The sequence below is a fragment of the Phodopus roborovskii genome, unplaced genomic scaffold (assembly GCF_943737965.1).
Source record: "Phodopus roborovskii unplaced genomic scaffold, PHOROB, whole genome shotgun sequence".
In the NCBI taxonomy this organism is placed as follows: Eukaryota; Metazoa; Chordata; class Mammalia; order Rodentia; family Cricetidae; genus Phodopus; species Phodopus roborovskii.
Window position 1 is genome coordinate 9,498,924 of NW_026126424.1, and position 126,077 is coordinate 9,625,000.

Sequence of the window (126,077 nt, forward strand, 5' to 3'; positions counted from 1 at the left end):
GTGTGTGAGTGAAGGTGTGTGAGTGAAGAAGCTGGGGGATTCTGAGCTGCTTGATATGAGCATGGGAATCGAACTCAGGTCCTCTATAAGACCAGGAAGTGCCCATAACTGCTGAACCAGCACTCCAGGCCCCATAAACAGGTTTTCTGGTTTTGGTTTGGTTCTTTTTGTTTTGTTTTTCATAAGAGTGCATGTTTGCCTACTCAAACTTCTTGTCTGCCAGTTTTGCTGAGATGGAGATAGGTACCAATAAAGAAATGCATGGCAACCTAGCTGGCAACAGTTTCCCACCAAGAAATCTTTGACATCTAATGGCATTTTGCAGGTAATGAGCAGTAGTGAGCAGGTGGTGTGTCACCTTGAAGCAGGCTTGGCAGATTCCTACGATGCCAGAACACGGGAAGTTTCCAGGAGTGGCAGGACATCCGGCTGTTGTTATTCTTGGCCCTGCCCAGTGCAAGCACAGAAAAAGCAGCTTGCTTATTAGGGGTATAAATAAAGGCTTAATTACCTCTAGTCGTGATCGGGTGGCCAAAGACATTAATTAGAAGCCTGCTTTCCTGCACCTGCCCCTGAAACCCTTAGAGTTTCCTGTCCTTTCCAGAGCTGAGGGTGGAGTGCTTTGGCTCACCCATAAGAGTTCTGAACAGAACTCCCTGGTCCAGGTGAAGAGAATTACTCCTCTTTTTGACTCTTTTCAGGGGACAGTCAAGAGATGAGGTGTGCTCCCTGAGAGGTGTAAGCATGTGTGTTGTTTGTTTGGGTAAATGCTACTGAGAAATGTGTGTGCCCTTAATGTCAAATCGCAACACACCACAGAAATTCTGACTTCCTAGGCCCAGGGGAGGGCCTGGGTACTGCTAGGGTTTGTAACTGTTATTTTGCAGTTGCAAACTCTTCTAAATAAATAAAGCATGTACCTCGTGAGGAAATCAAATAGCACAAAAGAATAACTCTTCTGGACCTTGTCAGATTTCTTTTTTTAGTTTTTACAGTTGGCCAAGAGATTTCAGAGCAAACTCTTCATTAAGAGTCACTAATAAAGCCCCCCATTCCTGCCACCCAGAAAAAGTACTGCAGACACATCTATTAAAAATATTTTATAAGCTGGGCTTGTTGGTGCACGTCTGTAAATCTGGTACTGGGGAGGTAGGTACAGGATAATCAGAAGATTAAGGTCATCTTTGACTCTACAGTGGGTGTGAGGCAAGAGAAGCCCTGTCTCAAACAACAAACAAGCAAGCATCATTTATAGAAAACTACAATGATTCATTAACTCTCTGAAACCCATGGGTAAATACGTATACTTAAAAGCTCTTGACCTTTATTCTTCCCCGACTCAATCTTCCTGCTACTTCATGTCCTCCTCTCCCCTCCTCTCCCCCCTTCTCTTTCTCCTAACTTCTCCCCTACCCCCAATGCTCTCAATTTGTTCAGGAGATCTTGTCCATCCATTTCCCCTTCCCAGGGGGACCATTTATGTCTCTCTTAGGATCCTCCTTGTTTCCCAGCTTCTCTAGCGGTATGGATTGTAGGCTGGTGATCCTTTGCTCTATGTCTAAAATCCATATATGATGAGTACATATCATGTTTGTCTTTTTTGTGTGGGTTCCCTCATTCAGGATGGTTTCTTCTAGTTCCATGCATTTGCCTGTGAATTTCAGGATTCCATTGTGTTTTTCCGCTAAGTAGTACTCTATTGTGTAAATGTGCCACATTTTCTCCATCCATTCTTCAGTTGAGGGGCATCTAGGTTGCTTCCAGGTTCTGGCTATTACAAAGAAGAGCAAGAAAAGAGATGCGATAATAGAGGGAGCCATTATAGGTTTAAAGAGAAATCTAGCACAAGGAAAATGTCCAGAGATCTACGAGGATGACCCCAATTAACAATTTAAGCAATAGTGAGAGGTTACCTTAAATGCCCTTTCCTGCCTAGGATGCCATCCTAGAGCCTTCATCCAGTAGCTGATGGAAGCAGAAGCAGACACCCACAGCTAAACACTGAGCCAAACTCCGGGAATCCAGTTGCAGAGAGGGAGGAGTGATGAACAAAGGGGTCAAGACCAGGCTGGAAAAACCCACAGAAACAGCTGACCTGAACAATGGGGAGCTCATGGTCCCCAGTCTGATAGCTGGGAAAGCAGCATAGGACTGACCCAGAACCCCTGAATGTGGGTGTTAGTTAGGAGGACTGGGCAGTCTGTGGGGCCTCTGGTAGAGGATCCGTATTTAACCCTAGTATAGGAATGGACTTTGGGAGCCCATTCCACATAGAAAGATACTCCCTCAGCCTAGACACATGGGGAAGGGCCTAGGCCCTGCTCCAAATGATATGACAGACTTGAAGATTCCCCATGGACCGCCTCACCCTTCTTGGGGAGCAGATAGGGCATGGTATAGGGAGGGGAGGGAGAGGGAACTGGGACTGACATGTAAAACAAGAAAAATAAGATAGAAATTAAATAAAAAGTCTTGACCTGGGAGTTTAAAGCATAAATATTTGATGTTTCCAGATAAAATACAGGATTCTCTATTAATTTGAATTTCAGATAACGAGATGATTTTTTTTTAGTGTAGTAAATGTCACATGACAGTGTTGCGGATGATGACAGGTTGTGGTGGCCCCATATGAGTTCAGTTAGTGAAATCGCTCTTAGGATAAATGCACTTTGATGCAACTGCCTAATGAGGCATTTCTCAGCATGTGCTCCCATCATTAATTGGTACATGATTGTGTTAGTCCATTCTATGCAATACTTTCAGTTTTTTAACTTGAAATTTAAGTGGTAGTTCTGCATTTTTAGCTGCTAAATTTGAGAATCCTACAGAAAATATTTATTCATGGGGCAATATTCGAACCACTATTCCCTAGAATGCCTTGTATTACAGATGACCTAGGGGACATATAACAACAAACTCCCTCAAAAATATCTAAGACTTGAGCAACAAGGGCCAGAAAGATGATGCAATGGCAGAATGCTTGCCTGCAGTGCACAAGGGCCTAGGTTTGAGCCCCAGACAAAAACCTTAGTGTGGTTTGAACTTGGGGTATAAAATTGTAGATGAGGAGAGGTATCTTCGCCTGCATTCCCTCTCATCCCCATCCCAATGAGGGCAGTTGTTTAGGGCCTCTTGCTCCCTAAAGAGAAAAATTCTTGCCAAGTCACAGGCAGAGCTGGCAAATAGTCAAGGTATATCTGACCAGGGGAGAAAGCAAGTGTGGAAGATAGATGCCCTCTCTAGAGTGGAGGGCGGACTGAGTTGAGTGTCAAGTTCTGATCTGTGGTCTCTTCTCTCCTTTCCCACTTCTCAGCATGGTTAGGATGCTGTTCTCTGTGGAGTAGGTGGAAGCTTGCCTAGAAGCCGTCTTTACCCACACTTCAATAATCAGATGCATGAATCTCAACGAGGGCTTAGCTGCTAATAAAGTTGAAAAGTTTCCTTGGGAAAAGGGCAGTGATCACGTATACCTTCTAGGGATGCAGTTTGGGGACAGGAGTGGGACTTCAAGAGCAGAACTCTGTCCTTTCTCTTACCTGGTCCTCTAGGCTACATACCCTGCCTTCCTTGGTGTCCCCGATTGCTCTGTTTCAACCCTAACATTCATTTTAACCCTAATGTTCATTTTCAGTGCAACACATTATTATTGTCACTAAAGAAATGGTCAAGTATTTACTCAGGTGGTATAAGATTCTGACACGAAGGATGCACAGTTGTTGATTTATTGTATTTTTAGATTTATTTCATTTTATGTGTATCAGTGTTTTCCCTGTGTGTATGTCTGCATACCACATGCATGAAGTTCCCAGGGAGACCAGAGGCCATCAGATCCCCTGAAGCTGGAGTTACAGGTACTTGTGAGCCTCCACAAGTAAGTGCTCTTAACCATAGTCATCTCTCTAGGTCCTTGATTTATGATCTTAAAGAAATTAGTAACATGTGATATGAATATCAAATAACAATTAGTTACAAATGTTCCAACACTAATAAGAAGCGACTATCAAGCCGGGCATGGTGGTCCACGACAGTGATTGTGGCACCCAAGAGACTTGGGCAGGAAGGTTAGGGGTTCAAGGCCAGCCTAGGCAACTTGAGATCCTGCCTCACTTTCTGTCTTTACATGTACACACTGATGGAAAATTTAAAAAGAAGCATGGATTCTCATAATATATGGAAAGGTTCTGTTACTTAAGAGCTGAAAAAAGGCTCTAGTCTCTCAGTAGCTGCTAGTCAAATGCATCCCATGAGCGGCTCATGTTGGAAGCAGAACTCTCAGTTCAATAAGTTGGGGTGGTTAGTCATCAGAACCTTGCCCTTACAAGTGAATTAATGTTCCAAACACAGGAATGGGGCTATTGTTATTTAAGTGAGTTTGGCCTCCTTCTGATCTCGGCTGCCTTTTACCATCATGCTGTGGGATGTTGTTCTTTGCCTAGCCACAAGAACTGTATGTGTGTGTGTGTTGGGGGAATATGGGGGATGGGATGGCTGCTCTTTGTGATTTACCAGCTGTGGCTATTCTGTTATAGCACAGTAAAGACCTAAGATAGAAAACTGACCAAACAAAATAAAACTTACAAACAAAAACCTGTAGCCTTTCATAAACCAAGTACTTGGAAATGAAGAAGCAACTTGGACCGAACAATTCATGGAAGCTAGACAGATTGGAGGTGTAAGTTAGAAAGGTCCAGACAGTCATGAATGGGATGTTAAGTTTGGTTCTTTTGAAGACTCAGAAGACAACTATAGGGACAGCTGGGGACTGATGAGACCATTTTAATAGTCAGGGACATATGAACAGCAACAGCCAATCTAGACTTTGGACTGAATTGAGAAGGGATCAAAAACTGGAGCTTGGGGGCTGGAGAGATGGCCCTTTCAGAGGAGCCAAATGGCTGTAGCTCACAACCCCTGGTAACTCCAATTTCAGGGATTTGACCCCCCTCTTCTGGGGGCACTACTCACATGGTAGTAGTGGCAGACAGACACACAGGCAAAATACCCATCCACACAAAAATAATATCATAACTTTAAAAAATATTCGAGTATAAGACCATTCTTGTTGCATAGTTATAAAGAACATGGTATGGTAAAACTACATTTATTTCCTGGACTCTGGGAAAATACTTGAGAGCAATAAGCTAGGACACGCAACAGAAGAAATTGCTAAGCAACAAAATGTTAAAGAGGCTACATGGCTACATTATCCGCCCACAGTAAAACAAGAAAAAAAGAAACGATCTAAAGATGGGATTTATATAGCCAGGTATGGCAGCACATATACCTAATTCCAGCACTTGAGAGGGGGAAAATAAGGAAGAGGCAGGAGGCTCTTGAGTTCAAGGTCAATCTGAGACAGTAAGATACTATCTCAGAATGGAGGGGAACACTAGGGCTGTAGCTAAGCAGTAGATCGTCATTTGCCTGGCATGTGCAAGGAGGGATTCAATGCTCTACTCAAAGGAAGGCATTTATGGTCAAAAAGAGAGCAAAGCAGAAAGATTTGGAATACTCTTCTTAGCTAGGTCATGGGTCTCACTTTGTTTTCCCTTGCCGTAACTGAATACCACAGATTGAATCACAAAGCTTATTTGTTTTCCTGCTCTGGTAGCCAGGAAGTTCATGATGGAGTAGTCACATCTATTGAAGCCCTTCCTGCTGTTGACTCTCTTCAGAGTCACGGGGCCATTCAGGGCATCACATGGCAAGGCGGAGCACGTTGGTTTACTCGGATTCTCTTCTTTTTCTTTTTAAAATTACGTCTATTTAAGTGGGTTGTGGAATATTATTTTAAGTAGGCAAAGATTGCTACATTTATTTATGCTTTGGAATATTACTTTAACCGTGTAAAGGTGTGTTACACTTGTTTATGCCGTGTTTATTTAATGATGTAAGGATGTGCTGCATTTTTTCACCTTGCCTGCCTAAGGCACCTGATTGGTCTAAATAAAGAACTGAACAGCCAATGGCTAGGCAGAGAAAGGACAGGTGGGGCTGGCAGGCAGAGAGAATAAATAGGAGGAGAAATCTAGGCCAAAGGGTGAGAGAAGAAAGAAGATAAAGAAGCTAGGCAGCCACCAGTCAGACAGGAGAAGGAGTGAAAGTCAGATATACAAAAGGGAAGTAAAAATTCCCGGGGCAATAGATAGATAAGAATCAAAGAGCTAGCCAGAAAAGAGCCTAAGCTAGGCCGAGCATTCCTAACTATGAAGAAATCTCTGTGTCATGATTTGGGAGCTGGTTGGTGGTCCCAAAAGAGAAAACCTGCTACATACGCCTGTGTGCATCTCCAACTGGGGGCCGAGCCATTCAAGCGGAGGTTAAAGAAGAACATGTAGGAGCCATTTTCTTCTGCTTCTACTATGTGAATTCTGGTCATCAGACTTGGTTGCAAGTTCCTTAACCCACCAGGCCATCTCATCCACCATCTCTTCCTATAAAGTCCCTAATGCAATCATGGGAACAGTGTGTGTGTGTGTGTGTGTGTGTGTGTGTGTGTGTGTGTGAGTGTGTGTGTGTGTGTGTGTGTGTGTGTGTGTTTCTGTCCTTGTAATCTCATTGAGCCCCACTTACCTGCACAGATGACACCTTCGAATACAGCATTTGAGTAAAGTTTTTATTCTTTTAATACAATGGGGATTAAGTTTCAGAATGAATTGTGATGAGTCATTGAAACCATACCATCAGGTAAAGAATTTAAAAACCATTGTGTAGTATCGAACACAAGGTATGTGGCCAAGTGACCATTCACTGGAGATTACTGTGGGCAGAAAAACAGCCAGTTTCTATTGAAGCCAAGGAGAGACCAACCCTAAGCATTTCAGAGGTCACTGGGCCTGCTCTTCCTATTACAGGTCCGGGGTAACAATGAGGAAGAAAGGTTTGCGGAGCTGGGGTGAGCTGGGCCCTCTTAGGACTCTCTCCTCTGCCTTCAGGCTCAGTTCTCCTCGGCTTCCCCAGCTAGGGCTCAAGCAGGCCCTGGAGGCGGCCTTTGCTCCCATTTTCAGGGACACAGAAGTGAGTGTTGGCAGTGTCCATGTGGTACTCACTCTGCAGACCTGCAAGAGCTGTGTGGCTGTGATGGCACCCGCTTAGATTTCAAAGGAAGTCACAGACAACCTAGAGTCCCAGGCAGAGGTTTGTCACAGGGATAGCCCACCTGCTGAAAACACTCAGAGTAGCAACGCCTAGGAGAGTAGGGAACAAAGAATCCTGTTGCAGGATTCTCCTCTGAGCAGACCAACCGTTGCTGCCATCAGAACAACTGTGATTACTCACAAGAGACACCGGAGTTAGGGCTAGACTATTGGTTTCCCTTGGAAGAGAGGGAGGAGTGAGGGGGGTCTGGACCCTCAGCTGAGACTCTGGGAGCTCCCTCCCAGACATTTGTATGTGATTGTGCTCTAACTATACAAGGCCGTGTGGGATCAGGAGTGTCAGAGCACACAGACTGTGGATTGGCAGTGGGGTTCAGGGACGGACACATGAAAGGGAGACTCTCTCAGCTATGGGGAAGCTATCATTTAGGGTGGCTGCCTTGGGGTCACCCGTTCTGTCAGTACTGTCTCCATGCTCTGTAAGCAAGCCCAGTAAACTCAAGGGTCCACAAGTTGGGCTCTGATGAAATCATACATGGTTTGTCTTGTCATTGGGGTTTTATTGGGAAGAGTAGGCGTTTGTTTACATTTCCCCGGGGAAAGAATGCTGGCAAGAGGCCACCAGTGTAAAACACCAGCCTGGGAAGCCCATAGGTGGGGGAACTAACCCATGAGACTTGTTGAACAGGCAGGCCCGAGTGAGGCCACAGGGGCAAAGTCCTTGGCAGCAGCGCATCCTGTGTGATCAGAAAGTGGAGCGTGGAATCAAAAGGGAGTCTTTTCTAGCTTTAAGACTTATTAAAGGGCCAGTGAGATGGCTCAGTGGGTAAAGGCGCTTGCTGCACAGGCCTCACAACCTGAGTTTGATCCCTGGAACCTGAGTAAAGATGGAAGGAGAGAGCTGATCTCACAAAGCTGTCTCATGCCTCCTACAGCTGTAATATGGCATGTGTACCCCCACACATCAAACACGTACACACATAGATAATAAATAAAATCAAAAGCGTGAGAGACTGCTGTCTTCCATGCTGGGCTTTAGCTTAGGTTAGAGTCTGTTATTATTTTTCCTGCCTATTCCTCTGTTTTGGAAGGAGAATGTCTGTCTTGTACTTAGCCCACCAGTTTATTTTAGAATCACATATCATGTTTTGATTTCATATGCTCACAGTTGGAGGAGAATCTGCCTCAAAATAAATCACACAACCTGGACTTGGTGAGTCACTAAATCACACAGTTAGGCTAGGTTAAACCCATTTCCCCAGAGTTTAGAAGGCTGAAGCAGAAAAAGTGTGAGTTTGAGACTAGCCTGAGCTATATAATGAGTTCTCACCTTAAAAGAAAGCTAACAGCTCAGTAGTTAAGATCATGTACTCTCCTGTGGAGGACCTGAGCTCTAGTCCAAGAGCCTAGGATGGGTGGCTAACACCTGCCTGAAACTCCAGTTCCTAGGGAATAGTGCATGTACACTCCCCTGTCCATACGTATAAGTAAAAACATAAAAATAAATCTTGAAGAAAAAGCAACAAGCAACAGATAGGACACAGGTCCAGTAGGCATAAGACACTGGTTCTCAATCTTTGTGTCACGACGACCTCTTGGGGATCAAACAACCCTTTCACAGGGGTCACCTAAGACCACTGAACAACACAGATACCTTCATTATGATATATAAAGTGGCAATGAAAATAATTGTATGGGGAAAAAGGCAAATCAAAGCATGAGCCTCACATCTAACTTAGATGACACTAATTAAGGACTTCAGGGTTGATGCTGGAATGAACTTAGACCTTGGGGCCTATTGTGGTAAAACATTTTCTATGTAAGAAGAACGTAATTTTGGGGACTGAAATGCTATTGTTTGAATATGTTCCTCAAAGTTCCTGTATTTCATACCTATAATCCCAGCTCTCAGAAGGCTGATACATGAGTTTGGAGCTGCCAGGAGTTGGAGTTCCAGGCTACCCTGGGCTACAGAGTGAGACCTTGTATCACAAGAAAATAAAAGAAGAAAGAAAACAAATCCCTAGTACAATGGTGTTGTGTTGAGACAGGCTCTCATGTAGCCTAGGCTGGCTTTAAGCTACGTAGCTAAGCATGACCTCAAACACCTGGTCCTCCTGCCTCTCCCTCACAAATGCTGGGATTGCAGGCGTACACAGGTACACCCAGCTCTGACTGGATTTCCTAAAAAGAGTCCTGAGCACTAGGTGTCGGTTTTGCCAACTGATATTCATATCTTAAAATATTTCAACACAGGATACCTTCAAAGAAACCAACAAGTAAGAGAAGCCATAAGATCGGTTTAATTATTTAATTAGTTGGGGGGTGGGGTCAGGAGATGGCTCAATGGTTAAGAGTGCTTCCTGGACCAACATTGAACCGACTCAGACCCCCTGAACATGGTCTTAGTCAGAAGGCCTGGGTAGTCTAAGGGACATCTGACAGTGGAACCAGGATGTATTCCTGGTGCACAAAAGGACTTTGGGAGCACATCCCCATGGAGGGATACTCCCTTAGCCTAGAGACAGGAGAGAAGGCCTAGTCCCTACTCCAAATGACTTGACAGATTTAGATGACCCCTCCTGGAGGGCATCACCCTACATGTGGAATGGAGGGGATTGGATGGGAGGGTGGTTGGGGAGCATGGGAGGGATAAGGGAGGGAGAGGGAACTGGGATCGATATGTAAAATAATATATATATATATATATACACATATACATACATACATACATGAAAAACAAAACAAAAACAAAAATGAGTGCTTCCTGATCTTGTAGAGGTCTGAAGTTGAGTTTTCAACACCCACACAGAGGCTCACAGCTGCCTGACTCCAGTTCAGGGAATGATGCCCTCTTCTGGCCTCCAAAGGCACGGGGTGCTTTGCACAGTGTGCATGCATACACAAACTCAAATATATTGGATAATATAAATCTTTTAAAAAAAATCATTCAACTTGTGAAAGTTTTAAACTAGTTTAAGGAACTATAATACTTATGCAAAGAAACCTCTGTTGCTTTGAAGAGAATTTACCTAAATATTTAACTTTTTAAAGTCTTTTAAAGGTCGCTTATTTTAGATGTGTAGAGGCAACGAACCTTAGATGTGTAGAGGCAAGTCACCTCTTTAGACATAGCCTGTGTGATTTATATAGTTCTTTTCTTTGTTAGAGACAAGGTCTCCCTGTTATCACTGGCTATCCTGGAACTTGCTATGTCGAACAGGCTGGCCTTGAACTTATAATGATCCTCTTGCCTCTGATTCCTGAGTGCTGGGATTGCAAGTGTGCACCACCCTGCTCAGCAGATACATTTTTTTCTGTTTTGCAAAGTTCCATCAGAGCTATTACTGAATTTAACTGTATTTAATAACGGAGAGTAGAATTCCCCGAAGGCATAGAATAGCCCGTCTGCACCTTACACTCTTTCTTCCTGTTTTTCTATTTTCTCTAGAAGCCACCTTAAACTATGCCCTTGAAGTTTGGATTTCTTCCAATTCTCAGCAATACAGAAAGTAATGGTGACCATTAACTAGCTACTGCCATTCTTTCCTTGGCTGGCATGGGATCGGGTGCTAGTAGCATTCCTCTGCTTGTGTTTAATTTGAAGCTAAAGTGGCTTTTGACATTCTTCCTAATAAAGTTTAGCTTTGGCCTACTGACTTTGATAATAATTTTATTTGTGGACACTGCCTCAGGAGGTTTTGTTCATTTGTTGAAACAAGGTCCCCCGTAGTCCAGGAGGTTGTGTGTTTGGACTAGAGAATTATTACATACTCACAATGCAATAGTGAACAATGTGCTTTCCAGCCTGACTTTAAAAACAAAAACCCACAATTCATTCAGGGAGACTAGAACCTGGAAAGAGTGGGAGATAAATGTTTATGACAATGAAATTATAAGAGAATAACTGTTTTGTATCAATTACAAATAAACCTTAAAAGCCCACTCAGTAGAAAAAGAAATTGTAAAAGGGGCTTGTGCTTGAATCAATATGTGATAAAAGGTAAAATACAACATTTGGTTTATTATGGACTGGGGTTCAAGCAGCAGAAGCTTGAAAAGAAAACAAATGTACTCTGTGGAAGTGTTTTCCATAATAGGAATGAAACTGTATCAAGGTGTTGGCATATCAGCTCTCTGGAAGTAGAGGCAGGCGAAACAGGAGCTCAGCCTGAATTAAAAATGCATTCTATCAAAGTGTTTTTTTATAAAGGGAAAGAAACCATGTATCAAAATGCAGTGGCCCATCAGCCCTTCCTAGGTAGAGACAGGAGGATCAGGAGTTCAAGGCAGCCTGATATGTATTAGCTATGTAGCCATTAGTGGTCATCCTGGCCTACATAAGACTTTTTTTCCTTTCTTTTTTTTTTTTTCTTTTTTAAAGAAAGGGTACAGTAAAAATGGTTAAAATTGTGCGAGCTTTTGTAGTAAATGTAAGCCTTCACAATTTACTCATTGGAGTAAATATGTGCAGAAAGCAAATTAATTTTTCTCTTGATTCCTTCTTAGTTTTGCTTACCTTCAATTCTGCAGTATGAAATAGAAACCATGATGCAATTCACTGCCAACAGGTTAAGTAGTAAAAAGGGACAGAACAGGGTTTTGTAAAGTTTAGGGTTCCAGGCAGGCTATAGGGATAGCATCCAGAATAGATGATTATTAGGGAATATTATTTTAAGGTGTGTTACTTTTGTTTATGTTGCATTTGCTTAACTCTCTGAAGCTGTGTTACTGTCTAAAACATCTGATGGTCTAATAAAGAGCTGAATGGCCAACAGGCAAGGCTGGCAGGCAGAGAGGAGAAATATGAGGAGAAATCTGGGGGAAGATGATCTAGGAACAAGAGAAGAAGGAGGAGGACTTCAGGGGCCAGCCACCCAGCCACCCAGCTACCCAGGTACCCTGCCACCCAGCCACCCAGCCACCCTGCCACCCAGCCACCCTAGCCATTCCATCCACCTGACCAGACACAGAGAAAGAAGGAAAGAAAAGGTGTACCAGAATTGAGAAAGATAAAAGCCCCAAAGCCAAAGCTAAGGCCAGGCATTCATAACTAAGAATAAGCTTTGGTGTGATTTATTTGGGAGCTGAGTGATGGGCCCCTCAAAAAAAAAAAAAAAAAAAAAAAAAAAAACCTGAAAGATTAAAACAACTACAGAACAACTGATAGCCTTGTTATACTGCAAAGGTATTCGCAACCAGGAGATAAATTTTAGAGATGAAAATGTGTATTAAGCTTGAAGGGCTATTCTGGGCTGGCAAGAGAGTTCCACAGGGAAAGAGACTTGCTGTGTAAGTGTGCGGATGTCATTTTGGTCCATGAAACCTATGTAGAGGTGAAAGAACTGACTCAACGTTGTCTTCTGACCTCCACATGCCCATTAGAGTGGCCACCACCCACCGCCCATCACGAAGGCTCTCACACAATAATCATGAAACAAAACAACTCCCCTACAAAACCTGTGATACGTTTGTCTGTCTGTCTGTGTGTGTGTGTAAAATACCTCTGCATAGCTAAATGCTAACTATTTTAGAGATAGGGATATAGATAGGGTATGTTTTGAACTCTGATTAATATTACCTTTAAAAACAATATATAACACACTAGACATTTATTTCTGGGCTGTTAGAACTTGTTTTTCTTTTTCTGTGGCACTGGAGGTCAAACCTAAGATGTCGAACATGACAGGGCTGTAGTGGTTAAAAACCACTATGTGATAGAAGGCATGGCCCGTGTTTAAGGTGGATCTTCCTACTTTAAACAATTTTAACTAAAGGTGCATTTCCCCCACTTCAAATGGCTTAATTAAGAAAAATCCCACACAGGTACACCCAGCTGCTTGAGTTTTGGTTAATTCCAGGCCTAGTGAAGTTGACAACACATCTAGGGTCTTTTTCCTTTTTTTTTCTCCTTTTCTTTTTCAGAGCTAGGGATTGAATTCCAGGGCCTCACACACATTGAACAAATGTTTCACCCACATCCCCAACAATTCTTCTTAAGAAAATGAGTTGTTTTAATTGTGCAGTCATGCTCACACGTTTTTGGAGAAGAAAACATGGCTCAGCTTGGTGTCAAAGCTTTTGCTTTATTGGGGGAATTATACAGTCAGTATAGTTGTAACACGACTGATAGCTTATTTTACTTTGTTTTGTTTGGATCAGGGTCTGTGCAGCCCTGGCTGTCCAGAACTCCACATGTGGACCACGTTGACTTTGAAACCAGAGATCCACCTGTCCCTGATTCTTAGAGGTGTAATGTAATTTGGTTTGAATTACAGTCCCTACATCTTAACTTACACGGCTGAACTTCAGTATGATACATCTTAGCACTGGCATAGCTCGAAAGGAGACAGTCATTTAGTAAGTACTTTCCACTACTAGTCAGTGTGATTGCTACATAAATTTATGCTATCTAGAAAGAGTGAGAGCAGATTAGCACTGTTAGGAGACATACCTCGAAAGAATTGTTTGAACTAGAGAAATACAGTAAAAGATCGGAAAGTAAGTATTGCTTAGGTAATGCTTGGAAGACATTCTCTCTCGCCTCCCACCCCCATCCCTACCAACAGCACATTCTAACCCAGGCTAGCCTCTGACTCCAGGAGTTCCGCCTTAAGTCTCTCCGCAGGTACTAAGATTACAGGTGTGAGTCATCATACCTAGCTTCAGAGACTCTCAAAAAAGCATTTAAAAAGCGGCCTTAACCTAATTAGAAGAGAGTGTTCCTTTGCTCAGAAAAAGACAGCAAAGAATTTGGTACGTGGTGGCTAGACTGCCCAGAGAGATCTGGTTGTTTGCTTGCACCTCAAGAGGGAGCAGAACTGGGCAAACAGGAAGCAGGTCTGGGCGGAAGAAGCTGGAACACCTGTGCAGGTCCAGTAGGGGAGGAGTTTCAATGCTGACGCGAAGCCCGTTGGGGGGACCTTGAAACGTTCAACTGTCATGACTCACTGAGGAGTACTCTACTAGTTATAGATTGAAAATGTGTGTGTGTGTGTGTTTTAAGCGAGGAGCAATTAATACTAAAGCATATGTTAGGGAATTACTGAGCATACTGTACTCGGTATCTAGTAGCACCAGCCAAATCTGCTGACTGCCAGTAGAGGCAGGCTGGGAAATAACTCAGTAGGGGGGGGGGGGGGGGAGAGAAAAAGAAAAAAGGAAGTGGTGGTCTGCATCCAAGATTCCTATCAGAGGCAAGAGAAACCTCGGGTTCTGAACTGGTTGTTTTGCACTACGAGGGAGACTTCGGTTCCCGGAGGTGCCCACCAACCTAGAATCCGGGCAAGCTCCGTGTCACCTGCAGCAGGTGTCAGCCCGGTTCGCTTTACGCCAAGTCTTATCTTTCACCATGGCAACTTCCCCAGATGATTACCGGATCGTTTGCCTCTCTGAAATAAAGATTTCCCGAAAGAACTTATTAAGACAGATTGAGACACGCTGCATTCCTACTGGACGTGTGACCTCTGCACATTTTTGCGATTCCCAAGAAGCCCGGGCTGAAGCATCACACCTGGGTAGAGCCGTCCCTTGACAAGAAAGATTCCTTTAACTAAACGCACACAGCGCTCTGCTCAAACGTTTGGACGAGGCTCCTTTGTCAGCGGGGAACGCTGACGTGTGTGTGTGGCCTCATTGGAGGGGGTCGCAGGGGAGAGCAGGGGCGGTGGGCGTCCTCCTTTCCCCTCCATCTCGGAGCTGGGGTCTGAGCGGGCAGCGGCGGGACCAGCGGCCGCCGAGACGCCGCGGGCTGCGGGGCAAGCCGCCGCCGAGACCCCCGCCGGCCCCCGCGCGCGCGGGTGCACGCCCGCCCCGATCCCAGGGTGCACCGCGGCCCGCCCCCTCCCCTCCCCGCGGCCCGGCCCGCCCCCTGCCCGCCGGCCCCGCCCCCTCGCCCCGGCCCCCTCCCTCGCGGCTGCGGGGAGGCGGGGACGCGGCGGCGGCGGCGGCTCGCTCCAGTCGCGGCTCTCTCACTCACTGGGGAACCCGGTGGTGCTGGCGGCGGCGGCGTCCGAGGCAGACACTCGCCGACCGAGCCCGAGGAGGGGACAGTCGGGACGAGCGGACAGCGGGAGCAAGCCTGCCGGCGCCGGCCTCCTCAGGTTCCGCCATGAGCTGGGGCACCGAGCTCTGGGTGAGTGAGGGGAGCGGGGCGGCGCGCGCCGTCGGCGGCGGCGGCGGGAGCCTCGGGGCGGCGCGGGGTCCCCGCTCCTCTTTGTGCCGCGACAGCCGCCTCGGCCGAGAGGCGACGGGGCGGCTGCCTGTGCTCCCGGCGAGGGGACTGGCCGGCGGCCGCGGTCCCCTCTTCCCGCCTCCGCCTGACTTTGCGGGCCGGCGGGCGGCCCCGCTCCGCGCCTTTGTACCCGGCGCCCGACGGCGGGGGAGGGGGCCATTGTCCCGAAGGAGCGCCGCTCGCTCTGCCCGCGCCGCGCGCCTGGGCGACGCCCCAGCTCCAGGTAGGGGGAGCCGGGCGGCTTTGTTCCGAGCCCGGCCTCGGGCCAGCCAGGCCCAACCCACACGCCCATTTCCCTCTCCCTCTCGCTGCCTCTGTGCTCCGGATCGGGGGCGCCCGCCACCCCGCGCCGGCCAGCTCCGGCTGCAGCCTCCTCGGGCTGGCGGGTCCGCTTTTCTGGCCGGAATTAGGTAGAGGGGTCGAGGGAGGGACGCTCCTCTCGCCGAAAGGAGCGTGCGGCTCGCCGATGGCGCGATTGCCCCCTCCCGTCCTTTATTCTCACTTCCCTCTCTTTTTGTCCTCCCCACCGTGCCTTTCTTGGCTGCCGAAGGCTCCGGACAATGCCCAGTGCCTGAGCAAGGTGCGGGCGGGAGGGGAAGAGGTCGGAGAATCCGCTCGGGACGCCGCCACCTGAGGGTGGAGGTGTGCGGGGCTGTGATTTCTCAGGTGCGGCCGGGAAGATTCGCGGCTTGGGGGCGCTGTCTCGAGCGCCGCCGGGCCTCTGCCACTCCCCTCTTTTTTTTTTTTCCCCACCTGTGCATATTTTCCGTGCCTTTGTTTGCGAAAATCTCGGGAAATCCTCGGAGAGAGGAGGAGGAACAAGTTTTGACTATGAGCATTAAATGGGATTCGAAGCTGACCGTTTAATTGGAAGGCCGAATGTTTTCTCATTTTTCCACGTGTTGTTTGGGAATTTTAGAAGTGACACTTAAAAAGCCCATCTAGTCACCTACTTTACCCAGCCCCAGGAATCTGCCCTCTTACCTGCGCAAGTGTTTGCCCAGTCTGCAAACTCAGCACTCCAAGACAGAATACCTCAGGAGCCTGTCCGTTCTTAGCTCAGTGTTCTAATAATGGGAAGCGACACTTGTAAATGAATCGTGTAACTTTGGGTTTTCAGGCATTATTGGTTCTTCACCGTTTGTTTGTTTGTTTGAGACAGTTTCCCTATAGTGCTGGCTGACCTGGAACTTGAATTGTAGACAGGGCTGGCCTCGAACTCAAGAGATCCACCTGCCTCTGCCTCCTGTTTTCTGGGTTTAAAGCTTTCCCCTTTTATTTGTACATTTTTATGATAGATTGCAGTGTCATCAATGAATGGAGATGAGTATAGTTTTATTTTCCATAATTATGGTTCTGGCAATTGGACCTGAGACCTCACATATGCTAGACAAACACATTACCATCAAACTGCATCTCCAGCCCCCCCTCTTTTTTCCTGTTCAGATGACCCTAGCACAGAGTAACCTAGAAGGTAAACAGAATGCTTTTAAAAAGTACCTATAGGAAAACCATGAAAGAATGTTAAATTTAAAGAAATTCACTTTGTATTCTATTGCAGAGAAAGTTTTAAGAAAAACCATTTCTAGGAAAAACTAAATATAATTTTAAAGTGTAAGAGTGTGTGTGAGTGTGTGTGTGTGTGTGTGTGTGTGTGTGTATAGAGGTGTAGCCCAGGCTAGCCCAGAAATGGCAGTGATCCTTCTTCCCTAGCCTGCAGAGTACTGGGATTACAGGTATGAGCCACTGTGCCAGGCTCAAAAGTTATTTAAAAGTGAAGAGTATGCAACATTCAGAAATAAATCCAGTCTTCCAATGTGTCTTCTAATTTATTTACTTTAACATTTAAATAACTTCTCAGTCGTTTGAAAAGAAACAGAACGATAGAAATTTAGGTTTAAATTAAATTATTTTAAATGTAATTTGGAAATTTGAGAAAAAATACTTTAAAATTTTCCATTAAACTTGAGTAAGCATTTTTGATGGTTTGAGGACTTGAAGGGAACATTTATTATAAATTAATAATGTAGACTTCACTGTTATCAGCTTAGTTTCTAAACCTTAAATAAATAGCACTTGGTATAAAGGATTTTGATTGAGAATAGACTAAACATAGAACTTTACTGGACTTTATTCTCAGTTTTTTTAAAAAAATATTTTTAATCTGTTTCTATGTGTGGGGGTAGGTAGGGGTGAGTGGGTGCTTAAGGAGGCCAGAAGAGGATGTCTGATTCTTTGAATCTGAGTTACAGGTGCTTGTGAGTTGTCTGATGTGGATAATGGGATTTGAACTTGATCCTCTGCAGAAGCAGTGTTTGCTTTTAACTGTTGAGCTGTGTCTCCAGTCCCTGTTATAGTCTTGAAGGAGGATATTATGCTTTCCAGTGGATTACACTACACAATACAATATACAAACACCTATAATGTCTATTGTCATTGAGAATTTGATTTTGGGGAAATTTTCATCAAAATTTAAATACAGAAAGCAGTTGTCACATTTAGGATCTCGTTACTTGTCCTAAAGGTTTAGTTACCAAAAACTCATTGTTACATACAAATTTGATGATATGCAATTACATGTTCAAATTTAGGTCACTTGTTGTAAATGGTGGTTCTTGCTGTCTTTTTGTGAGTATATTTGCATATGTGGGTTTTTGTGCATGTGGAGAACAGAGGTCAAACTTAGGTGTTTAGAGAAGCCTTTTTTTTTTTTAAACAGGATTTCTCTGTGACTTTGAGCTTGCAGGTTAGGCGATCCTCGTAGCCAGGGAGCTCCAGGAGCTTGCTTGTTTCTGGTTCCTCAGTGCTGGGATTACTCCTTGGCATTTATTTATCTATTTACCTTTTATTTAATCTGGTTCTGGACATTGGATTCTGGTCTTCAAACTTGCAAGGCCACTTTATCAACCCTGCCATCTCCCCAGACCCACTTTTTTTTTTTTTTTTTCTTTTTTCTTTTTTCTTTTAAATCTTCCTTCTTTGACAGGGTTTCACTATGCACTTGAATTTTTCTTTTTGCTTCAGGATCCTGAGTGCTGGGGATACAGTGTGCACCACTATAGCTTGCTTGTTTTACTGCTTCTTAAAGCCTTATGTTAAATTTGAAAATAAAGGATATTTGTGGCACTGGATTGCAAAATTAACAGTAACTTGCTAAGTGGGTTGGGTCAGGCTTGTGTTGTGTAGTTTTAAATAAAGCCTTATGCATCATTGTATTTGAGCTGTTCTTTAAGAAACTTCTAGTTTCAAATGACTATTTAAGTGAGGTAGTAACTAGAGTCACAGCCTGCATTTTTTCCCCTAATATGCATGATTAGTTATGTGGGGCCATCTTGGGCATTGCTTATTATGTTGACTTCTTTATTATACAAAGAACAGAGGATGGTAGCTAAATAGGAATCCATGATTTCACAAAGTACAGATTAGTGGTTGTGTGTGTGTGTATTAGAGTGGATACATTACATTTATATTGTTTATTAAAATTTTGCTGCCTGGGTCTGAGAAGATTGCTTAGTGCATAAAGCACTTGTTCATTCAAATGTGAGGACTGGAGTTGTGATCCTGAAGAACCCATGCAAAAGTTAGACCAGTATGACGGCTGTCTGACATCCTAGTCTCAGGGCAGTCACAGGTCCTTGGAGAAAGATGGCTAGCTAAACTAGCCAGAGTTGGCCAGCCCAGGATTCAGTGAGAGACCATGTCTCAGTAAATAAAACTGAGAGCTGCCCTGCATTTCAGTCCAAGCCATGATTAATAACTAACCTACTAAAAACATGTGGAAAAGGTTGATGTTGGATCATTCAACAGATTGCAGTTTTGTGTACTTCTGGCTTATATAGTAATGTGGCTTTGTGAGCATATACTAAAAGAATCAATTAGACAAAAAAGTGAATCTCTAGTAGCTCATGTGATTTAAGACTTTAATTTTTTTCTTTTCTGTATATTAAGTGTTTGTCTATACATATGTCTGTGCATCAGGATGTGTGCTTGGCGTCCTTGGAGGCCAGAAAGGGGGCATTGGATTCCCTGGAACATCCTGTGGGTGTTGGGAATTGAACCTGGGTCCTCTGTAAGAGCAGCCAGTGCTCTTAATCACTGAGCCATCTCTCTAGCCCTGACTTTAGAAGTAACACAAAAATGAGTGGAAAGTAGAAGGTTCGAACTATTTTTTAAAATGTTTTTTATTCTCTTCATTGTAAGGAAAGCTTTAGAACGATTATGTCCTTTCACCTACGTTTTAGAATGAAAAGGGTTATGCTTGTGGGAATTCTCAAGTTCCTAAAGGGCACAGATCACGTCTTATTCATTGTTCTTTCATTGTGTACTTCATTACTGTTTCTTCAGTTATCAACATGCTCCTTGGCATAGAGCCTGACACTGGTAGGAACTTGAATAAATGTTTTCTGGGCTGACCTGATTATAGTGGTTAGATTTGACTTGGATTAAATGTAAGATGTCTAAAAGAAAGTAGTGAGTCGTAGACACAGAGGGCGGTTTGGCTGACTGCTTGATTCAGGAACTTGGTGTTTGTGTATCTTTCTGTGTGTAGGTATGTATTAGCATATGATTAATCCAAAATTCAGACCATTTAAAAATCCACAGAAGGAAATCTTAGTTTGCCTTACTAGAGGCATTTCTTTAGGTTTTATTTATTTAAATTATTTATTTTTATTTTATCTGTATGAATATTTTGCCTGCATTGTATGTCTGTGTACCATGTGTGTGCCTGGGTGCTGTTGGAAGCCAGGAGTAGGCATTAAATCCCCTGAAACTGGAGTTACAGGAGTTAAAAACGGTGGTGAGCTGCCATATGGGTACTAGGAATTAAACATTGGCCCTCTGGAAGAGTAGCTAGCGTTCTTAACTGCTGAGCCATCCCTCCAACCCCTTCCTTTAGGTTTTAGAAGATAAAAGTTGCAACTACTTCATTACTCCCTCCAAAATTTTTGACGTGTTGGTTTCTTCAGTATATTGTTACTGATTCTGAAACCGGCTGTAACTTTATATGTGTTATTACCACAACCTGTTAATACTGTTATCTCTTCCTCTCTCAAGACTCTGCAATGGGAAAAGGCAGTAAGTGTGCTACTTTGCTCTATTTAGAGTTTTGTGAGCTGATTTATGCACTAAGATTGTGTGTGTGTGTGTGTGTGTGTGTGTGTAATAAACTTGTTTTTGAGTGAGATACCAGTCTAATTAATGATAGAATGTTAAATGCTTTAGGTTGCAAATTGTGCTTTGAAAATAGTCTATTGGGACTACACATCATTTTAATATGTCATCCATGCTTTTGAGCATATTCCTTTGTTTCTAAAATAACATTGTGGTAAAATTTGTGATTGCTTTTGCATAATTTCCACTGACAAGTTCTTTGAAACCTCCTTTATAGTGTAAAGGGATGCTATTAGGCATTTTAAGGTATTATCTGACTGTTTTGTTAATGTGGGATTCAGCATTTAGGATTTGTATGGAGAGTTGTTGAGAAAGGCATAGTGAGAAAGGTTTTATATAAAATATCCCCTTGAATCCAAATTAAGATTAATATTTAGGGTTTAGGAACAGTTTTTCCTTATGGTCTTTATGTTTGTTTTTTGAGACATGATCTGGTGCCTAAGCTGACCTCAAATTCTCTGGTCTAGCTGAGGCTGACTTAGATTCTAAGTCTGCCTCCTGCAGCTCCCAGGTGCTGAGATTACAGGTGTTACTGTTCTGCTCTGCTTCTCTTTAATTTCTTGAGAACACTAATCAGCAGTCTTTAAAAATACCTGATGAGGGGACTGGAGATTTGGCTCCACAGTAGAGTATTTGCCTAGTAGTTTGGGTTTGATTTCCAGTACTGGGTGTGAGAATCTATTATAGGTTTATTGTAATTTGAAAAGCACACATTTATCATCAGGTATCCCCATTTTCAGCACATTAGAATTTTATTTATTTACTTTTATACCTATTTTGTTTCTGCTTTTCTAGACAAGCAGCTGGCATGTAGTAAGTACTCAAATACTTCTTGACTTGGTGGAGGAATTCAATGCATTGCTGTAACTTTGTAATTAAATTATGCTTTGGATACAAAGGTAGTTTTTACTTTATGGTTGTGTAATTCCTTCATCCCTGGGTTCTGCATCAATGTAGTCAACTATCTATGGTTTGAAAATGTTTAAAAAAGATTGTGTCTGCATGGAACACTAAAAACCACTACCTCAGCACTCTTCTCAGTTTATTATTCCCTAAGCCATGTAGTATAGGATCTATTTACACCACATTTATATTGTACTAGGTATCATTAGTAATCTAGAGATGTTTTAAAGTATGTGGGAAAATTTTCAGGCTGTGATCAGGTTATGCCAGATAGAAGGGACTTGGATTCTGAGGGCTAGCTACACATGTTATGTCTGTCTTAGCCTTAGAATCCTTTTCATAACTTGGAAATAAAACCAGCTGTATCTTTTCATATGAAAATATTCTCAGTTTATTTCGATCTGTGATGGTCTTGTTTCCTGATCATTTAAGTGCAGTTGATTATTTTTAATGGCATACTGTTCAGAATCTAAAAGGGAGAACTCTGAAGAGCCAGTTTTTTTTTTTTTTTTTTTTTTTTTTTTTTTGTTATACGATCCTGAAGTTGATGGATGTTACCTGTAGTATGGTCAATATGAATTAACTTAATAAGTGCCATCACATAGTATGTCCTCCTGTATTTGTTCTCTTCCGTCTTGACCTGAAATTTATGAGAACTGTCCATCTATGGTTAGTGGGTTTTTGCAGTGTTCAGGGTCACTATGAATCTGGGACCACTTCAAACCAAATTTAAGGTTTTAGCATTCACTTAATGTGGTTGTTGGATTTCCTTTCTCTTCCCTTATAGCTTGTTATTTTATTAAAACAAAGATCTAATTTTTCAAAATTGTCAAACTTCCTAGGACAGGGGTAGCTTTTATGCATTCCTTTCTGGATGCTCATTTCTGTTTTATTTATGACCTTGTAGTTTCATACTATTTTGTTTTAGTGACTTTTCTCTGTCCTCTGACAAAGTACCTAACAATCGATTTAAGGGCGAAAGATGGGTTGTGGCTCCTGATTCATAGGGTCCAGTCCGTGGAGGAAGACATGGTGGCTGAGGCAGTTCTTGTCAGTGTGCTGGGCCATTATGGTATGTTTGGTTTGTTTTATCTCTCTGGCTCAGTAACAGTTCCCTGGAAATGGGGCAGGCTGTAACCCTTCAAGACCCACTTCCTCAAGCACCTAATGGTTTCCACTACTCAAAACAGTACAGGAACCTGTATGGGACATTTCACATTTAAACCACAGCACCCTGATTTGTCTTTGTTGCTTTATCTTATTAAAATATATTTTATCCAGGCATTTTAGTCTATAGACTATCCAATGGATATTGGATATTAATCTAAATAAACTAGTTTGTCATTAAGATTTTAACATTTACTGTTATGCTTTTAAAAGGTGTAAAAGCTGATTTATTATATATTCTGTTTTCTGAATGTACTTTTTTCCCCCTCCCTTTTTGGATAAAAGATCTCATGTAACTGGCCTCAAATTTGCTACACAGCAAAGGCCTTGAATGTCTGATCCTCCTGCCCTCTACTTCCCGATAATGAGATTGTGGACATCCACGCCTACACTTGGCTTGTGCCGTGCTGTGGACTACAAAGCCAGGATTTTGTGCATTCTACCAGCTGAGCTACACCCCAGTTCTGAGTGCATTTCTTTAATAGTACTGTTAGTTTGTATCTTAGAGGATATTTTCTAGCCCTCCATTGTCTAGGTTAGTGTTCTCAACCTTCCTAGTGTTGCAAACCTTTAATATAGTTCATCTTGTGGTGATCTTCAACCATAAGCTTGCTTGTACTACTTCATAATGTAATTTTGCTACTGTTCTGTTATGAATTGTAATCTAAATATCTGTGTTTTCCTATGGCCGTAGGCAACCCCTTTGAAAGGATCATTTGTGACCCCCATAGGGGTTGAGATCCATAGGTTGTTGGGCGTTGGTGACACAATCCCTTAATCCCAGCACTCAGAAGGCAGAGGCAGGTGGATCTCTGTGAGTTCAAGGCCAGCCTGGTCTACAAAGCTAGTTCCAGGACAGGCTTCAAAGCAATACAGAGAAACCTTGTCTTTAAAAAACAAAACAAAACAAAAACAAAAACAACAACAACAAAAAATTAGTAAAATGATGAAAAGTAAGTGTTTGTGACCATGTCAAGAAAAGAACTCATGTATACTTTTGGTGGAAGTTCCTACAAAATTTTGAGCTAGACTTCATATGGTCCAAAAATATCACTCTTGGGTATAAGGCTAAAGCATATGATGACAGCATGTTGAAGAGATGACTGTATTCTATGTTTATTGCAGTGTTATTCACAATAGCCAAAATGTAGTCGGTTGGTTGTTTGTCTCCCCCAAATTCTAGTTGAAACTAATCTCTCAACATAATAGTATTTAGAGGTGGGATCTTTATGAGATGGTTAGGCCTTGAGGACATTGCCTTCAAGAATGGGATTACAGCCTTTATAAAGGACTTGAAGGAAGGCGTTTCCCTCACTGCTCCTCCCATTTCACCATGTGGTAAGATAGCACGAGGAGCCATCTTGGAAGCAGAGAGCAGTTTCAGCAGGCCCCTGAACTGTGAGAAGTCAATTCTTTTTTGTTTTGTTTGTTTTAGATATATGTTATTATTTCATGTGTATGAGTGTTTTACTTGTGTGAGTCACTGGGTAGGTTCTGGGAACTGAACCTGGGTTATCTGCAGACCCACAAGTGTTCTTAACCACTGAGCTATCTCTAGCCCTCAGTTCTATTCTTAATATAAATTACTCCATCTGCATACTTGCTGTCAACCTGTAGCCTCTACATTTAGACATGTGTGTAGTATACATGTACCATATCAACCCCTTTCCCCCTGCTTCCCTCTCCCTCTGTCCCTGTTAAGGGTAGGCTTTCTGCCCGTCTGGGCCCAGAGCTGTGCCAGCCTCAAATAATGCACCGAGACTCTGTGTTAGATATAAGTCTGTTAGCCTGTTACTAGCATTTCTTATTGACTATCCATTTCTATTAATCTATTAGCCATTTCTATTAATCTAAGTACTTCCACGTGGTCTTACAGGAGAGAGGGCCCTGCATTATTCTCTCTTGGTCCTACATCTTGAATCTCCTCTCTACTAGTTCCCAAATCCTCCTTGTCTCCTAGTCCCGCCTATCTTGCTTTCCTATTGGCCAACAGTGCTTTATTCATTAACCAATAAGAGAAACATATTTACAGAATGACATCTCCCATCATTTCCCTCCTTTCTTCCCTTCTTCTGCCCTTCCCTCTTTTTACTCCAGCACAAATTCCATGTGCTTTATCTGTTTATTGCCTTCCCATATCAGTGGTCTATTTACTTTGCTTTTTTTTCTTTTTTTGTCATTCCAGAAAGATGATATTCATTAAAAGTCAATTCTATATTTTCTCCTTGTTGTCTACCTACAGCCTTAGGAAACCATTTAGCTTTCTTTGCAGATTTATCTGTTATGGACATTTTATATATAAACAGATTCATAGAACACGTAGTTACTGCTGACGGGCTATGTTTCAGTTAGCATAATGATATCAAAGGTCACCTGCATTGTAGGGTTTATCAGTTTATCAGGGTTTCATTCCTTCTGTCAAATATTCCATTGTATGCACATGCACAATTTATTAATCCATTCATTGGACATTTTCTATTATGACTAACCCTGCTGTGAAGATTTGTGTCCAAAAAGATAATTCCACAGCAATTATCTATCTTAATTATTTTTTATTTTAACATTAACTTTTTTTCAGGAGGAGAGGAGACACAGAGGTCAGTTTGGTTCTCTTCTTTCACAGTGTGGGTTCTGGGGATTGAACTCAGATCATCAGGTTGAGTGGCAGTACCTTTACTTGCTAAGCCATTTCACTGGCTTGCGGCTGCCCCCCCTTTTTTTTTAATGGTTTTAGTTTAAGGTTTTATTTTTATTTTTAATTATGTGTGTCTCTATATAGAAGTTCAGATGCCTACGATGCCCACAGAGTGCAGAGAGGATGTCAGAGCTGGAGTTGCTGGTTGTGAGCCATCCAGTGTGGATGCTGTGAACTAAAACTAGAGTCCTCTGAAAAAGCAGTATGCATTCTTCTGAGCCTGCTCTCTAGCCCCTCATCTGCTTTTTTTGATTATAGCCATTGCTGTCATAGTGTGTATAAAGTAGAACCTCATTGTGAATTGGATTTGTGTTTATCAGGTGGCAAATGGTGTTGAGCATCTTTTAAAAAAATGTTTTATTTGTTTATATTTTATGTGTATGGATGTTTTACCTGCATGTATTATGTGTAACATATGCAGACCACACCTTCAGGCTATTTGTAAAACTTTGGGGGAAAAAAATCTGTTCATCTTAGTTAACTTTTAAATATGTGAAGTTCACTTTAAATTGCTGTGGTAGTGTGTATTAGGAAAATAACTGGTGCTGATAGAAAAGTAAAATGTGGCTGAAGCTAGAAGTCTGATGGCCTTTGGAGAACCTTGACAGCCTACTAAATCCTCTTAATTAAGAGGATAAATTTGGTCTTAGTAGTGTAGCAGCCTGTCAATTTACTATGAATAAGATAGTGATAACACTGCCTATCATATAGTAGTGCTCTCTAAGTCCCTCCCTCCTTTCCTTTCCTCCTTCCCTCCCTCCCTCTCTCCCTTCCTCCCTCTCTTCCTCTCTTCCTCCCTCTCTTCCTCCCTCTCTTCCTCCCTCCCTCCCTCCCTCTCTCCCTGGTTGTGTAGCTGGGTGGCTGGCCCCTGATGTCTTCCTCCTCCTTTTCTCTTCCCAGATTTCTATTTATTCTTTCTGCCTGCCTTCCCAGCCTATCCTTTCTCCTGCCTTGCTATTGACCATTCAGCTCTTTTAGACAAACCTAGTAGCACAGCTTCATTCACAGTGTTAAACAGATGCAACATAAAAGAATGTAACACATCATTGCATCATTAAAACAAATGTTCCCACAGCATAAACGAATGTAACACATCTTCAGTTAATATTGCACACACAACATATTGTTTAATAAAGAGATGTTTTGTTTTCTGAGATGGTCTCATGTTACCTACACTAGCTTTGAACTGCTGTGTAGTCAGTTGAACTGATCTTCTTACCCCCACTTCAGAAGCACTGAGTGCCCTACAATGCCTAACAATAAAGAAAAGGTACCAATAGTACATTACCAGTGTAGTTGTCATGGTAACAGCTAGAATTATTTCTACTTAGGCCTTAAAGGAAAGAGAAGGAAACAGTTGCCAGGCCCTTACATTGCCTTGACTGAGGAGTGCCTGACAGGATCTGTGACTTCAGTAGAGGAACATAGGAAACTTGCTGGTTCCTGGGAGGCAGACTGCCAGAGAAATAAGAATCTTGACTTCACTTTATCCTGTTTGTCTGTCCCATAGCCTGAGCTCGAGGAAGAGTTAGGAAACAGGAGCATTAACCAGCTGGTGAGAGAAATGTGGGTAGAAAGTAGGGCCTTTAGCCTGATGGAGAAGGTCGTTGTAGAGGTTCAGGAAAGAAGGTATATGGGTGGGAGTATCACCAGTGGCACTTGGAGATTGGTTATACACTGGGGATTGTTCAAATGAATAACTGGAGATTTGGTGTAAACACTTTTCATATACATATACATATATGCACACTTACAGCAATAAAAAGGTAAATAAAATGTGTGTGTGTGTTGTGTCTTTATTTGTACTTTGTTTATTGACAGGCTTTGTAAATGAGAACCCCAAATAGCAGTGAGCATACTTAAGCATTAATACTTTGGCTAATGAATAACTTTATCCACTAAAAGGAAATAGGACTTTCTTGTTTATTGTTGTTGTTGTTTTGAGATATAGTTGATGCCAGGTTAGTTCAGGAAAAATGCAACATGAACCTAAAATGTAGAATCTTATTTAAGAAAGTACTACAGAATGATGGAGATGTATGCATGTATATGTGTGTGTGTATGTATGTATGTATGTATGTATATGTGTGTGTGTGTGTGTGTGTGTGTGTGTGTGTGTGTGTGTGTAGGCATCTTAAGATTCAAGTGATCAGTCAGCATCATGAAATCATATGCCACCTCATTGGATACAGTTCAAAGGCGTAGGATGTTTGTAATCTAAGAAACCTAATCCGGGTTATATGGAAATATCAGACAACCTAAAGTTGATGGCTATTTTACAGAAAGATTAGCTTGTAAACCTCAGAAATGAGAAAGGCCATGAACATTAGGAAAGACAAGAATGATTTCAGATTGAAGAAGACTTAAGCATGACAATAACTGTGACACACTCTAGATCTGATTTCTTTTTCCTGTAAAGGATATTACTAAAACTTGAATGGATCTGAAAATTAAGTGGTGGGATTGTGTCAGTGTTAAAGTCTTTTATCTTGAGCACATATTTGTTATATAGGAGATCTTTTTGTATAAACTACATTATTGCTCTTCTATTGTTTTGATAAAACACCGTGATCAAGACAACTTATAAAAAAAAAAGTGCTTAATTGGTTTTACAGTTCCAAAGTGGTAAAGTCTATGATGTCTCAGCTGTTCTTGACACCATGCTTTACATAGCTCATATCTCAAACTACAAACAGGAGGTAGAGTGAGCACAGTGGGAATGTCAGTCTTTTGAACCCTCAAAGCCCACCTCCAGTGACATATCTCCTACAAGGCCACACCTCCATCTAGTATTGAAAATATAGGCCTATGGGGGACATTCTCATTCAAACCACCATGAAAGCCTTTGAGGGTAAGAGGAAAGTAAATGCAAGGTATAAAGAGTGAGTACAGAAAGATGACTCGTTGGAGAAAGTTGCTAATAAAGGAAGGAAAAATGGGGTTAGGAGGGAAAAGAGTTTAATGGTTTTAGCATGGAAGATGTTACAGGTCTGTTTATGAATGAGAGAGATTTAGAGGAAGGGGAAGATACTAGTGTAGGAGAGGGAATAGTCTGTGAAGCAATGTACTGGAGAAGAAAAAAGGACAAGACATCTAGTACACAGACCAAAAAAAAGGCTTAAGAGTGGGGATGATGAGTTCTTATGTGTGTTTGCTGGTGTATGGGTGTGTGGAGGCCAGAAGTCGCTTCTTCTATTTGCTCTATCTTATTTTTTGAGACAAGGTCTCACTGAACCCGGGGCTCATCCTTTTAGCTTGGTTGGCTGGCCAGCGAGCCCCAAAAGTATGCCTTTTTTTCCAGCACTCACATTAGAGAGGCACACTTAATGCCTGGCTTTACATGGTGCATGGGAATCTGAACTCAGGTCCTCATGAATACAAAGTAAGCACTTTACCCACTCAGCCATCTTCCAGCCTTGAAAGAATTGATCTTAAGAGCCAGGTAAAAAATAATGCAGAGGATAACTTGATAGCTGATGATAGAAATGTACATTAGCCTTCCACAGTAGTGAGGAAGTGCCTGAGATAAATCAGAGGTAGTTTAGAGGTTTCAGCAGAGTTGGTTGGCATCTGGCCAGATAGTGAATGAGTAAGTACATCATGGTAGGGATGCTGGTAGAGCAAAGCTGCTAACTTTTGGTGGTCACGAAGCAAAACCAGACAAAACCGAAAGGAAGGAGCTAGAGCCCCAATATTTCCTTCAAAGCGCTTGCTCCCAACTTCCTCAAAGGATTCCCTTCTTAAAGGTTCTACCACTTCCTGTTAGTTAGATGCTAACAACCAAGCCTTCAGGAACATTTATAGTCCAAACCATAACAATGTGGGAATTATCTATAGACTGATTTAGTTTTCCTAGAGAAAATAGAATCTAAATTACCAGACTAAATGGGCAAAGCAAAAGTTAATGAGAACTTTCATGAGGAAGATGAATTGCCTTGATTATTATATATTATGTATCTTTTAAACCAAGTGTTTAAAGAACAAATTACAGTATCTCCGAGCGCTAGATTTTTTGTTTCTTTATTTTGTTGTTACAGTAGTTAAAATATCTGACAGAAACAGGGGAAGAAAGACTTACTTTGGCTCATATTTTCAGAAAATTCAGTCCAAGGTTGCTCATCCCATACAGTTGGGAGGAGCATCACTGCCATTTATTTACTCCATAGTAGGCAAGATGCAAAGAGAGAGAAAGGGGCCCAGAGGCCAGACAAAATATCAGAGAGAGGCATGTTTCAAGAGGTGTACTTCCTCTGGCTGTGCCCTACCACTAAAAATTTCTATAACCTCCCAAAATAATGCTAGCTGGTAACCAAGTTTCTCCACACTTTATGCATTAACATGTACATCCCTTCTAACCAGAGGCTATAGGAGTCCTACAAGTTGGGTTTTCTCAGGGTTCTTTAATCTTAAAGTCTCCTAATCTTAAGAAAGCAATTTATTAAATCTCTTGAGCAAGTTTCCACATAATAAATTTAATGGCTATATATTTTTTTCTAATTAATATAGAGAAATCAGTTATCTCCCCCCCCCACACACACACAATTGGAGTAAAAGATAACAGCACCAATAGTAGCTTCCTACCAGGTTACAAGCTAGATGGTGAGTGTTTTTTGTTGTATTTTTAGTTGTTTTTTTGTTTTATTTTGATATGGGGTCTCACTATGTAGTTCAGGCTGGGCTCAAACTCAGACACTACTTATTTCTGCCTCTCAAATGTTGGAATTAAAGTTATGTACCATCATGCCTGGAAATACTCTATTTTTCATAGAAAACAATCTGGGCTTTTGTGAAATATAAGATCCTGCTATTGTTTAGGGCCTGGTACAGTTTCTTGTCCTTCAACTCATACCTTTGATTAGAATAGAGTTGAAGCCTGTTGCATCTTTTCTTTGTTAGACAGCTTCAGGCTTGAACTTTTTTGCATGATTGTTAAGCACACTCATTTTTCAAGTGGGTAGAAAAGAAAAAGAATAATAGTTTTACAGCCAAAAGCTCCCATAGGAGCTTCTGTAGAGCACTCATGGTAGAATCAGGAATGCATAGTTTGTTACTGTAGGAGAGAATTTATTGACTTGATTATTTCTCTTCCACATGATGCTTTCAACTATTATTGCAATCAATTTAAGTCCTTTAAGGGAAGGACAGAGGGCTTGGAAGTTAAGAGCACTTGCTGCTCTTTTAGAGGATTCCCAGCATTAAATGGCAGCTTACAACTGTCTCTAACTCCAATTCTAGGAGATCTGACATTTTCTGGCTTCTTTAGGCACTGCATGCATGTGGTATACAGACAAACATGCAGGCAAAACACCCATACACATAAAATAAAAAAAGAAAGGCAAAAATTTGGGGCTAAAACATGCATGTATTTTTGTTTGGGGTCATGAAGATGTTTTAGGGAACATGGGATCATGTGATCATGTTTGTGGGTTCTTAATCTGATAGGTATAAAAAATTAAAAGTAAGATACTTGAGGACAGTGTATTTGGTTTTAGAGGAAAAAACAAACATTTCATGGCCATGGAGGGAAAGAGCAAGAGAATGAGAAGAGAGAATGTTCAGCACATCAGGGCAAGCACCTCGTGTTTTTGCTTAGTGGCATGTTTAGCAGTGCCGGTCTGTTAGCAGCTGGATCAGTGGAAGGGCATGTGTAGTATACAAGTTCAGTGTTAAGGGGATAGTTGTTCGTCTCAGCGTGTCTTCAGGTATGTTTTGTTTCTTCCGTCTTCTGGAATAGACAGTTTTCCTGAGGGCAGGTTCCTCTACAGGAGGGGACAATAGTATATTTTTGTAGTTTGAGAGTAATCTTTTGGGCATATTAGAGTAGTGTGTATTTATTTAAGACCAGAGGTAGAACTCAGGTCTCATTCTTTGTACCAAAAGTCATGTAACAGAGTGAGTAGGTTAAATAATTAAAGAAACGTTAAAAAAAAAAAAATAGATGATAAAGCAAATGTGATTACTACTTGTCAACTTTATAGTATTTACAATTATCATGGAAACACCTGTGCATTTGACTACAAGGATATTTCATCAAAGGTTTAACTGACCTGCTGTAATGTAGACAGTATCATTCTGTTGTTTGGATTCCCAATTGAATGGGACGGACCAAGTGAGTGGAGCACCAGTTTCCATTTCTCTGCTTCCTGACAGTAGATTTAATATTGCCAGCTGCCTCATGTTCCTGCCACAGTGGCTTCCCTCCTGTAGTGGACTGCACTTTCAAACTTGGGAGCCAAACCCTTTCTTAACTTGCTCTTGTCAGGCGTTTTGTCACAGAAATGACATAATTAAACCAGGGTAATGGCTGTTCTTAGCCGAAGGAAAGAGCTTCTCCTGATGAGTGTCCAGAACCTGAGTACCACCTCATCTTCCCTTTTCAAAGCTGGTTAAAGGTCTTGGGGGTGGGATGGAGTAGGTGTGGATGGTGGGAGGATCACCATCACCCCGTTTTGAAAACTTCTGACCAGCTACCTAACTCATCAGACAGATGTAAATACTTGTATATGTATCCTCTATAATTCATTAATGATAACTTCTTAATTGTACATGTTAAAGCCTTCTAATAATACTAATGAAAATATGGCATCAAGTATTGTCTGTGTCAGCTCTGCTTCTTCCAAAATATAACAGCATATATGGATAGAATTAAATTATGTCAGCATTTAACCATAATTACATGGTAAGAGTAGTATGAGGTCACTCCTTGGAATTATTCCCAAGAACATACCAACAGCTAAGTATCCCTTCAGATTAGATTAGCACCAGGAAGCTTATTTGATTTCTAAATAATGAATGTAGCTTAAGAGTATTTATTTAAGTAAGTAGACTTGAGTTGAAGCAAGAAAACGGGAAATTAAGACTCACTGGTCTTTGATTCGGTTGTATTAGCTCTGTTACCTTAGGCAAATAGTTTCTATGCTTCGGCTTCTTTATCCACAAACACTGATATTTAAAGTCCCTTCTAGCCATTAACGGTCTATGATTAGATTTTATACTTACTTTGCACTTACCAAGGAGATTAAGAATCTTTTGAGAAAGGAAAAGGCAGGCCAAAGTGAAAAAGAAAATGAACCCAACAAGGAATGCCAAGAAATCAAAGAGGAACCTGCAAAAGGAAGCTAGCACTGCTGTGGAGAGTTTCTGTGTTAAAAATACAAAGTGTACACATAAAGACCAGTTCTGCTCTTGGCTTCTGTGTTTGCTGATTATGTTCTCTGGTCTTGGTGAAATGTCAGCTCCAGGGAGATGATTCGTAGTCTCTTATTATCTGTGGTTTTTATTTTCTACAATTCACTTACCCAAGGTCGGCCTAGGGCTGAGACATTAAAAGGGAAAACTCAGGAAATAAACCATCCGTAAATTCTGAGTAGTGTGCTGACCCGCAGGGTAGTAGTTGGAAACATCCCTTTGTCTTCAATATTCATGCTATATGTGCTGCCCACCCATTGAGCTACCTACCACTTAATAACTTCGTACTGTCTTTGCACTGCAGTGTTCATGTTCAGGGAAACAAAAAGGATGAGCATCTGTAAAGTGTTTCCTTTATGGGGAGAGATGAAATTATGAAATTTTCCAGTAAAGAAACGGGGAAAATGTGTCCTGAGGATGCTAAGATTTATAGCACAATAAGAATTTTTTTTTTTTTTTTTTTTTTTTTTTTTTTTGAGAGAGAGAGGAGGGTGAGGATCACAGTCATACTTTTTTTTTTTTTTTTTTTTTTTTTTTTTATGTGTGTGCTTATGGTGGTCAGAGGACAGTCTCAAGTGTCATCCCTCAAGTTTTATCACCAAGTTTTTCATGCAAAACATGGTCTCTCTCATTAGCCTAGAAATTTGCCAAGTAGACTTGTAGGATGAATTCATCCTACAATTCATTCAAATTGGTATTAATATTAAAAACCCGGAGTCACATTTGGTAAGGGGTAGCTGGAAGATAGAGAAGCAAAGCAGCCAGTTCTACCTCAGACCAAATGGGCGGTCCTATCTGTATGAATCCTCAGACTGCTTCCGTCTCTACAAGTCTTCAGACTCTCTCTTTTGTCTACTCCTGCCTTATATTCCTTTCTCAGACCAGCTGTCACTCCTTGTCTCTACCTCCTTGGTGCTGGGATTAAAGGTGTATCCAAGTGCTGGGATCACCTTTGTGTGAGTTTTGTTTCTCTTTTAGACAGAATCAATTTTATGTAGTTCAGAGTGGCCTCTGTCTCCCTAGTGCTGGGATTAAAGATGTGTGCCACCACTCACTGTCTGTCTATGACTGGGTAGTGTGGCTAGCTTTGCACTCTGATCTTCAGGTAAGCTTTATTTGTTAGATCATACACAAAATACCACATAGGCTAAACTAGCATACCAGCCAATTTGGAGGGATCTGACTAAGACCTTGTGGTTTGAAAGAAGATGGACCCCAAAGGGAGTGGCACTATTAGGAGGTGTGGCCTTGTTGGAGGAAGTGTCATTGTGGAGATGAGCTTTGAGGTCTCATGTATGCTCAAGCCATGCCCACTATTCCACAGCACCCTTTCTAACACCATGCTTACCTGTATGCTGTTATGCTTTCTGCCTGACAATCATGTACTAAACCTCTGAACTGTAAGTGAGCCATGATTAATAATGATTAATTAATAATAATAAGAGTTGTCATGGTCTTGATGTCTCTTCACAGCAATAGAAACCCTAACCAAGACAGTCTACTTTCCATGTTGCCATTGCTGAAATTAGAAGCACATGGTGTTACACACCCTGGCTTTGTATGTGAGTTCTGGAGACTGAGCTTAGGTCTTCCTGCCTGTAAGAACTGTCTCCCTAGCTCCCCCTCTGCTTTTGGAGTCAGTCTCACTCTAGTTCAAGCTGGCCTCGAATTTTCAATTCTCCCTCAGCCTCCCAAGTGCTGGGATTATAGCCACTGCAACCTGGCTGTGTAACTTTTATAATAGTATGTTGTCATTATAGTTTAAATTCTGTGAAAACACAAAACATGTATTTGCTAGAAGATAAGAAACCCAAATCTTGTATGAGATTGAATTATTTAAATCTGACTTCTAACTATTGTTAACTATTAGTATTACATACATCCCGTAGATACTAGCCACTAAAGTTGGATTTATGACTATTTGATTAATTGTGCTCCTTTTCACATTTTTTACTTGCATTTTATGTCTAATGCCAAGCTTAGCATTCTTCCTTTGATGAATTAAACAAATTAATAATAGATACCAGTACCAAGTTTTGTGTTAAATGCTCTATTTATACTTAATATTTAATCTTTTCCCCATTAAAGCCATGTAGATGTGGAATCTGAAGTTCAGAGACCAAGAATAGATAACTGGACTAAGTGGGAATGGTTTTGGGTAGATGATATAGATATATGATTGGCATTCTGACCCTTGTATATCTCCATTTATTTCAACATCAGCTACTTTCCTTCCTGGCCTTTTAGTTGTACCTTAATCAGCTTCTTGCTTTTCCTGGAATAAACCAAGTGTATGTAAGCCTGGAGACTTAAATGTTTTAACAGCTGAACTTGAGACTGCTGGTTTCTAGGCAAGCAAAAGATGAAGTGTGATCCAAAGAGGCAGACAGAAAGCACACAGGTGTTTGTGGTTAAAAAAAAAAAAAAAAAAAAAAAAAAAAGTGTTAGTATGTCAGTAGCTTGGGGTAGGAGATTGACACCGCTCCATGCTACAACCATTAACAGTTTGAGGTGTTCTTTGCAGAGACCTCTGCTCGAATGAAGCTGGAGTTCTTGACTTTGCTGCAGAAAAGAATTGTGGGATGAGCCAGTATGGAAGAGTGGAGTTTATTAGGAAGAGAGATTAACATGTATTTAAGCAGGAAGGAGTATTAAGAGAAACATTCAGAGTAAGGATAAGACACCCCCTCAAGAAACAGTAAATCTTAAAGTGTTTTAGCAGTAGCATTAGCTGTTTTGGTGGCTTTCAGGCTACATTTCAAAAGGCAGCTAATGCTAAGCTCCTCCCACCTTTGATAAGTGAAATTATAAGACTGTTCTGGAGGTGCATTGGATAGAACTTTTGGGTCACAAAAGATTGTATAAGAGGCTAAGACTTACTACAGTAAATGTAGTTTCTTATGAAATTCCTATGTGTGTGTGTGCACGTGTGTACTTAGTCCTTATCATTATTCACTGCTAAATATCTGTGTATAAAAGGAATATTATATCTCTATAGATAGTCTTCACAGTGCATGTTAATTTTGCTTAACATCCCATCTTTCTATCCCACTTTCGAATAGAAATTTCCAGTAGTTGTTCTTTTGTTTTTTAGTGAAATAGGAAGTAAGTAAAGTTGTTGACTATCAGTGCAGTGGCTAGGAGGTGGTTTAAATTCAATGTGAAAGCATAAGGTATAAGATAGTTGGCTAAGATAATAGGATAGCAAATGGGCTCAAGTTAAGTAGCATTAAAAACTTACAAGTTTAGTAGACAGAAAATTCAAAGTTGGACCGGTCAGTGTGATTGATTCTTTGTCTTTACCTTTCTGCTGTAACATGAGTAAGAGTTGATTAAAAGCTGAATATAAGATCAGTGTTAAAATTTGACAGTGGCAAGGACAGTGAGCAATATTTGCAAGGAGTGATTATAATGATGGCTTATGGAACCCAACAAGTGTAAAGATGGGAATGAAGAAAGGGGGGAATAAAAGATAGTAATAATATGTTAGTACTAGTCTCTGTGGGGCTAAACAATTGCTGGACTAGGGTTTTTAGGGGAAACAGATAGAACAAGCCATCTGAATGAGATTCTTGAGTTTCTGTGTAAGTGTGCAGGAGGGTCATGCTGTAGTATTGTAAACTACAATGGAAATAACCATAAGAATGGCATCTGAGGTAGGTAGAGGTGTAGTCAGGGTTAAAAAGAGAAGCTATAAAGGAAATTGTGGTGAGGATAATCTGTATTGAAATTAAGTCACTGTGAGCTTAATTTAGAATTGAATTGAAAAGTTTAAAGATGCCTGAGTTCTCTAAATATACAACCTTTAATTCTACATAAAAGAAACATCAAAATAACTAAGTTGTTATACAAAAGTACATTCTTGTTCAGTTTTCTTTGTGTGTAGATGCTATTGATTGACTCTGGGGCATAATTGATTTCTTAGCTCCATGAAACATACGGAGTTAGAGGAGGAGAGTCAGTTGTGTTAGGTCTTTAAGTGTCTTTGGTAGTAGTTTGGTATTCAGAAGTGCTGGAGAAACTCTGGCAGCCAAATCAGAGCCATAAAGTAAGTCTAAACTAGGACAGCAGAGTCATTATTCAGCCTTTCAGTTAAGAAGTCTTCTTTAAATGGTGGTGTCCCCTGGTACTTTACCAGACTGTTTTATTGGAACTTCATTTGGATGCAAGGCTGTATCAAAGTAATTATAAAAGCAAGAATTGTATATTTAAAAGTGACTTGAAAAAAACTTGTAACATTTTGTGATAGTTGTTTTATACTGAATTAGATTTAAGTTATCTAGATGAAAATATCTTGAATAGATATATTATGACTAGCACATGTTATAGTAGGTTATTGGAGCAAAAACCATAATTCCAGTTACCACATAGTATGGGATATTCAAATTGTTGCCGATTCTACCTCTTAGGATAATTTCCTTATTCTGAGCTAAATAAAGTAAACTAACTTGAAATGTTTTAACAAATTTGAAAGAAGCAGAAGAACTATCTTGAACTTAATATGAGAAAAGATTAATTTAGGGCACACCACTAATGGGGGGGGCGTTCATTTCACACATTCATTCAGTGTGAATGAATGTGTTTGAAAGGAAGAGAACATGATTAAGGCATGGAACAAGGAAATTGGACACACCTAGCAATCTGGAATGAGAGACATGCCAAAGAGAGCAAGAATAGGGTAGTGATGATAAGTTGCCTGCTCCTGCTTTGATTATGTTTTTTTTTTTTGTTTGTTTTTGTTTTTTTTTTTTTTTGTATTTACTTACATGTGTATGTGTGTTTGTGGGTGGGCATGAGTGCCACAGCTTCTTCTGGAAGCCGGAGGACAACTTGCCAAAGTCAGTTCTCCTTCCATCACATAGACTCTGGGGATCAAACTCAGGCTGCCAGAGTTGGTGTCAAAGCACCTTTATGTGCACAGCCAGCTCACCAGCCCAGTATTCTTACTTTATTTCTAACTTGTAGATGTTTTCAGAGTAGCTTTATCCACCAAAAGTTTTAGATTGTCTCTATCCTTTCCCCTGGGGTATTTGCAAGGTTAGAGGAGGAAGCTGTGTGATCTTATATCAAAATGAGATGTCTGAGACCACTGTGTCCTAATAAATGTTAATTATTAACTTTAACCAAATAATTATATCTTGTAGTAGAAAGAAAATGAGATTTAGAGTGAAAATACATGGTGAATTTCTAAATTTCAGAAACTTCCTGTCCACATTTGTAAAATGCCATATTTGAAAAGATTTTGTGACATCTAGTAAAATATGCAAAAGCTTTGTAAATTCCAAAGCACTGTGCAAACAGAATGACTAGTCAACCAGCAGCAGTTAAGTGCCTTTCATGTGCCAGAGTTTCAGATGAAGTTCTTTTTGTCATCTCTTCTGGATTTAGCATTTGTTTTTTGAATTTAATAATTATATAAATTATGAAAATGTAGATTATTTAAGACTTATGTAACAGCAAATATTACTCTGTGATCTAATGTTTTTGGATTTAAAATAACTAGACCAGCTTTGTAACTGATACTATTTTGTTTCTACAAAATTGACCCATGAGCTGGATTGTGTGGAGAACACTTATCCAGCTGTGGGAATGCTGAGACAGGAGGATTGTGAGGTCCAGTTTCCAACATCTGTCAGTCAGCCAACCAGTGTAATTTTTGGTTCTATTTAAAGGTGATTCAAGTAAAATAATTAGTAAAATTAAATAATTTAAAATGAACATTTATTTACCAAATATCTTAGGTTTTTAAGTATTGTTGTTTGGTGGCCAGTATTCCCTGTATTCTTGAGGCTGGCCTTGAACTCATTGCAATTGTTCCCAAATTCTAGGATTATAGGATTTATTTCTTCATATATTGCAATTAATGTGCCTGTTTGAAGATCAAGATGAGTTGTGCAAAACTTAACATAAACTGAAGATTTTTTTGCATTTTAAATATATTGACTTTTTAAAATTATTTTCAGCTTGTAGATTTACTGTTTGAGCTAGAAGAAAACCTATAAAATATGAGTATAGCATTGCAGAATGTTTCTCACATAAAACTTGTCCTCAACTGTTTTTCCTTCCAACTCTGATCTTATTCCTGCTCCCAGTGGTTATTATGAAAAGTCTGTTTCACTAAGAACCAACCTGGCTTGTTTCTTACTTTCATGCTACTTTTCACACGGATTTTTGTTTTGTTTAATAAAGTTGATATTTATTTGGAACCTACTTACTTTAAAGTCAAAGGATATTTAATTATTGCACTTTTAATTTTTCTACTTGTTACTTGCCTAGTACTTTTGTTTTTATTTTTGATTGTTCTGTGTTTTTGAGATAGGGACTTGCCATATAGTCCAGGTAGGTCTTGAACTTAGTATGTAGCTGATCTTGAACTTTTGCTCTTCCCTTAGTTTCCAGGTCCAACTCTCTAACACTAATTCTGAGTATTTATATTAATAAAATAGCATATTCTTTAAAAACAGTTTAGTTTGTTGAGACAAAGTGTCAGTATATGTACCTGGATTAGGTTTGAATTCCCTGTGTAGCCTAGGCTAACCTCAGTCTAGTTGATTCTCCCATGTCAGCCTCCTGAGTGCAGGAGAACTCGGTTCTAACTTTTCAGCATGGGAACAATGACTTACTGCAGAGCAGACAAGCATAGGTAATTATTTAAAGCAGGAATCTTAAGAAAAGAGCATGCAAGATGATCCTTGAGCTAGACAGAAATCCTTCATAGTATCTAGAACTCTACTAGTGTGTAAAACATGAATTGACACTACTGTCTTGGATTTAAAGAGATATTAGGTAACATTTAATACATTGAGCATAGGCAGACAGTAAGAAATGGCAAGATAATGTTTGGTCATTCTACTGTATTTTGAGAAAAAACTAGTTTTTTTCTTTTAATGAAGGAAACACTTGATAAGCTTAAGGGCTTAACTACTATAGGACTGATCCCCCATTGGGTACTCTAGTACTTCCAAATGACTTAACTATAGTCAGGTGTTCCTATGACCTTCTCAGGCTTCACAATTTGCTATAATGGCTTACAGAACTCAGAAACCTCTTAGCCTATTATTTGATGATGAGATGCAGGTAAACAGCCATATGAAAAGGTACATGAGATGAAGTCCAGAAAGGCTCAGTGCAAGTAAGATCTTTGGTCACTGTGGCACATGGTATGCTTATCAACCAAGAAGCTCTCTAAACACATTGTTTAGGTTTTTTATGGATGTTCCATGACATAAGCATTATTGATTAAATAATTGATTGTTGGAATCAGTATCCAACCCCTTTTCTAAGAAGGCTGAAAGTTTCAACCCTGTATTAACAGGATTTCTTTGGTAAACAACCTCCAACTCCAAGCTCCACCATATTAGCAATGAAATCAAGTGTAGTTAAAAGGGGACTATGAGATCATGTACACATAAGACTGAGAAGGAAAAAGTTTCCTTTCTTGAAGATCAACAAAGAACCATGTCACTCGGGGGATTCTAAATGTTTTAGAAGCTATATATGCTAAGAATGAGGCCACAGACCCAGTAAACACTTCTTGTTTACTCTTGTAGTACAGATACTAATATGTATTAACAACATATACCAACAACATGGCAACAAGCTAAGTACTTTAGAAGCTGCATAGGAAACACCTCTAAAATTCCTGGGCCCAAGTGGTTCTTCTGCCTCTGCTTTAAAGTAGCTGCCCTGGAAAGAATGTTTTTATTTTTATTTTTTTAATTTTCAACAATAGCAAAATGCACCGCAGAGTTGTCATAGTTCATTGTGTAGTTTGATTAAAGTACAGATATTTCTAGTATTTCTTAGCTTATAATGTCTGTTGAGTTCTGTTTCAATATACACATATATTTAGAACCACTTTTTTGTGAGTCATTAAAGGAAAGATGGATTGAACATTTATTCTCTGTAATAAATGTCTTTAACAAAAACAATGTTCTTTGAAAAAACTGTTAGCTATCAGCAATGTAGTGTGTTGACTGGTTACACATTTAGTCACTAGCTTTGTGCTTTGATAGAACTTTTGAAAGGGAAGTTGAAATAAGGTTGAAATTTATTCACTTTATTTATAGATAAGGGGAAAATGAGAGGAGTAAATAGAGCATTGAGATATATTATTATAGCTAATCTTACAAAAACAAGAAGACAAATTGTTTAGTGTCCCCAAGAAGATTTGGGCAGGACCCTTGAAAATGTGTTTCTCATAAATTTACTGTTTATCTCTTGGATGCTTTAAAGACATGACCCTTTTAAATAAATGGCTGTCAGTTATATGCTTACATAATATGTAATTTTGAGAAATTTTGTATCTTCAGGAGATACAGGGAAGCTTTAATGGTTAATTAGTTGCTTCTTCAAAGAAATCTGAATTACGGAGAAAGCATTTTGATAATGTTTGGAAACGCATCTATCACGTATCATTGTCATCTACAGATACTGTATCTTTTATTGGCAGCAAATCTGCCAGAAGACAAAATTAAAAAGTTAAAAGACTATAATTGACCTGGTTTACAAGCAACACTTGATTCCATAAAACACAAGGAGTGTGCTTGTCCTGCAGACAGAGAAGGGCTGAGAAAGTAGAACAGAGCAAAAGGCAGTTTGAAGGTTTAAAAGTTACTTTCCTTGTGGACGTTGCTAAAGCAGTTGTGTGGGTTAGAACTGGCCTGTTTAGGGATTTGGTTATTACTACCTGTCTATTTCTCCTTCTCCTGAGTTCTCAGGCCAGATGGCTTAGTTTGGGCATCGTGGGCAGGGACCTTCAGCATGAGCAAATCCATTTTGTTTTTGTCTGTTGGGACCTAGTAGAGGAGCTCAGGCCAAAACACTTGACTGCCAAGTTCTGTTTGTATCAAAGTAAAGTTTTCCTGTGTTCTCTAGAGAAACAGAACCAACAGGACACATGTGTATATGTTTACCCAGAAAGCGGTTTTCTTTTGCTTTGCATTTTATTTGCTTTAACTTTATCTTTTCTTGTGATGATGGGTAAAATTCTACTACTGACAGAACTTGTACTACATGGGCAATTAGGAATTGGGAATACAAAACCCTTGATAGAATAAAGTGGATCAGCAAAGTGCAATGGAAAGGAAGAGTGGAAACTGCCTTCCTGGGTTCATAGAAAGGGGCAGAAGTCAAGATATGAGGTGGAACTCACTGATGTGCAGGTGATGAGGGGGCTCCTGTGTAAGAATGCCAGGTAGTTCCTCAGCACACCCATGAATATGTCCTCCTCGTTTATCTGCTTATTAAGTGTGGCCCATTGGAAGTTAGGAGCAAAGGGTGAGTGTGTCTGTTATTTCCTGTAGCCTAAAGGCTTTATTATCCCAAAAGATAATCTCCCTCTCCTTGGCTGCTCCATGTCTTTGGTTTCCTGAGTCTGTCTTTACAGTTGTTTCCTCTGCTTCCTCCTTCCTGTTCTAGACACTGGGTACATGTGCCATTGCTACTGTCTTAGAGATTTGCTGCTTCACTTTACAAACCCATTGCTAGCCCTCTGTGAACAGGATAGTAGGGTATGATAAGTACTCACTAGATAATTGTCTTATGTGGTATAAGTACACACTAAATAATTGTCTTATGTGGTTGTGGAGCCTTGGCAAGACCAAAATCTGCAAAGGATAGTTAGTCTAGAAGAGCTACAGTTGCAGACCAAAGGTAGTCCTTATCTAGCATTTTGTCCTTCTGATTTAGGAAATGATGGCTAGAGCCAGGGGTTTCCTCTTACACTTTATACTTAATTACTTCTCTGTACAAATATCAGAAACTGGTTAAAATAATTGTTTCATGCTTGTTCAACCTGTTCTTGCTTTCCTTTTCTAGGATCAGTTCGATAGCTTAGATAAGCATACACAATGGGGAATTGACTTCTTGGAAAGATACGCTAAATTTGTTAAAGAGAGGATTGAAATTGAACAGAACTATGCGAAACAATTGAGGTAAGTTGATTTATTTTTTTACTTTTAAAATGAAATTACATGTTTAAGCAGCTTAATATTGTACAGATTAAGCCTAGTATTTTTATCCAAATTGATTTGAATTAGAAAACTAATGGTTAATTTAGTTAAATCAGTGCCTTGTACCACAGGGAATGTTGACTACTTAGATCTTAAGTTGCTTTGACTGCAGAAAAAAAGATTTTTAAAATACTTAAACCTCAGAGCAAAGGGGGAGACCTTGTTTAAGCAGCCAGAGCCTGATGTCTTCTTTTAGTCTCTTTCCACCTTCAAGTTTCTGAATAAAATGGTTTAGTGAGTAAACAAACAAGACCTGGGATATTCAGTGTTTTACACTTTCACCCCTCCCTAATACTTATTTTTTAGAATTCTTTCTAATACACTGAACTTGAGAATTTCTAAGTCTCAGTGGAGTTTGTACTGTGCTAAGCTACTATGTTAACAATATTTATTGTCAGAATATTTAAAGGGAAATTTTTAAATCTTAAATTTGTTAGAATTACTCTTAAGATTTTGTTCAAATAATACAATTATCATTGTTTATCATAGTTTTACAAGTAGTCTTGCTTGACCTTGATAAAAGTAATGCTTAAAGTTTGAAGACCAGCCTATAAAAGTTTTAGCTAGGAGTTATAGGCATACATGATTGAAAAATCCAGACATCTTTCCATTTGGGGGTGAAATAAACTGCTCCTTGTTATAGTTCTATGTTTCCTTATTTCTTTTGTGTATAAATTCCATTGACCACCCTCCTTTCTACTCCCTCACCTCTAGATTTTTCATTTCACCCTCTGCATCTTAGAGAGATGCTCTTCTCTGTTACATGGTTAAGAGAGGAGAGACTAGAGGAGAGAGAAGAGACTAGAGGAGAGGGGATGGAAGCATATAGGGAGATAGGAGGAAGAGTAGAAGTCTCTACTACCTTTTGTTTTAATGTTTTTCCAGGCTCACTTTGTAGCTCTGACTGTCCTCGAACTCACAAAGATCCACTTGCCTATGACTCGACCTCGAAAGTGCTGGGATTAAAGGTGTGTGCCACACACTTCTGCCTTCTTTTTTCTAGTTACTCTAATAAGATTCCATTTTACCATTTTGACTAGGGTTGTGTTATATTCTTATTTTGTATGATTTATTGAAATGATTTATAGGTAATGATAGAAAAAAGATAGCTAAAGATAGTAGACCCAGAAAGAAGGTATATCCTTGTAGTCAGCTCAGCTCACAAGGTATGGGAAGACTAAGGTCTAGTATAATGAGTGAATGATTTTGAATGATTTGCAAAACTCTTACTTTTTTTAAAAAAACTATTATGATATTTACTATTTAAACTATTATATGACCTTGTACCAATTTCCTGATCTATTCCCTTCTGGTTTTTTCATATAAGACTATAAATAGGGAGCCTGTTAGTATTTTACTAATAACAGCTGTTCTTAGTTGTTGCTCTTGTGGACAAGGGAAAGGGGGAAGTGTTTTTACTTTGTGCACCTTTGTGTTATTATTTCAATGACTTTGTACTAGATTGATAATTTAAAACTCTTAGCAAAGTGATGGTATACTTGGAAAGAGTACTATTACAAATTGCATAACAAAATGCTGATAATTTATAAAGTAATACTTAATCTAATTAAAGTAATACAGTATGTAATTATGCGGGCTAACCCCAAGATCTCAGAGTTATAGTGGATTGATACAGTTTTGCTGGAGTAACAGGACTGACTTCCTCATCAATGCTCAGGCTTGTTTGCTGCTATTCTGAAACTGGTGATAAACTATGGTTTCACTTACTTGTTAAGGGAGGGATGGGTACTAGTACTTTAATGAAGGGGGGTGGCTGGAGCTCAGAATTATTTATATAAAAAAGTCTAATTTTATAGGGAGAAATGGGACTTGTCATGACCGTGCTATGTGAGGATTTGCCTCTTTTAAAGGAATGTCACACACTTAAGGAATTTGGCACATTTCCGTCCTAAGGGTTGGCACTCAGTAGCAGGGTTATTTCATTAGATAATGTTGAGGGGTTTGGGTAAAGAAGGTTTGGGAGGAGGCATTTTAATTTGAAGCAGGCTACTCCTTCCTTCTTTCTACATGGAGATTTGTTGCTTTGAATGAATGACTGGTAAATGATTGAATTGTTAGATGCTGTTTAGAGTGTTTTTTGTTCAAGAAGGGAAGAGGTTTGTCATGTTTATTTCCTCCTCTTTTAGCTACCTACTCTTGGTTTCCTTACAGAGGTTGATTCTATGTTTAGGAGGATAATGCTGCTCAGTGAGGTACTCTCTGTTCTTTGTAATAACTGTACTCAGGTTGTTAAATATTCCCTTTCATTTTCCCTGTGGGGACTGGGAACAGAGTCTTGATACTTAACCACTTCGGCCTCCAACTCACCATCCTTCCTATCCTATCTGAGCCTGTCAAGTTCTGGGTTTCAGTCTTGTATCATCATGCCTGCTCCAATTTAAATACATTGCAAGACAAAGCATTTTTGATACCAGTGCAACCTGTGCCCACCTCCCATTATTCCTTTTTTTAAATTCTTCTTTTCTATGTTATTTTTTGCAACGGGGTCTCAATGTAACCCTGGTGGTCCTAGAACTCACTGTGTAGACCAGGCTATCCTCCAACTTAGAGATTTGCTCACCTCTGGTTCTGGATTAGCAGAGTATACCACTTCACCCATCTGTTTATGATGGTTGTTTAACTGTATTTTGATGTTGGATATTGATTGATTTAAATATTTTTTTTTTTGGATTGCAGTTCTTTGACTTGTGACTGCTTTATTGCCCTGTAGGCTTTCCCCCTTCCTTTTTCGAGAAGGTCTTACCTTGTGGCCCAGGGGGATTACCAGTATGTATCACCATGCCCAGCTGTATTTATATTGTCTGTACAGATCTGGCAGAAACTCAGTAGTTGCTGTTAGCCTCTTGCCACCTACTTTGCCTCAGTACATATCCCTACCTGAATTGAATCACTGAATTTTATTGCTTAAATAATTTCTACTTCTTAAGTCTAGGGTTAGAGTTAAGAATTTTAATACTAAAATATAAAATCTACCAAGGGAGGGGTTTGTTCTGTTTCTTTCTAGTCCTGGAACAGTGCTTAGTAAGAACAAGCAATTTAATGAACCTGAGTGACTGAGGGATAGATTTGGAGTACTTCTGTTACTTGAGGTTTTAAACTTCATTTAGAGAGTGCTTTTTTTTTTTAATGAAGATTGAGTAAATAGTGTTTACTTTTGTTTCTGTAACTTTTTGTAAATTACAGACGGTATATTACTTTAGTTTTCTGATTTCCTCCTAATAATCTCTTCAAGACTATTAACTTTTTTTTTTCTTGATACTTTATCAAAAGAAAAAAAGAGTACAATACTTGGAAAACTTTTCTTCAGTATCATATAACTGACTGCATCTTGGTATGTGTAGTTGGACATCATTTGGCTATCATTAATGTACACCTGGCCTTTGCTTTTGTTTTGTTTTTTTTTTTTTTTTTTTTTTTTTGCATTGCTTTCTGTTCCCATTCTTGAGCTTTTTTGTGCGTTGGAACTCTTATTTAATCATCCTTCTTTCTGTTACACCTAAACAGATGGCTGCTCAGTTTAATTGTTAACCAGTTACTAAGCTAGTTTGATTTGTAACAACTGGATTGTATTTTCAGTGTGATTAAACTGCTGTCACAAGAGTTTGATTTCTGTAACCACTGTGTTTTTAGCACTTACAGAATACCTGCCTTATAGTAGGCTTCTGCCTTAAATTTTTGTGGGATGATTCAATAACCTGTCACTTTTCTAATGAAGTCAAGCATAAGCACTTCCATAAGAACTGCAAAGGCATATTCCTGACCGTTATATGAAAGCATTTTCTTAGATTATATGATCTGAACAGAATGTATTTTGCAAAGCATAAAACCTTTTAAGAAAGAAAACTAAATTCAAACCTGTTGGGTTGATGTCTTCATGATGGAAATATCACTCTTTAAGGACCTCATTGTTTAAACGTTAAACTCAAAAAACTGTTTTTTTTTTTTATAATACCAGTTTGTATACTTTATTCAGCCCTTCACCCTTTTCTGGGAATCAACCCAGAGCCTCATGTCTGTTAGATAGGCACTCAAGCTCTGAGCCCAATAGCTCTCATTTGGTTAGTCTTTTGAATCTTAAATTTAAAAGGGAATAAATGATCAAATTTCTTAGCAGAATTTATCTGAAAAACTTAAGTCTATGGTGTCAGTTTGTTCCTCAGTCTAAATTGAACAGATAGGATTTTCTATTTTAAACATACTTGAAAAATATTCTTCTAAAAGATCTAGTTTCCTAAAAAGCCTCATTGTTATGCTTATCACACAACAGTAATAATGCATTGGTAACATACTCTGAGTATAGACTGGAGTTGATATGCTAATATATAGCCACATTCATCTATATTTTATGTGTAGTATATTCTTGACATGTTGAAAATAAAGCAAAAGTAGGAGCTGGTATGTAAAAACTACACGAGAAGACCATTTTGCATACCTTCATAGCTTGGAGTTAATTTCATTTTTTATCATTTCCTTGGGTTTTTCATGCATCAGTATTTAAAGCTTCTAATTTCATTTTGTCACCTGTCTACTCAGCATCTGTCATTAGTATGTGTATAAACATTGAGACCGAAAGTATGTGTTATATTCAGATGTTCTATTACTAAATAGTAATAAGTGGGGCCATAGCCTATTTTTTAGTTTTAAAAACTGAAGCAAAGTAATAAAATTGGTCATGTTAACTATTTAAAAGGTATAAATTATTGATATTAAGTACATTTACATGGTTGTGTAGCTATATTACCATCATCTGTCTCCATAACTCTGAACAGAAATACTCTACCCATTAAATAATAGCTTCTCAATTCAACCTCCTTTAACCCTTATAAACTACTTTCCTATTTGCCTTTTTATGAGTTTGAATATTCTTGGCACCTTATAGACATATTTGTTACTTTGTATCTACCTTATTTCACTTATGATAATATTCTTAGTGAAATATATAGCTTTATATATTAATAGTATTCATGTTGTAATACTTAAAATCTCTGACATGCTTTGGTCTTTCCTTTTTTTCTTTTCCTCTTTTAAAATAAAGGGGAAAATGAGGCATAGAAGTATGGAATAGAAAAGAAATAGAAATAGAAGCCGTTTACTTAATGTATAACCATCAACTAGTATAGAGAATGCCCTGTGCAAAATATTTAAGATTCAAAATGGAGTGTTCCTTTAGTCAGGCTGAAGAGTTCAGTCTCTGATATTTAGACTTTAGCTTAGTTTTCTTGTTTTTGGATGGATCACTGAGTAGCACAGTTCTTACTTTTACTTAATTTGAAGAGAACCATGGCCACTTAACTCAGGTAGAAGAAATAGATGAAGTGTTCGGTTTCGTGTGTTACATAACAGTTTCACCCCGTGATACAGTACCATGGGCTGTACTTGTCCATCTCCTTGTTATGGGCTGCATTATCTATCCCTATATTCCATTTCTTCAGTGCCTGACTAGCATGCCCTACTAAGTTCTGTTGCATCTCTCCTGTCATGTTTGCACTTTGATCCCTAGCTTCTGCTTGTCCATTGTACTAAGGACCAGAGGCTTACTGACTGCCAGAGGCGCCTGAAGTAGGTGTTGGCACTTGTCAGGCCAGGAAAGAGATGTTGTTCCTACCTGAGCACATCTCTGTCTTCTGATTTTTTAGGATGAATGCTATTATTTGTACACACACATTTTATTTGCTCACTTGTTGGGAATTTGGATTGTTTCTACCTTTGGTTATTATGTAAAGTGTTGCTTTGGATGTGGATATTCAAATAGTCTCTTTAGGACTTTAAGGTTGATTGTTTTTGCATATCCAGAAACAACATAGTGGGATCATGTATTATGTGTGTAAACTTTTACTTCAAAAAATTAGTCATTAAGAGTTTTATATTCACCCCATCCCTAACTCTTCCCTGATCTACCCCCTATTTCCCTATCCACACACTTCTGTGCTTTTTTTTTTCCTCTTAAATCCTGTAAGATCAATTTGTGCTGTCTCAATATTCACAGATGTGTGATATTCTACTGAGTTGACTTCCTGCTGTCTTTCCTTCTCTCCAAAGCAAATAATTGCTAGTAGTTCCACAGCTAACAGTAGGATTAAGTAGACAGAGGCTTTTGTCCTGCCCTGTCCCATGGCTGTTGAGTCCCAAATAAACACACAGAGGCTTCTGTTAATTAAGAACTGTTTGGTCAAAGGCTCACGATTATTATTGGCTAGTTCTCCAATTATTAACCCATTTCTATTACTCTCCATATCTCTACATGGTCTTGGCTTACCGGAGAATGTCCGGGCATCCTGCCTTCCAAGTAGCTACATGGCATCTCTCTTGAGATACCTTTCTGAGTTTCCAGAATTTTCCTAGTCTGGTGGTCCCACCTATACTTTTTCCTGGCTACATCCTGCTTCATCATTGACCAAAACAGCTTTATTTATCAATCAATAAGAGAAACATATTCACAGCATAGAGAGGGACATCTCCCATCATCTCTTTTCTGTCTAAATAAAAAAAGGTTTTAACATAGTAAAATTAAATATAAGCATACAGTTATTAAGCAAGAACTATAATTAACAATATTTAGTCCATTAACATTTGGCAAAATTTAAAGAAAGTATTCTATCCTTGATCCTATTTTTGTGAGTCTAAAGTTTTATATGTAACTGATCTTTTATCATGGTTAAGGAAAACCAGAACCATAACTATCTGTCTTCAACTCCATCAAAGACTCCAGAAGGATAATACTTAACATCTAAAATTGACAGAGACATCTCACTGCCTGGACAGTCACCAAAGTTCCTCTGTAATATTGGGGCATCCCTGTTCAACCTATAGGCCCAGAATGTCTGCCAGACTTTTTAATGAAGTAGGAAATTTGAAGATCTGTCTTGTATTGGCAGAATTCATCAGTTGCTTTTTTCTGTAAAGCAGGAACCTTGAAGGACCATCCTGTCTCTTGGCAAGTTCAACAGTCATTTTGCTTTATAACAGTTTGGACAGCATGCTGGTCAAGCAGTCCAGGCAAGGGCAGTTCTTTGCCCAGTGGGCCCCATTAAAGGCAAACTCCAGAATGAGTTTCTTCAGTGCTGATCTTTCTCTGTGATGTAATTGGTGTTGCCAGGAGCAGTTGTGTCTCATTGTCATGGAAAACCCTATTAAACCGTTTTAAATGCCATATTCTGTAGGCCTTTGAAAGGGTTTGAAGAATGCCTAGCCATTTGAAAATATATCTCTGTATATCTAGAAAACCTAATTAGCATAAGTTTTGACTATTACAGGTGCTTATCTATAATGTATATTTAATTATGAAATATATCTCTGTATATCTAGAAAACCTAATTAGTCTAAGTTTTGATTATTATAGATGACTATTTATGTGTGTTTAATTATGCATTACATTTTTAAAAGAGCTGTATACACATACCTAATCAAGAGTAGTAATATACATATAGCAAAAATGACCTTAAATCTTTATCAATAAACCAAAATCCATACCAAAGTATTCATTTCTATATCGTATTTACTTTTTTTCTTTAGAAAGAGATTGACTGTGATCATTAACCATTTATGTGAATGAAAAACAAATATTTATAAAAAATATTTGGGAATGTGGGCATAGTTCTCTCCAAACTGCTTCCTGCTGTTTGGGGTTGCTATCAAGCCCAAGGAGTTCTGAGAATACACAGAACCCTAGCCAAATCTTGACTGTAGTATTATGTGAGGTTGCATCTTCTCAGCTGTTTTTGATGTTGAATCACCTGGTTCACTGCCTCAGGGGGTCTGGCTTGATCCAACCATATTAGTCTGGAAAGAATCCACAGCATTTCATCTTTTGTAGAAACAATAGCAGAACCTGTTTTCCAAAATAACATGTCCGTAGACTTCAATTTTGAAGCCAAGGCATTTTTAAAATTTATAGGTTGGATTAATCCTGGATTAATCCAGCAACATTTATAACCAAATGTCTTTTAGCAGCTTTTCCTCCTTCCTCAGCAATCAGACAATTCAAAGACAACACAGTAACATACAGTACCACTGTGAGTTCATAAGTGCAGCTTCCCTGCTGTGCCCGGAAGATACTATTTTTCCTTTTTGTCATCAACTGCCTTAGCTGTGAGTATATGACTAATTATGGTAGTCTATATGTTCCCCTGAGCATTCTGTAGTCTGTTTTCTATTCCTTGGCCAGTTTTGCGTATTTTTGTTAATCACTATCTATTGCAGATAAGAGCTTCACAGATGAGAGTTAAGAAATGTAAGTGATCTATAAGCATTAGGAGTTGGTTTAATACTCTGCCCATTTTTAGCAACATTATAGTAGGTTCTTCCAGCCTACGAACTGTCTAGCAATAGGTTTTTAGATGGTAGATGGTGCCAGGTTTAAGTTTCATCTTATGGAATGGGGCCTAAGTCCAGTCAGAAATTGGTAGGTTACTTCCATTATGCTCATGTCACTATTGCACCAGTGGACCTATCTTGCTGAGTCAGTAGTAATTGTAGTGTGTAGGGTTTGTAGCTGGGTATCATTGATGATTATTTTTCTTCCCCAGTAGCTTGCATAGTACCTTGCAGCACCATGAAGGCTAGCTAATAGGAATGATGCTTCCGGGTACATATCAGCTTGATGTTACCTGTTTTTGACTTAAGGATGTGTTGTCTTCAGCAATAAGGTCTTGCCATCAAGTTATAGGTGCCAGCCAAGAGCAATCAATGGCGGCAGTCTGTGATGTTTGGAGGCATATAGGACCTCACTGAGTAACCCATCCCTGGCGTTGGGCTTTTTATTTGTTAGTCTCTAGTGTCTAGTAGTAGAATTGTGTTGGAATTTTGATGGGATTGTATTGAACTTTAAAATCCTGGTAGTATGGCCATTTTCACAATATTAATCCTGCCAATCCATGAGCATAGAAGGTTTTTCTATTTTCAATTAATTTTTTCAGTGTCTTAAAGTTTTCATTGTAAATTCTTTCATGTCTGGTTAGAAATATTCCAGTAAACAAACAAACACACACACACACACACACACACACAGAGTGGGGGAAGGGACAGTCGATTGTGAATGACATTGATTCCTTGATTTCTTTATTATGTTTTTCATTTGTATATATAAAAGCTACTGAGTTTGGGGTGTTAACTTTGTTCCTGCTGCTTTGCTGAATGTAGTTATTAGCTGTAGGAACTTTCTAGTCTTTTAATATATAGAATCATATTATCTGCAGATAAGACTTTTGCTACCTCCTTTCCTACTAGTATCCCTCTATCTCCACTTTTCTTACTGTTCTAATCCATTTTTATGTTGAAAAGGAGTAGAACAGTGGACATCCTTGTCTTATTCCTGACTTTGTTGGAAATGCTTTGAATTTTTCTCCCATTTCGGGTGATGTTGACTGTGGGCTCCTTGTTTATTCTTGTTTATTGCCTTTACTATGTTGAGATGTCCCCTTTATCCCTGTTCTCCCCAGTACTTTTATCATGCATAGGTATTGGATTTTGTCAAAGGCCTTTTCTACAACTAGTGAGATGATCATATAGCTTTTCTCCCTTAATCTTACTGATGTGATAGATTATTTTTGTTGATTTATATTCTTGAATTCTGTTCCAAAGTATCTTGAGAATTTTTGTATTTATGTTCAAAAACAAGGACTTGCGATTTTTCTTTCATTTTCTCTTTTTTGTTGTTGTTTTGTTTTTGTAGTAGTTGTTCTTTAGTTATGGTTATCAGAATACTGGCTTTGTAAAAGGAATTTGGAAATGTTCTCCCTTTTCTATTTTGTGGAATAGCTTGAGGAATATTGGTGTTTGCTCTTTGTTGAAAGTCTGGTAGAATTCTGCACTGAAAACATATGCCCTCTGCCACTTGCCTGAGGAGCACATGTCTGCTTTGCCTTTCTGTGTTTCTTCCTGTACACCCCCTTCAGGTAGGGAGTCCCAACTAGAACTGGTAGGGAGTCCCAACTTCCTCCCCTGCCAAGCATGCTTGTCCTCATCCCGAGTAGGGAAGCCTGATTTCCCCCACTTCAATTCTACCTATGGTAGTTTGAATGACTCCCACTGTCTCATATGTTTAAATATTTGGTCCCTAGTTAGTGGAACTGTTTGGAAGGATAAGGATCTGTAGCCCTATTGGAAGAGGTATGTCACTGGGACCCTACCTTTGAGATTTCAAAAGACTCATGTCCTTTCCAGGCTTCCTCTCTCTTTTTTCCTATTTGTGGATCAAGATATAAGCTCTCACTCACCTCTCCCTGCTACCATGTTTTTGTTCTGTCACTTGAACTCTAATCATCTGAAACCTCAAGCTCCAAATTAAATGCTTTCTCTTATAAGTTGCTTTGGTGATGGTACTTTATCACAGAAGTAGCAGAGTAACTAAGAAACCTCAGATTCTTGCTGTGTATATGCCTGATCCCTTCTCTGGGCAGTTTTGAGACTTTTCTGTGCCAACTACACTAATCCTCTTTGCAAGGCTCCCCTTTCTACATGGAGGGTCCACTAATCTACACCAGCCACTCAACCTACCCCTGCCGCCTGCCTAAAGAACATGTGCCATGACTTCCTTCCAGTGTCCTTTCTCAAAAGACCTCTTTAGGGATCCCAGACTTCACTGCAGTACATTTCCACAGTCACTTCCCCCAGACCTCTGAAGATTGACAATGAGGATCTTCTCAGCTCCATAGGTCTATTCCTGGCCTTAGAAACCTCACATAGCCAGACCTGAGCCAGAACTACTACTCCTGAAACCCTGTTTGAATATCAACACTGAATTGCCCAGAGATAGAACCCTAAGCCCCATACAGCTAGTGAACCACTTGACAAGCTGGAGTAACAGGAAAAAGAGTTTCAAACACCCAGTCAACAGGAGACAGGACTTCTATCCAAGAGATAGCACTAGCAACCTCAACTCCAATAGTCCTATTGTAAATATACAAACAGGAATAACTAAAACGACTCTCCACCAACAGTTAGTACTCCCACAGCAATGTTCCCTAAGAAAAGTGTTTTAGATGATATGTAAAACAGTGACTTCGGAGTAGCAATAATAGACATTACCAAAGAACTTTAAAGAGAATATAAAATGCCTAAATGCCAACCCTGAAAACACAATTGAATGAAATAATGAAAATAAGATGTGAAAACAGAATTTAATGAAGAGATAGAATCTTAGAAGCAAAAATGAGATCTTAAAATGAAAAAATCAGGAATTAAAACAAAAAAATTCAGAGGAAATCTACAATGTTAACATTTTTCTACCAGTTTAAAATTTCTATTATAAGTTCTGGAAAAATATACACCAGCTTTTTTAATAGTATTCATGTCTAGTGAGAGTAGTTGTAAAGGGACTCAAATTTATGTTAAAATGAGTGAACTGGAAGACATCCTCAGTCTAAGGAAGAAATGCCCATCATGGTCCAAAAGGCTATACAACACAAAAATTGGAACAGAAAAGAAAACATGGATAAAATACAGATGGACATACACAGGTAAAATACCACTATATGTCACATCTATTATAATTTCTATGATGTATATATAATAGTTTGTGTTTCCCTTAACTCTTAGTCTATAGTAACTTACCACAACACGTCCTTCATACAAATAGACAACTTGGAAAATCTGTGGGCCAGTGAGAGATAACCATTCTGAAAATACGAGCAGATTTCTTGACATTTGCTCAAAATATTTTTTAGTTTAGAAACAGCTTGAATATTTTACATTTAACATGTGTAAAACAAGTAAGTCAAGATTTATTTGAGCTAATAAGCATGTTTAGTATGAAAAGCTGAATTTGTAACCATTTTCTCCATGATATGACTTTGTGCTAACATTAGGCTTTCTTAGAAGACCACTTAAATCAACTTCTTTGAGGGAATCAACCATTTTGAATGTTTCACTAAAACTTTTTTTTAAACATGTGAAAACAGTATATGATCATCCTAACACAATTAAATTTAGGTCTTTTTTTTCCCCCAGTTCTTCTCACTAGATATCTCAATTAGGGTTATTGTTGCTGTGGTGAAACACCTTGGGCCAAAGCAACTTGGGGTCAGAAGGGTTTGTTGGGCTTACGTTTCTATATCACTGTTCATCATGGAGGGAAGTCAAGACAGGGATCTAACCAGGGTAGGCACCTGGAGACAGAGTTGATGCAGAGGCCATGGAGGAGTACTTGTCCACATAGCTTCCTTGCTCAGCCTACTTTCCCAGGGCTGAGCCCAGGGGTGGCCTCATCCTCAGTGTGCTGAGCCCTCTCCCATCAATCACTGATTAAGAAAATGCTGTATAGAGTTGCCTACAGCTGTATTTTACGGAAATCATTTTCTCAGTTGAGGCTCCCTCCTCTCCAGTGACTCTAGCTTTTGTCAAGTTGACGTAATACTACTCAGTATACTAGACATAAGTATTTTCATAAAAAGTTGATGTGTGTTCTTCCAGAGCTTATATTTTGCTACAATGAGCATTTTAATTGTGGACTTTGCCATAGTTTTCCAGTAGCAGAATTGGCTTGAGTTGAGTCCATTGTAACTTGTATAGTATCTAATGTCTTCTTCCTGTCTTATCTGTCCTGTTTCCTTAGTAATTAGATTTTAGATTAGTAGTGTTTAGCTTTGTTTCAGCTATGTAATAACTTTGGAGGTTAACTTGTTAGATTCATTTCAAGTGTTAGGAGCTCAGTTTAGATTGGATTAAGCAAAGAAAGGATGTGACTGAATTATTTGTTGATCTAGTTACACAGAGAAGTGTCTAGTAAATTGGTACGGTCTGTTGCAACCTTCATATGTCTAGTGTCTACCTCCTTAGCAATGGGGTTGCCAGGTGTGCCTTGGTGCACACAGCTCTTTGTTTTTACATGAGTGCTTGAGATGGGGTTCTTGTCCTTGTGCTTCATAGCAAGCACTGAGGGTTTAGCTGTCTTCAGAGCATTATACTTTTAGAACATTTTTATCATCACAAAAGTAAACTTTGTACCCATCCCCAGTAATTTCCTCCTTTTCCTGGTTTGGGCAACTACTAATCTATTTTTGTCTCTCTGGATTTGCTTATTCTACTTAACTCCTAGATTTGTCATCTCTTCCTCTTATCTTCCCTTTTTGGGTTCTCTTTCAGAATGACTGTAGGTTTTGCATAATTACTGGTTTGATAGTTATGACTCTTCTTTTTGTGCCATTCTAATACCTGAAATAATGAGTAGCGCTTAATAGCATTGCTGGTATTTGGGTGAATTGTGAAATTAATCTAGGTATTACAGTGATTTTGGGCTATGTTTCTAGTACTTAACCATTGGTTAAGAGTAGTTAGTGTTTATTATGATTTAGGATCCTCATTTATCCTTTTTACTTCTGTTTTGTGTTTGTTTTGATGTGCCAGCAAGTTAGATCCCATTTAGAGTTCTTCATGAATGTCTTTTCTTGCTTTTTGTTCTTTGTCCATTATACTTTCTCTGTTAGCATTACCCCCAAGGCTTTCCCCTAATTCCTATTTACCTCTTTAGGCATAGTAGAGAATTTTGCCTTTCTTCTTTTCAGAAAGGTCTTCTATGACCTACCTAGTCTTTTCATGTGATATTGCTTAAAATAATCTATATTTCATAGGTCTAGATCAGTGATCTTATCTGTTAAAATGTTTGTGCATGTACTTGTATACTTAGAAATGGTGTGTGTGTGTGTGTGTGTGTGTGTGTGTGTGTGTGTGTGTAAAATACGGTGACGGTTAGTTTCAATTGTCAATTTGACACAATCTAGAATTATCTGGGAGGTGATTCTTGGCCTGTGGGCATGTCTGTGAGAGGGTGTCTTGATTACATTAATTTAGGCAAGGAATCCTGACCATGGCAGGTGGCAGCACTTCCTGAGTTTGGTCCTAGACTGTATATTAGAGATAGAGATGAGATGAGCACAGGCATGCGCATATTCATGCTCTCTTTGCTCTCAGTTTGACTCTGTCTAGCTGCCTCAAGTTCCTGACTTGATTTCCCTGAAGTGATAGACTTTAACTTGGAATTGTAAACTGAATAAACCCTTCATCCCCTAAGTAATTTTTTCAGGGTATTTCATCATAGCAACAGAAATGAAACTAAAATAACTAGTTTAATGTGTAATAAATACTTATTTTGATAGAAATCACATGAAAGGGCTATTACTTTCATCCTCTTCATTCTAATGGTGACTGGATTTCTTGATAACAGGCATTGAACTTTTACCTGTGTTTTACTTCTTTTTTTTTTTTTTTTTTTTTTTTTTGTCATAACACCCTTTCTGTATCTTTATCATAGCACTTACCGTGCTGCATTTTGTAATTACTCGTGTATAATTGTCTTCTCTCAAGAGACTATCCTGAGCATGGGTGATTTTTGATGCTCCTGGTACTTTCACAGCAGCTAGTACATAGCACGTATTTCCTTATGGAATCAATAAGCTTAACTGGGGACGTGGGATTACTTTACCCTGTTCTGGAAATAATTAAATGCTTATATTTAAATTATGATGAATTATGATGATGGACTAGTTTTTTGTTGGTTAGTTTGCAAGCCTTACACTTTTTGAAAATACAGTATAAATTAAATACCAGGAAATATCTTAAAAGGAGACTTTTTTTTTTTTTAATGTAAGCCTTTTTTAAATTAAAAAAAAAATTTGATTCAACAGACAGATTTGCTCTTCAAAGAATCTATGGGAATGGAGAGATGGTTCAGTGCTTGTTATTCAAGCATGAGAATCAAGCATGAGAAACTCACTGTGCAGTCAGCCTGGTACATGCACTGGTAAACAAGAACCCCTCTCTCAACAAGATGGAAGGAGAAGAGAAAATCCAATTGTTCTCTGACCAACACAGGTGTGCTGTGCTATGTGTGCACCTGCACCCAAATACACACGCATGTTAAAAAATCTGCGTCTTCAGTGGTTCGTGTATTGTAAAACAAACTTTTTATAAGCACTGTTGCCAGTGTTTTATCTCAGTTCTCAGAAATCTGTGGGGTATTTACTGGTGACACTTTATAGGAATCTAAGGAACAGAAAAATTGATGTTAAATTGCTCCAGGTCATATAAACACCATGCAAAACATCAGGGATTAAAGTCTACATAACCCCATCTATCTCAAAAGTCTCTGTGCTAACATCTCTTATTTCATACTTATGAAATAAGACAGCATTCATATAAGAATGTTATGGACAGACATGGATGTAGGCACATATAGTCTCAAGCCAGAATGCAGTTATTTACCTAAAGAAAGGAATAGGGGTGTGGTTATTGTTCGAGCACTTCTTTATTTTTTCTCCTTTTTAAATTTAAATTTGAAACAAGGTTTTACATGTCAATCCCAGTTCCCTCACCCTCCCATCCTCCCTATCACCCCTACCAAACTCCAGCCTAGTATACAAGTGGACTTTGGGAGCCCATTCCACAAAGAGAGATACTTCCTATGCCTAGACATATGGGGGAGGGCCTAGAAGCTGTCCCAAATGATATGACAGACTTTGAAGACTCCCCATGGAAGGCCTCACCCTCTGGGGAGCAGAAGGGAATGGGCAGATCCAGCACTTATTTAGCATGAAGGCTGCTCAGCACCTTGAAGCAGGGGTAGTGGTAAGTCATATGATTTTCATAGAAGAGTAGCGTGGTAGAGGATGGTGGCCAGCTGTTCTTTCATCCCGTTAGTCAGCATCTATATTTTGCTTCAGTTAATAGTAAAAGTATATGATTTGTTAAACAAAAGAATGATGGTATTTCCCTGGAATGTGTGTGTCTTTGTTCCATCACTTTGTCTCATATACTGAATATTGTTTTTGTTTTGTTCCTCTTAGTTAATAGCATGTTCTAATTGTAATTACAATACCATAAACAGATAGTGTTAATATTCTAATAAAAATGTAATGATCATATATTATTATGTTAATTATGCTAATCATGATGATCATGTTGCTGACCTCAGTGTTTTATATATAGTAGTGTTTTATGAAATTGAAAACTTCTAGAATATTTTTATTTTAAAAGTATTGCTTATAAAATTACGATTTTTCTTTCTATAGAAATCTGGTTAAGAAGTACTGTCCCAAACGCTCATCCAAAGATGAAGAGCCAAGGTAAATCTAACCTGTTAGTGAATGCATTTTAAAAATATTCAGAACACATATATATTTCATTACTTTATAAAATAGACTGTAATTGTCTCATGAAGTTTTTCTTTAACGTTTGCTTTAATAAAAACATCACATGGACTACTATTTATTTATCTTTTGAGGATAGATACTTTAATGAACTTAATAGTGTTTTGGTTTTGGGTTGCCTTTTATTTTTGTCTTTTCAGAATAATTGAAAGAGATTTTCAAGTAAGACCTAGATCAGGATTTTGAGTTGTTCGGTCTCCAGACTTTGTGTAGTTGTCATTAGCTTTCTAAAAATTTTGCCTTGCAGGTAGTGAAAACTGCTTGGCTGATGGATTTAAAAGGATAATAAAAAGTGATGAGATTCGGGCAATAATTTTTAAATCCTGAATAAAAGGCTAGAATTTATTTTGAACTTTGGAAGTTTTAAAAATGAATATGCAGTGGTTATAAACTGCAGAAACAAAATGAGGTTAAGACTTAACAGCTTTTGTACATATGTATTGGTTTTTAGCATTCTTAAGGGATCCCTACCTAAGCTGCCAGCTTAAGAGTGTTCCTTGGTGTGTTCCAAGTAGATATATACATTTTAACACAGTGATTTTTTTTTGTTTGTTTCTCTCCTTCCCTTTACACACATTTTTACCCTTATTTTTGCCCCCTTTATCCCGCTTTGGTGCCTACCATAATGGTAAACCTCCATTCAGGATGTGGGCAGGCATACAGGCAGCTGTATCCAGAGCTGATAGCAAAGTTGTTCTGTAGATCAGCCATCAAGATGCATTTGAGTGGTATGATTGGCAGGTTCTGTCCTCGAGAACAAGCACATCATCTCTGCAACAGGTTCAGCTGCCAAGCCTAGGAATCCACCCAAGTGATTCCCAAGCTCAGGCCAGTCAGTTGGCAACCTAAGAGATTCCACTATGTCAAAAGAGGCTGCAGGTAGTATTCTTATTGTATTCTGACCCCCAAATATCCCTTTATTTATACATTAAAGGCTACTTAAAGATACTTAAACATGTACAACTTTAACTTAAGCTTGATGCAGGATTCTTTCCGTATGTAGTTAATTTAGAGCCAGTAGCTGGGATTTAGGTTGAGTACATTTAAACTTGCTTTAGACAACAAAAACACCTCACCAAAAAAATTGTAATGGAAGCAAAAGTGAATCTTACTATTTTAAATATGTTTTGCCAGGTTTACTTCTTGTATCGCCTTTTTTAACATCCTTAATGAGTTAAACGACTATGCAGGACAGCGAGAGGTAGTAGCGGAAGAAATGGCACACAGAGTATATGGTGAATTAATGAGATATGCCCATGATTTGAAAACTGAAAGAAAAATGGTAATCTTTATAATTTTTACATAATTACAACAGTCTTATAAAATTGTTTCAGACAAATATTTTTCTGTTTAGAAATATATGTTCAATAAAAACTAGTTTTCTATATTGTAAATTTCTTTTATTTAAAAGTTATAAGATGAGACTATACTGTGAAAAATATTTTTCAGTAAAAAAAAAAAAAACAACTGTGAGATATGCTTACCAGTTTGGCTGGGTTTGGCAACATACAGCCCACAAACCAAATACTTTGTTTCTTAGGTCCCATAAGCTAAGAATACTTTACATATTTAGGCGATTGAAAAAAATTTAGAAACTAAATATTCTTTGGCATATAAAAGTTGAATTTCAGTGTTCATAAAGTTTTATTTGCATTCACTGAGTTTGACATTTTTTTGTGGCTACTTTTGTATTGTGTAGACAGAATATCATTTGGCTGGTAAACTTAATTAAAAGATATATTACTTATCTGACTTTTTATAGAAAACCCCTATTGAAGATGAACATTATTTTCTTTAATACAATGCCTGTTTTAAAGTTTGTTTTGTTCTCTCCCTAACCCTAATTAAATATATATGTATGTATCTTATCACCTTGCAAAAAATAAAGTGAAGAGCCTTTTACTTACTATCTCAGGGTAATTATTTTTGTTTGTTGGTGGTTTTAATCTTCAGCATCTCCAAGAAGGACGAAAAGCTCAACAGTACCTTGACATGTGTTGGAAACAGATGGATAATGTGAGTTACAGTATTTTCATGGTTGATCAGAAAATTTACAGACTGACTTACCCCCTAGACCCCACTAAACTTTACTTCTGAGTCTAATATTTCTAGTGTATTGCTCATAATCTGGCATTTGTTTTATTATGTAATAACTAAGAAAGATAAATGCAGGATATATGCTCATTTCCTTTTCCCCTATGTAAAGACTTAGGTGAATTCTTTTCATATCATGGTATATGTATGGTAGGGAAATTCATCCAATATCAAGAGGGGTTTGGAGTGTTGGAAAACAGATTTCTTGGGAGACTGTTTGTCGCAGAGGAGAGAACCAAGATTTTGGTTCTTGAACCTTTTTTAAACACTGTATTTCTCTTGACCTTTTTAGCATGTGAATACTGAAGATCAAGGGCTACCTTATTGTGTTTCTTCTAGCTCTAAGCTAGAAGCTCCTAACTCTAAGAAAAGAACTTAATAGGACAGAGTTAGAAAACTACTGTCTACTTAAAATTTCCCTAAGGTCCTTGATAATGGGGATTTTCTTAAAGGTTTTGGTAACATATAGTGTCCACATAGGCACTATAGTTGTCTTTACTAGAAATGCTGGATTGAAAGACTTTGTAGTATAAAATAGTTTTTAAACATTCAGGTTGCCAAGTGATTGGCTCTTTGCTAGCATTTTTACAATAGGTAACTATTATTTCTTAAGAATCATGCTGAAGAAAAGGGTTTTGATTGTTGGAAGGACTTTGAGATAGATGCACTGGTTTCTTTTCATACTGTCCAAGTCTTTGGCATGTTGAGAGCTCATGCATATATTTATTGGCCTTTTTTTTTTTTTTTTTTTTTTTTGTATTTTCCTAATAAAATGCATATTCAAAACTTAGATTCTATTTATATTTAACCATAAATGATTTTAATTACCAGTGCTGATTTAGAGTTTATAGGTACATTAATAATCTTTCCTCGTTTTCTTTATAATTGGTTTTACCAAGACTTTAAAGGGAGGGTTTTTATTTATTAAATTTTAAATTATTGTCAGTGACATCCTTAGTTTCTGCAATCTAATAAGTGTGAGAGAGTGTGTGTATTTTCATTTGCACAGAATAACATACTCCTATAAAAAAGGAGAGGCTGGTGCTGACTTGCCTTTAGAACAATCGGCAGTTATTAAGAAAAAGTTGCAGAGGTCATAAGTAAGAAAGAACCATTACAAAAGTTTCAAACGTATTTTTTAAGTCATTAACAATATTATGAGAAGTAAATTCAACCCTATTCAACCCTTTACTTGTACTTGTCTCATATGTCCAAAAGTAAATATGGCATGGCTTTTATTTTTTTGTGGAGCCTGAAGTCAGTGAAAGAGACTGACAGGTATAACTTACATTTAATGTGCAAAAAACAAGTATAGGATCGTATTCCGTACTTTTTTGTTTTCTTTTTAGTCAGAAGAAAATTATAGAATTCCTAATGTATTTGGCATAATTGAAAGGAACTGTAAAGAACTAGGGGAAATAAGGACCTGAAAAAAAAATTGAAGAAAAAGTTGGAAGACCATTATTACTCCCAGAGTGAACAATGGCATTTATACTGAGGGCATAAGAAAATAGCCTATGAAAGAGATCTAGAAGGGATGGACAAAACCTAGGAAGATAAATGTTAGGTGATGCTAGGCCTATCAGTCAGGGAGCTCCAGATGATAGCCTAGTAGTTGCTAAGAGCAGAGCTCAGAAACAGCAGCTCCAGTGGTCAGCGGTGGGGTGATGTCACAGCGCTACATGTCCTCGATGCTTACTTTGCCACATGGACTGTGTTGGTTCTTATTCTACAGCTTTATGCCCTGTGGTCAGGTGTTGAGTCAGGCAGTATATCCTCATTTAAATGTCACCCAGAGACAGGAAAAAAGGAACATTTTTTTTTTTTCATTATCCCTTTTTTATCAAGGATATAAAACTGCTAGAAAACCCCAGCAGACTTCCTCCTAGGTGCCTTTGATGAGCCTGTGGGGAGAGTGGGACAGCAAGCCACACAAGCCACAGCTATTTACAGCCTTTATGTATTGAGAGGTAGGTTCTGCTAAGAAAGAATAGGGAATAGATGTGGTTTTCTATATTGTATAATGATACATTAGGAAAGGCATGTTTTTAATTCATTTGTACTCATTTTTGGTACTTGGCTGATGGCAAAGTATATTTTTGTCCACAAATGTGATACCTAATGTAAAATATTTATTTTTAAGTAACCTCAATTTGTATCAGAATTATTAACCTATAACTACCAGTTCTGCAGTGAGATTAGGTAAATACAAAACACTCAAGTCTTCTGCTTTCTTTCTCTGGGTAATTCTCAGAACACAGATAACAAGGTATTTTCCAGGCAAGGGCTTAGAATAGGCTTTCTCTTGGAATTCTGACAAGTGAGTTGGGTGTGGGGGGAAGGGGATGGAGTTAGGGGGAAATCACACAGGGTTTTCCCATGGAAACCACCTGGCTGTTTTCATTCTAGAGGAGAAGACCAGGTTCACCCAGCCCTACCTATAGAGTTTTTAATGGGCATTTAAAATAAGAGCACATAGCCAAAGATCCCCAGCCAGAGACCACACTAATATATCAGAAAAAAGCAACTTAGAAGAAGCGACAACACTGGGCGTGGTGGTGCACACCTTTAATCCCAGCACTCTGGAGGCAGAGGAAGGTTGTTCTCTGTGAGTTCCAGGCCAGCCAGGGATACACAGAGAAATTCTGTCTTGAACCCCCCCCCCCACACACACACACAAAGAAGAAATAGCAACTATGAAAGGTTAAAAAGCTTAAAAACTCAAAACTGGTATTAATTTTCTCTGTGGGATATAGAGGAAATACTGTATCCATGGAAATATGGACAGGCACTATGGTTGATGTAAAGAACAAAAAGAAGTTCATGGAAGGAGAAATGAGAAATCCACTAGGAAGAAAGATAAAATTGAAGTCTTTCAGAAAGTAAAGCAAAAGAATAGAGGTTAAAACTATGAAACATCATAATAAAATTAGATTTCATTTAGCAGTTTCTTTTTCAAAAGAATAAACTTGATTTATAGAAAAGAAAATTGGGCATAAATAAGTCCAGAAAAAAGGTCTTCAAATGTAAAGATACTAATTTCATGAGAGAGAAACACATATTTAGTCACAGCAACATTTTAAACTGAATTAGGAATTAGGACAGAATTAAGCATATTTCAGTCTGCTTATATAGAAACCAGTAAATAATCAGCCGGCAGTAGTGGTGGACACTTTTAATCTCAGCACTGGGGAGACAGAGAGACAGGCAGATCTCGGTGAGTTTGAGGCCAGCCTGATCTACAAAGTGAGTTCCAGGACAGCTAAAGCTGTAACACAGAGAAACCCTGTCTTTAAAACATTAAAAAAAAAAAAAAAAAAAAAAAAAAAAGAAAGAAAGAAAGAAAAGAAATTTTAAAAAAGAAGGAAAAAACAAAACCCCACAGAAAATAGTAGAATAATACTTTTAAATTTCTGAAAGAAATTGTTTCTAACTATTCTCATCCAAAATCTTGTTAGTTAAAAGTGATGGAAAAGGCCATTTTGACTGTCACAGTAGCATGGATTCAGAAAGCTTCAGTATAGTAGCAGAGGATGGGATGGTGTAGGATGGTAACAATAAAGCATTTCTAACCTCAAGAGTGGTATTTTGTAAACTTTCTAGGAAGCTACTGCTAAGTGTGATCCAGCAGAATGATAGTTCACCGAACGGATCCAGATAACAGGTGCAAGACATCCTTAGGATTATAGGAAAGGGAAATCCCAAAGAAAACAGCTATGCACTAGGGGGTAGCTGGTATGAGTTCAAACTTAAGCAGATTAGAAACCCAAGGAGAAACTGAACACAGAAAACAAAACTGATAGAATTCCTAATGTAACAATTCCTAATTCCTTACTGTGGAGAGATTTAAACAATGTGGGGCGATGCTTGGGTTGAATTAACAGTAAGTGAATATTGAAAATCAAACTTGCACACACACACACACTTTTGTCATAAATCACTTTTAAATGCTTGATTATTTTTTTATGTGTTTAAGTGTTTGCCTGAATGTGTTATGTACACTGTGTGTGTGCCTAGTGCCATTAGAGGCCAGAAAAGGATGTCATTTCCCTGGAACTGGAGTTACAGATGGTTGTAAGTCAACTCCCTGTACAAGATCTGCAAATACTCAATGCTGAGCTATCATAAATAGCATTTTAAAAGTCACAGTAGTTTGAGATATGTTGGGTGTGGTGGCATATGCCTATAATCCTAGTACCTTGAAGACTGAGGCAGGAGAATTAATTGTTCCAGGACAAGTTGGACTACACAAGTGAAGTCCAGGCCAGCTTGGACTACATAGTAAAACCTTGTTTTTGTTTATTAAAGGAAAAACTCAACACAAAAACAACTAAATTTGTGTCTGTATTGATAGTATTCCTGAGACAGCTGACTGAAACAATATCAAACCATTTTGAAGAAACATTTTCACATCTTAGCTGTGTTGGGGTCCTACAAAAAATATGGAAGCACATACCAAAACTGAAGATTCATTTGTAATAAAACACTGATAAAGATTTGTTTATAATAAAATTTTCCCCCCTTTTGGACAGATAATTAGGTATATATTGAGTATTAATCATGTCCTTTTTTCTTTATTGTCAAAAACTAATATCTGATATTTAAGACACATAAATACCATAACCAGGGTAAATTAGTTATGATGGTACATTGTAAGGTGTATGGTTTTTCCACCCGTTGCCTGGTCTTGTTCTGCCGCCACGCCAGCCCCAAATAACACACTGGGACTCTGTATTAGATATAATTCTGTTGGCCCGGTTACTTGTTTCTTATTGGCTAGCTCTGCCTTAATTATTAACCCATTTCTGATGATCTATGTATTTTCACATGGCCTTCTCTTACCTGGGAGGCGGCTGGCGTCCAGCTCTCTCCAGACTCTCCATCTTGACTCCTCCTTACTACTTCCTCCTTGTCTCCAAGTCCCTCCTATCTTCCTTTCCTATTGGCTAACAGTGCTTTATTTATTAACCAGTATGAGAAACATACAGAATGACATCTCCCATCATCTCCTCTTTTCTGTCTAAATAAAAAGAAGGGTTTTAACCTTAACATAGCAAAATATGTCACATAACAGTTATCAAATAAGAATCACAGTTAACAATTTAGTCCATTAACATTTAGCAAGATTTGAAGAAAATATTTCACCATCTATTTTATCTTTGTGAGTTAAAGTCCTATATGTAATTTATCTTTAAGCTTAACTAAGGAAAACTATAACCATAACTATTTGTCTTCAACTTCATCAAAGACCACAGAAGGATAGTATATAAACTCTAGAAATGACAGAGACAACTCATTGCCTGGTCACCTGAAGTTCTTTTGTAATCTTCCATCTTCAGCCCATAGGCCATAGTGTGTTTAGCAGACTCTTCAGCCAAGCAGGAAACTTTAAACTGTCTTCTTGTATTGGCAGTTTGTTAGTCTCTTTTCTCTGTGTCCTGTAGACTGTCTGGCAGATTCTTCCATGAAGCAGGAACTCTGTAGCAATGTCCATCTTGAATCAGCAGTCACTTTTCTGTGGGTCCTGCATGTCCAGTTTATACATCACAAAGTCAAACAGTCCAGACAAGAGCAGTATCTTGTCCAAATGGCTAGTCTTGCCATATTGGAAGCAAACTCCAAAACGAGTTTCTTCAATGTCCATCTTCTTTTTTGGTGCAGGTGGTGTTGCCAAGAGCAATTATGTTTCACTGTCACAAAAACCCTAAACCATTTAATTTTTCAACCTAGAACAAATTTTACTTAAGAGTGTTGAGTACATTTTTACATAATACACAGTGGTGGCATTTAAGTTACTACTCAAATTTTCTTTACAGAGTAAAAAGAAATTTGAAAGAGAATGTAGAGAAGCAGAGAAAGCACAACAGAGTTATGAAAGATTGGATAATGACACCAATGCAACCAAGGCAGATGTTGAGAAGGTAAGAAGTCCAAACCTGCTTGTAAAAATAGATTATTACTGGTGTGTATTCACTGCATACAGTCAACAATACTACTTTAAGATACAAATATTACAGGCATGGAAAGAAGGTACACCTTTTGTGTCAGTATTATAGCTAAATCTAAAATATGTAAATGTTACATACTGAATGATATATATTGATCTGATAAGGAAACAAGATAATATAATATCTTAGCTGCATTCAAAATGCTCAGGAGAAACAGTGGCTACTAGGATTGTTTCTTTCCTACTCCAAAATTGGATAGAAAGACCAAGATACACCCGTCAAGTATGCAGATTGGGTGTGATTGAGTAGGACTCTTCTGCGGCTTTTCACAAGAGTCTTGTCTCTGATTCTGAGCTGGCTATTCTGTAGCATAATTGTTGGTAGGATTGGCTTTGTAACAACCATTTCTTCTTTGTCATTTGATAGAGTGCCCCCCCATCCCAGCTTTAATATTTCCTTATATAGACTTTATCATTAATGTTGTACATTTTTGAGTTATATAGAAATACTCAAATGCATTTTTCATAATAGTTTTATAGCTATTTTAGCTTATTAGGTATTCTCTACTTCTAGATAAACAGGTATCTTCAACTGTTCCACATAGGAAATAGCTTAAATTACCTTTATCATGTTATTTTCCTTTGACTTCCCTTTAAGTTTTCAATATCCCTCTTAGGTCATTTTCTGAGATATAATCCTAGCTTGGTCAGATCAGTTCTAATTTTGATTACCTCCCTTGTCTGAGCATTAAGTTCGTGTTCATATGACCTGAGTGTAGCCAGGCAACCACATTGTTTGAAATGACTCCCATAGAGATTATATGGAATCCATGTCTTTTCATGTGTGTGTTGATATAAGGATGTCTCTCTCATAATTTATGCTGTATTTTAAATTTGTATGGATATCTTATCCATTATTATCTTTGGTCCTACTGAAATATTTTATCCTAATTTTAACCATCTAATATAATTTCCTTCACAACCTCATGCCATATCTATAATTGGTCAGTGTATTGTTTGATAGTATTGTGAATAACAGCAAATATTTTGAACATGGGAGACTTTTTGAAGGTTAACATCCACTCTTTAAACTTTAAATACTCCTTTGATTCATCATCAAATAATGGTTATTCAAATTTATGTGCCAGGAATTTAAAGTTATTTTTTGGTGGACTCTTCCCTTAAGATCATCATTTAGTCTACAGAAATTAGCTTTGCACATTAGCTAAGCTTCTGCTATTTAACTTGGCCTAACTTTTTCAGAACTTTGTTATTCATGGTTTAATGTTCAATTATTTGAGGTTTCTTTATTATTAGAAAACTTAACTGTTTTAGCTTGTAACCTTATTCCCTTGTACACCCAGCTGAAACCTCCGCCATAGTCCAATGGGACTCAGACCTGGTGGGGGAGTTTCCCAGCAGGTCACGAGGACTTCAGGCTAGGACATTTGGAATCTTTGTTCCACTATGGTTTGTGGTAGAAAGAAAAAAAGGGGATGTGTAAATAAATGTGTACTTAAGGTTCCAGGTTGGAACTTCAGGTTTTGTTTTGCTTCATTTTTTTCCCTGTAGATATACTTTGGTTCAATATTTTGGTTTACTTATTTGCAGTAATTTTCTAATATCCCTAGATTAAATAGGGTTTCATGGGCTTATCTAAGATCTTGGCTACCTTGCTTCCATAGTAAAGTTTGTTTCTGAGTTTAGAAGGTAAATAACTGCATCTGTAGAAACTAGAATCAAAGAAGTGGGGGGATAGGCTGGGGATGAGGACCAGTGCTAGAGCACTTGCCTAGCAAGGTAAGGCCCTTAATTTCAGTCCTTTGCGAAAGAAAAGAAGGAAATAGTGAAGCATATCTGTTGTAGATTAGCGGTGGTGATGAGAATGAATCACAGAATACAACAAACCCACGTGGAATTTTATTCACAGGGAGGGTGAAAGGAAGGGGCCGTGACAGTACACCTGAGCAAGGGAAAAGAAGAAAGGGAGAGAGTAGGTGGAGCTTGCTTAAAAGAGAGTCTTTGCGCATGTTTACAGAGCCTTAACACAGCCATGAAAAGCATGATATACCCACGCCTGATGTAGTGACGTCAGCATAGGACCCGTAGGCTGACTTAAGTATTTACCTGAATGCTGGTGAAACTCATCCTGCCAGCTGACGATTGGGGCAGCATTATCCCAGAATGCCAAGAATATCCCCAGTGTGTTTTGTAAGATACAGCTTATTATATTAAATGTTATGTTTTACACACACACACACACACACACACACACACACACACACACACACACACCACACCACACCACACCACACCACACCCCACTTTTCTCTTTCTTGGTTCTTGCATTGTTGTGTCCAGGTTGCTATGGAACTCTGATGATCCTTTCTCCCGGCCTTGTATATGTGTGAGACTACTGGTGGACAGTATACATCTGAGGAGACAGTTCTTTGTTTCCTATTACTTTAGGCCAGTTAGGGAGACTTTTTTTTTTAGCTCATGCTCAGTATATTAGAACTAACAGTTTTATTTATATTCTCAGTGACTTTCTGCAAGAAATTGAACTATTTTAAATAAGTACCATGGCTTCATAGAGATGTTGAGTTTTACATTATTTAAAACACATTTTAATCTTCATTTATATCTACTATTTAGTCTCATATTCTAATGGTAAAGAAATATTTCACTGCTTTAATAGCTGAAAATATTTTGGAGGTATTTGCTTTTCTTCTGTTTATAAATGTCCTATTTTAAGACATAGCATTCATTATTTTCTGTGTGAATTTTGTAAATATAGACTATTTCAGTTATTGAAAAGGAGAGGACTACCATAATAGGGACAGAGCAATTACTGTGATAAGAAAACCATGTAAGATCTGGAAGCGTGTTCTTTAGCTGTTGGCTTATCTATTGACAAAATTTAGCTCTAGTATAATTTTCACAAAAATTAATTTTTTTCTTGGTAATCAATTTTGCTTGTAGGCCAAACAGCAGTTGAACCTTCGTACACATATGGCTGATGAAAATAAAAATGAGTATGCTGCACAGCTGCAGAATTTTAATGGAGAACAGCACAAACATTTTTATGTAGTGATTCCTCAGATTTACAAGGTAAGTTTAGTCTAGTTGAGTTCAAAGAATTCTGTTGAGATAGGGTTTCACTGTGCATCCTCTCTAGCTGGCCTGCCCCTTCCTGTCCAGGGCTAGCATTAAAGGCATGCATCAGTTTGGAAATAAAACCTAGGATCTTACATGATATAAGAAAACATTTTACTACTATGATACAGCTCCAGTATCAAACCTCAAGCATTAAATCTTAGGAATCAGAATATTTCTTAATTCACTATTTGCTAATATTGATGATAAAGTATTTTTAAGCCACAGACTTTTCTATATATTCATTATTAATGTTATATATAACGCAGTAAGCCAATAACACTTTTTGAAATAAATTATAGTTCAGTAAAAGTAAGTATGTTGACTTTGTAAAGGGTATTTACTGAGTGAGACTGGACGTTGTAATCTGTTCACCTAGAATTAGGACTTAAGGTTTTTTTGATACACCCCAGAATCATTGATATTAGTGCACACTAGTGTCACTAATGGCAGCAGTAAGTCTAACATGTCCTTGCTGGCCTGGCTTTTCTGTGTGCCTTGCTGGTCTGCTAGAACTTCATTGTATTATAAATCCTTGGGCTTGCTTATTAGCTCCGTGCACCATCACTTAATGATAGATGTAGCAAGTGAAGAATCTAGAGTTTTCATGAGGGTTAAATTGCTGCTTTTTCTAGAAAGAAGAAAAATTAGAAGAAAGGGAGTTAGGGAGCAGTGCTGAATGAGGGCAGAGATTCTTTCATTTGTAAGGCAAGCGTCCAAAGAGTTGGTGGACTAGAGCTGGTTAGCAGATTCTGGTCATTATATCCAGAGCAGCAAACCTCACTGTGATGGTATTACCTAGACAAGTCTTTATATTCTGCGGCAACTTTAACTTAGAAATAAGGCACCCTTTGAGTTTAGAGGCCTTTTTGGAGCTTGCTTAGAGCAGTCTTGCCATTTTGTAATCTCTTGAAAAAACCATAGTTTTCAGAATAAACCCCTAAAACTTAAAGAGAAACAACAGAAAGTGAGGTGAAGTAGAGTTTGAGAAGGTGGGGAGAGCAAGAGTGCAGAGATGACTTGCTGGACTGGCTCGCCTGCCTGGGCATCTTTCCCGTAGTGGGTTTGGACTTGGGGGCTTTAGGCACGTGTGACTTACTGTTTTCCTCTCATGTCCCAGCTCCAAGCTGACAACTGTAGTAAGGTCTGGGTACCTGTGTGTGTGCCATCGTTTATGGATACTTCATCCAGCTAGTACTGTCAACCTTTTTAAGGAGTACTTCTCAGACTTGTGTCTTAGGGCTAATTGCTTTAAAAAATAAATGATGCTAGAATTCGGTTTTCAGATTGATCATTCCCTGAAAGCATAAAAATAACCTGATTGAAGGGAGAGTGGTAACACAGAGACCTGGTTGCTGGCTGAGAAATGTTTTAGATGATCTTGAAAATTATTATTCAAAACCTTATTTTACTCTCCTTCTATTATCTAACAGGCCTCAGGTTGCAAAAATTGTTACATTTATATAGAATCATTGAAATGTCTTAAAAATAAAATTGGATAATAGAAAAGAAATCTATTTGGGGAGGTCATTAATTGTTCTCCTTCAGACTAGAAAATTCAATTTCCCTTCCTTGTTTGAATTCTGGATTATTAGCAACTACAAGAAATGGATGAACGAAGGACAATTAAACTCAGTGAATGTTACAGAGGATTTGCAGACTCAGAACGCAAAGTTATTCCTATCATCTCAAAGTGTTTGGAAGGGATGATTCTTGCAGCAAAATCAGTTGATGAAAGAAGAGTAAGTACTATAAAGTTGTCTCTGAATTAATGCATATGGTGTAGCCTGCAGTTGAGGTTAGTAAAATGGTTTCCCAGACTTTACTTAGGAATGAAATAACCTGAGGAATACTTGGTTCTTAATTATATTTTGTATGAGAAAGGCTTATGCGAGTTAGATTTCTACAATGAGTTGAGCTCTAAAATTCTGATTCTTTAAGAGAAACTTTGCAGTCCTCTCTTTTGCAGTTAATTTTTTAGTTTTAATCCTAGAGTATAGCCTTTGAAATATGTTTAAATTATAGTATGCTGTTATTCTAGTGAAAGTTTAGAGAAGGATGTGGTTAATCAGTCTAGAGCTTCAATGCACGTGTTAGTGCTTGAGCTGAGACAGGAGTGTGGAACAGTGACATGAAGAGAAGGAGGGCATCAGGAGTCAAGGACACAACATAGTCCTGTTCTTGAGAGCCAGGATCTAGCACGGTCACAGCTTAGCCAAAGTGTAGCATAGCCTAGATCTGGCTATTTCTCAGTAAATGAGTCACTAAGAAGCACGGGCAGGGAGACATTGACATTCCAAGGGGATAGTGACAAAGAAGAATTAGTTTTGGAGGACTGTCAGGTATGTGCCATGCACTTTACTCTTCACAAAAAGTCATTCAGTCAGTACTAACAAAGGAACTCCATGTAACTAATTGAATCCCTAAATTCAGAAAGGAAAAGGCTTTTTAGTTTCTTTAATTGGTTGTTCCAAAGTGTTTATGTGTGTTCCTTTTTTAAAATTGGGATTAATATTTTGAGTACTTATTACAAGAGGGAGAAATTTTTTAAACCTTTGGTGATTACTGTTTAACTATTTAAGCTGTCATTAAGACAAAGTTTGAAAGCTAATATACTGTGATCACAATAAAATGATTTAAAAATGTGTTTTTTATTTATAGGATTCTCAAATGGTGGTAGACTCCTTCAAGTCTGGCTTTGAACCTCCAGGAGACTTTCCATTTGAAGATTACAGTCAGCATATTTACAGAACCATTTCAGATGGTACCATCAGTGCATCCAAACAGGAGGGTGGCAAGATGGATGCCAAGTCCACAGTAGGGAAGGCCAAGGGCAAACTCTGGCTCTTTGGGAAGAAGCCAAAGGTAAAAACCCAGAATCCCTATGTGCTGATCATACTCTTACTTAGTCAGAAGTTAAGTTAAAAATGATGCTGGGTGGATAATAATTGCCACTGATAGAGGAATAATTTCATCCAGCTTGAATGGCCCACTAGTTATAAAACAGTCTTAAATCTTATATTGAGCTATTTATAATGTGGAAGAATTAACTATGTTTTAATATCTAGTTAAATTACATGTTTTAAAAATTCCTCTGCATATGTTTCTGTGAGAATCTAAGGCAGTGTTTTACCATTTTTACTTACTATTACAATGGAAATTCTTAGTTGGAATGGATAAAACTAGCTGATAATAAATGTCAAGTTAGATGTTACAGCTCATACTACTATAACTTTATTACCCGTGTGTACTTTTAATGTGAAGGGCTCAGAGAACCTCAGCTTCTCTAGTTACTAAGAGAATCTCAATCTTAACTTCTTGTCAAACTCCAGATTTTGATGTGCTGTTAATTTTAGAAAGCTAAACATAGCTTAACACATGAATAAATGGAGTACATGAGTGCTTCATATTTCTGTTAATTTACTGATTGTGCCATACCAGTAAGGGGGGATGGAGTCCTTCAGTCTGGTATGCTGTACTTTCTAAAGTACACTTACTTACTTAATTCATTGCTTTGATCTTGGCATATGAAGGTATATAACATTTAACTCAAATTACCTATCTATTAAGTGTCTTTAACTCGGGCTTTACCTATGCTTTTAATAATACTGTCCAGTCAAGAAGTTGAGCGGTGAGACCTGTTGGTCACAGCAGAGTAGCTAGAGCAGCTTAGAAAGATACAGATACCAGGACTTACTTAAGAAGAGACAGCCTGAGACCAATGAAGAGACTTTTTTTTATTTTTTGCCTATTTATGGTAATTAGCGGTTTTAGGAGTATTCTGTGTGATAACTAAGTATAGCAGCTGCCTTTATCTCTTGACAACTACAAGTTAAATATAACCCTTACAGGAATCCATTATGGTGCTAATATGCTAGAATCCAGAATAATTTTTTAATCTAGGTTGTATTGTTCTCTCTAACATAATTTGTGTACTCTATTTTAACCTATTAGCTTGTTAAAAGAAGTGAAGTCATATTGTTTAAAAGTAACTGACTTTTAAAAGATAGTTTTGGCAAATTTATGTTTACTCTCTATTTTCATAGAAAATTTTATTTGAAGTGTATTTTGTGAAAAATATGTTGCCAGAAATAGAATTTTCATTTAGGAAAAAACAAAACTATTCACATTTGGCTTATTGATTCCTTTCTTTATTTCCATATTAGCCACAGTCCCCACCCTTAACCCCTACTAGTTTATTCACATCCAGTACTCCTAATGGGTCCCAGTTTCTCACATTCTCCATTGAGCCCGTGCATTATTGTATGAATGAAATAAAAACAGGGAAGCCCAGAATTCCTTCTTTCAGAAGCCTCAAAAGAGGGGTAAGTTTAATAATGGGTTGAAATGCATGATGGCCTAATTGTGTGTGTAGTGTGGCTTTTTCAATACTCTCCACCCTCATTATAAGGCTCTCCTATAAATGCGTAGTTTATAGTCTCCACAGAATGAAGTACAGCTGCCCTCAAGTAAAAACAACTCCTCTTTATAACATTTGAAATATTCAACCATAAAAAAAATGGTATTATAAAGAGGGTGCTGGGTACAATCATATTTTAGCTTATTTTTTTTTGTTTATGTGAAATCATATGTCCACCATTGTCTTGTAACGTATTTACATTTTTAAGACTTTCAGTAATTTGTCACTGGAGATGCTCTTGTAATGAATTGTCACTAATGCTGACTTCACCTACCAATTTTATAGTCTTGTTTTGTTGACAGTAAAATGTCAAGCTTGATTTTAATTGCCCTACTTTTAGATGCGTAACATAAAATTTCTAAAACCTTAATAAAAAAAAAACTGTAAAAGCCAATATGGTGGTGGAACACACCTTGTAATTCCAGCACCTGGAAGGCTGAGGCAGGGGAAGTAGAATTTGAGGCCAGTCTTGGTTACATGTGGACTTCAAAACCAGTCTTGGCTGTATAGAGAAATGGTATCTCCAAAAACAAACAAACAAACAAACAAAGATAATAAGTATATTAAATGCAAAGTGTTATATGTAAGGTTGATATATTAGAAGATATTAAGTTATAAGCCTATAAAATATTTAAGTATTATTAGTAGTGTTCATATGAAATTTGTTTTCTTTAATAACAACAAAAAATCCATTTCATTAAGAATTTTTCCTTCACTCTTTTAATTGACCAGCTTTAGACATCTCCTATTCCTAAGAGTACTCTACAAATGGACATGTATAGATTAGTAAAACTCAAATGCATTATTAAACTGTCTCTTATCAATGACGGTTACACTACTAATAGATAGTGTGCTACTCTACTATGTTAGTAAGGCTAATTTTTCTTTTTCTTGGTTCTGGATTGAGCCTAGGTCTTTTTGTATATGAAGCACTTAACTGTATCACTAAACTAACCTCTTAGGTAGTATTCTTAGTTATATAGCTGTAATTTAGGTTAATTTGTAGGATTTTTAGCCATTTGAAAGACATAGGTGTGTGTGTGTATATATATATATATATATATATATATATATTATATATATATATCTCATCCAATTATGAACGTTTTATTGGCTAATACAGTAATGGTGTGCTCTTTCCCTTCTGTGGCTTTTCCCAAAATTAAACTGCATTTTAGCCACCTGAAGAACAAAATGTATTTGTTTAGGACAGGCTCACATTTTTTATCTATCTATTAGTATGACAGGCTTCACTGATGGCAATAATGCAGAAACTATCCTAGAGTAACTTCTTCCCCTTTCAACTCTCTTTTCCCCTCAACTTAGTAAATGAAAGTGGGTAATAGGGGCCCCACAGATAAGTTTGTTTTTATGGACAAGCATCCTTGATGTCAGTTTGGAAAGCTTTTATTCTTGCTAGAGAGATTTATTTGGGATTTCTTTTGCTGTATTATTCCTAAATTGCTTCTCATGCATATATGAAGTAAATTTAATTATAAGAAAAAAAGTTAAAGCAGTTAGAACTATAAGGCCTGGAGGAGACTTTAAGTGTGTGCTGTTCTTATTGAACAATTTGCAGCACTTAAAAATTGTTAGCTGGCTCATTATTTTTATTTTCACGTGTTGCTTTAATTTAAATAGTCATACAGTGTTTTTATAATTTTGGAAAACTGAAATCTCCACGTCTTAGTTACCATAATAACGAAGAAGGCAGTCTACACGGTAGACACTAGGACAGATGACCCCACTGGCGGATGAGAGGGCAGCAGGGAGGAAAGTGTTTATCTTGGGTGGAGGAGGTTAAGTTTTGACTGGTCTTTGGAAGTTTACTAGATAAAATTTAAATACTAGCAATGGAGTTGTTTTCTTTCTACTCAAGATTTACGTGAGGAAAGTAAACCTTAATAAACTGGTATATTTACAAGTATTTCAGTCTAGCAAGTTTACAGTTTTTTAAAATTGGAAAACTGTTAGATCAGGGCATTGTTTTTGAGTTTTACAGTGGTACCGCTGAATCTATTCTAAGGTTAAGGTTCTATAATTGCCTTCTGTGAGGTCAAGTTCTAAGTTTCAGTGGGTGTTTTGGGAAATACACCCAAATTTGACTGCTTAACATACTTACATTTTTAAAACCATAACTACTTTTCTTTTGTTTTCATATACATCCCTTTTTAAAGCAGTAGAATTACCCAGCTTATAATAGGAGTTATGGTTGTGTTTAACTATATTCATAATCTTACATAGTTTTAGAGTTACTCTTTTAAGCTTTTATATATATTCAAAAATATAGTTCCCAGGGTTTTGGCATGTTTTAAGATGAAACACGCCTAGTTATTTCGTCCCTTTATTTAATGTTAATTCTCTTGTATTCTGTAGTACCTTAAGATGCAGTGATTATATGAAATTTTCTAATTTGTAAACTATTTCTATATGAAGCTCTGGTATTTTGCATTGAACATGCGCTACTTTAAAACAAATTATATTTCTACTATTTAAACAGAGAACTTTAATTTTCAGTGAACTACAAATTGATTTTCTGATTGTTAATAAAACTAGATATTCTAAAAATGTAAACATTTGCTGTTAGCTTAATTATCCTGTTTTCTCTAAAAGATTAAAATGTAAATTAGGAAAATAATTATATCACTCAGTAGTGAAAATTAATATAAAAGATAAGGGAACTCATTTGACTAGTTTATTCTTGTCATTTGCAATTTTGTTAAAGAATACTGTGAATATCTTCCTTAATTTAAACCTTTCTATTTTTATCACTGAATTTTGTGATAGCAAAATAATTTGATTATTTTCTTCTTAAACTACTGACAGTCTAAAGAATGTTAAGCTTAGTTTAGAAAGACAATGGGTAACAAATGTCATCTCTTTGTCATAATCATTAATACACATGGCCAACTCATCAGAGATAAGGGGTAGATATTTTTGCTAGATATTTATTAAATTTCTTCCAATTTTTATATGAAATTTTATCTGGCATCTATTTCCTTCCTTAAATTATGATTTAAAAAACAGAGGAAATGCTATTTTTATGAGTTGTACTGGGGAATTGAACTCGTAGCCTTGCACATGTGAGGCAAATAGCCTGTGGCTGACATGTGTCTCCAGGCCCCCAAAATGAAAACATTTTAAGACTAGCTCAATGTGACTTGTAAAGCTTGATGCATATTCTAGGCCACTGTGTGTGTGCGCGCGCGCTTGTGTGTGTGTACTCATGTGTGATACATTTTTGTGCCATTGCAGAATTCTGTTGTCAAAATGGTTTGTGATATTTTTGATTTTATAAGAGCCTCTGTAGTTGATCTCTTCAGACTGTTCATATCTTCTGAAAGGATAAATCTTTAAGTTTGCTAAAATCAAAGGAATTAGGAATTCAGTGCTATTTTTCAGGCACATGGATTTTAGAATGAAACCGTAAAAATAGGAAATTTATTTTCAAAGCAAAACCTAACCTATATCTTTATGTCTAATAAGTATATAGAGAGAATTTGGTACAGGTTAAATCATTTGTTATTTCTCTTTTAAATAGCACCTTAAGAATGTTACCTTTGCCAAACTTTGATATATTTAAATCCAAAATAATGTTTTGAAGTATAAAACCAAAAGGTGATGCTTTCTTTAGTGCTTTGGCAAGGACATTCTAGTTTTTAAACTTTTCGTAGATTTCCTTTGAAATGGCTAACACTAGATCTTCTTGACCCAACACTTTTCAACTATCAGTGCTTCTGAAAATGAATGATATGAGTTAATGCCTTCATAAAATTATCCTTAAAGGAGAATATATGATTACTAGAAGGATGATTTAATTTTGCGTTTTAGTTAAATTTAGAAAATATCTGCCCATTATCAGTGTGTGCTTTCCTTTCTTTTTTTCTTTTTTTGTGCAAGTAATTTGCTTTCCCAAATGTGCTTAAAACTTTTTTTTTTTTTTTTTTTTTTTTTTTTTGGCAGAATTGTTTGGATTGTAAAGTGTACATAATTTATTTTAATATTGTAAAATTATAGGCTATTGCATCTTCTGTATTATGATTTCATGTGAATAATTTACCATTTCTTTCTGTTTTCCATTGAACTATTCAGTGGTCGGTGAAGATGGTAAGCCCCGTGTGCTGATCTATATACTGTGCCAACATTAAATAATCTCAAAACATTGTTTTATTTAATTCAGAACAAGTGTTAAGTACATTTCACATTTTCAACTTGTGTGTTTTTTTCTTCTTATAATTTAATCCATAGTCCAACATTTGCCAATAACTTTTGGGTGTCATAGATTAGACAATAATGTGGTTAGCTGTCATCAACCCATCAACTTCTTAAATGTTATTGGATGGAGTTCATGTCATGTTAAAGAGAATGTAAATTTTTTTTAGTAAAATTTTCAAAGTTACATGGTAGAGCAAAAGTTCATGTTGTACAGAAGTAAAATTCAGAAAATTTTTTTTCTCTTTAAATTGACTTTTTTAAAAGGTCATACTAGTTTAATGTTTACTTTATCATAAGAATTATTAGCTTTGTCTAAAAAAAAAGTTAATTTCATTATGGATTCAGTGCTTTGTTCAGAAGCACAGGTAATCTGTTTTGTGTGTGAGTGTGTGTATGTGTGTGTGTGTGTGTCCCCATCCCTCAATGTTTGAGATGTACCTATATACATTTATTCACACAAATTGATGAATTTATATTAAGAATTAACCTCCAAATTATTGGGCACTTGCACAGAAAATTATGCACTCAGATTTAGGAAGCAGATTAATATTTTAGACATTTGTAGTTGAGACTTGTGTAAGTTCCTTGATAGTAAGAGAGGTTGTTAAATGTCTTGCATGCTTTTTTTTTTTTTTTTTAGGGATAAACTGATATTTGGAAATGGATAATGGCCAGTTTATTATACCCCAAATCCTATTACACTAAAGTATATTTCCTTAGATAACTTTCAAGCTTTTCAGAAACATTTTTCAAAACATAAATTAGGTTATCTTTGTATTATTACATAATAGTGTATAATCCTTGGTCCCAAAATTAGAATGAATCTGACAAATCACAGTGATCATTAACTAGTAAATTTGAAGAAATTTTATGTAGGAAACATTGCTAGTACACATTGGTGTTTGATATAAAACGAAAGCCACTTAGACAGGGGACCCTCTTTCAGTCATGCTTGTTGAATGCCCATAGTGTGTAGGCCACTGAGGAAAGATTGTCAGAGGTTCTTATTATTAATAAACTGTAACATTTGATCACAGCTTTTCCTGTAAGTGAGTTTCCTTTTGTTTAAAAGTAAATGATAACAGGCATGGAGAGGTGGCTCAGTGGTTAAGAGCTGCTCTTACAGAAGACCCAGGTTCTATTCCTAGCACTCACATGGTAACTCACAACTATCTGGAACTCCAGTTCCAGAGGATCTGATGCCCTCTTCTGGTCCTGTACCAGAGGGCTGAGGTGTATGTACAGACTTTGATGTGGGCAAACACCCATACACATAAAATAATTTGAAGGTAAATAAAGTGTCCTTGTACATAGTGTAATCAAGCTATTAAGCATATGGTAAAGGTATTAGTAGTAGCCCAAAGAGCAAGAATGCATTTTATTTTGTAAGCTTGTCACAACACTTTAAAATAATTGAACAGTATTCATGTTCAGTCATTTGGAGAAGAAAAATGAAAAATAGACATTAATTCATGGATTCAGTAGTTAATGATGGTTCTGTTACACTCACTAATGATGTAGCTCAAGTAACAATGACTAAAATAACATATAAGAGGAAAATGGAACCAATGTGGTGACACATTCTTGTGTCCCCAACACCAGGAGGCCTGGGAATTCTGGGCTGGGCTATACAATGAGGCATAGTCTTCAGTAAAAAAGACATCATTGATAGAAAAATCCACACCTATATACTAGCACTTTGTTCACTGAGATTCAGAAGCATTGAAACCTTTCTAACCAAGAAACCTTCCTAAAGGACTGTGTCAAGGCTGGGCATGGTATCACATGCTCATAATGGTTACACTTGAGGGATTGTGAAGCAGGAGCATCTGAGTTCAATTTACAGACCAAGTCTGCTGTCAGACAGGTTGTAGTGGCTCATGCCTTTAATCACAGCACTCTGGAGGCAGAGGCAGGAGAATCTCTGTGAGTTCCAGGACAGTCAGGGGCTGTCTCAACCAAGTAAAATAGAGAGAGAGGACAGTGGGATTCTATCTTTTAGAAACAGCTGAGGTATGTCATTCAGTTTTACAAAAAGAAGCTTGGAAGTGTATTCCATGTTATGAATATAATTTCCAATCAGTAGATTGTACCTTTAATTTTTAATGATAATGGTCTAATGTAATCATTCAAAAGCTATCTGTAGCATTGAAATGTGCTTCTTAAATCAGTTGTCTTTATGCGGTAAGTTGCTTATCTTGCTCAGTTATGAATTTTATATTTTTATTTAGCACATTCATTGTATTCAGAATGTCACGACAGTGGATTTTATTCCATAAGATTCTATGTAATTGTACATACACAGTAGTAATAAGATATTATAAATGAAAAATGTTACGTGTTCCCATTCTGTTGTTGCTGTAAGAAGACTCATGTGTTTATTTTGACTCTGCCAAGACTTGAAATAGTGTGGTGATAACAGTTATTACTCACTTGTATTTGGTGAGGTTTTTCTTTCTGCCTATTTTCATGTTTTTACAAGTATTAAAATTTAGGATCTTTTATTTTTACTAATATAAGTAGATTTTTTTAAAAGATTGAGGCTAAATAAAAATTGTCTTTTTTTTTTTTTCTTTTTATAAAAAGGTAAAGTTAAACACTAAAATATCTCAAAGTACCTCTAGTAATGACTTAGACTCTCTTTTCAGGGCCCAGCACTAGAAGATTTCAGTCATTTGCCACCAGAGCAGAGGCGGAAGAAGTTACAGCAACGCATCGATGAGCTTAACCGAGGGCTGCAGAAGGAGTCAGACCAAAAGTAGTGTTCCGTTATGCCCCTGTTGTTTCCTTTCAGGGTCTAATGTGAATAATGTGTATACATGATAAAAAGAATATTTCAAAGTCATTCATTCTGGGCTGGGGCTATAGTTCATGAGGGCCTGAGTTCAATCCCTATCGCAGCCCCATGCCCTAATTCATATATCCTAATTGAAACACTTTTAAAAACCTTTAAAAAAGATTTATATATTTTTATTTCATATGTTTGAGTGTTTTATCTGCATGGATATCCATGCACCACTTGTATGCTTGGTGCCTATGGAGGCCAGGAGACCTCTAAAACTGGAGTTACAATGGTTGTGAACCTCCATGTGAATGCTGGGAGTAGAACTTTTTTTTTTTTTTATGGAAAAATGTACTACCTAAACAAGAAAGTTTTATGACATATATTATTTAGGCAAAAATCAAATGTCAGATATTCTTTATTGTGGATTTTTATTAGTTGCTGTTGAGTTTCTTCCAAAAATTTATAAACATCAAAACAGAAACCCAAAACATGGTGATTCATTGTCAAGTGTAGTTTTGCCAGCACTACTTACCTCTTATATATTTTTTAAATTATAAATTGAGTTCAGTACAGTTGATTAAGGGATTATACACACGACTCCTCAAACATTTTACATGGAGCGTGTTGCTAAATCCTTCAAAATAGCTATTTTAGGTGGTTCTTACTATATAAGTGTATAGGTGCAACTTGGTTAGAAATTATGTAAACTACAGTAATAAGACAAGGGCAAAGTATAGGATGGGTTAGGAAAAGTCTTAACTGCTATTTTATAGCATTCTGTTGGTAATGAGGTAGGGTCTCCAGAAGTTTTGAGTGGGTGCTAGGACATCAGCAACTGTCTTAAAGGTCATTGAACCTTATATAATGGGTAGATCAGATATTAGAAGAGGAGACAAGGAAGAGACTTGTTAGAGAAATAATTTGTAGATACTGAGCTATAAAATTAATTGAAAAAGTAAGAAAAATAAATTTTGAATTGAAAGTAATGGTTTTGCTTATGTTTTGTGAAAAGTTCACACAGTGACTGGTTGAGTTTGGAAATAGACATCTAGAACTTAAGAAAAACTGGAGACAGACACTAGAGAATCATCTGAAGATCAGAACATTCTAAAGAGTGTAGGATGAGATGAGAAGAAACTTGTCATTTTATGTAACAGACATTTAAAAGTTGAACAATAGGAGAAGAAGCCAATGAATGATTGTTAAGAAAGCAGAGGCGAGGAAGAGAAATGGAAAATATAACCCCCAGGTCAAGAAGGAAAAGCCTATTCAGGAGTATTAGTCAAGTGCTAGTGTCAGACAGCACTGATTGGGCATAATCTAGAGTAATGTGACTAGAGAAGAGGAGGTAGGCTAAGAGGAATTGGCAAATAGCTGAAGGGGCACAGTTAAAGTTGGTATTGCTATTTCTAGCAGAGATGTGTGGGCGGACAGTGATGCTGTGGGAAATGAGATAAGGAATGCTGGTGCAATAATGATGCTGGTACAAATGTAATGAGCTTGATTTAGAGACAGGCATGGTGTCACACAGCTGTAATCCTAGCACATGGGAACATCAAGAATTTAAGGCCAACCTGGGCCACCTAATGAGACGCTGTTTCAAAATAAAGCTAAGTAATGAATTTGATTTGGAAACAATGAGTTTAAGAACAGTGCTGAATATTCTACTAGCTGTTTTTTAAGCCTTTGTATGCATAAGTTATGTAATAAGACCTGAGAATTTCTTTTTTGTATTAGAAATCTTTTAAATGTAAACACTCAGGTACACTCATGTTTTAGAAGTTCTTAAATTACTGACTGTATATACATAGTTACATACGTACATGCCTACATACATGATAAATATATACATACATTCAACAAACATACATACATACATACATACATACATACATACATACATACATACATACATGGTCACCCTTATGTGCATTGTCTTTATTAGGGTACATTTGTCTGAACTTAGAAATGTGACTTTTTAAGGTTGAGATAAACTTTAGTCCCCATTGAAACTCAAATGAAAGTCTTAAGTGGATGTTTAATTTTGTGGTTTCCTTTTGTTTCTCAGAGAAGCACTCAACAAAATGAAGGATGTGTATGAGAAAAATCCACAAATGGGGGATCCAGGAAGTTTGCAGCCTAAATTAGCAGAGACCATGAATAACATTGACCGTTTACGAATGGAAATCCACAAGAATGAGGTACATTTGTTAACTCAGCAGTCTGAGATGAAAGTATATTTTTCAATATTTTATAAGCTTTATTGCGATAGATTGGATTTTGCCAGATTTATATACCAATATTGAAGTTTAATTTTAGAATTTATGAACTGAAAGTATCATGATGGTATGTAACTATCAAATTAACAGCCTACTGATTTTGTTATTTGAACCTTCATATAAAACTAAACATATTGTTGTTTTATTTTTTTTAAATCAACTATAAAATTAATCACTGTCTGCATTGGAATAGAATTTCTCTAAAAATGAAAGTCTCAAAGCACATTTAAATTTAGGGTGCCTTAGGAGCTTTAGACTTACTGAGTGTCGTTCTTTGTCTTTCCTCTGAAGGCGTGGCTCTCTGAAGTTGAAGGCAAGACGGGCGGGAGAGGAGACAGAAGACACAGCAGTGACATAAATCACCTTGTGACGCAGGGCAGAGAAAGGTCGGGGTTTCGTCCCATTTTCATTTTTAGTTTCATTACTCATTTAATTTTCATCCATTAGTAAGTTTGGTGTTAAATAACTTAAGTCTTTTGAAACTATTTTGTACTTTAGGTAATGGTTGTAGGTAAACTGGAAATTTTCATCTTGTTAATTCTAATTTATTGCATCCCCGAGAACCTAAGAATAAAAATAACAACAACAAAAACTAGTAGGCCTAGGGGCCTAGGAACCTCAGGGATGGGAGAGAATCCCTTAAGGTTTTTTGGGAGTTTGTTAGCTTATGGTGGGGGGGGGGGGGGTTGAAGGGGTGCTGTCAAATTGCTTCCAGTTTAGTGAAGAAGGAGCTATATCTTGGTTTGGACAGTTTTCAGCTTAGCTTTTGCAAGACCTCTGTACTGCTAATATGTCTTCTATAGTATAATGTGCTTTGTTTTGTTTCCTGTTGTTTAAAAAAAAAATGAGTGAACTGGGCTTCATCTTAATATCCAGATATTGATTTACTAATTACAACGTAATTCAAGCATTTCCATTTTATGTATTTCCTTAACCTCAGTTTCCTAAAAGCACAGAATGGAACTTAAAACACCCACTGTACAGAGTTATTGTTAACAAAGGGAATGGTATAAGGCAGCTAATAATGAAATACCTGATCATAGTGTGCATCTCACAGTGTGAGTACCTCCTGTCCAGCTCCTGTCTCTTTGGGAAAGAGTTCTTAAGTTGTCCAGAAAGATTTACAGACAGCTGGTTTTTGTTATTAAGTTAAAAACTCAGGTTAAATGGGTTTAGTTTTTCTAGTATATGTGATTTTAAAATGTGGCTTTCTAACTTACCTAGGAGTGCTGCTTAAATTGCCTGGGCATGCATGTATGTGTGCGTATTCTATCCATTCTTTTCTTTAATCAGTTGGAAATTATCTTATTTGGATTTGGAGTTTAAGTAACAATGAATTCTTGTACTGTCTTGAAGGAAGAATGGGCTTTGTTCAACAATTTAAGGAATAGCCTAGGTAATATTCTCAGGACTGTGTTTGTTTCTACCTCTTGGCTGTCGCCCCACTGTACTGGGTTTCTTTCGAGGTTCCATCTCACTTTTTTAAAGCTTGCAGTTTTCCTCCAGGTTCAAGGAGAAAAGGAAGTGAGCTTCTCTTGGGGCAGTTGTGGGCAGAGCACATCTATCCAATGTGTGCGGGAGCCCTAGTGAGCTGCTCATCTGTACATTTGTTGTGCTCATGGCTTCTCATGAGCTGGGTCACAAACAGCCTCACTGTGGACTGAACATAGACCTGGGTGAATCTGCTGAGGAGTATCTCTGATATTAGAGAACTAGTGTCTCCTACATTGTTGCATTTCATCTGTAGATCCTGTAACAGTGTTTACAGAGCTTTGCTCCAGAACATTGTAATCTTTTACATGTTTTCTTCAGGATATTAAGTGAAAAAACATTTTATATTACTACAAGCAATTTACATAGTTATGTTTGAAAACAGGACTCAGTATGGAAGTATGTCATTAGATATAAAAATTAGATACCTAATTTCTCCTGAGACCAACTTATAAATAATACACAAAGAGTTCTTATGTTTGTGATATGTGATCAGAGATACTCTCATGGTTTTTAGTCCTGAGGGAAGTTACACTGACGATGCAAACCAAGAAGTCCGTGGGCCACCGCAACAACATGGGCACCACAGTGAATTTGATGATGAATTTGAAGATGATGATCCCTTGCCTGCTATTGGACACTGCAAAGCTATCTACCCTTTTGATGGTATGGTGTTCTTAATATGTAATATTTGATAAAAATCGGTACCTCATAGTCAAAATATGTCATTCATTTTAGTATGCTTAGCTAGATGATACCTTATCAGAAAATTACATTCCTGGTCCATTAATTGCATAGTTTTTTTTTTTTTTTTTTAAACTATGAGTATAGTATTACCCCCACCTCTGCACACACAGCTAATGTATGTATGGTCATGTATGATGCCAGAATCCTGGTGCAGATGATCAGCTATCAGGTCTGGGTCATAGAGAATTTGAACATGTAGCTGAAGCCAGGAAGCAAATGGTTTTCATTCACTTCATTGCAGCTAAATAATATCAAGAGCCAGGCGTAAGGCATGGCTGACTGCTATCATTGAGTCCTGATTCTACAGGTTTCCTCTTCAGTTGACAGGAATGCTAGCTTCTGCCTGTCATGGCTGGAGAACAGCTTTGGGGCCCTCTCTGCAGACTCTTATTAAACAGTCCTCTTCTTCAACTAATAGAAGAGCAAAATAGCATCATTATGAACAGTTATGAAATGCTTTATAACGTTACACCTTCCTCCGTGTGTTGGTTTTACAATTGAGTGAGGTCAAATCTAGTTACTCTTCATTTTTATAGAATATATTTAAAGGGAAAGGGAGATCTCCTAGTGGGTAAAGGCACTTGTCACCAAGCCTGGGGACCTAACTAACGAAGTTTGTTCCCAGGGACCCACATGGTAGAAGAAAACTGATGCCTGAAGTTGTCCTCTGATCCCCACACTTACCCAAAGCACATGCTTACTCACATATATGCACACACACACAAATATAATAGGATTTCCATTTTTATGTATTTGGGCAGTATACATATATGTATGCTTGCACATTTGTGGATACATATGTGTACATGGGTGCTTGTTCATGTAGAAGCCTGAGACTGGTGTTAGGAGTCACCCTTAATTGTTCTTCCACTTTATTCAAGAGTCTTTCCGTGGAACCTAGAGCTCTTTGATAAGGCTGATCTGGCTATCCAGCTTTCTACAAGGAGCCCCTCTGTATATGCTCTTTCTTTCACTCCCTACTATTTTCCTGATCCATACTTCACGAAGCTTTTAAATAGGCACTGCTTCAATTTGGGGGAAAGAGTTAGAATTGTGAAATAATGCTTAGACTGCCCTATTAAATTACATAGTGCTGTGGCAGTTACCGAATCTGTTACACAGCAGGAGATTGTAAGCAGCCTCATGGACTTAATATGTGGTTCAGATGAGAATGTGTATAATTATGTGAAGTAAACTGGAAAACATTACAAGAAGGACGCTGCTTGTGACATTGGGCTCTTGCCTCTAGGTACAGTGAATTTAGTAGTAGTTCGTATTAGTATGCTTGTATTTGTAACTTTAATAAGAATTATTGCAGTGCTTTAATTGTTTGTGCTTTGAAAACTTTCACCTAGGGCATAATGAAGGTACTCTGGCAATGAAAGAAGGTGAAGTTCTGTACATTATTGAAGAGGACAAAGGTGATGGATGGACAAGAGCCCGGAGACAGAATGGCGAAGAAGGCTATGTTCCCACGACATACATAGATGTAACTCTAGAGAAAAACAGTAAAGGTGCAGTAACTTACATCTAAACTAACCAAGCATCTTTGTGCCATGTATAACATAAAATGACAACATTCCACAGGTCAGAAAAACCAAAAAGTCAAGGGCATCCTGATTTATTGTTCACTATGTGAGCTGAGTGCAGGCCTGATCAGAGAGATGTGAATATTGCCACAAGAACTCTCTTTGACGCCTTACCGTTCAAGTGATGTTGGTGTGGAAGCTTAATTGATGCCTTTTGCTTTCTGTCCTGCCTAAGTGTGTGTAAAGGATGTGTGCTTTTTCTGCCTTATAAATAATAGATGTGATCATTAGGCAAGAATCATAGGTAGAATGTCCCCTGACTCCTTCACTTCAGAAACAGCAGTGACCATTGAATTGAAGTAGACAAACCTGCTCTGAGCTTCAGAGAGCTGATTCCCAGGAGCACCCCAACCTAGGAGCTTGAACATACAGCTTCAGGTTCTAGGATGAAAAGTAATAGTTGGATAATTGGGTAAAATATCAGTCATTGTCCTTGCTATTCTTAACTTGGTTTCCTAAAGAGAGAAAGTGAATACCTAGTATATAGTCTATTTAATTTGAGCTCATCACAGCATCACAGGATAAATCACCTGGTGGAGCTTGTATGCAAATAACAGCACTGAGACCTGAAAATATTTTCAGGTCTACTGGTAATTTTCAATGATGTACAGAGTTCATTCCAAGTTAATCTTAAACTTGTACTTTTCACTTGAAAATGTCTTTTAGGAATATTACATTAGTGCTTATTTACCATTTGACAGTTACTCATTGAAGAAATTGAACTTAATTCAATGAAGATAGAGGGCAATCTAAAATGGAGGAAAGTGCTGGCAATGTTTACTCTTAGAGGAGAAACATTTTTTTTTTTTTTTCTACTAAGATGAAAGAAGACCTCTATACCACCATTGAGGGCTTCGTTTTAGTGGGATCATCTACTGTCAGAGTAGATACCATTTTTCCAATGTATCGCCACGAGCATCTGTTGGAATCATTGTCCAATAAAGAGTTGTACAGTGTAGTTGTCATGTGGCCACACCCTAGTGTTCATTGGGTGGGGAAGTAAAGGGAGGAAGCAGTAACACTGGCCTTTGCTCATATCTTATGTTTCAAAGTTGTCTGGTGTTTTTAGTAGCTGACTATGAAACACTTTTAGGAACATTTGGGATGGACACTTTAAACTGAATGCCCCTTTTGGTCTTACCAAAGGTCTTCAGTAATTGTTTTTTTCTTTTTCCTCCTGGACTGCAGGTTCCTGAAGAGGGTTTCTGAGGAAATGGGCAAGATTTGAAGGAGGTTACATGCAGCTGCTTTTGGGGGGAGGGTATTAGAGTTGTCAGGCTCAAAGAGAAAGTGAGAGAAGCGAGTTGCATGAATGCATGCAGATTTTTTTTACTAACTTCATTTAGCATTTCCATACATTAAAAAAAAATCATTATAGGACCAGTCCTTAAATTCCTAGTTCACAGTTGCTCACATGGAAGAAGGGGAAAAGCCAGCAATGGCTGACCTCTTTTTTCATTTATTTTACTGATACCAAATCAGAAAGAATTCAGAGCTGTCTTAAAGTTTGTCTTACTTTGAGCTGTCCCAATAGGACTGTCTTCATCCAGCTCTGTTTTAATTGGCTTTTAGACTCGTCGTCTCTTAGAACCCTTGCGTTTGTCAGTGTCTGCCTGCGCCACCTCCGTGCTTGCTTAACACCCTATTGCATGTCTAGAGTGATCCGGGCTTAGATTTTTCAGGCATGTCCTTGTAATCCCCTGTTCTTGTCAAAGCCTCTGTTTCATTTTGCATTTGTAGTGCAAATCACTTTGTCAAACATCTCAGCACTAATGTTTCCATCTTAGTATTTGTGTATGCTGCTAAAACTTCCCCACTGCAAACATTCCAGTTTTGGCATTATGAAGACATAGTCTGTGAACCTGAAGTATTTATGATAAGAAAAAGAAAACATCTCTGCTCTAGCCTACAGCCCAGTTAAAGAACTCTGTGAAATGTGACACATCTTCAGCACCTCAGTCTGGGAAGATTCTAGTCAGCACTGAAGTCCTGGCATAATAAACACAGAGGATACGCACCACCACCACCGAAAGGACTGTTGTCAAAAGTCAGCTGCTTCCATTCAATGCTGCCTTAAACTCGAGTGCCTAAATCTGTTGATTGCCAACACCACCACTACAGTATCCCACAAAGGGCTTTATGTGCCAGCCAGCTCAGTGCTCCTCCTCTAACTGTGGCACGGCCACAGCTGTGATGTAGCCTCGGTAAGTGGCTTGTAGAGCTCTACCGTGTGCAGTGGTGCACCTTCAAATTTATGCATCAAACTAAAGACCTGTCCCAGTCCATTTTACTTTCATCAGTATATTTATGAGGAGTCTGATGGACCTTCCCCTTTTGTCTCTTAACGGGGTCATGACGATCTCATTTGATTACTAAAATGATAGTCTGTTTCCAAGTGATGCTTTTGTTTAAACCAGATAAAATTTAGTGAAACTTTGTAATGATCTATGTGCACTTTTACTTGTAAAATGGAAATTTCTGTATGTTTATACTTGTAAATATAATTGTCGTTAGTGCTCTCGTGGCTCATGTTGTCCTGCCTCACATTTGTGATTCTGTTAATGACTTGTACCTGAACTTATTTCTTAGTGGTCTTGTAATGGGGTGGGTGGGGTGGGAGGGTTATTTGTACCATTGAAGCTCCATTAATTTGGTTCTTTACTGTTTTGAGGGGAGAAAGAGAATGTGAAATGTTCAGTGTATTATTGGATTTCAAGCAATATTTTAGAAACTGTGTGACTGCTTTAATAATTTTTTCCAGTGCTATTTGAATCATAACTACCAGTTATACTAAAGCTGAATGACAATTATGTGAACATTAATGCCTTCATAAGATCAAGTCCACCACTGTTATGCAGCTGACATATAGTGTATTACCTTTGGGGCTAGTAAACTATAGTTTTAGATATTAAATCTCGTTACAGGGTTATTTATAGAATGTGACATTATTCTATACTGACAGACTACATGAAGTAGTTTTAAAAAGTAGTGCTATTTTTGTTTGAGAAGTTAGCAGTGAGAGGGAAATGTGGCCTGGCTGTGTTTGTCTTCTGTACAAAGCCTGAAGAGCTTATGTTTTTTGACTAACAATCACAGAAGGCAAAGTTCAAAGCTTTCTTGAAAAGAATTCTTTTAAAGCTATCATGTTTTTTCTAAAGCTTGGGTTTGCTTCCATAGGAGGCAAGTTCCTTCGTGTGGAGTAGTACAACCTGTGTATGTGTTAAAACATTTGAAAAGACACTTGTCCTTGCACAGTTTAAGTCATTCTTAAATCATTCTTAAACTTTGAACATGTGTGTCTAAAAGAAATCTCTTAATTTTGCAGTAATTTTCACGCTTTGTGCATATATTGATTTCTTAATGGTAAAATGCCTTGTTTATGATAGTGTTCTCTGTTGAGAATATTTTCATGGAATAAAACAATCTTTTCATGGTCAGTTAAGATGTGTACTTATGTTTTATTGCTGTTTGAACCAAAGTGATGTGATACTTCTTTTAAGTGAGATAGACTTCAGGTAACTCAAAGTATATGCTAAGTTCCTAAAGTGGGACAGTCTTTGGGAGAAGCCATTTTTGTCATTTCATTCTGGGTTTTAGTTTCTCCCAGACTTTGCTAAAAGAAAGAGTAGATGCTTAGTTAGAGTGAATTTAAATCAAGTATAATAATCCGAGTTTATTTTTATTCAGCAGTAGCCATGTGACACAGGCTTCCCTTGTCCCCACCTCCTCCTTGCATCAGTAAGAGCAGTCCCTGAACCACATGGTCTGATCTGGCCACTGCACATTGGCTTTCCTTCCTGACTAGTTGCACAGCATCCATGCTTCCTGGGAGAAGAAAATGCATGGAAGAGAACATTTGCTGCAATTAGTGACACATTATCGGTAACTCTCAGCAAGTATTATTTAAGAAGAGTCACCTCTTAAAAAAGCAAGTGCTCAACCATTACTTTAGGTTTTTAGAAGCCCAAAGGGAATGAAGCTTCTGGAGAGATTCTGGGCAGTAAGAGGCTAGGGTTCTTGATGAGGAAAATTGAAAGGTAAGTGCTGAGTTTGGAAGTAGACACATACAAAACAATGAAAACAACAATACTATTTCAAACATTCAGGTGAACAGAAGCTTTTTGTTTTGTTTGTATTTTGTTTGCGTGTTTGTTTTAAGGGTGGGGGGAATGTCCAAGATAGTAAGAAGTCTTCTGTCTGGAAGGAAAAGAGTCCAGCCCTGTTTAGAAGGATGACACTATGTTAGGGTTCTCTAGAGGAAAAGAGCTGATGGGATGGATCTATAGTACTTAAAGTGATTCATTAGAGTAGTGTTATAGACTGTGGTCTGGCTAGTCCAACAATGGACATCTCAATGGAGAGGCCAAGTGGATGTCTCAGCAGGTAGTTTTGTCTCTGTCGGGATACTGAAGTGATAGGCTCTAATACCAGTAAAGGTATTAGAACTTGCCAGTGAGAGAGTGAGGGCAAGCATGCAAAAAAGCCAAAGCTGCTTCTATGTCCTTTTATATGGGCTGCCACCAGCTGCAGCCCAGATTTTGGTTGGGCCTTCCAACCTCAAATGATCCAGTGTTATGGTGAGTTCCCAGATCAAATGGTCCTTCAAGAAAATCCTCCTTTGCTGGGCGCAGCCACTTAGATTTCAGTGACCCCAGATGTAGTCAAGTTGACAGTCCCTGTCAGGAGCTATAGAGAGCGTAGGAAATAGAAAAGCACCTGGAGATGGGGAAATGGGCAAAATTCAGAGCGTAATTTCTGCAGTTTTTGAGAACAACCCTTAAAGGTACTGCATGATACCAGCATTCACAGGAAATTTAATAGGAAACTGATTTAAGTTCTTAAACTAAAGCTTCATTGTCTGGTACAGATGAGGTCTAAAGCACGCTGTCCTGATTTTCAGCACCAGTATGATAAGATTTCTTATTTTTGTGAGATGGTACCAAGAATGAAAGCTTTTTAACAAGCTGCTTTGGTAACCCAGAATGTCACCCCTAAGGAGTGTTTCTAAGGAAAATGTGTATGTGTGAGTTGTGAACCCTGAATAGGCATCTGTCAGGCAACCTAACAAGTAGAGAAGCACCATCGACATCTTCCACGAACAACCATTGTCTTGAATTTGCCTTTTCCGAAATGGTTCCTCATTGTTTTTGTACCCTGGACAGATGATTCTGTAAAGGGCTCTGTGAGCAGCGCCAGTGTTCATGCTGTGTGCTCCCATGTGTAGCTTTAGTGAGTGCTCTGTGTTGAAACATCCTGTCCTGCTCAGTGGAAGGAATAACTCAGAAAATTCAGAAAGTGGAGCCCGTGAGTTCCGACTCCTGTGGTTCAGCGCAGGAAGTATACACAGCAGCCCATGTTCCCAAGGGCTTCAGGTGTGAACACAGTACACAAAGCTAAAGTCTACTGTGGTTTTCTGCTACTTCACATGTCGAGCTACACTGCCATCGTAAACCTGTGGATGGGAAGAGCCCTACTCTGTTCACGCCACAGGGAAATTCCTTGTCCTGCTCAAGGGCCAAAAGGCTGGATGTCAGCTTGTGTTGCAGTAATGCCTCCTTAGGATGGTCTTAAAGTTTTTGCCTTATTTGGTAACTTCATCTGCGGTGCAGGGAGGACCCACCTTGTGCATTTAAGGTATGAGGAAAAGGACTCTTGTCTACTTGGAAAAAAAGCTCGTTGGATGATGCAGCACAGCTGCCATGTGCTCCTCTGCTTGGTTGGTCTCCAGAATATTATCTATATGTCTCCTTCCACTGACCTGCTGAGAAGACAAAAAGTTGCTGTGGCTCAGAACCGAAGGAAACCCTAGTAGGGTTGCCCAGTGTGTTTGTCTTCAGCCTTCTTTCCTTCTGGCGTTTGTCCCGCATCACAGCAGCTACTTGACAGCTCAGTGGCTTGCTCATTGTCTGGTATAAAAGCATAGTCTGGGTGTGAAATGAGACAGGACTCGAGCACATGAGTAGTCTCCATCTCATGCCCTCTCTCACCTTGGATGTGTTCTGGCCATAGAGTCAGCATGGAGTTGGTGTATGCTGCCTGGAGGCATCACTGCACAGCTCTTCTCTTCGCTTGCCAGACAGCACATTAGTAAGTTCAATGCAGAGGAGGAAGTCACTGGAAAAACAGTTCCCTATATGGAGTCATAGAAGTGCCATGCCTTGTGCTATCACAAACGTCTACTAGCCACTAGAGAAACAAAGGATCTGAACAACTTGGAGTACTTTTGTCTCTTGATAGTTTTATTATATAGTTTATTGGAAAAGTAAGAAAACTCATTTTGTGTGGTTTGTACAAGGTTTTATATATTTGTGTATTACGGTTATAATGTAATAGCTTACTTGTTATGTACTTTTCGGTATTCTTATGTCTTAAGGTTGATTTTTAACCCAAGGTTCATTGTGAGATTATCCACATTCATTTTACTGTGTAGAATACACTATTGCATAAATACACAATTTACCTACCTATCATTTTGGTGGACATTTTAGCTATTTCCTGAACTCTAAACAGTTGCTTTGTAATACTCACATTTGTATTTTCCGACAGAGGAGTTTCCCTGAAATCTATACCTAGAAGTGGAATTCCTAATTTATATGTTTATGCGGGGTTGAGTGAGAATGTTCTCCATAGGCTTGGTCCCTAGATGGTAGACTCTTAAGGAAGGATTAGGAGATGTGGTACTGGGAATGGGCTTGGAAGTTTCAGAAGTCCACACCAGGCTCAGTCTCTCTTTCTGCTTACAACTTAAGATCAGATGTGAGCTCTCAGCTACTCCTCCTAGCATTATTCTGCTTGCCTGCCACCATATTTCTGGCTGTGGTGGTCATGGACTAACCCTCTGAAACTGTAAGCCAGCCCCCAATTAAATGCTTTCTTTTATAAGCTGCCTTGGTCATAGGGTCTCTTCACAGCAACAGTAACTGAGACAGTGTTATTTTTTTTTCCAGTTTAAAAAGTAATGCCACATTTAACCCCCAAAGTTATTGTATTTTTACATTCTAATAATTTCTACATGAGAGTTACTTGTTCTACATCCTGACCCATTCTTGTGAGTCAGACATTCTAATCTGTCAGTTCAAAAGATGTCAAGTTCACTGTAGTTTATGTTTCTCTGACTACTCATGTTGGGCATCTTTACATGTTTACCATGTTTCCCTTTCTGTGACAAATTCATTTTTACCTTTGACCTTTCTTTTCCTTTGGTTGGTTGTCTTTCATGGGAATTCTTACTGTATTGAGGATGATAATTGTATCATTTGTGGTACTTGTATACACACAGCAGCTATCTATGTGGCATAGATACCTAGTTTGGGCTCAGACATTCTCATAGGTTGCATTTATCTGAAGGCTTGCCTGGTGCTACCAGGTTCTTAGATTGTTGATAGGGTCCAGCTCTTTACTGGACTCTGACCAAAGGTTTACCACATTGACCTCTTTCCTGGGGCACTATGTAGCATCTTACAGTGAGTGGTCCAAGAGAATAAAGAGCCATGACAGAGATGGAAGTCCTTTTGTACCCTAATCTCAGGTGTGATACTACATTTGTCCTATGCTTGTGATCACAGTGACCAATCCTGGCATAGTGGAATGGTACATGGTTGTTAGTGGCAGAGGGCAGGGAACACTGGGGCCTGCTCAGAGAAGGCCTTTCATACCAATTTATTGTCAATTCTATGTGTTGGTAATGTCTGGTTCTTTCCCAGTTATTCTTCTGAAGAAGTTCATTTTAATTCATATCAGCTACCTGTTCGTAACTGCTACTACTTTTTTTTAGTCAACTATAAGAAAACTCTTAGTTGGATTGGAGAAATAGCAGGTAGGATCATGAACTACTGTTGCAGAGGACTTGATTTCTCAGCACCCACATCAGGCAGCTTACAACCACCTATAACTTTAGCTTCAGGGATCAGATGCTCTTTTCTGCCCTCTGTGGGCATACATTCAAGTGCACAAACCATTACACACACACACACACACACACACACACACACACACACACACACACACACACAATTATTATCTAAAGTGAAAAGGATATTCTGTATTATGAAAGTGCTGTCATTTTTGCCTTTTACAGGTAGGTTAATTCGTCTAGGTTTTCATTGGAATATTACAGAACCATTTTGTTTGCTGAACTAGTTGTTTAAGAAGTTGGAGAAGTCATCCATCTCCCCCAACCCCGAGTAGTAGTGTTGCCTTCGTGTATTTAAGTCCTAACCAGCTTCATAGTGGACTTTTATATCTAGCAAGATAAATATGTATTTGTCGAATAAGATACACCAACCTGGGATCACAATAAATTGATATCTTGGTTTTGATATTTTAAAGTTTTGCTGCAAGACCTGTATGGGGAGAACAGTGGCTGCAGAACCTCACTGAAGGTTACAGGTTTTCTTCTTGGAATTGTATGTTAAAACAGGTATGTTTTGTACTGTGGTGGTTAATGTTAGGTGCTGATTTGCCTGGATTAAGGGTTACCTAGAACACTGGAGGGAAAATATCATTACTAGCTATGTCTGTCTGGGGTTGTTTCCAGAGACTGGCATGTGAGTTGGTGGGAAAAATTCAACCTCAGTGTAGATGGGCACTAATGGGGCCTCGAGCCTAGACAGAACATAAACACGGGAACAGTGGATGCTTTTTCTGCCTTTATGCTTAATGAATCCTTCTGGCCTTTGGACCCCCAGGGTCCTGGACCTTTACTCTGGACTGAAAGTTACATCATCGGTTTTCCTGACTCTGAGGCATTTGGAGTTGGACTGAGCCATGCTACAGCATTCTAGCTACAGTGTGCAGATGGCCTGGCATGGGACTTATTAGTCTCCATAATTGTGCCAATGAATTCCCTTATTTCCCCCCACAACCCCCAGTCCCTATATAAATATCTTGGTTCTGTATCTGGTAACCAGTTAGTATCCTCCTTTTGCTGGTAGATGTTCCCCTCAACCTCTTTAATAAGTAGGATAAGTTCAGCTCCTCTAGGACACTCTTCGATTTATTGGGCTGACTTTAGCATGTGCTTTCCTTCAGGTCTACCTTTGAGTTTACTTTGATTTAGCTTTGTTGTACACGTTTTGGGGTTGAGGAGGGGGATATTCCAGGAGAGTTTATTTAGTGTTCTTTTGTGAAAGAGTTTCTAAAGGTATCTGAACCCTTAATGTTCAAAGTAGATGTATACCCTGCCCAACAATTGACAAATGCAGGTTGGACCTGGTAGCACATGCCTGTAATCTCAGCATTTGGGAGGTGGAAGCAGGATAAAGTTCTAGGTCATCCTTGGCTACACAGCTGGAGGCCAGCCTGAGCTACATGAGACCATTTCTCCCTAAGTAAATAAATAAGAAGTAAATAAATGCTGGGGATGGTGGGGGTTGACTGACTCAGTCTACAAAATTCCTGGTCTATAAACATGAGAACCTGTGGTGATATATTGTTTATGATTTAGTAAAGCTTGACTGAGGATTCAGAAGAGCAAAGTCAGCCACAGAAGCTAGGAGGTGATGGTACCCACCCTTAATCCTAGGACTCAGGATTAAGACATAAAGGGATCTCTGTGAGCCCAGTGCCACCCAGATCTACCCAAGATTGGATGGATCTAAAAGAGAATTATAGCTCACACCTTTAATCCCAGCACTAGTCGGGTATAAAAGACAGGAAGATGTATGTGGCTAAGTTTGCGGCCAAGGGTGAGGGCCAGCTGGGGCCAGCAGAGCGGGCCAAGAAAGTGGAAGATATGATGAAGAAGTTGTGGGGAGACCGGTATTTTGATCCTGCCAATGGCAAATTCAACAAGTCCGCTAACAGCCCTGATAAAAAGAAATTGCCCCACACACAAGGAGTCTGTAGAAAGCATTCATTCTCCAGCCACACCGAGGAAAGGTTCCAGTCTGAGACTTGGTGAGAGCTCATGGAGATGGGATCAGCCATTCAGCCTGAAGTAGAGGTAAGATGCTATTGGCAGCTGCTTTGCTTTTCTGATATTCAGTTTGAAGTTTGGGTCCTTTTACTTTTCATGTTACAGGAACCTGGGTAGAAAGCCAAGCATGGAGACTGTCATCCCATTGTAGTTATGGAGACAGGTGGGTCCTTGAAGCTCATTGGCCAACCACTGTAGCCAAATAAGTCTCAGGTACATCAGGTACAGTGAAAGACTATCTAAAAAACATAAAAGAAAAAAAAAAAAGCAATAGAGGAAAACACTCAGCATTGACCTCACATACACACTAATGCAATAGATAACACCTTTAAAAGGTGGCAAGCTCTTATAATTCTAGGTTGTAGTAATGGGATATAGTCTAGGATTTGAAACTAATAGTGCCATTGTGTTAAACTGACCACAAATAGCTCTCATACTTGGTGCTAGTAGGTAGATGTGCTGGTTACTTTGTCACTTGACACAGAGAGTTGTGCAGGAAGAGGGAACCTCAGTTGAGGCATCGTCTTCATGAGATTGACCTGTAGCCATGTCTGGGGCATTTTGTTGATTAATGATTGTGGGAGGACCCAGCCCACTGTAGATGGTGCTTCCTCAGGCAGGCGGCTCTGAATTGTATAAGAAAGCAGAAGCAGGGAAGCAAGGCAGTAAGCATCAGTCCTCATGGCCTCTGTACCAAGTTCTAGCCTCCAGGTTCCTGCGTTGATTTCCTGCCCTGGCTTCCCTTGCTGATGGACTCTAACCTGTAAGTTTTAATAAAGCATTTCCAACTCCTTTGTTTTATTATAGCAAGAAAAAGCAAACTAGAACAGTGTATTTAAGATGGCCTTCTTAGAGTGTAATATCTATAACTAAATCAGTCAATCCTCAAGTCTATTTAATATTGTGAAGAAGCATTCATGACTTGTTTTATGACCATAAAACTTGGTATGATTTAAATACTTAAAAGATAAACAAGCCAGGTGTGGTGGCACATGCCTTTAACTCGGAGGCAGAGGCAGAGACAGATAGATCTCTTATAAATTCAAGGCTAACCTGGTTTACATGGTGAGTTCCAGGACAGCCAGGACTACATAGTGAGACCCTGTCTCAAAAAGAAGATAGGAAAACAAATAGTTAACTATTTGATATTTGGTGGGAGAATACATTAAAATCTTATATCCCATTTTATTTTTTACAATGAATAAATGGAGAGTCTGTTTAAATAGTATTCTTTTGGGGGAAACCAGAGACCTAGAAAATGAGCCTGTAAGATTTGTATATTTATCAGCTAGAGGAAACAATGAGTTCATATGCTTTTTCTAGATATTGAAATTGATTCAGAATATAGCAAAGTGTTAGGGTTTGCATTCACATGGAGATTCTGGTTTATTGGGATGGTGTGATGGAAATGTCTCCTAAACATCAGTGCATTTGGGAAGGTCACCAAAGCCATTGGATCTTTAGGAAGAAGAGTCTTGCTGGAGGAAATATGTCACTGGGGGGGCAAGCTGTATTTGTAGCCTCACCCTACTTCCTCTTCTTACTCTTCCCTGTGTGTAGATGCAAAAGGTCGGGGCTTCCTGCTGCCATGATCTCTGTCCCTCTAGAACCATAAGCCACAATAATCGCTTTCTTCCTCAAGTTGATTTTGGGTGCAACAAGAAGTAACCAGCAAAAGGGTTAAGTGATCCCAGAAGAACTATGAATAGGCAAGCATTGCTCCAAGTGTGTCTTGGAGGACTTTCCAGGGGAGCCAATGTGGTAGACCAGTTGTGTCATGAAATAGCATGACAGCCAACATCTAGGTGCTCGGTCCAGTTGTTAGCAAGCACTTTGAGTTGGAACCTAGGTCTTCCTTTAGCTCACTATTCATTCTGTCTTTGCAGCAAACCATTTGCAAACCACTTTTTAAAATTTTGGTTTAATATGGGGATAGGGAGGAAAGTTCCTTAGAATCCAGGAGTTAAGGATTGTCATGCTAAGGTGAATCAGTATTAAAGAGACAGGATACAATCATTTCACAAAAAAGATATATTTTCACTCATGACTATTTACAGTTTCATATTCAAAGAATATCATATAACTGATACCTTCTGCAGTGTTTTATGCTCTTCTTTTAAATGCCTCTATTTACATTTATATAACAGGGAATTAAACTAAGATGGTCAAATACCATGATATTAAACAACCAGCAATATAGCTATGTCTTCTTAAATTTGCTGATCAACATTAGCAATAGTTATCTTAATAATAAATTACCATTCATTTAAAAATCAGTAGTAATTTTAAACAATTCATAAATAAGTATTCTCTGTGCACTTTACACATTTAATATCCTGTGGACATTAAACGCTTGTATCTTGTTAATTTGCACATTATTACTTTATCAGACCATAAGCATTCCTAGCTGGACTGGAGAAGCTTCAGGTAATGCCCCAAGGTCTTCTGGATGGTTCTCACAGCTCGGCCTGCTTTACGGAGGGAGGTTCCAGTTTACGGGAGAGGGCAGTTAAAATCTGGTTGAACTTCTCATATCTCTCGGTCTGGTTGACTTCGGCACCCTTGCTGCCCCATAGCAATCGCATCTGAAATTCAGTCTTCAAAATTTCACTCATTTCTTCATCTGGTTGAAAATCTAATCAAAATAAAACAGGTAAGTTCAGTTCCGTCTCAAAGGGTGAAAAGTGAATGAAAGCCTTCCCTATTTTACAGTAGAACTAAATGAACATCCTCCTCAGAATTCTAAAAAAATGCTTCAGTTGAAAAATGAGGGACCTCCTCATTTGACCAGCTGTAAAGAATTCACAAGTCTGTGTCCCCAGCGAATGCTGGCTGGCACCTTGTCTGGATTTGTTCCTACCAACTTCACTTGCCATGTGATTCAACTATTTTAGCTGTAAAATTTGACTGATGCTAGTAAATTTATAGATACTTGGTTCAGCTTAGAAGGTTCCCTAGCACTTCCATGCAGCCAGTCTGTTAGACCACTGATGAGCCTTGCTGCTTTAGAAGACGCTAGAAGTGGGTCATGTGATACGTTGCGCAGAGTCGGGGCTCCTTCACTTTCCCTGATGGTTTCACATTGTTCTGTGTGTGGCATGTTAGCAATAACACATCCACTTAGTTGCTGATTAGTAGACATTTATAATTTATGAACATACCAAATTTTGTTAACCCATTCACTCACTGATGTACTGTGAGCAATGCCAACATATAAAAGCCCAAGTATGGATGTTCATTTCTCTATGATCATATGGTAATCCTGGTTTATTTTGAAAGAACTAGTATGAAGATTTCAGTGTCTTCATGCCTGGTGTTTTTCAATATTCTTCATTAGAAGTCTTTAAGCTTTTCTCCTAAGATACACATTTATCTGTATTTCCCCCAGTAGTATCTTGCCTTTTTATGTAATGTTTTCAAAAGCAAAAATTAAAATTCATGATTAATCAGTGTTTTGGTTAGGGTTTATACTTTTCTGCCTGCCAGGAGCACCATGAAATTCTTTTATGTATCCTAACAGGACCTTCTATAATTTAAAGGTGAAAGATATAAGAGCCAAGTGATTTCCTATATAGGTTAGCTTCATTAATTATATAACATCCAATGTCATATATACTAGGTAGTTTAATAGCTATTGAATTGTATACTTGAATTATTTGAGTCACATGCCACACCTGAGGACCTTGCATGAGTGCACATGTGTGTGAAAGTAAGGAGCCGTCTACTGTGTTTGTTTTTTCAGACAGTATCTTTTGCCTTCCTTGAATGCATCAAATAGGCTATCCTTGCTGCCAATGTCTCCATATACACTAACTATACCATGCCTGGCTTTTTCACGTGGATTCTGGAGATTGATGTCAGGTCCTCTGTTGAGTGAGCCATCTCCCTAGCCCCTGAAGATTCTGTGAGGAAAAAACAAGTATATGGTACCCACAAGGCAGAATCTAGTCCTAACGTATAGCTCTGAGGAAACAATATTCTTTCAATAGGCTTTTTTTTTTTTTTTCCCCTGTCCCTCACAGTACCTTGAAGGGTCTGCAAAATTACAAAATTAGAAGTCTTGGCTAAAGTTCTTTGGTCTAGCACTGGTCTAGCACTTGTTTTTTAAAGAGGCTTTCTTCCTTCATCTCTGCAGCCATCCTCCACAAGGTGACTCAGTTTCAGCCCCTCCGACCTCAGTGTGTTTGACCATTCTTCAGGTCACACTTTATACTAGTGCAGACTTAAGAAGGGGACTCCCCACTCTTCCTGAGCTCTCGCAGGATTTGGGGTTTTACTCTCTGGGTAGAATTCCTAACTCAACCCACCTGTTTTCCGGCAAAGGACTTTTGTGTTTTAATAATCAATAAAGGGCGCTGAGGAAATAGCTTACTTGATAGTTTAGTTTGCTTGAAGCCCTGGGTTTGATCTCCAGCGCCCATAAATCAGGTATGTGGCACATATAACCCTGTAACCCTGGCTCTTGGAAGGTGGCAGCAGAAAGATGAAGTTGTTTTTAGCAAATTTGAGGTTAGTCTGGGGTCTCTGGGACCCTGCCTCACACACAGTACAACTGTAACTAGAATTGCATGCTGCCCCTCTGAGCAAATCACTTTTCCTCAGTGTTCCATGGCTCTGCACTTGCCACTGTGTGCTGAGCTACCTGTTTAGATCCTCAGCACCTTGAGGATCAACCACTTAGCTCGATGCAGCACATACACCACACCTGTGATGAGTGTTTATCAGTCTGTCCGAGGAAGCTGCTTCCTTCTACAGAGTTCAGTTTACACAGCACTTTCCAGGATGTGGGGGACACTTGGAGCAGGGATAACTAGGAAGGGAGAGAAGAAGCACAGACATTGAAGGCAGTGACTACTGCCTTCCTAGATGCTAATGTGGACATTCTTCTTGACTCTGCTTTCTTTCATTTATCCTACCCCTAGATTGAAAGAACACAGGAGAAAAGAGATACAGGACACAGTTTGGGGATGGATTAGAACAATGATACAACAGTAAAGTGCTTGCTCTGTAAGTACAGGGGCCTGAATTCAGTCTCCACAAGGCACTTGAAAAAGCTTCTGACAGAGGAATAATACCCACGATACACAAAGAACTCAAAAAACAGAGTCCAGATGACAAATGACCCAATTTTAAAAAGTGCTATGGGGTTCTCAAGAGAAGAAACAAAAATGTTTACTATCCTTAGCAATTAGGAAAGTGCAAATTAAAACTACTTTTGCGATTCCATCTTACCCCATTACCTAGTCAGAATGGCTAAGATAAAACAAAAAAGCTTTGTGAAGGATTGTGAAACTCCTAATTCCTTGTTCTTCAACATTGGCAGAATTATAAACTGGTGCAGCAGCTTTGGAAATTAGTGTGAAGAATTCTCAAAAAACTAAAAGTAGATTGACCACATGATCCAGCTATACCACTCCTTATCCTCTGCCCAAAGTACTCTACTGGACAGCTCCTTCTTCAGCCGTCTTCAGTGTTCTCTATTCACAATGGACAGAGCTAGGAAATACTATTCTGAGGGGAGTAACCTAAAGACAAATGCCTCATGAAAAGAGGGTGCTATAAGGTGTAAGGGGAGGGCTTTATCCTGTCTGCCACCATGTTTCCAGTTAAAAGATACTAAGAATGATTGAAAAAGCTGTAGTAGAGAAACTGTTTATGTTAGCCTATGTATGTAATTTAAATGAAGTTATACCACTGGGGTAATAATGCTCCCCCAAAGAGCCATAGTCAGTCTGACAGAAACCCCAGTGCCAGTCATAGAAAACCCCTCTTTGAGTTTTTGGTCAAAGGGGTTCAAAAGACTCCCAGAACTTGAAGGTGAGACCCTGTTGCTAAAGATGCCACATATTTTTTTGTAGACATAGGACCTTGAGGGATTGAGCATGGATTGACTCTCCTAGCATCTGACGGCTATGAAAGCTCTCAAGGGAGAGGAGCAATTAAAATCCTACTCAGCTTTAAACCCTGTGAGACACAGCTATGACTATTAACAGCATCTCCAAGGGCTCAGAAGTGGCCCTTACGTCTTGGGGGTAACCAACAGCATCTACTTGGATTTGAGGCCCACTCAGGAGGAGGCAATTCAGGCCTGGTACTGTAAACCTAGCAAACTACTTGTGGCTGATGAGGTCAGGGGAGAGCATACTACCACTTCCCTAACCCAGCATAATTCCCAGCTGCATTCCAGACATTTACCTTAATCCCACAGATCGGTAGCTCTCCACAGCAGATGGAGACCGACCGTTGACAGTAATCTCCAAGCAGTCAAAATGCAGAGGACAATTTACTGTGTGAGCTGCCCATCTCCCACTTGGTAATCTACAACCCAGTCTCTATACCTAAGGCTCTGGGAACATCTAGGAAGAGGGTGTGGAAAGAGTGTCCCAGCCAGAGGACCAGGATACATGCTGTGAGGCCTGTCCTCTACATATGATAGGAGCTGCACCCATGAAATCTCAAAACTAGGACTAGATCTAAACTAGACTGATACAATGGCAACGCAAACTGACATCCGGAAGTGGATAGGGGGGATTTTTACAAGGCCCCACCCCTAGATGAAGTGCTTTAATGGCTGCTAAGTGAAGAATCAGTCCCCTCAAGGGACAAGCTCCCTGATATGCTATCTAATCCCAAGTGGTCATCCCTAAACACATGTACATATGAATAACACTAAGTGATCTCAGCAGGTGGTATTTGCAGGTTGTATAACAAAATGGTCTACCTGCACAGGGAGACAGGAAGTAAAGGTGTATGGTAGAAATTACATAATACAGTACTCATGAAATTCTTAATTTTTTTTTTTTTTTTTTTTAATGTGGCCATGGTCACCTGAGAGATGGCTCTGTGGTCTGGAATGCACACCATTGTTGTAGAGGACCTGAGTTTGGCTCCTAACACCTATGTTAGGTGGCCTACAACTGCCTGTAGCTTGCTCATCAGGATGATGCCTCTGGCCTCCCCTGCACCTTCACTCATACTATATACATACACATAAAATTAAAATTTTTTTACTATGCTTGCATCCTATGTCAGAGATAAAGGGATCCCTGGGACTTGTTGGCCAGCCAACTAGCCTTAATAGTTAAGTTCCATGCCGGTAAGAAACACTGACTCAAAATAAGTGGTGTATGGTGCCTGAAGACTTCTTAGGTTGAACTCTAGCCTCCACACAGGTGCTGTGTGTGTGTGCACGCAATGAAACCCATTTCTTTACACTTGTGTGTTCTTAGACATTATTGAAATAAGAAGTAATGACCAATGGCATAGGAAATGGAGTGTCCACACCTTAATTTCATCTCATTGGTCATTTTTCTGACTGAAGGCATTTATGCCCTTTCTTTTATTCCTTCATTCTAATCCCCACAGAGAGAGGATTCCAGAAACAAGTTCCTACCTGCCAGGATCCTCTCGGCATTCATCCTGTAGCTCTCCGAAGCCTCAGCCATGAACCTGGCTGTTGCCAAGTGGTTCAGCATAATTTCACAGCTCTCATCATTTTTTTCCCACATGTCAGTTCCTTCAAAAGTGACAGCCTGGCGCTCCATTAGGGTCACAAGAGGCATCAGCAGTGGGACTGACACACTGCTTGGTGGGACATATGTGGGCTCTGAGGGACAAGGAGGAAAGTTCCACATCATGTTCTGTTGACAGTTAATCACAGGCTGATAGTCTGTTTCATGTAGCAATTGCAGATCTGTACATGCCATGCCACTGTGTGATTTTAAGACTGGAGGAGCCAGCATCGCCCTCACCACATGCCCCACTTAAAGCCTCACAGTGGAACAGGGACTGCTTAAGGAACGGCCCCGGCTCACTCTGCCCTCCTGTGCTCACCTCTGCCTTCATGCAGGGCTTTGCTGAAGGGCTTCAGCTGCTTTTCGTAGAGGATGGCTGTCTGGGTGTAGTGGTGCCGCAGGGCAGTCCATGTTTTTTCTAACCTGGTGATCTGGAAGAAGCAAAGTCTGTTGTTTCAGAAAGCTTCGTTTTAAAAATTACCTTCCTGCTTAAGTTTTGGAATGGGTGATAGATGTGCATGGCAGTGTCAGAAACATCTGTGAGTTGAGAGAAAAATGAAACCCCTCTACCCTGTTCCGCGTGCTTCTGACGACCCATGCCACAGCTCTTATGTGCTTGCATGTGTGTGTCTTTACATACTTTGAAAAGTTAAAGACCTAGAAGTAACTGTAGTTATTTTTGTGTGAGAGTGGGCTCTCTTCCTACCTCAAGACTCAAGACTCCAAGAAACTTTTGGTAAGGGCACTTAATTTGTTCAGCGTCTTGTCACTCTTTTTAATGAAGGAAAGTATGTGCCAAGCATGCTCTGATTTCCAGGACACATGACTGCAGCCGTGTCCCTCGGTGGCAGGGACGGATGTTTATGAGCACCTGGCAGGATTTCAGAGATCATCTGGGTCTAGGAAACAGCCCAGATAAAGACCCAGCTGTGTTGATGTTGCTGGTCCGACCTAGCTGGCAGGACTCGACTCTACTCAAAGCTCTCCAAGCACTCACACAAGGCAAGACAACAGACCTCACTTCCCTCGAGGAGGCCCATTGTATTTGACACTCTTTTGAAAAGAAAAATCCAACATCTGTCAATGCAGACAAAGTCAGAGACCAGACCTGAAACATTCTGCAGAGACTTAGCGAGAGCTGGACATCTGTCTTAAGCAACTTGAGGAAGACACTTTGAGACTGTCTAGGACAGTGGTTCTCAACCTTCCTAATGCTTAAACCCTTAACACAGTCCTTCATGTTGTGGTGTCCCCCAACCATAACATTATTTTCATAACTGAATTTTGCTGCCGGTATACATGGTATATGTGACCCTTGTGAAAAGGGTCACGACCCACAGGCTGAGAACTGCTAGTGTAGGGATCCTCTGATATAAGTTCCTTAAATGCCTAGGTTTCCCCAGTATTGCCCAAACTGGTCACATTCCTGATGACCCAAATGGATGCAGCCACTGTTATGTCACACACTCGAGCATGGTGCCTTGTCCCGACTGGTTGGTCGGGAATATTGCTTGTTGGCGGGGCTAATTCTTGTTATTACACATCAAACATGAGATGTAGACTGTCAGCAGTTATCAGTGTTTTTATAAACAGAGCCAAAATAGTGGGGACAACACTCTGGCTGCCTCTAACCAAGGCAGCTTTCACTAAAACTCACTTTCTCTTTAGAGATTGGCTGGAGCAGTCAGCCATACATGGTGTAGGTGAACAGAACTCTGCATAGCACTGAATGCACACTTGTGTGGGAGGCCGCACAGAGCCAGCATCTCACCTGAGGCATCTCAAGGGCCTTCATGATGGCTGAGAAAGCGTAGAGGTCTCCCATGGCATCCTTCAGTTCCACTGCCACCTGGATGATCTTATTGAGGGTACCTGCTCGGTTCTCCAGAGTGCCCGTGCAGCCCAGAATGTCCACAGCGATGCCAATGGCCATGGTGCTGTGTCTAAATGGGAGAATACCAAGAGTCAGGCTCAGACCAACAAGACGAGACAATGGTCCCAATCATCCAGAAGCAGAGCCTGTTTGGAAAGCTGATCTCAGTAAAGCCCATCCCACACCAGGCAGAGAGTGCACCAGGGATTCAGGAAGTAAGACGCCCTTGGATGTGACCAGCTTTAACCCTGCACATGGGAGCATAAAGAGGATCTCAGAAGTGCATTACATGCTCCCTCCTACCATGAGTGGCCTAAAGAGATAGCAAGTCCCCCAACAAAAGGGTTGCTACCTCTGGGGAAGACTGGGCATCACTTAGTGAGGAATGGAAGAGAGAGAATGTGAGTATACTAGATCCAGGAAGATGTAATAGTACAGAGTGATTGGAGAGGTGGACAAAGGCTAAAGGACAGGCAAGAATGTGCTGTGTGATCAGACCCTAATAAAACAGCATCCACTCGCCCTACTCCATTCTCCACTTTCTCACCCTATACTACATGAGTCACTCAGGAGACTTTGGGATGACTTGTGCATGACAATGGGACCCTATGAACAGGGTCAGTCAGAGGCAGGAAGCTCTTTCTTTCCCTCTGTAAATCTAAACCCAGGAATTTACTGAGCTGGGTCAAAATGGTCTTAATTTTCTAGGCTACTATGCAATTGCTGGAGGTAAGTTTGTAGCTATGATTCCTAAATATCATGTGCCTTTGGAACTTCAGGGTCACAATGTTCTGAAAGCTCAGAGCCTGGGCTGTTTCTCCTTGATGAGTTCCTTTTGTGCCCAAGTCATTGGTCTCTTACCTTCTTGAGCAGAGAGTGGTAGTGATTCAGCTCATGCTCAGCCTTCCCAATTCCCCTAGTGCCTGCTAACTAAGTAATGAGCTCTGCTGTCTCCAAGTGTCTTTACATGTACATGCCTGTGTGTGTGTGTGTGTGTGAGAGAGAGAGAGAGAGAGAGAGAGAGAGAGAGAGAGAGAGTGTCCTCTGTAGCTCATGTCAGTGGCCAGCAGCTAGAGGTACTCACATGTTACCAGAAGGAAATGGTGTGGGTGTAGGTGTTGTGTGGGTGTGACTCAGTCTGTGGTTTATATGTCAATGGGCAGCAGCAGCTAGAGGTGGTCAAGGGTAGTTTTGTATTTGATTCAAGAGCAACAAAATGACATTGGGCAGTCCAGGATCCCCTCGACCTTGGCCCGTATTTTGTTAAGACATCATAACTAAACAAACTACCCCCTTGGCTCTTCAGGTAGCTCCCACAGCCAGAGATGGATAGGAAACAAATTAGGGTGCAAGGTTCTAGACAGTAGCAAAAAGAAATGTTGACAAGAGTTGAGGTCAGAAAGCAGGCAAGAGAGCGGCTCCGCAGCCGCTGGTCATGGCGTAGGCTCAGAGCTCAGGCCCCAGTACACCTCTCAGTGCCAGAAAGGAAAAACGTGGCAGTAGACCCACTAGGAAATGAGAGTGACTGCTCCACCCAGGCAACACCACAGGGGAAGTGAGATGTGCTGCTCTGCACGGGGAGAGAAGGGGGTTGGAACCGAGAAGTCTTGTCAGGAAAAACAGACAGCCTAGAAACTGGACATGGAATTCTCCACAGCCTTACACCACGAGCCCGCCTGAACAAAGTTGGCCGTGGGCACTTTCCGAATCATCTGTCCTGCTCCTGCCCACCTCTACCCCCTACCCCTGCTGTGAGCCTCTGCCTCACTCCCTCAAAGCCATCTGTTTTATTTAGTGTTGGTTTTCTTTGTGGAGACCGTGTCTCCATATACAGCCCAGGCTGGCCTGAACTCACAGTACAGACGACAGACTGGCCTAGAGATTGTGACCCTCTTGCCTCTGCTTCCCCAATGCTGGGACTAGGTAATCCCGCGCTCATCTTTGGGAAATGCAGCCTTTACTTCCCAGAGGCCAAAAGCTGCTAGCACATGTGGGTACCTACACTTAAGATTTTCATCTCTCAGTTGCATCTACCACCCATGTACGGTGGCCAGACCAGTCAGTGTTTGTGCACATTCCCTACACCACAGAAAACTCAACTGGTCATGGAAGCGGTAACAGTCATGGCTACTAGGAAATAGTTTGCACAATAGTGAGTGTGTGTAAAAGGCCAGCTTTTGTGATAATATGAAATCTAGTCTTGTGTTTGTCTTGAAACATCTCTCATCTCTAAGCATTTCATGTTCAAAGGCATGTTTTTGTTCTGTCTCTTGGTTTGGTTTGTTTGAGAGAAGGCTTTACTGTGTAGCCTGGGCTGGCTGGCCTTGTTCCTCCTGCCTCAGCCTCCCCTAAGGAGCTCAAAGTGTGGGAAATGCAGAGACAGCATGCCATGCTCACCTTTCTATAATGTCCAGACGCAGCTGGCGTCCATGAGGCAAGGTAATGAGTTCCAGTCCTGAGCTCGTACCCATGCTCCTCTTCATGTCTTCAGAGACTTCTAGTATCCTAGCAACCTGTCAGGAGCCAAGCAGAAATTCGATGGATCAGGAAGTGGGTTGTCCCCAGTGTTAATTTAGCATGAGGAAAGAAATATATTTCATGGAAATCCTGTGGCTTCGGAGAGAATGTGCTTGTATTTGAGTGACAACATAATAAAGTACATAATAAAGTATAAAACTGGGTGAGGGGCTGGGAAAATAGCTTGGTCCATAATAAGTGCTTGCTAAACAAACCTGAGAACTTGATTGCTAGTGCCCATGTAGAAAGCCAAGCATGATGGTGTGAGCTTAACCTTCAGCATGGAGGAGGAAGAGGTAGGTGGATCCCTGGGGCTCATCAGCTAGTCAGCTTAACCTAATTTGCAAGCCCAAGTCCATGTAAAAGACTGTCTCTTAAACAAGGTGGATAGCTCCTCAGGACAACAGAGGTTATCCTCTGACCTCTGCACATATGTACCCTATAAGTGTACTATTTCACACATGAACACACTGTTCTCTCGTGGGCAAAAGTCTGAGAGAAGTCCTAATGGTCTCTACAGCCTGCAGATCTGGCATGCATTCATGCCCAGCCAGGGAATTAATCATTAGTTCAAGTTTTGCCCCGGCACAGGCTGGATCCTGAAGGGACATTTTGCTGCCAACAGCAAGATTGTGTGTGTGTGTGTGTGTGTGTGTGTGTGTGTGTGTGTGTCCTACCAGTCTCCTCAGTGGAAAAGCAGAGTTCCAGCCACACTCCCCTCTGCTCTGGGCTTTGCCATTCATGTTCTGACAGCCACTGCTGGCTTCTATTGTCCTTAATTACGCCTCCCCCGGGTGCAGTAAGTGCACCTTACCGCTGGAATCCATTGCAAACATCTGTGGTGATTTGAAACCAACACACCCACATCTCTTCCAGAGAGGTTTCCTGAGAGGAAAACCTTCCCAACCCAATTCTTTTCATTGATTAAATGTGTCCTGTGAGTTTCTTATAGTGTGTTCTTTTTACCATCTTGTTTCTATTGTGCCTATTCACAGTTTAATGGAATGGGAGGTCAGACCTGACCATTCCTAGTTAGTGCACCTCATGCTGAAGCATGACAGTGGACTCAGCATGTCTCTACACTGGGGCCATGATAGCTCACTGCATTGTGACCCTGGGATTCAGTCGGACTAACCAGTCTAGACATGCTGCTGGCACAGGATGCATCCTGGACTTCATCTGGTGGGCTGGCCTCTATCATAATCACTCCAGGCACGCAAGCAGTGCAAAGATCTTCATGATATCTCTCTCACGCAAGCACGCACGCGCGTCTGTGAGATCGGCAGTTTTGAAACCTGACCCTCAGCCCTGGGGGATCAGTGTGAGGACCTGGCTGCCCAGGACAGTTTGCAGGCTTCATTCTCTGCTAACCACTGCAGTTTCAATTCACCTTTCCCGAGGGCTTTGCCACGGATTCAAATGACTATTTGAATACAAGTTGGGGATCCTTGGCCAGGTGGAAAGGGGCCAGTTCTGTCTGGATCATAGGAAAGAGAGTTCCACCTTGACCATAGCAAGGCATCCCATATGAAGGCCTTTCTTGAGTTTAGGCCATCATCCTGTCAGAGATTCTAAGCCCTGCACCTCTCTGAGGTGCTCGGTAACCCACACCTTCTATGTAACAAGACTGAAGGGCCCATCACTAACAGTTTTCTTCTGGAAGCTGGTAAGCATTCTGGGGACTCTGTTCTGAGAGCAAGAAGGCTCTATTGTGAGTGTAAGTCAGCCACCATCAGGTCCCTTTCCTGGAGTGCACATACTTTCCGGGGCCAAGCTAGAGGACCAGGAGATGTGGAACCCATACTGCAGGCCCAGGCTAAGTGCTCAGGGTTATAGAGGAGGAGCAGTGCTTACTGTGGGCTGACCCTCCCTTGGCAGGGTAGGATGGCACGCATGCCTCCCTCCATGGCTTCCAGGCCACTGCAGTGTACAGGAGCCCTGGTGGGTACCTGGCCTGGCCCTCTACTCAGCTAGCTACCAAGAGGCCTAAAGTGCAATCAGACCGCCAGGCCCAATCACCGGCTGTGCTGGCTCTGTTCATAGCTCTGAGGCCTCAGAGCTGCACCCACATACCCACGGGCTTGTCTCCCTAACTTGCTGGTAAAGTGCTATAACAGTAAGATTGTGCATGAACCCAGAAGAAACAAACACTGGGAAAGGCAGTCGGGCCCTTCCCGTCCCAACCCCCCCACCCCGGCTTCTTAGGTCCAGAAGGAACCCTATCTAGACCTCCCTTCCCGTCCCTCCCCACCCCTCCCACCCCGCCACCCCCGCTTCTTACGTCCAGAAGCGAGTCCTATCTAGACCTCTCTTCTCTCTTCCCATGGCTTTTGACAGAAATCCTGGCATGTGTGCCTCCTAGCCACCTGCAAGACACTTTCTGCCTTCACCTTGGCAGCTGGTCAGCCTTCTAAATTCATCTCTGCTGGCCCCTACCTCTAGCTTTAAGCTCTTGCCTAGGAAGTCCGCCTGTACAGAGCATCCCCAGCCCCGCTGTCCCCCCAAGTTCTTGTGTCACTTTCTCTCTTAAGCCATTCCCACCAGACACAGTGACATATTCAGTGAAGGCTGAATATGTAACTCTGGCCAACACTTAGTGCTTGCTCTGGCCAGGCGACATGCCTGGGGCTTCACATATATTAGCTCAGCCTTCACTGACCACCTGGGTGATGGCACGCCACTCCAGAACCGGAGAGAGAATGAGGGCCACACATGCAGCTAATGGACAGTGGCGGGGTTTGGACTCACCCTTAAAGGCCAAGTCTTAACTACTGGATTTCACTTCCACACCCAGAGACGAGGCAGAAGAGTGGCAGTGCTCTGCCAGGGTGACAAACAGTGGCTATCTGCAGTTGGGAGGGGCCCATAAGTTGGGGTGCTGGACACGGATGGTTCCAGCTTCCAGTGTGCTCAGAACCACCCACTGCCCTGATGCCCTTAATAAGCAGCTGGGCCTGAACTACCTGCTGGGCGGGGATGGGCACGTGGGACACAGATGCTGTTCCGTGGCTGCCTTTGGCTCCTGGGTGGCCCTATCTCGTTTCGCTGCTACACTTGAGGTGGGAAATAATTTTCCTGTGGGAAACACTGCCTGTGCCTGGTAGTTCTGGAGAAAAAGCAAGGGATGGATGGCAGAGGGAAATCCGAGGAGGTGAACGCAGCCTTGCCCGTGAGGCCGAGCAGTCTAGGCTGCTTTCTCCTTGCTTGCTGGCAACTCCCAGGAAACCTATCTTCCGGTGAAGCCGGAAGACAGACATGGGAGGAGGCCTGTCGAGAGGACATAATGCACAGGGCAGAAACGAGGGAGGGAGGGCCACATACTTGTCAGGTGACATCAGACTTGGACTCTCCTTTCTAGACTGTCAAAAGCAGTGGGAAGGTTCCAGACCTGTGAAGAGTGGGCAGGCATCTCCCCTTTTCTTCCTCATAGACACCCAAGGGCTCCTTGCCCCCGAGGAAAGGAGCCGTTCTGTACATACAGACCTCTGTGTGCACCAGGAGCCTCCTCCTGGGGGTTGAGGGTGGGCAAGCGGGCTCACACCAGGTGTGAATCTCACTCACCTCTGGCTTACTGGCATGGCGCTGAACACTCAGACCAACTGCTTTGCTGGGACAGTAACTCAACCTCTTGCCACAGGACACTAAGGCAAGGATCTATAATGGCAAATTATCTGGCCCCCTGTGTGCTCTGCCCAAGGACGCCCAGACAACGGAAGTCAACAAGTTCTGTTCTTTTGAGGCACTCCTGTTCCCTGGCTCTCCCCTTGGGGCCTGTTTAGCAGGGACACCTGCTCCTTCTACCGGCGTGGACGACCCCCTCAACCATGGGCACTGACTTAGGCTCATCAGCTAGCTACCCTTGCAGGCCTGGATTTAGGAAGAGAGCTTTTTCCTACCCAGGATAGCCAGCAGTTGTTTAGTGGTCCTCCAGATTATTTTAGGAATCATTTATCAGCTCCAGAGCTCCCCGGGGGATTGCTAGGAGATTAGATTTCCAGCCACGATGCCTGACACAGGAAGGAAAAATCCAGCTTGAACAAATCCTAACCTTTGAAGCTCATGGCCTTCTCCCAGCTGAATGAAATGAGACTTCAAATTTCACAGAGAGAGGCCTTACCTGTCACTCAAATGCCCAAGTATCAACTGCTGTATGCTGAGAAGGTGGGTTAAGCCCAAGATGCCCGTTGTCTAAGAGATACTGGGAGCTATGAACACTGCTCCTAAAACAAATGCCCCTATAGAAAGTGAAGATGATGGAAATGTGTCTCGATGTGGAATGAGAGTCACAGGCTTCAAAGTGTGTCTGTGTGTGATAAATAAGCATTATTTAGAAATCTAGTAGGCCTGGTATTCCACATCCCAAGGGTTGTCAGTGGTGCCCATTAGGAAACTGAGCTTTTTAAATTAGTTTTTAATTTCTCATTTTATGTGTATGGATGTTTTGCCTGCATGTGTGTCTGTATAATACATGTGCATCGGATGCCCACAGACACCAGAAGAGGGAGTCAGACCCCCTGGACCTGGAGTACATACGGTTATCAGCTGCCACGCGGGTGCTGGGAATCAGATCTGGGTCCTCTGGAAGATCAGCCAGTGCTCCTAACCCCTGAGCCATCTCCAGCCTACATTGAGATTTCTAATATATTCTCTCTGGCTCTCTGGCTCTCTGTCTGTCTCTCTCGTGTGTGTGTGTGTGTGTGTGTGTGTGTGTGTGTGTGTGTGTGTGCACGCGCGCGCGTGCCTGTACACATGATCAGAGGTCAACTTGCAGAAGGTCAACCATTAGGATTCTGGGTATTCAGATTACATCTTGGCAGCTAGCACATATACCTGCTGAGCCATCTCTCAAGGCCCAGGAAGTTGGACTTTGTAGGATTTTACCTTTTCTTCTAATCTTCATGTTACAATTTTTCTAACGTGAACAATTCTTGAAAACAAAAAATCCCACAAAGATCCAGTTGAAGGTGATTATCCTAGAGATCATGTCAGTAATAAAATAAATATGGCACAGAGGTAAGTACAGTGCTTTATAGAATAAAATAGCCAGGGCCCTGCAACTCTTGAAACCAGGCTTTCAGTTATATTCCTTTGCCCCCAGCTGTTCCCGTTCTAACAGGCCTGAGGGGAATTCTTAACTAAACTCCAGGCCTGAGGAGGAGGAGTTACAGGAGCTCCTGTCACCAGCAGGCTGGATGCAAGGGCAGGCCCGCCCTCTCTGTCCAAGGTGAAGTTTACCAGTTTCCTGCTGGGCAAAGGTTGTCCTGATGGCGGTTCCCACCCTGTAGGTAAATCTCCACACCTGCATTATCATCTGGCTTTTCCACATGACAAAGTGTCTAGGCACACCCCCTTATGAGCCTTCAGCTGTGGGAAGGGGCCAGCTACAGAACACTAACCTTGCAGTCCACACTCAGCATGTGCTGTGCGATGACCCTGGCATCGTTGTTGGTGAACACTTCTTTTGCACGCTTCAGCATGGCCGTTTCCAGGGGTTTGTTCTCTGGAGGAAGGAGTTTGGACTCGAAGTCGTTGGGTTTGAATGAAGACACCGTTTCCGTGAGAGGCGGCACAAACGTCGACTCTTCCTCCTGACCCTCATCCATCTGTGCTGCCAGTGGATCCCAGGGTCTTGCTCGGTCATCCCCATCCAGGATCAAGTAGTTGATGCCAGAGTTGCGGGGACCTGACGCCCCATTCTGTTTGGCTGTCAGCAGCTGCTCGTGGCTGCCGTGGGCCGGGTTCAGTTCACAGTAGTTGGCCTCTGAGTTGAGCCAGGCAGACGGAGACGGGGGAACCTTGAGGAGGGGCACCTTGCAGGGCTTTGGGGGTGGCTTGGGGCACAGCTGGCTGTCTGACCCCCGCAATGCCTCCCCTGCCCTAGTGTCTGCAGAGAACCGCCGTACCAGCGCCGGACTCAGAGTGGGCTCGCTGCCAGTCCTGAACACGGGAGAGCTGGGGCTAGGGCTCGTGTCCATACCTGAAGATTGAGGGGGCAGCTTGCAGCCTGTGGAGGAGAAGAGAAGGTCAGAGAGTGCTCAGCTGTCCCGAGAGCAGAGAACGAAAGGGGAGCGACAGCTCCCAGGTCTCCTTCTGTGCCCTTGGGTTCCCCTCTGCCACAAAAGAAAACAACGGTGACTTTCTCACAGCAGGTCTGGTCTGTGGCAGTCTAGAACACTGAAGGCTCCACCAGCTCCACCTCACTCTAGGAAAGAGATTCTAAACCCCAGGGGCAGGGCTGTAACACCATTTTATGGTCATAGCAGGTTGGGACAGTCAGAACGGGAAACGTGTCTTGGGCAGTGAACAACACGATCCTGCACTAAGAAACAGAAGTCTCCAGCCCAGAGCATTAAGGGCTCTGAGTCACTCTCAAAGCGGGGTTGATGATCTCAGTCAGCAAGGACAATAGGCAGACACACAGCAACAGTTTACAAAGGGGCACTAGGGAAAATCACTGTGGTCCCACAGAAGGAATGGAAAAGCATCCCACTAACACGGACTGCTTATGGCTTTCCCACACCCCACCACTCCCCTGGTCAGGAGTCTAGTGTGGAGAAGCAGCAAGGTGTTGGTAGCCAAGGGCTCTGTCAGCAGCTGAGCCACTGCTGCACAGGGTGGGGGTGGGGAGCACTGAGGAGTGGGCTCTCTCATGATGCCCACCGCTTATCTAAAGGGTTTGAAGTGTAAAAGGCCTGGGCGTGAATGCTAAGAGGCCCTCTTACTTAATATGCCAGCTCCTCGGTTTCCTCAACTGCAAAATACCTGTCCACTGGGACTAGTTGTGGAACTTAAATCTCTGCATGATAATGCATTGAGCCAGCTCAGTGTGCTACAACCAGACAGCTCTGCAAACCTCCCTTCCAGGCTGCAGGCATGGAGTCTTCAAAGCCAAGTGGCATGTTCAGGCAGGAAAAGCCGGACGGTGACCAGGGCCATACTACTGACACCCCCTTCCCTGAGACTCCCACACACCTACCTATCGGCAGGTGACTCTCCGACTGGTGGGCTTTGAGGACTAAGGCCCTCCTGTCCTGCACGTGATCCAGGCAGGCGGGCTGGCTGCCACTCTTCTCTTTATTCCTGAAGCCAAAGACGAGGCACAAATGTGTCATTAAGTAGTAAAACCTTTGTTAGGCAACGTCATGGAAAGGTAAGACAACTTCCAGAATGAGCGCGGAGCATACCCTAACACTAAAGGAATGGCCACAGAGGAGGAAGAGCTGATGGGGTGTGCCGAGTCCCCAGGGCCAAGGCAGCTAAGTCCTAGGAGGCCTCCTCAACCCTTCCATCCTGTTGAACAGAGCAGGATGAATGGGGTCACGATCCTCTGGGGGTAGTGAGGAGGAATCTGATGACCGGGAATGTGTACTTTTTAAAAAGCTTAAAATGACTCTCATTCCCTAGGGGAATGACTTATTTAACTAACATGACTTTTCCACGATGGATCAATGTCAGCTGGGAGGAAGCTGGAGGCCACTCCATGTCTATGCACACACAGATCAGCACTCCCGCCTCCGAAATCATCTGCAGATCCCAGGGGCTGGCTGTCATGCCTGTCTTCCTGGCTGTGCTCGGAGCACCCACAGATGACCTCTAACTGCTGAGTTAGAAGCCAAGTAGCATGCGTGGTCACCACATGGCAACTGGGAGGCGCAGGACACAAGCACACAGGGCAAGGCGGAGGGGAACTTGAAACACTTTTACCACCACTCCCTCTGTCCTTTCGCACCAAATTGGAGCTTGTTCTAATTACAGCCACCAGGAGACTGGATTCTCTCGACAGGGGAAGAGATACGCAGGACCTTTGAGGCTGGGGCATATCCCCCACCCCTCCCCCACCCCTCCCCCGCCCCAGCATAAATCATTCTCACACAAACCAGATCTTCCCTACCTTCCAGCAACCTCTCACAGATAAGTAAGTCAAGACAGGGCAAATTCCAAACAGAAATGATAACTGAATCGTGTCCGCCATGATCAACGATCAACCGGCCAGATCAAGGGGTCCAGAGCAGCTGGACACGTGGAATGTAACCTGCCTGGGAATGCACACCTTTGCCCAGGGCCTGAGGCTGCCAGCCAAGAAACATGCCCAATGTCGCAGCAGGTGACAGTGGGCCAAAGCTCACATGGGGAAGCCACTGGAGGGCACAGGGTAGGGTGACAAGCCCATTAAGGCCACTGGCCATATTCAGGTCACCCTCCCTCTGCCTGGGGTGTGTGGGCTGCTGCCTGTAGGTAGCTGTACCAGAGCTTCTACATTCCAGAGACCAATCAGAACAGCATCTCCGCTATCGTCCCTGCCTCCCTGCTTACACCTAGATCTGACTTTTGCCTCCCCTGCAGATAATAAAAGCTACCCAGAACGATAGTGTTTACTGTAACTATAACACTGTCCATTTCCTACACCATTTAACACTTGCAAGTTCCATGCTTCCAGAGGGAGAAAGGGTATCCCAGAGAAGTTAAGGTCTCTGCCCAGGGATGTGCAGCTAGCCACATGGAGCCAGCCGGGAGCCACAGGTTCTGAGTCAGATGCTGACTAATATGAACACAGCTGTAATTTATGTTACTCACATAGTCCTGTGTTTTGTGAGGGAGGCGGTTTGCCGTAAAGAAATTATAGTTTACATTTTCTACTGGCCCAGACAGAAGAGCACAGAGGAGGATGAACACGTTCACTTATGTATGGGAGCTCAGAAGCCAGGAGTGGGGGGCAGGGCCGCTGCATACGATGGGGTCAGCCTACATCTCTCAGCTTCTCCCCTCGGCCCCTCCGTCCCTCCGCCCCCTCTGACAATTAGATGTATGAAGGGTTCTCAGCTCTGGAAAGCCAGATCTATGCAAATATAGCATTCACCTCTCAGCCCCTTCCTGCCCGACTCTCTGAATGTTTCTGCATTCCTGGGGCCACAGAGTGCAGTTTCCTCCCTCTACACCTCCCCTTCAAATCCTATCTGTTCCCTCCAGGTCAGTCCCATTCCACACTACCAGTGCCTAGTGCGAGTCCTCAACAGTGACCCCTGCTGGATGCTGACACCAGCATGTCCAGTCGCTGCTCAGATCAAATGCCTTTTTCCTCCAAGGTTCGCCTCTCTCCCATAGTCACCGGTGCATTGCCTAGGTGGTCTTCTCAGCCTCCCTCCAATCCCAAAGACCCCAGAGGCCTAGCTTCTAGCTCTTTCTCTTGCTTTCAGCCTGGTTCCCTCCTGAAATCCTGACTGGCTTTCTTGCTTCATTCGGTCTCTCTCCTCAGTCTATGCCTCCCACTACCCAGTTCTGCTTTAGGATTTGTTCACCATACCGAGATTTTGTAACCCCTAGCCTAGGACAGAAGCTCCCACCACTGGCTAGGATTTTCCCCCATCCCATCTCCCCCGTGCATAGAGGCTCTGTTTCAGACTGACCAATCAACGCGCCAGGCTCCTCTGGCCCTTGACTACCTCCCATGTCCCCCAAACATCCCCTTGCCTCCAGATCGGTCTGCCCCCTGCTCAGCCCCTGTGCCCTTTGTTGCTGCTTTTGTTTTTAAAGTAGGGTGTCATTCTGTAATCTAGGAAGGCCTTGAACTTGGGGCAATCTCCCCATTTCAGCCTCAAAGCACGGAGGCATGCTTTACACACCCGGTTCTGCCATTAGCTTTTGATGAACTTTAACTGGGAACTAACTAATCACGCACACCTTGAAACAACTCTCCACTCACAGTGAGTGTAGCAATATTCTCTACACCCCTTGGCCTAAGCTCGGCCCCCAGCACCCCTTGGACCTACCTGAGCAGGTTTCCCCGGGGCAAGCTGTGTTCCCGAGCCTGGATGCTCCCTGAGGTGAGGCTCAACCTCTTAGCCATATCTGGCCTTCCATCAGTAAAGCTGGCCTCCCGGCAGAAGCCCGGGGAAGTGCCATAACGCTCCTCCAGACACCAGAGGGGCACTGTCCTGTTGATGGGCTGGAATATGATGGCGCCGCTCTGCTGGGAGATGGGCCGCCGGTTGCCCACGTAGCAGCGCACCAAACCAGGGATGGAGTCAAAGCTCTCCATCTCAAATTGATACTGTACACGGCTGTAGGCCTCACTGAGCCGCAGAACAGTCCGGTTGATCTTAAAGTGCTGAGCGAGGTTCTTCCACTGACAGGTCAGGACAAAGTTTCCCGGGCTAGACAGGGAGTCTCGAACCAGGAAGTCACCGTCTCGCTGCACGAGGTTTTCAGATACCTGTAGACAGAATGGTGAATGAGGAACAAGAGCGGCAAACATATCCTCTCAAGAGCTTAGCAGAAGTCACTGCTGCTGTGCCTCTTCTTTCTATGTGAGCACATGTGTGAGCATCAGTGTAGAGACCAGAGATAAGCCAGGTGTCACTATCTGCCGTCTCATTGCATTTGTTACCACACCTGCCTTCCTTTTTACTTCTCTCTCTGCTCTCCCTCCCCCTTCCTCCCTCCCTCCCTCCCTCCCTCCCTCCCTCTCTCTCTCCCTCTCTCTCTTTTTGTATGTGTGTTCTGGGGATTGGTCCTTGTGCTTACAAGATGACCATTTTACCAACTGAGCCACCTCCTAGCATTCCTTCTGTTGTCAGAGCTTTAGTTTGTCTAAGGTCACACTCAAGAGCTATTTACTAGCTGGGTATGGCCATGTGCAGCCGTAATCCCAGTGCTCAGGAGACTAAAACAGGGCTGTCAGTTTGAGGCCAGCCTGGGATGCATAATAATATGTTTGAGGTCAGCCCTCTCTCAAAAACAAAACACCAAACTATTTATTGACTATCCTCTCCATGCCCAGCGCCTCTGCAGGCTCAGGGGACACAGTGCTGACTAAGCACTTTTTCGGGGGCTTTCTATGTTTAGTGTAGCCACACTCCTCTTAGGACAGTCACTGGTATGTGTCAGATGCTATGAAGGAAAAGAAAGCTTTGGATGTGAGACGGGGCTTGGGAGGGTTATTTTTCAAATGAGGTGGTCAGGAAGATGTCACAAGAGCATGACATTAACACAGACTTGAAGAATGTAAAACAGCAGTAAGAAATGAGACTGTGTTCTCTGTGGGTCTGACTTTCCTTCCAGCCAGTGAAGAGGAGAGGCCCAAGAGGCTGTTTTGGTGCCTAGACATCCTCCTGAGATTCCTGTCTGAAGCAGGATGAGGTCAGGGAGGACGTGGTGACATGCTAGGAGGCTAGGAAAAAGTCACTTGCGGTCCCCTCATCTCACAAGGTTATTGGGAAGATAACACATGTGCATATGTAAAACACTGTACAATAACACAATGGATACCCCCAAATAGGAAACCGCTACTATGGTGATGTTTTCAGTAAAGTCCTATACCGTGTCAGTCATTTCAAAACCTGACCACCTAGGTTTGTTTTCTGCCCCAGATGTGTGACTAGAAAAAGTCCATAAGCTCTTCGTGGCTCAGTTACATCATTTATAAGATATAGATAATGTTATTGCTTATAGAGTGGCTGAAGTTTCAAAGGTTTAGAATGTTGGCACACTGTTATCATTGCTGTGGAGTTTCAGTTACCCAGTCCAGGATGATGCCTTACTGAGAGTCACCCTCCTGGCACACTAGAAGACAGCAGTGATGGCAATTTTTTTTTCTAGGATATTCTAGCATCCAAGTGATGCTATGCTTCTGGTAGCTCAGAATAGTATGCTACCATGGTTACTTTAAAATTGCATCTTTGCCTTAAAATACATCTTCACGCAGAAATTCCATTTCCCAGAATTGAGCCAGTAGAAAGAATTATAGGTCTGAACATGGTAGTTATCTTACAGGATGTTGGTCAGACTGCTAGGAACATTCTAAGTACCCAATAAATTGTGATGCATGTGTATGATGGACATATACTCAGTGTGCGCTGGTGCAGGAGGATATTTTACAGCTGGAGTGAATTCCCAGGGCACATCATTAAGTGAAGAAAGTGGGCTGTAGAAAGCAGTAAGATCTCCTACTCGATTGAGGAGGTCTGGAGAGATGTACACCAAAATATTCACAAAGACTATCTCCAGAGGGATAAGAGTTGAATTTTCTTTTCTCTTATCTATATTTTCTACAATCAATTTTTTAAGTTTTATTTATTTTTATTTTATGTGCATTGGTGCTTTGTCATGGGTGTTGGGTCTCCTGGAACTGGAGTCGCAGATAGCTGTGAGCTACCATTTGAGTGCTGGGGGTTGAACCAGGTCTGGAAGAGTGGTCTCTTAACCATTAAGCCATCTCTCTAGCCCCCCTCTACAATCAATTTTAAGACTATCCACATTCACAAAACTACCAAGATCAGATTAAGAATTATTTCTTTGATAGTGTTAAGAAATTTGGGGCTAATCTGGGCAGTGGTGGTGCACACCTTTAATCCCAGCATTCAGGTTCCACCAATTCTCCTTAGACTTGGACATCCGTTTCCTGTTCTGTTGTCCTTGGTAAATGACTGGCCAGATTATGTTTATAATAAAAACCCATGGGTAACTGTACACCCCAAATCTTCTGACTAACTGTATTTCCTTCAGTTCTTTTGTTTGTTTTTGTTTTTTGAGACAGGGTTTCTCTGTGTAGCTCTGGAGCCTGTCCTGGCACTCACTCTGTAGACCAGGCTGGCCTCGAACTCATAGAGATCTGCCAACCTCTGCCTCCCAAGTGCTGGGATTAAAGGTTGTGCCACCACCACCTGGCTTCTTCAATTCCTATACTATTAAATAAAAACGTTGTTGATGACAACCACATGAAAGATACCCTGACCATGAAGCTGTGAGCCCTGGGATAATCCTTCTTCTTCCCCATCCTTGGGTCATAGGATCCAGTAGAGAGAAAACAGAGTCAGGAGCAGGGCCAGCTTTGTCAGTCTGTGCCACCTGCCTGGTCATCTGAGATAAGTCACTGCCTTTAAGAAAGGGTCCAAATGGTAGGAAGTTCTAGCCACTGGCCCAGATCTTAATTATCTGAACCCTGCCATCCACATACTTCCGGCAGTGCTGCAGCCTCCTGCCCACACACTGTTGGCTCTCCCCCAAGGTCTCTTTAGAGACAGGTCTAAGTTAAGTCACTTTACAGTACTAGTTTGCAATCTGTGAGCTGGACCCAACAGCATCATCAGTATGATATTGCCTGAGGGGAATAGAACACATACCTGTCGGGGGATCCGGCCGTGGTACCAGGCATGGCTCCGTAGGTCCTCGCTGTTCAGCAGGAGCTCCTCCTCCAGGTCCTTTTTCAGCCTCTCAGGGGTCCGGTCCATGATGTGCCTCTCCTTGGAGAACTGCAACACAGGGTCCACAGTGACCTCACCTTCCCCCGGCCGGGCCAGGCCATGTCAGCCAGAGATGACTGCCATCTCCATGGTCCCTTGCTTTGGGACCAAACCAGTGCAGACCCAAAGCTGCATTCAAGAAGGGAACTGGAGACGGATTCCAATTAGCTGTGACCTTTTGCTTCCCCCGCTGCAGGTACAGAAAAAAATCTTCACCTGTGCATGGAGCTCTGGCAGGGAAATCCACTCACAAAGCAATGAGCTGAGCAAGGGGTGTAAGGGATACCGGAACACAGCTCGGCGGCTCTCTTCCTATGGGAGCTTCCTCGGTCTCTTTTATAACTGCCCTAACATGGAGCTGGGAAGGACAGCAGTTCCCCAGTGGCCTTTGACCCTGGGGCCTCAGGGCCAGTATAGCCCAAAGCACGGTCCTTGAGACTGGTAGCAAAGGCTTTGGATTTTCTTTTCATTCTTTTCTTTTTTTTTTTTTTTTTTTTTTTTTTTTTTACATTTATTTTTATTCTTTGCTGTAGGCAAACCCCAAGTCAAGAATTAGGTTACCTTATAAAAGTTTTTAAGCAGATGGAGCAGTTTTATGACCCTTAAATCTAATAATGGATGTCTGGGTTATACATAACCTTTAAAATAACTTTTAAAAATGTCTTTTCTAAAAGCTTGTATTCATTTTATTTGTATAGGTGTTTTGTCTGCATATATATATATATATATATATATATATATATATATACATATATACAGACACATATATAACAATTGGAGGTCAGGAGAGGGCATCAGATCCTCTGGAACTGGAGTTATGGATGGTTATGAGCTGTCATGTAGGTAGGCGCTGGATCCTCTCAACAACTGAGCCATCTTTCCAGCCGAGTTGCAGATAACTCTTTTGTGTATGTTATATGTATATGAATGTTTGAGTTTGCATGTGGATGGATGCACACATGTGCCTGTGGTTTCCTGAAGTTGACATTGGGCATCTTCCTCGTTTGAGTTCCACCTCATCACATATTGAGGCAGGGTCTCTGGCCGAACCCAGAGTTCACTATTTTGGCTCATCTGGCTAGCCAGCTGGCTCCAAGAATCCCCAGTCTCTACCTTCCATACTGGTCACTATGCCCAACCTGTTTTTGTGAAGTTCTGACGATTCAAACTCTGGTCCCCATGCCTGTGTGACAAGAGCATTGCCCACTAAGCCATCTCCCCAGTCCCTGCCCCCTATTTTGGACACAGGGTCTTGCTGTTTCTATAGCCTTGGCTTGAATTAATAACCTTGCCTTAGCCTCTCAAGTGCTGGGGTTACAGGTATATGAGTACAGTGTGCTGGCTTTTTTTTTTTTTTTTTTTTTTTTTTATCAGCTTGACACACACTATAGTCATCTGAGAGAAGAGAGCTGCAACCAAAAACACAAGCCTCCATAAGACTGGGCTATAGGCAAGCCTGCAGGGCATATCCTTAATTAGTGACTGATGTGATTAGGCTATTATGGGTGGTGCCACCTCTGGACAGGTGGTCCTGGGTTTTACAAGAAAGCAGGCTGAGCAAGCCATGATGAGCAAGCCGGTAGGCAGCTCCCCTCCATGGCCTCTGCATCAGCTCCTGCCTCCAGGCTCCTGCCCTGTTTGAGTTCCTGTCAGTGAGGGGCTATCACCTAGAATTCTAAGCTGAAACAAACCCTTTCCTCCTCAAGTTACCTTAGACATGGTGTTTCATTGCAGCGATAGAAACCTTAGCTAAGACACCCAGCTTGAATAACAGTTTATTGTTAAGTGAAAAACAGGTTCTGCACCACAAACAGCTTCTTGAGAGCGTTGCATAGCAATGGCAGCAGAGTTTCAAGGTGGTGACAATGGTGACAGCTTGGATTTAGAATCACTCCCGATTATGCAAGCACACAAAATGTGACTCCTCCTGAGCTTGGGGTCCACTCCCCTGAAGCTTCTATGGGAAGGAAAGGCCAGGTCCCTGGGCTTCTATTTCCCCAGCTTGCTATCCAGATGCCTCAAAACAACACAGATTTACTCCTCACACACTGCTTAACAAGGAAAGATTTCCTCAAACAGTCCCCCCACCAAGCAAAGCAAAATCAACTTCAGGGTTAGCTGTGCGTACAGCCCTTCATGGTGCTGGCTAGTGAGATGGGTGGGGGGGGGGGTGGGGGGTGCGGGGTAGGGGGTGGATTTCTGGGTGGATCTCCACTTCTCTTCCCGACATCTTCCTCTCGGGACAGTGGGACAGGCATTCAAAGGTGGTTCTGTTCATTCAGTTTGTTTGAGACAGGGTCTCACCCTGTAACCCAGACTGGCCTAGAACTCACTACGCAATCCAGGCTGACCTCTGCATCACACAATGTTTTTGCTTCTTTCTCTACAGTGCTGGGATTAGAGGTGTGAGCCACTGTGCCTAGTGAGGGACAGTTGGGAATGGAATTTACATCAAAGATGAGCAAGGCTGGCTGTCAATGCATTTGTGAGCTTCGCACAGCAGTGTTCGGGCCCTGGCAGCTCCTGGCATTGATTATGCAAAGCTGCATCTGAAGACTCATGTATAGATGGCAAGCTGTCAACTGACGGCTGTCTATCATCTGTCTTAGCTCCTGCTAAAGTCTAAGTTTCATCGGAAAGGAACTCTGTCAACCTTTTCCCCACAGCAGGGCCTCAGGCAGGGCCTGAACACCTCAAGAACTCAGTAATGCCTCAGGAACAAACATCCCAGAATCAGGCTTCCGAGGCTTTTCTTGGTTGTGGGTATTTTTCTCTTCTCCCAAGTCATCTGCGGTTTTATTTTACCTGTACACACCTCCAGTCAGCTCAAAGATGATGTTCTCCCTGTCTTTTATAAAATGCTGCACTGAGGTCTCGCCAAGGAAGATTGAGTTGCGGAGTTAAAGAGACCTCTAGGGTACGGTGTGAGAGCCAGCACCCCAACAATAGCATAGGCCATGAGAGGGAAGCCACAGCTAGAAACAACAGCATAGAAGACTGGAACAAAGCTGGGACACTGATACCCGTGGGCCCGCACACCAACCTGAGGACAACTGATCCCCAGGTTTTACTGTGAAGCCTTAGGAAGCCAATGATTTGGGTGCAGGGTTCCCTCAGGGTGGCTGACCTGAAGCCTAACCCACATTGTGAACCCGATCACTCTTTAGTCACCGTGACAGGCAGTCTCGCTTAAGCCCCTGGGCTGTACCCTGGACCTACTTCCAGGTTTGGGGTGAGACCGCGGAGAAGATCTAAATATGTACAGCCAACTCTATTTGTAGGTTTTATTTGCTCACACCCAAAATGCTATTTCCCTGTCTGCTGTTGCGCTCTCCTCACCGGGGCCCCAACACCCCGCCCACCGCCCCGCCCCCTACCCTTCCCGGCATTGGCTACAATGTGAATTAGCCTTTAAAGCATTTTGCACTCTTCCTTGCTACCCAAGCTATGAATTCAGCTGGCTCTCGTGTGACTTTTGTCCTGATTCCTTAGAGGAAAATCCATAATTACTGCTCTTGGCGTCTATGCTCACAAACAGGCTGTCATAGCGTGCTACAGGAGTCGGGGGAGTCAAGGTGCCACCCAGAGAGGCGAGAAAAGGAGAGGGTTCACACGAACCCTCGCTAATAACTGAGGTGGAGACCAGACTTTAAAACACAGGTCATACA

At 40.4% G+C, this 126,077-nt stretch overlaps 2 protein-coding genes across 6 annotated transcripts in view; one reads left to right on the top strand and one right to left on the bottom strand.

Annotated features, from left to right (window-relative positions):
- Positions 1-15,100: 15,100 nt before the first annotated feature.
- On the top strand, positions 15,101-90,793 carry Fnbp1l (formin binding protein 1 like). 3 transcript variants are annotated; one of them, XM_051185582.1, is made up of 17 exons: positions 15,101-15,231; positions 42,275-42,390; positions 58,491-58,544; positions 59,763-59,910; positions 60,582-60,644; positions 66,539-66,643; positions 69,652-69,780; positions 71,421-71,567; positions 72,487-72,690; positions 73,992-74,150; positions 78,338-78,352; positions 81,109-81,218; positions 83,314-83,446; positions 83,816-83,910; positions 85,533-85,681; positions 87,118-87,276; positions 88,540-90,793. In XM_051185582.1, exons 1-17 carry the CDS (start codon positions 15,208-15,210, stop codon positions 88,545-88,547), a joined length of 1,818 nt encoding a protein of 605 aa, XP_051041539.1. In that variant the 5' UTR covers positions 15,101-15,207; the 3' UTR covers positions 88,548-90,793. The 3 variants fall into 3 exon arrangements, with proteins under 3 accessions (XP_051041539.1, XP_051041538.1, XP_051041540.1); XM_051185581.1 differs by having other exon boundaries at positions 87,118-90,793; XM_051185583.1 differs by lacking the exons at positions 73,992-74,150; positions 78,338-78,352 and having other exon boundaries at positions 87,118-90,793.
- Positions 90,794-99,283: 8,490 nt separating this feature from the next.
- Bcar3 (BCAR3 adaptor protein, NSP family member) overlaps positions 99,284-126,077 on the bottom strand; it is a 109,409-nt gene continuing 82,615 nt past the window's right edge. For 2 of the 3 annotated variants that reach the window (XM_051185576.1, XM_051185575.1), the window contains 9 exons: positions 122,290-122,418; positions 118,939-119,381; positions 116,148-116,251; positions 114,568-115,175; positions 109,052-109,167; positions 106,553-106,724; positions 105,101-105,212; positions 104,661-104,873; positions 99,284-99,902 (listed from right to left, as the gene is read on the bottom strand). In XM_051185576.1, the coding sequence (XP_051041533.1) occupies positions 99,724-99,902; positions 104,661-104,873; positions 105,101-105,212; positions 106,553-106,724; positions 109,052-109,167; positions 114,568-115,175; positions 116,148-116,251; positions 118,939-119,381; positions 122,290-122,418 (2,076 nt within the window). In that variant the 3' untranslated portion in view covers positions 99,284-99,723. Of the gene's footprint in view, positions 99,903-104,660; positions 104,874-105,100; positions 105,213-106,552; positions 106,725-109,051; positions 109,168-114,567; positions 115,176-116,147; positions 116,252-118,938; positions 119,382-122,289; positions 122,419-122,625; positions 122,693-126,077 lie in introns of those variants that run through there. The other variant, XM_051185577.1, reaches the window with a different exon arrangement.

Excerpts from the sequence above, each read along its gene's own strand:
- Fnbp1l (XM_051185581.1), top strand. The coding sequence starts at position 15,208 with ATGAGCTGGGGCACCGAGCTCTGG. Across the intron at positions 15,232-42,274 it reads GCTGGGGCACCGAGCTCTGG|GATCAGTTCGATAGCTTAGA; the intron begins GTGAGTGAGGGG and ends TTCCTTTTCTAG. Across the intron at positions 69,781-71,420 it reads TGATTCCTCAGATTTACAAG|CAACTACAAGAAATGGATGA; the intron begins GTAAGTTTAGTC and ends CTGGATTATTAG.